At 40.6% G+C, this 144,179-nt stretch overlaps 4 protein-coding genes and 1 long non-coding RNA gene across 37 annotated transcripts in view; 3 read left to right on the top strand and 2 right to left on the bottom strand.

The window, feature by feature from the left end:
* Positions 1-14,605: 14,605 nt before the first annotated feature.
* On the bottom strand, positions 14,606-20,750 carry LOC119482050. The gene is made up of 3 exons (XR_005205357.1): positions 20,640-20,750; positions 17,630-17,631; positions 14,606-14,616 (listed from the first exon to the last, which is right to left on the bottom strand). It is a non-coding gene; the product is annotated as an uncharacterized LOC119482050 (long non-coding RNA).
* On the top strand, positions 18,754-24,479 carry LOC119482048 (5,6-dihydroxyindole-2-carboxylic acid oxidase-like). The gene is made up of 7 exons (XM_037759414.1): positions 18,754-19,270; positions 20,150-20,472; positions 21,797-22,001; positions 22,106-22,273; positions 22,362-22,541; positions 22,650-22,796; positions 23,268-24,479. The coding sequence occupies exons 1-7, from the start codon at positions 18,913-18,915 to the stop codon at positions 23,450-23,452; spliced, it is 1,566 nt and encodes a 521-aa protein (XP_037615342.1). The 5' UTR covers positions 18,754-18,912; the 3' UTR covers positions 23,453-24,479.
* Positions 24,480-24,945: 466 nt separating this feature from the next.
* On the top strand, positions 24,946-29,720 carry LOC119482049 (leucine rich adaptor protein 1-like). Its single transcript, XM_037759415.1, has 2 exons — positions 24,946-25,404; positions 28,282-29,720. Exons 1-2 carry the CDS (start codon positions 25,171-25,173, stop codon positions 28,666-28,668), a joined length of 621 nt encoding a protein of 206 aa, XP_037615343.1. The 5' UTR covers positions 24,946-25,170; the 3' UTR covers positions 28,669-29,720.
* Positions 29,721-51,207: 21,487 nt separating this feature from the next.
* Positions 51,208-104,318, bottom strand: LOC119481506 (multiple PDZ domain protein). 14 transcript variants are annotated; one of them, XM_037758532.1, is made up of 51 exons: positions 104,027-104,318; positions 100,639-100,724; positions 98,824-98,990; positions 94,026-94,187; positions 93,569-93,708; positions 92,832-93,045; positions 92,286-92,408; positions 91,811-92,008; positions 91,058-91,163; positions 90,296-90,384; positions 89,363-89,606; positions 87,550-87,636; positions 87,159-87,241; positions 86,778-86,924; positions 85,566-85,736; positions 84,670-84,861; positions 84,125-84,334; positions 82,308-82,466; positions 81,873-82,025; positions 78,806-79,144; positions 78,324-78,435; positions 76,828-77,026; positions 75,762-75,803; positions 74,396-74,497; positions 73,828-73,908; positions 73,453-73,630; positions 73,168-73,278; positions 70,899-70,985; positions 69,657-69,749; positions 67,508-67,570; positions 67,190-67,261; positions 66,247-66,427; positions 65,060-65,256; positions 64,795-64,886; positions 63,235-63,313; positions 62,805-62,873; positions 61,695-61,790; positions 61,535-61,609; positions 61,183-61,378; positions 60,955-61,100; positions 59,709-59,792; positions 58,276-58,469; positions 57,897-57,911; positions 55,824-55,971; positions 55,357-55,443; positions 55,169-55,265; positions 54,903-55,066; positions 53,533-53,637; positions 53,141-53,235; positions 52,810-52,936; positions 51,208-52,718 (listed from the first exon to the last, which is right to left on the bottom strand). In XM_037758532.1, the coding sequence occupies exons 2-51, from the start codon at positions 100,652-100,654 to the stop codon at positions 52,572-52,574; spliced, it is 6,534 nt and encodes a 2,177-aa protein (XP_037614460.1). In that variant the 5' UTR covers positions 100,655-100,724; positions 104,027-104,318; the 3' UTR covers positions 51,208-52,571. The 14 variants fall into 14 exon arrangements, with proteins under 14 accessions (XP_037614460.1, XP_037614461.1, XP_037614466.1 ...); XM_037758533.1 differs by having other exon boundaries at positions 52,810-52,933; XM_037758538.1 differs by having other exon boundaries at positions 61,183-61,291.
* Positions 104,319-121,462: 17,144 nt separating this feature from the next.
* LOC119481177 (adhesion G protein-coupled receptor L3-like) overlaps positions 121,463-144,179 on the top strand; it is a 234,267-nt gene continuing 211,550 nt past the window's right edge. For 14 of the 20 annotated variants that reach the window (XM_037757869.1, XM_037757866.1, XM_037757855.1 and 11 more), the window contains exon 1: positions 121,464-122,006. The gene's annotated coding sequence lies outside the window, so the exon portion shown is untranslated. Of the gene's footprint in view, positions 122,007-144,179 lie in introns of all 20 variants that reach the window. The other 6 variants (XM_037757857.1, XM_037757872.1, XM_037757871.1 and 3 more) reach the window with 1 other exon arrangement.

Here is a 144,179-nt window from a genome sequence, read left to right as displayed (position 1 = left end):
TATGAGTGCTGGAAGAAAAAAAAAAAAAAAAAGCAGCAGCCTGTCACATTTTCAGTAGTCCCTATGACAGGATGAAACCTCTTCTGCTTTAGTTTTAATCGGAGAGATCCAGCCTGTACTGTTGAGCCACATAGCGATGAAGGGGAAATGCGTGCTCTGCTTTGGAAACTCTTTGTTTCGCTGCCACTGAACTCACGTCAGAGAGAGCGTCGATACCTCAGGGACGAGGCACAAAACATATAAATGCCCAATTATAGTTGCTTCAAAGAAAGATTCATTTAAAAATTAATAATCGGGGGGGGAGTATTACATAATTCACGATGGCTGGTTATGTAAGCGGCCCAAATATGAAGAACAGACAGGGTATTGTTTCTTATTCAAATGGCAGTGGGCGTGCATTGTGACCACTTGCGTATGTCGCCACGTGCCTTACACCATTTATGTATATATTTATATATTTTGTAAGTGCCGAAACATTTCTCTGAAAGGAACATGTAGAATGAGGACAAGACTTTGTTGAAGGCAGTGAAGAAGTCTCTTTTAAAAACTCCGGCGTCAGAGTGCGTTCAGTCTGCCACCCTCCCAGAAGATGTCGACCTGCTGTGTTCTGTCTCCTTGTTGCTTCAGTTCAGCATCAGTGATGCTCTGCCTGATGTCTGAGTGTCTGAGGCATGCTACAGTATTACCCTCAGAACCATAACATATAAATAGAGGTTCCCAAGGCTCGAAGAATTACCTACCATACATGCCAGTTGTGTGTCTCACCACCAGCCTCTATTGAGTTATCTTCATCCTTCCTCTTCAAGTCTGTTATTATCAATAGCAGTCAAAATATAATATAAAAATATAGGTTTCTGTTCAATATCCCAATCAAAAACAGATAATTTATTCACATCCGTCTGTATGGTTTTTGTACACAAGGGAAATAGAGCAATTGTTTGCTTTTCAGAAGGATATTGTAAAACTGCAGACTGCAGTTACTGTGAGACAAGAATGGTCTGCTATTGAGATAAATTGTCTCAGTGCAGAACAAAAAAACTCTCAAATTGCGGTGTATCCTTGGGCAGTGTTCTCCAACTAGACCTTGAGTGCATTGTAGGTCAGGTCTCCGGTTCAGTTTGATACTTGCGCACATAATTGAATTAATCAAGAGCAAGAACTCTTCAGAATTTCTCAAACAACACTCAAATCTTGAACAATTTCTAATAGGACGAGGACAGATGGGGTCAGTTGGGCTTTCAGGGTTTTGGAGGACTATTCAGAAGCTCCCATACTAATGCCCATCATCTTCTTATTCATACCCAGGGTTCCGAGCAGCTTGTTCTTAAAGCTGCAGTTTAACAAAAAATCATCCTCTGTCTCGTCCTGTGATCCTAATGGCCTTTGGATGGTAAATGGACTTGCATTTATATAACGCCTTTCTAGTCTTCCAACCACTCAAAGAACTTAACACTATATGTCAGCATTCACCCATTCACACACATTCATACACTGATGGCAGAAGCTGCCATGCAAAATGCCAACCTGCCCATCAGGATCTAATCTAAATACTCATTCACAGCAGTTTGGGGTTCGGTATCTTGCCCAAGGACGTTTCGACATGTGGACTGGAGGAGCCGGGTATCGAAGCACCGACCCTCCGATTGGTGGATGACCCACTCTACCTCTGAGCCACAGCCGCCCCAAGATTACAGGATTTGCAAGATTTCAACATGCCCGAAGGAAAACAACCAATCAGAGCCGAGGAGTCTCTACAGCAGCTGTCAATCACTGCTCGCTAAACTTGTGAACTCCGATTAAACGGTCAAACTAGGCAGCGCTGATCAAATATGATTTAAGATTCTGCTATTGTAATGCATATTTCTCACCTCAGATGTTTACAGAAACATCTTGTAGTGTACTGTTTAGCTCATGAATCCGAAAGTTTGCTCTGGCTGGTTGTCAGTGCTTGGTTTTGTCTCGACCGTTCTCAACATGGCAGCCAGGTCACAATTTGATCGGAGTTTGCGAGTTTTGCGAGCAGTGATTGACAGCTGCTCTAAGCCGAGTTCACACTACATGACTTTCAAAGTCGTCAGATCGCTTTGCTTTTCACACTACAGAGTTTGCTGTCTTGTAATCAGGAGTCTTTAATCATCTTTAGTCATTATGGTTTTCGAACAACATGACTGACCAGCGACAGGAGGTCACACACTACAAGATCTTTCAACGGATAGAATCCCTGATGAGGTTTCCAAACTACTTTTTGACACGAAAGCACACGCAAGAAAGAATTTTTTACTATTTATTTCTCTAGGTGCAACAACAACTTTGCTCCGTGTTGCTACAGCAACACATACAGTAATTTTGTATTCTTACAGGCGACCCTTCTTGCGCTCTCATTGGCTGTAGCTCGTACCCGGAGTCCCCGACAGGTCCAGATATTTAGCATGCTGGATATCTGAAATGTGTCTGCGAAGCATCAGCAAGCGTTGGCGAGTGTCGGTGAGCCTCTCAGCTTGCGTCTTTGAGCAGCTCACACATAACGCTTGAGTGCCGATGCAAGAGCCGCGAGCCAACGCTGATTTTCCTCTGATCTGGGGCTTTTGTCAGGCTCCAAAAACTGTCAGGGGGCGGAAAATCAGGTCTAAAGTCATTTAGTGTGAACTAGGCATTAGAGGCCGCTTGGCTCTGATTGGTTGTTTTCCTTAGGGTGCGGTGAAAGCTTACAAATGCCATTTTGAGCACAGGAGGACACAGAGGAACATGATTTTTTTCTCACATATTATCTGCCTCATGCACTACTGTCAGCATATAGTGACAGTCTGACATACATTTTTTATTTGCTCAAAATGACTGACTGCAGCTTTAAGCAAAGCAATGAGTACTAGCAATAAGCGAAAGCATTTCGGACCCAAGGGTGCACACTACGCTTCATGGTAGCAGCATACTTCCATAGCCTATTGCTGCAAATATTAAAAAGTCTGAATCTGTAACATTCCCATGTAAAAAAAAGACATATTTAATGAGGTTTTGTTAGCGCTATCTTGAGGGTTAAGAAGAACCATACGAAGGAAACAATTTATGCGCTATAGGTCCTTAATTAGTGGTAGGAATCACAGTTTCTACATGATTTCATTTACTATGAGGACTGAAATTCTTTCCTTTTGCACTAATCACGCTGAGCTCTGAATGTAATTCATCTGGGGTGTTTTTTGCGACAGTCTGCACACTGTTTGTATTCCGATCTTCTGTTAGCTCCCTCTTGTTTCATTATTATTTGGCTCAGTTTCCTCTGAGGTGTGTCTCTGTGTGTCTCTCTGTGTGTACATCTGCTCCTTGAGTCATTTTGAAAGAGCCCCTAATTCCCACAGAAACCTGCATTTAACTTATGAACACTTTTGCTTTGACCAAGTAAAAAGAGAAAAAGAAATTACCAGACTTTACAGACAGCTCAGGTCTTGCCCAAATCCATTCAGTGACAGTACTTAAGCTCCTGTCTACCTAGAAAGGTAAGAAAGCAGCTTGATCTTTTGACTAAGGATTACAGAATGAATGAAAAAAGACGGATGGATCGTGCTCTCCTTATTTCTCTGCTTCAATGTTCTCTGTGGTGTGATACAACTGCTAATCAATGAGCACAAAAAAAGCTGATGCTTTTGAGGATCATTCTGGTTTATCGCAACTTGAATATTATTTTCAGAGGATTGGCCATGATTCCTATCTGTAATAATAACGTTGTACTCACCATGTTAATCTCTTAGATCTCAGAACGTTGCTTAAAAGGAGTCAGATTTGGAAGAGAAGATGAAAGCAAACGGGGAAATTAACCAACCTGTCCAAGGGTGCCTCATCTGACCTAATTTTAGCGATGCTCCCAGATCTCAGCAATTACGTTGGTGACGACGACGACGCTGAAAGAAATGATGGCCAAACCTATAGAAATGGGATCTAGATTGTAATAGAAAGGAATTATCTTTTAAGTTAGAACTGAACTGAAATATACTGTAGCTGCGTCGATGCCATCAGGTTGTCACTTCCAAAATATATACACATTTACAGATGTCATACATTTTAATAGACATGCTACAGAGGTTATTCTCCATATGCTTTATATTTTAAACCTTTCACTTGGACCATATCTGAGTTCCCACTTAAATAGGCTTAAAGCTGCTCTGTGCATACTAGCATCACCACAACATGCCACAAAAAAGCAGCAAATTTTCATATTTGAGAAGCTGGAACCAGCAAATGTTTTGGCGGTGTTGCTTGCCAGCAATTCAGTAATACACTTCCATAATGTTAAGGGACTTGCGAGAGACATATGTAAAACAACATGGTCAAAATTGAAGCAGTACAGGCCAAGAAATTCTAACATTTAGCCCCTAGAGTGAAACAAGCTCCAAAAAAACACAGGATCCTACATTTCCCATGATGCAACTCAATAGCGGCTTTCATTACACCCTCTCTGCCTCCTAAATGCCAACTTCTATTAAACTCCACATCTGTAGTTCGTAACACACTCGTTCTTTTACATTTTTAAAGACCAGCGGTGCATCTTATGTTGAATATATCTGCAGTCGCCCTTTAATAGTTAAAACTTGATGAATCATTTATCACTTTTTGTGATGTCTTTGTCTCACTGGTAACAGAACAAGTAGCCCCCTGGTCTGTTTTAAAGCAGGGTTGTTTTTGGTCTGAATCCCCACTTACACACTTGGGTGTTATTGCTGTAATATAATAAAATTGTAGGTGGTACCAAGTTTGTTATGTTCCACTGATGAAGGCCTGTTTTCCGAAACACATAAAAACTGACAGAAAAATAACTGTGGTAAACTAAAGCCCCCCGCGGTGCAACATCTTTTTGTTTGTGCTGCTTTTTGAATTGATTCTCCGCTGTAACTGTAGAAGAGCACCCAGTCGAATGAAAGAAGCGCACCTGTCCCGAATCCCAAAGTGCTGTTACGGTTTGTTGCTGTTGTGTTTTGCTCATGCTGTGCCAGCATATTAAGCAATGCTGCATCTATTCATACCGCCTGTTAGTTATGCATGAGTCTCCACTCCAGCTAAACACTATGTTTTTGTAGTTGGTCTTTGTCTTGATGTATTGGTTGTATCCCCACTGCTGGAGTTTAAGCAGACTTGCCTTTCATTGTCCTTCATTCTGCCACAACTATACTGTAAGTCCTTTATGTCACCTGTTTGCAGAAATTAGATATTCTCTTTCTTTTATCATGTTCCAGCATTTCAAAATGTGTTTTTTTTTCCCAAGCACAATCAGACAATCCCCGATGCAAACCTCAGCAAATCCCCTGAAACACCCCAGAAACCCCTTCCTCCTCCAGAGACTTGACTCCGGTTCCAATTATGAAGAAATATGTACAGGAGACGGGCGACTGTAGCAGGTCCCATGGAAGTTTCATTTTAATTAATCTTGGGCAGAAATTGGCAGCTCAGGCTTCACGACACTCATCACAGCTCCCTGAAGTAGATCCAATTTTCTTTCTCAATAGGCATTAAATTAGCAAGAACATTTCCACCTTTGTCACCCCGGCACGCATAACAAATGAAATACATTTGGCTACACGGCATAATGGAGTGCTAATAAATGACTCGCCACCCGAGTGAGGCACAGGGAGACGGTGGCAGCAGGTAAATCGCGTTTGCCAGCACCTCATCACATCTGGGGGTGTTAAAGAGAGACGAAATGTGCAGGAAGGCAGATTTGGGATGTGCGACTGAGGGTGCAGACATTTTTGCTTTCCGTGTGAATTTTGTCAGATGATTCAGAGATCATTTCCCTGGGTAGTTTTGAGAATAGGGGAGAGAAAAAACTGAATGCTTCCTTTAAGATCAGAATAAACTACCATGACTCCTTCCACAAGTATTTACCATACGATGACAAGCTTGTACCAATTTTTTGCCCTCATCTTGCCTCGGCTCTATACATTTGTACATGTGTTTACCTTATGTTTCATTAAGAAGTACTCTTGGCTGACATCCCCTTTGAGAGTGTGTTCAGGAACGAGTCTTATGTATTCATAAAAAGTTGCCCATACCACCACGATGTCATTAACGCTGGGAAGCTTTGCATTTCTTTTGTGTTTGGAGGTTAGATTGTTATCAAACTTTCCACCAAACCGAAGACATGTTGCAGCAACAGATCAATGCAGGTCTATATTAAGACGTTCTGCTGAATTAATTTCCTTCAGGAAAGCTCCAGCACATACCTATGAGAGGAAGCGTACGCACGTATACTTGTGGGCACAAATTAACAATGTTTCCAATCTATTCTGGGTAAGTTTGTGAAAAGTTGGCATCAGTCACCAAACTTTTATCACCCAAAACGTGACATGGCACAAAGGGAATGTGACATTTTTATAGAGATGAACGGTCCTCAACTATGACTATAATCACCAGGAGTGAGGAGCTCATTTCTGATTTATTATATTGTTCATGCATGCCTCACCCTGACAGGCAACGTGCTTCCATCTCTGTAAGTCTCTTGCCACATCAGTGCCTGACTTTCATCCGCCCACAGAGTGAAGTGAATTGCTCTCTGAATAACTCCACATATATACAGCAACTACTGTACATTATAGGAAATGTTTCGCCAAACCTGGAAACTCTGAAATGTTCTTTCAAAGAACGGCACATAGATTGCCATCTGTCGAAAAGAGTCGCGGTAGAATCCAGATCTGGGACTTTACAAAGCCTTGTCCAAGGCCTTTGATCTTCTGTCTCTTTCTTTCAATCCCTTTGTTCGTGGTTACTGTGGGCGTTAGGTAGCTGTCTTAGGAAGCAACACATAAGGGGACACCTAATGAGGGTATCAGCAGGACCAGTATTTGAAGGACAGATGGAACAGGGTGATGGCAGTACATTGTGCAACTCAATACATGAGTTGAGAAAAGTATTTGGTGTTCGATAAAAGGAAGTAATCAGCGGCATATTATGGTTTGGCATGTTAGTAGTATAATACCATGGTCCAGTTTCTATCCCTTTAATATCTCTAGTTGTATTACACCATTACATAATTGAGAATGAATTTGCAGGACAGAATTTTTGCATCAATGTGATGATGTATCATCATTTGTCAGGTGTTTCATTCACTTGATTGGCCAAAAACAAACTTATTTTATCTGTAAAAATCATGTCCCTTAAAGGCGATTTCAACCCTGCATTATTTACACCAGTTGAATCGAACTCTGGTTAATTTTGTACCACTTGGTACAATTTGTTTGGGCAGATCCGAAGAATGCGACAACCTCCGGTTCTGAAAACTGAAGCCATTGCTAAGCCATAGCCATAAACTTGCATTCTTTCTAATAGCCAGCAGGGGGCGACTCCTCTGGTTCTAAGTCTATGAGAAAATGACCCTACTTCTCACTCACTTGTGTCACTTCTGGTGCCAAAAAAACTAAGACGGCAATAGCCAAAATGCCGAACTCAAGGCTTCAAAACCGTAGTCCACAAACCAATGAGTGACATCACTTGACTACGTCCACTTCTTAGTCTATGATCTGAAGACAGTACTTGTACTTGGGTGCTGACCAGAACAACCACACAGAGACCGTTTTGAGGAAGTGGTCAGTTCTAAAGCGGTTCATTTGTGGTGGGAACGTGATCCAATGTGACCCAACTAAAAGGTGTACTTTGAGCTAAATGGCTCACTTTAACATATGCACTTTGCACACTCGGATCATGATTAGCAAATTTGCTAGCTGCTAGCCAGAGATCGACTTGAGGTCTGACCTGGCCTTCTTAATATTTGGGCATATAGGACCTTCTTCCTGCGTTCATTTTCTCGCTTCTGCCCCAGACACATCTAACCAATGAGCCGAGTGACTTGCAGCCGTGGCTTTTGCATTTTGGTTAGCTTGAAATGTTTGTGTGAAAAGAAATCGCAACAAGTTTACCAACACACCCACCAATTCGGACCAGAGCAAACAAACTATAGGTTTGAAAACTCTACAAGTTTCTGCAACTCTACATGTTCTGATGATGGCTATCTAACATGCGGGTCCAAAATCCTCCATTGGTCTTTAAGTTTGTTGAGGTGTGGTAACTGTAAAGCCCATAGCTTATAATTCATTCAGTGACCCATTCGTGTCTGGTATGGAAGTATCTGCATTCGTTATGCCTTCTTTTCTCTTTATTTTTCTCATCTGTATATTGATATCACAATATAAAACTGCACATACGTGACCTGAATAAGTTCCAAGTTTCAGCAACGAAAAAATATTTTTCTGCAGGATATTTTGGGGGGAAGAAAAATAAAAACCACATTGCTGTTTATTCATCAAATTCGACTCCAGGCTGCCGTTGATAGTGCCTCATTTGACCGCAGATAATCACAAAATCCCGAATCCCCAGCATAGGTTCATTTAAAAGTGTTTGTGTTTCTCCAGTAATGATGAGCAGGCTCCATCTTAACCTCTCCCTGTCATCATCTACTTCTGTGCAGCATTTTAATTGGCCGAGGCTGGCACAACCTTCCAACCCAGCTGTTTCCCTGCTACATCCCGGAGCAAGACTAGTGTTCCTCACTAATTACCGCTGCTGTCAGCGATGATCTGTGACACAGCCGGCTCCCGCTGAATTACTCTCACCTCTCCCATTTACAGAACCTGTCAATATCCTCCCTCATTTTCATACATCAGTGAAAAAAAACCTGTGAAGTAGAGCGAAGGATTGACCGAAAAATGATGCCCTTTCAAGAGGCTCCCGCAAGACTAATGACTGTTAAAAAGCAATCAAGTGGTAGCAGCAGTCTGGGCGGTAGATCTCCGTATTTTATTGCCAGCGCCCGGTCACGGCACCTCTGCTGTTTAAATTATTGCTATGTAAATCACCTGGAGTGCTTTGGTATTGGAAAGCAGCAGATTTAGGATGCTGGTGCATGTGCTAAGTAGACAGTATCCCGATATTCGCGGAGGCCTTCATTTGAGGGACTAACTCCTGCTATTCATCAGCGTGTCAGTCTACCTCGAGCTGGCACTACATTCTGAGAAGTTCGCTGGCGGAACAAATGAAGTTCTCTCTGACTCACATATAAAATGCTTATTCTGTGCTTCTGCAAAACTGACGCGTGAACTACAGCGCCTAAAAGTTCAGAAGTAACTCATAGTGGAAGCACTTTTACTGTACCTCCTGCCTGTTCTTCCTTTCACATATTTATCTTCAACCAAAAAACAGTTTGCACACTTCTAGTGTTCCAATGTAAAGGTGTAGGCGCTTGCAATGTGAATATTGGAGCTTTAAAACTGTAACTGTAATGGTTTTAATTGCATCATATTGCCTGCGAACTTGGGATTGGGACATTTTTAAGATAGACGAGTCAAGAAAGGTCTTGAAAACCTCTTAAGTTTTCATCTAGGAGTTAAATTCTTCAACATAAATGTTATTTATTGGCTGAAGAAATTGTAATTTTGTATCTAAAATGTACAGTAATGTGTACAGTGGATGGATCCCCACCCAGAACTGCTGTAAACACAGTTTGGATGCTTGTCTTAGTACAAATCTTTACATAAGATGTCACTGTCCTCTGCTGGTTTTTAGACTGTATTACACCTACAGTGTAGAGATCCATTTAAAGCAAAGTGAAGGGCTTGTTTCTTAAAAAAAAAAGGTATTTTTCAGGTTTTACTCATTGTTTATTCACTACCTGTTGTGTAAATTGTAGTCCAACTAGTTGCATTCTGTCACATGTAACACTCCCTGCTCCTGAGGACAACTTATTTGTGTTGGAATTCAAGCTTGTGACTGTTAATGTGCTTATCGCTTTATGAGAATTAATTGTTTTATTGTTGAAAAGTCTCTGTTGTCCTTCCCGGCGCACAGGCTTAAACTTTTCGCAATAGAAATGTATTCCCTTATTCCCCGGCTTATTTTTATTCCTGCGGCAGATATGGTGTGAAACTTAATGGAGGTTTTTTTTTTTCATTCAAGGATCCAAATTGATTTCTTCTCAGCACAAATATATCGGTTGTGACCACCACGAATGTATGTGAGAGATGTTGTCACTGTGGGTTAACACAGCAGTGCTTTTATATTACATTGTTGGTCTTTGAATTAGTTTTGGTATTTAATTTGAGATACCAAGCAGGGAAAACAAAACACATATTCTTCATTGTTTCACAGTTTCATTTTGCAGTCACAGCTGCTGGTATATGCAAATTATGATATGCATGCAGTTTAAGAAATTAAACGCAAAATACCCCCACACTCCTCCACCGCTGCACCTCCCCCCCTCCCCCAGAGCTTTGGTCATGAGCCTGCTTCATGCCGTCAGCAGACAGTCCCGCAGGATAGACCTCCATTCACTCCCGGCTCAATTAGGAAGTGAACTTTCTGTAAGAGTCAGTGTGTGTATTTTCAGCATGATAAGGTTTTCATAAGCTCTTCTTAATGAAGTCATTACATTTAGATGATTTGGAACATGGTATCAAATAGCAGTCTCACCTGTCTCAAAATCTAATATAGATTCATTTTCACCCTGCCTTATCTTCTACATGCACTACATAGTAATTATAGATCAGAGGAGGAGTGTTCGTCCCGGAGATAAAATCATCTGTGCTAGAAATTAATTGAATGGATTTTTTTCTTTGGCTACATTCTCCTGCTATGTTTTTGCTCTGTGATTGGCAATATTCATTGGTTACTCTTCATTTCTTTAGTCCAGACTGAACAACAAATCCTCCAAATGAAATAAATTACATTAAATAACAGTCAATTGATAGACAATATGTTGAAATATCTCAACAATTGGAGCATTTCCATCCTCCTGTTTTTAAAGCACATTTTCAACTTGCGCGTCAAAAAAAAAAGAATAGAAACACAGAAAATTAGAAACAAATTTAAAGGTACAGTGTGTAGGATCTGGTGGCATCTAGCAGCGAGGTTGCAGATCGCAACCACTTGAAATTCTTCCCGTGTGCCAAGGGTATAGGAGAACTATGCAAAGACGTGAAAACGTGAATGGCCCTATCTAGAGACCAGTGTTTGGTTTGTCCGTTCTGGGCTACTTTAGGAACATGGCGGCCAGCTCCATGAAGATGACCCGCTCCATATGTAGATATAAACGGATCATAAGGTAACGAAAACACAAATATTCTTATTTTCAAATGATTATACACTACAGAAAACATAGTTATTAATATTCCATTTCTGCTTCCACTTTTGCCTTTAACGCATGAACGCAACTTGTGAGTTTTAGGTTGTAGCGGGCTCAGTTTTAAAGCTAGAGGAAAGATATTGGCATCATATGAAACTATAAAACCTAAGGAAACCATAGGTATCAACCATGTTATCTTAGGTTGTTGAGAAGGAGGCTAAATAATGCTCCAAACCCACGCTAAATTTTGGTGAGGAAAAATTGGCATGGGCATTTTTAAAGGGGTCCCTTGACCTCTGACCTCCAGATATGTGAATGAAAATGGGTTATATGGGTACCCACGAGTCTCCCCTTTACAGACATGACCACTTTATGATAATCACATGCAGTTTGGGGCAAGTCATAGTCAAGTCAGCACATTGATTTCAGCATATTTCTTATGCTAAATGCAGTACCTGTGATGGTTTCTGGACAATACTGGTCATTGTTTTGTGTTGTTAATTTATTTGATACATATATTTGCATAAAGCAAGCATATTTATCCACTCCCATGTTGATAAGAATATTAAATACTTGACAAATCTCCCTTTAAGGTACATTTTGAACAAATAAAAAAATGTGTGATTAATTTGCGATTAATCACGATTAACTATGGGAAATCATGTGATTAATTGTGATTAAATATTTTAATCGATTGACAGCCCTAATTGTATCATCTGATATATATTAGTTTAGGTACAAACACTTGGTTAGAGTGCAGAAAAGAGTATGTGTTTGGGTTGAAATAAGTTGTTGGTGCAGGTTAGAATGTCTACGGTTATAGGGAACGGCCGCCGTCGTGGTTAAAAAAACCAGCCTCATAGAGATGTTAGTATAGCTGGTGACTCCTGCTGTTGTTATAGCATAGATGCCTCAAGCTGTAACCATGTGTTCACATGGGACACATTCTTTCAGATGAAGTGAAATACATTTTTATTTTTCCTTCATTTACAGAGAAGCAAAATGAACATGGGGTAAAGCAGGGGCTGAGGTGAAATGAATGGCATGAAGACGGCATGTGGTGAGAAAGTGAAGGAGAATGCCAAGCAGTTGCAGGCATTGTCTTAGAGGAGAGGAGAGAGGGGAGACGGGAGACGGGAGGCAGACAGTCATATGAACCGCTCGTATAGCTCCCTCCTAATGACTCCCACTGTGCCATTTTTACCAAAGGCAAGGATTACCATTAAGCCCGAGTCACATCTTCTCACATGATCCTCTATCCTGCCCAAGGTTTATTCACACACATGCACCAAGTACGGTAGCAGGGGGTGAGTGGGGATGAAAGGGAGGTCGGCGGACGGGTGGTCACGGGACGAACAGAGGGGATGTGTACACGTGTAGCGCCCACGGCAGAAATAATGCAGTAGAAGTAACAATGTTTTATCTTTGTTGCAGTTTGGGGTGTTCATTTCCATTTCAGTCATTAGAGTATCGCAATGACATGACCCCTGACCTTTTAATTGTGTTCACAGTAAACTAATCTAACATGCATACATTTAAAGATAATTACAAAATTAGCTTTTACAGCCTAAATTAATTGCTAAATTCTCATATGGCAAAGAAAATGAGTTTGGATTACAGCTTTGTCGCCTCCGTTTTTGTGAGTGTAATCACAACAGGTTTGTATTAGCTCTACATCATATTCATACACTCATTTGACACATTTATAGCTAAAAGTGTGAAGTGTGCAGAAGTTTGGCAGAGAGATGGTAAACTTCTTACGGACTCAGTCAGTAAATAGATGGCTCCCCTTCTACTTAAACGTGACAGTAAAATCACTGCAGTGCATATTCAGGTCAATAGCACTTTGAATTATTAAATACCCCACAAGTCTATGATGATGATGATAAATCATAGAAAATTCATTTAGGGCCAGCATGAGACTCTAAGGTCAAAATAATTGATTGTTAGAACTATTACAGTATTCGTTTTGACATTTTTTAAAGGAATTGAAGAAAACTTGACAGCGTTTCCAGACAAATTATGTTTAAATGGTCATAACATCCTTGACACGTTAATGGGTCTCCTGCTACTTCTGAAGGGGAACATGGGAACCGCACATACATAAGGAATGTGGCTGCATTTTTCAAATGCACTTCATGAGAATGAGCTTAGCGCTAGCTTTGTGTAATCCTCGGCGTCAAGCCCCAATTATGAAACGATAGATGCAGGCTGGAATAATGATAACCAACGTGAAACACATGTGACTGGGTTAAGAATCTTTGCCTTGCAGTGTGGAAGATCACATTGGAGAAAAAAAACTTCTCTTAGAAAACTGCTCTATTGTTGTGTGTTTTATATGCCTGAGGGTGGCATTTAAATATGAATGTTTTGGTTTTCAAGTTTGCTTGCAAATTATTAATACTGACGGCATCGGGTTCATCACGTCTCTCCAAGACAAAAAGTTGTTGTGAATATTATTTTTATCAGTAGGGGAAAGAGTACTACTTAACTAAAAGTACCAATACAACAATGTAAAAATACTCCTGCATTCAAAATCCTACTGAAGCAAAAGTACAAATGTGTTTTTAAGCAAAATGTATCAAAAGTAAAAGTACTAAATTCACAGAAAAATGGCCCCTCTGACTGATATTGTTATGTATTGTATTATTCGATTGTTGATACTGATGCATCAATATGTATGACGCATTTTACTGGAGCTAGTTTTACTTTATATACACTTTGGAGCAAAGGGTCACAAAATGAATCTGAGGGGTTGTGAGGTGAAACAAAGTTCTGCTTTATAAATTTGTATTCTTTTCTCTAATATTTTTTTGTTGCTGAAATATATGATACTTTTACCTCTTTGGGCTTCGAACAGTTATTTAAATCAAACCATTTCAGAAGGAAAATCTCTCTTTAGTGAAACTTCTAACAACTCCTAGACAGACTCATGACCCAGTTTAAAGGGCAAAAGAGACACACACAGTCTGGTTGGGTGGATGGGTCCAACAACACAGGGCTTTCATCCAGGAGACTGCTGTTTGTGTCCCGTGCGTTACGTTTCACTTTCACATTACAATCAGCTGTTCGCTCTTGTCCCGTGTTCACAATGCCAAGTCACATTTTCACTTCACAAACAGCAGTTTTAAGCCCAAACATGTAGTTTTTTACCAAACCTAAGTGGTTTTATTGCCTAAACCTAAAGTGTTTTTTGTTTAATTCACAATGTTAAGCATGTGTTTATTGCAACCGTAAAGTGACGCAGCGGGATCTGACAAAGCGTCAGTGTGAGGAGTTGAGAACATGTTTAAATTCCTGCGCTTTGATGTGAAAGTATTGACGTTATTGTTGTTGTTGTTTTTCTCCTCTCCATCACCATCACCATCATTTGATGAGTGAATTTGTGAAGCACTGTTTTTTGCTAATTAGTGGGTGTTGACCCCCCTTGAGGATAACTGATAAACATGTTATAACAATTACTGCAACCAAACAACCATTGTTCACACTATCAAGTGTCCTCTCCGTGACCCAGCGTAAAGCTTGCAGTGAATTATGGGAAGCGTTTAAGACTTTTTTTTTTTTTTTTTTTAAAGAACCTTCCTCGCTGATCTTGCCCTAGATTCCAACTCCTCTGGGTTCCTGCTGTAGGTTTTGTCAACAACAGCAGCAGCCAATCATTTTCCCTTTCTCAAACAAATGTCCTGAGGTTATAGTAGCAGAAGACCAAATTAATCAAGATTTTGCCACTGGTATCATCAGCTAATTTAAACTAATCAAAGGTTGTTTTTTTTTGTTTTCAGCCCCGAATCCTTCACCTGCAGAAGCAAATCAACAAACGGTGCACACGCTGGAGGGGCCATCGGGGGGAGAATTCAAATGAATGGAGCACAGGCAGAAAAGGTAAGCAAGGAAAAAAGCTACATGCTAGAAGGAGAGGAGAGGTAAGACACGTAACACAGTTTTATACTTGCTTTCTCCTGAAATAATCACAGTATAGCTTTATGTCATCCTGCTGATGATACCTCTATGTAGAAAGATATAGACATTTACCATGGATGAAGGGTCTAATGCTGCATTCATGTCATATTGGAGTTATCATAATTGCCAGTTTCCATCTCCCTCATACCGACTGAGGTCCCCGCAGACCCCAGAGGTATAGTTTGTGTCATATCTCACAGGTGCTTTATTCTATCATTGCAATTTTTCTTGACTTTGTCAATCAATCTGTTCCTAATGACTTCATACCATTGTTTTCTGTTTCTGTTTCTTTTAATTAGTGCTTTTTGGAAAATACCGATGTATCGGGGTCCTACAGTAGGGGACCCCAGGCAAAAGTACCCAATTGCAGCCTATGCAGTTTCAATGGGTTTGCCATGGGTCCTAATTTAAAGTATCAGACACTATCAGGGGGCTAGAGGCACTCTGTCAGTCAGGAGGAGACTTACACAGATGCGGCAGACACACTTTTCCTCATGTGTCTATTTTCGTTTTACACAACAGATGACATTAATCACATAACTAATAATGTTTTGTGAAGAAATAAGTTAACATTTTGCCATGATGGTTGTTTCTTACTGTAGTTTATGCTTGGGTCCCCAGGGACACCAGTCGGTAGTCCTTGTATGTTAAATAGGTTGGTAGGATGAGGGATAAGAGTGTGTTCACATTAGCACCCAAGTAATTATGACTGAGAAACTCTGACATGACCTACTTGGAGTCTGAAAGTGCCTGAAAACCAAACAAACATGGGTGCCTACGTCAGCCAGCATAAACCCAAATTGAAAATGTCAAAATGAACCCTCTGAGGCTCACAGTCGTGGAACATCTATTTGAAACTATCTTGTAGTACCTATTCCTGACTGAATGTAGACAAACATTACATATGCCAACACCCTAGACTCTAGACTATATCATAGCAATGTTTTGGGCGGGAAAATAGTAATACCGTAAGAAATACAACAACATGGCTGTCTCCCACTGACCCCACCAGCTCTCTCTTTTGGACTCATTTTGACAATTTTCCAAGTAAGTATTGGACCTATTTTTCCTTTATTCTAATGATGTTTAGTGATAGAGAACTTTGATCATTTAAAAAAAAGTATAATACATGATTTGGAGGGATTTTTTCAGTGTTGCAAGAACACAACACTGGGCGTCACTTGTTCACACAAAAGGCCCCATCGCGGAGTCATGAGTAAACTAATCTCTCATCTTCATACGGCAATACACAGTGTATATATACAGTGTATGTTATAAAGTTATGGTTAAGGGTTAACCTGTATGTAGGGTTAGGCTTAGCAGACTCACCATCCACTTTATTAGGTACAACTCTTCTTCAACTGTTCATTAAGCACATATCTAATGAACCAATCACGTGGAAGCAACTCAATGCATTTAGGCGTCTAGACATGGTCAAGACGATCTGCTGAAGTTCAGAAGAAGCATCATAAAGGGGAAGAAAGGTGATTGAAGTGATGTTGAACGTGGCATTGTTGTTGGTGCCAGACGGGCTGGTTTGAGTGTTTCAGAAACTGGAGACCTACTGGGATTGTACTAGTCCAGTTCATTTTCATTTTATTGTGCTGTGCAAACAGTTTCATGTCAATAACATTCATTTTAGGATACATATTTTGGTATTATTGAATCATCAATGCCTAATAATCTATGGACTTTGTTCAAATTAAAGTGGTGATATTTTTAAAAAATGACATCAATCAAATCAGTTCCTTGGTTTTCAGGGGGTTTTAAGTTGTAAACATACAAATCTTTCCCATCTCTACCATCCATCCCATTATGTGAACACATAAGGTAAGATGCTATTGAGTTGCATCATGGCAAGTGTAGAATCCATTGTTTGAGTTTGTCCCATATTAAATACTAAAAGTCAGGAGATGTTGGCCTCTCCTGCTTCAATCGTGACCATTCGTTTTTTTTCTCTTACAAGTCTTCTAGCTTAATGGAAGTGGAATACTAAATATCTTGAGTATCCTTTTAAAGGTTGAAAATGTTTCTTGATGCCTTTGAAAAATGTCCCTGCTTTTTACAAATATTACAAATAGTTCTACTACAAATCATCTTGTGATCCTATATGTTTTTTAAATATAATGAAGTGGATTTATGAAACATCTTTTCATTGTAAATTGCATCTGGTTCACTTTGATTTGAAAACATAGAAATCACAGAGAGAGTCCTGCATTCCTAGAAGGCGTCTTCATGCTTCCAGGACTCACATGCTCATGAAACCACGAGCAGTCTTTAGGTCGTTGAGACCAGAGACGGAGAGAGAGAGATCAAATGACCCGAAATATAATTACTCTAACAAACATGTGAACTTTTGGCGCTTCTCAAGATTAGATCCTGGCATTGCTACAGTGGGAGGATTCCTTTAAAACATAGCCCATTTTGGATTATTTTGTGCTTTTCTATCTGATAGACATATAAATAAGACCCATATTGTAATTCTGAGCTTGCTTGCAGCACCAAGTTGATTTATTTTAATTCCACAAGCATCTATTTATGTATACCAGTGGCTTCATTTGTAAAAGGCTATACCACTTCATAACAAATTAATTTCCATACAGTGCTCATAAAGGCGTGCTGAAAACCTCACAGTCCATGCACACTTAGAAAAGTTCACAAAGGGCCTGCTCATTCATCCTAATTTGTTTTAATCTGAAACTATTTTTGTAATTAATTCCTCACATTTAATGATGTGAACATTTTTGGGCAACTGCAGCAGGAGTCCAGTGAGTTTCTAGAAGAAGGATATTGTGCATGAGGGCTCACACTACACTGTTAAGAATTTCCCAGTAAAATAACAGTAAAGAACTGGCAGCAGGGTTGCCTTGATGTTACTGTAAAATTAACATTATTATACTGTCGCTGAAATTTACAGCTTTGTACTATTAATGAAAGATACTGTTTGAACTGTTTTTCTATTAATTTCACAGTATTTTACAGTTAATTTACTGTTTAAAGATACATTATATAGCTGTTTTTCACGTGTATTTTACATTATCTTACTGATTTGTTTTAATGCACTATAGGTTGTATTTTTTACAACATTATTTTTTGCCTAGATGAATAGACCTAGCAGGTTACAGACATAGGAATAGTCACACTAAATACAATTAAAGGCATTTGTTAGGAAAAAGGCTATGATAGACTTGTTGACATGTTTCCCAAAATGTGTGTCTGTAGCTGGCTACAAGCACAGAATGCAAACCAGAACAACATGTGAGTGAAGAACAATAAAGCCAATTCACTGATTTTACAATCATGTACAATGTACAAGCCTCACATGTGCAGATCAGGTCCCAGAATTAAAGAAATACTGCATGAAACTGTTAAAGATACTTTAGACAGTTGATCAGCAGTAAAGTGCTGTTTTTTAAGAATGCATTATAGTTCAGTTAAAAAACAGCCTATGAGCATAATTAAACAGGTTTTCTTTTGTATTAACAGTAACACTGTTTTTAGCAATAACAGGTTAATACTGTTGAAATCCTGCTGTAAATTAACAGCAATTGTTAACAGTGCACCTTCTCTGCCTCCTCCACCGCCAGAAGGAATATGAAGTTATGTGATGGTGGCATCACGCGGGGGAAAATCCGGTCATGCGCTAATCTGGTATTTAAGGTCGACGGTTCACTGGTTTGATGGGAAGTAGAAGGAAGGGGACTTTTTAAACACACTTTAGTTGACAGAGAAAGTCCTGCTGTGTTGAAGTGATGCACATTGGATAAAGGCTTAGTTGACGTGCATATAGGCTATTTGCTGTGTAAACTGACTCCAAATCATCCGTGCGTAAAAGTTTGGCAACCGTTTTTTGGATAATGTGGCAGTGCTGCTGTTTGGTGCTCGTGGGCTTGGTGGTGGTGGTGAGCGCGCAGTTCCCCAGAGAGTGCGTGACACCTGATGGACTGAGGAGCGGTCAGTGTTGCCCGTCGCCCTCCGGACTCAACGACGACCCGTGCGGCTCCAGCGCTGGCCGCGGACAGTGCGTGTCCATCACGGCGGACGCGCGGCCGCATGGTCCGCAGTACCCGCACGACGGACGGGACGACCGGGAACGGTGGCCGGTGCGGTACTTCAACCGCACCTGTCAGTGTAACGGGAACTTCAGCGGGTACAACTGCGGCCGCTGCAGACACGGATGGACCGGGCCCAGCTGCGACCAGAGAGTCTCTGTTGGTAAGTGGGAATTATATTAATATAATAAATAATAATGTTGTAGTATGTTGAATGTAACTCATGTTAGGAGTTAGGAGAGATCAGAGCTAGGGGATTCTGTGCTGTTGCTCAGTGGCACTTCTGCACTCCTTTAGGACACCACACTGAGCAATGAGTCATTCTATAATTAGGGGTACATTTCATGTCAACCAAAAAGTGAAGAAATCACTTTTCTTTTTTGATAAATAATTTAGTTGTTACTATAATATACCCCCTAAGATGTGCTAAATTAATAATTTGCCAAGCTTAAGCTCTGATGACTTTTTAAATATTTTAATTAAAATAAGCATTTGATTCATTATTTTGTTTACTGTGTTACAGACAAATGTTGTGTCATATAAAACATGAACAAGGTACTACACATTTGATAACACATTTGTTTTGAAAGTTTTTGAGTCTATTCAACAGAATTATATTAATATAATAATACTATTATTCAAATAATAATGTTGTAGTATGTTGAATCTAACTCATTAGGGAGTTAGGAGAGATCATAGCTAGGGAATATGTGCTGTTGCTCAGTGGCACTCCTTTAGGGCACCACACTGAGCAATATTAACGCATTTTGGCCCATTTAATTAACCATTTCTATATGGCAAAGACATATTATTTTACCAAAATTAATTCGAATGAGTGTCCTATGTAACAAACTCAAATTAATGTGAAATAGTTACAGCCCTTGAACCTAGAAAAAGGGTATTTGATTACAACATTAATTGATTAAAAACTGCCCGTTACGCACATTTTCTTTTCTCACTCATTAACAAAAACTGATCCCCAATTATAACGCATGACTGATTGAGCTAATCCACTTTCCCTTCTTCTATAATCCCCCACCAGTAAGAAGAAACGTGATGCAGCTCAGCGCGGACGAGAAGCGTGCGTTCGTGAGCGCGCTGGATCAGGCCAAGCGCACGGTGCACCCGGACCTGGTGATTGCAACGCGGCGCCACGTAGAGATCCTCGGGCCCGACGGGAACACCGCGCAGTTTGAGAACATCACCGTCTACAACTACTTCGTGTGGACGCACTACTTCTCCGTCAGCAAGACGTTCCTGGGCGCGGGCCAGGCCAGCTTCGGGGGCGTGGACTTCTCGCACGAGGGGCCCGGGTTCGTCACGTGGCACCGGTTCCACCTGTTGCAGCTGGAGCGAGACATGCAGGTAAAATACTGTATAAAGGGATTAGAGTAATGGGGATGTGATTACATACACTATACAGTGTGATGGGTCATTTTAAAATACAAAATCTGGATGTTTTTACACATTTTTAAATTACCAATATATCACTGTCTAATAGCCTAGTTTCCCCCCAACTGTACCCAGCCAACATTTGTATGTGGGGCCCATGTGGGTAGTAAATGGGCTGAAAAATGGGCCCTATATGGGATTGTCCGCAAGTTCCATAATGACCCAATGTCAATTGCCCACATGGATTACATTCAGGATTACAATGGGTGTTATATGCGCCCCAACTTGGTAACATACCCAAGACCCATCTTGGTCTCAGCTTTAAGTTCTATGTGGGTACTACATGGGGACTCCATGGGCTGAAATATGGGTTGTAAGTGGGTTTGTCCACAGTTTCTATGTTGGGCCCCATGCACTAATTTCCAAGTAGTGACCCAACTAGGACCCACACAGGTAGCTCACATGGGGAGCCCATTTGGGACCAACTTAGTTGACCCCAGTGGGACCCATTTGTGTTGCCCATTCTGAGCCCATGCACTAATTTCCCATTAGTGACCCAACTAGGACCCACATGGGACCAACTTAGTTGATCCAAGTGGGCCCCAGATAAGATGCCCATTTTGGGCCCATACCCACTTGGTACCCAGGTAACCCCCCACCATAACCCATGTGGGGCCCACATAACCATGATGGCTGGGTATTGGTGAGAAAACCATAACTGATGCAATTTCAAGTTGGGATCAGGATGCACTACATCAACTAATATGACTAAAAAATACCCCCAATACTCCAATTAAATCATATCTATTATAACTTTACTTATATGTGTTGTATTTATCTCAAATCATGAGTTTTTGCACTAGACGACCCAAAAAAATTGTCAAAAACAAGGATGAGCATCACACAGCAAAAAACGTATTTTCTTTCCAGAAAGTTTCTAAATCCATCAAGACTTTATACTAATCTGAATTCTTGTTTTTTTTCGTTACTATATATGTCATATTAAGTGATTAAAGACCCTAAAATTGTTTCCACAAAGGCTTTTAAAGAACCAATTTTCAGAATTGTTCATGCATGGTAAACATATATTGTCATCTTTAAAGCAAAACTCTGTGTGGAAATGATAACCGATTTATACTGTGCATTTGCTCTATTACCAAATGAGACTTAAAAGAAAACCTGCTGAGATGGGAATACATTGTCAGCAGCATAACAAAATAAAGCCTCCAGCAAACTCCTAGCCTGTCTAGACTTGATCTTCACATTCACAAATCATTTATTCATTTCAATAAACCAGGACATGCTGCAAGACCCGTCCTTCGCCCTTCCCTACTGGAACTTTGCCATCGGTGGAAGCACGTGTGACATCTGCACGGACGACCTGATGGGAGCCAGGAGCAGCTTCGACATGAACTCCCTCAGCACCAACTCTATCTTCTCCCAGTGGAGGGTCATATGTGAGAGCGTAGAGGATTACGACACACTGGGAACCATCTGCAACAGTAAGACTATTGTTTATTCACCACTCTCTAGTGATGTTACACTGATCCTCTTTTATTCTTTTTAGTGCTATAGTCTATCTTATGTGGTTCCTGTCTCCTTCCAGACACTGAGAGTTCTCCCATCAGAAGGAACCCAGGAGGAAACGTCAACAGGCCGATGGTCCAGCGTCTCCCAGAGCCCCAGGATATAGCAGACTGTCTGCAGGTGAACGCTTTTGACACACCGCCCTACTACTCCACCTCCTCCGAAAGCTTCAGAAACACAATTGAAGGTGAGAGACTACGAAGATATTTCTGTCATACAGTGTTTTCTACATTTACATACAATGTTTCTTACATGTTTCATGTTGTTTTTGGCAGGCTACAGCGCCCCCAAGGGGAACTATGACCCCGTGGTGAGGAGCCTCCATAACCTGGCCCATCTGTTCCTGAATGGGACAGGAGGACAGACTCACCTCTCGCCCAACGACCCCATCTTCGTCCTGCTCCACACCTACACTGACGCTATATTTGACGAATGGCTGAGGAGACACAGTCCAGGTTTTAAAAAAAACCAAAACATTTGTTTCCAGTTGTTTACTTTATAATACCTGCATGTTTTACTGCTTTAGGTGAGCTTTTATGCTAACTTCAAGTATTTCTTGACAGATTCGTCTCTGTATCCTGAAGAAAATGCCCCCATTGGTCACAACAGGGGCTTCAACATGGTGCCTTTCTGGCCTCCAGTGACTAACGCTGAGATGTTTTTGACCGCCCCTGAAAATCTTGGTTACTCTTATGAAGCTGAATGGCCAGGTATTCATTTTCATATTTACATTTTTTGTGGGTCTGCTTTCAATCTTATCTTTAAAGGTACTATTGATAACACTAATAACATTCAGCCACTAGATGTCGCATTCTCCCTCTCCCGTTCCATTGCATTCACTTCACAACAAGTCGTTGCCAGGCACTTTCCATCGATCTCTGACATTTATCCGTTTTTTTTCCATAGTAACTGACGACCCAGAGATGATGTTAGAAGTGTGAATCAAACGTCAGATATCTTCCACAGAGATAAACAAAACGTTCATTTTGGGCCCGCCAACATTTTTTAAATGATTAATTCACAATCACATAAGTGTTTTCAGGAAAAGCCGTACTTTTATTCAGCACCTTTCTAAAGGCTCTGTAGATGTTTTTTTTAATATTCGTCTTCATAAAAAATGTGACCTTTAAAAAATAAATCCAGGCAACGAAGGTAATAATCATCCTCTTCTACCTTTCTAGGTCAAGCTTTCACTCTGACTGAAATCATCACCATGGCAATAGTAGCCGCCCTTGTGCTCGTCGCAGTCATTTTCGCCGCCTCATGTGCATTGCGTGCCAGGTCTTACAAGATGGAGGGCCACCAGCCTCTGCTCGGAGATCAGTACCAGCGCTACGACGACAACAAAAGCCAATCTGTAGTCTAGGTTCGGTGTTGGAACATGAGCCTCTCTCTCTTCTCTTTACTTTTACAGTGACACAGCAGTGCAGTTCGTTAACGCCTGGATCTGTTCTCACTGGTGTAGACTCTCGAATGCTACAACGTGATAGGAAGTAAACCTTTGGCGGCATTCATGTCCCTTTAACAAAGCTGGTGTAGTTAATGTTTCTTTACAAATAGTACAGATGTGGAGCAATAATTGAAGATGTGTTTTTTAGAATGGAAAGAGTTTTGCAAAGATTGCAATGGTCCAGTCTTTGAAATGTTCAGATTTTGGCCACATTTGAAAATGTGTTCAAATGAAGAGAACATGGACAACTGAAGTGTTGGTGTAATAATGATGCCACCAGGTGGTGCTGGACTGTGATTCTGGTCAGGGCTTTTAAATGGCATGGCAGTATCCGCAATGAGGCCTCCTGTATTTTAGTGTTTGACATTGCTCTTATAAGGTGATCAGGTGGAAAGAATGTAGATTAAAAAAGGATATTCAAAATGTTCTGTAACTTTATGAACACAGTTAAAATAATTAAAACATACACATCTACAACTTCTATCCTGTTTATAGGCTTTAGATCATCATAGAAGTGAAATAATTCTTCTAACATACAGTGCCCTTGTAGTGGAGCCATAATGCCCACAAGGGGGTGCAATAGTTCAATTTCTGAAACTCTGCATGTTCTTGGTAAGAGATGCTTTGAGGGGTTTGTTTTGTTTTTTTAGTGATGTATGAACTGAAGATAAATTTATCAAAATGACTTGAAATGTAATTAATGATTGAAGAAAGAGATAAAAAGAAAAAAGAAACAGATGTGGTGATTGATAAGAAATGGAGCGAGATGCAGTGTACTGAGTGAACTGTGTACTCCACCATATACAGCTTCTTTTTTTTTTTTAACTAAATCTATGTGAAATATTCATTATTGCTTCTCTGTTTGTACATTTTGTACTTTTGCCAGAATGTTGTTGGATCTGGGTGCATGCCAAATTATTTATATGATTAAATTGTAATGCCCACACAGTGGTTTGTTCGACTTTACACTAACACTGGGTGACATTAATGTGACTAAAACATTAATAAACACACCAAATACATATGCATGTGCATATGCAACACATTTTATATAATCTATTTTTTATTTATGGAGCACACATGTTTAGGGGATACTGTATGTCAGTGTCTTTATTTATGATTTTGTTTGTTTACCTGCATTCATCTTCCATTTGTAGGCTATACACTCTGTATACAGACAAACATGAAGGAACAGATAACAGTGCTCACCCCATGTTATGGTGACTAGTAGTTGTAGCCATATGCCATAATGTAACCCCTGAAAACATGCATTCCACATGCGTACAAGAATAATGTCCAGGTGTCACCTCACCTGTGTGGTGTCTGGTTACAGAGGAAGATCCCTTGTGGGAGGATCTACTGAGAGCACGTTGTCTTTAAACTGTCTCGCTACTGGTCAGCCGCTTAGATGGGAGGTCTGTCGGTGTAACAGCGGTGTGGTGGATTCAGTGTGAAGTGTTTTTTTTACTTCAACTGTCTTTAGTTCAACACTTTACTCTGTGTGAGCTGAATAAAGTTGTGAGGAGAAGCGCGCAACTTTTGGATCAAACTCCTCTTTTTGGATAGAAAGCTTTATTACGCGCGTCTCCAAAAACAACTCGCAGCTCTTTAACTTTACTTTCCTGCCTGCTACGATGGCAGAGGACAACAACGTGTTGCCTGATTTGAAGGATATAGAGACAAAGTTGGGTCTTAAAGTCCCGGAGAGTCTCATTCGGTCTCTGGCTGGAGGAAAGCATCAAGACAAGCAGGACAAGTCCACAGCAGCAGCAGCAGGAACAGCGCATTTAGGGAACTGCAAACGGTATGCCAAGAATGCGGACTTGACAAGACTGGAGAGCAAGATGCTATTCCTAAAACAAGAAATGGTAAGCATTCTTTTTTTCTGAGTTGTACAGGTATTGTAACAGTTTAAGGAAAATGTGCCAGTTGTTAAATAAGAATAAATGCTCCAAAAGGTAGTATATGCGCACACACAGCCAGGGAATAAACAGTGTACTTTTTGTTTGTTTAAAGTTCACAGACTTGTAATTACAAGTTAGGTCACTAATAATTAACTCTACAGTTGTCAAAGTAAACTGTATACTCTGTATACACAAGCCAGCTTATAACCTATTTTGCATAGTTTTCTGTCAGGTAAGTTTTTAAAAGTTGCTCTCTCTCTACTGTCTCACATGTATTGGCAACCAAGCCTGCCTGAGCTCACAGGAAAATGCTTTGCTGGCCTAGATGCAAAACAGGTCTATCTATCAACATGTGGTTGTTAAATGCAAAAGTTCAACTGATGGGTGTTGTTGGTGCCTCATTATGTTATAAAGCACTGTGGAAACCAGTCAGTAGCTTACAGGAGAGCCATTCACACCTGCACTTAAAGTCAGTCAGCAGAGACCTTTTGTTGATGAACCCTCCTCACCTCAGGGAAGAACTCCCACCTCCTGTCATTCAAACCACTCTGCTGATAGATACATAGTTAGATAGATAGATAGATAGATAGATAGATAGATAGTAACTTTATTGATCCTGAGGGAAATGCAAGAAAAATGTGAAATTCTCTGTGCCTGTGTATTTACCTTTTTTAGGATTTCATAGCTGTATCTGACAACACTCACCATTACATTATTCCCATGCTTATTAGAGTGAAGCTTTGTAGATCCAGCAGAGTCACTGCAAACCCTCATTATAAGTGAGGTCATGAAAGGTATTAGGATTCCTGAGCAGATGGCCTGGTTGGCCGAGTTTTGCCGCCTGTAGTAGAGCTGCATCATGTCCAGCAGACTGACCAAGAGTTCATGTTGATAGGCTTATTTATATGACGGGGACATTGAGACCTATAACAGGCACATTTTGTACTTTTAACAACCCCTACCTTTGGTTTAATTCACTTCCTGACAGCCATGCCACCATTTAATTGTGCTGATATGAGAACAAACTAATTGACTTTTGAAAGATGATTTAGTGTAATGATGCCATTAGTGGCCTCTTATTGTGGGACAGCTCATTTTGACTTTGGGTCATCTTGGGCTTCCCTGTTTTTGTGGCTCCCTTCGCAGCTTAATCCCTAATCCAATCAGACTGCTCTGTTTTGGTGTGCACGTGTCTGGCAGACACACACACACACACTTTAAGCAGCAGCGTCATCGTGCTGAGCTTTTACAGTATTCAAGGGGCCTATCAAAGGAGCAAATGTGCAGTTCCGAAAAAAGGTTAGGGACCCGCTTATTAGTTTCATATGACAAATTAAACATGCTCAGTGTTACTGCCCAGGCACAGGCACAATTATGCAGCGCTAATTGTGTTTCCTAAACTCATTCTGTGATGCCGCCCCACTGGTGCCATCTTATTAACACGAGATAGCTGCTCGGACTTAAATTGCAATACGACTCCATCTGCTCAGCCTCCATGTGCGTGCAAAGCGGGTGGTTGTTGCTCGCAAAACAAACACACCGGCAGCAATGTGAGCTAAATGAAGAGCTGGTTGCAAATCCACTCCAAAGAAAGCCAGCTGTCTGGAGCACTGTACCAGCCCTGTTTGCCTTCATCTGCCTCAGTGCATTTTGAATGGAGCTAGCAGGCTGTTACAGCTGTTGTGTTAGTCACCCAGTGACACAGGAACCCCTTTGATTGACCCCATAGGCTGTCCACTTCCACCCCCAAGTCAATGGCATGGCTTGTCATGGCAGGGGAGTTAAATCAATGGCCATACTGTGTAAAGTAGGCATATCATTCAGAAATCCTGGATGCAAACTGTTTCCTGGCTGCGCTGTTACATGAGGAGTACGAGTCCTTATTCCGGTGCCACATAGTTCATTCTCTTTGTTCACAACAAAGCCTGATAGTCTAAACTAAATAGCACATAGTGTTCTGGGAGAGGACGTAAGAATGCTAACAATCGTTGAGAGAGAAGAAAAATCTCACCACAAGGTTCATTTAGTAGCTGAGCCGGAGCTTTCCTTCATATCGCATGATCTTCATCAGCAGTTGTTATAGAATTCTAGATATCAATTTTTTTTTTTTCTGAGCACTTTCAGCTCTCGCATCAATGTTGGCTTAAAAGCTGAGGTTCAATCTGCTCATGAAAACCACGTTATATGATCGAAAGCTCCAGAATAGCTACTAAATGGACCGTGTGGCAATATTGTCTTCTCAAGTGCTGTTTCAAAGGTCTAGGATGAACTGTGAACCTCAGTGCCAACAATAGTTAGCAATGATTATGCTACTGGTTTTGTATGATATTGACTTTCATTGCAATACTGTTGTATTGACATGTAGGAGCTGTGCTAAAGGAGTAGTTCTACATTTTGGGAAATACACTTATTAACTTTCTTGCTGAGCAGATTGATGCCATTCTCATATGTATTTGTTTATTATAAGGCTACAGCCAGCAGCGGGGTAGTTTAGTTTAGTGGACAATTTAGTGGAAGGGCACGGTGACTTCCTGGAGTCTCCTGGCAATCTCACAGTAACGTCAAAACTCCAGGAAGTTACTGCTCCTGGCCAAGTGCTAGTTTCTGAGTTTTAGATCTGCTGGTTGGTACATTTCGTTCCCTTTGGACAGGCTGGCTGTTGCTTATCTTTATCGTTTGCTGTAGTCTCATATTTTATGGGTGAGAGTGATATCAATCTTGTCCTCTCTGAAAAAAAAGCGAGTAAGCAAATTTCTCAAAAATGTCAAACTACTTCTTTAAAATGCTGAATCATCCTTAAGTTTCATGACCTGACCTGGATTTTTTTTCTCCGACTTGTAGGCACATCTACGAGCCATCGACGTGAAGCTGATGCAGCAGCTCATGTCAATCAACGAGGGCATCGAGTCCATCCGCTGGATGATGGAAGACAAAGGAGGCGTGGCCAGCCAAGAGGGCAGCCTGACGGGCAGCTTGTACAGCCTGTCGGACAGCCAGGACGGTACCTCGCTGCGAGGCAGCTTCAACAGCTTGAATGACGCCAACAGCGACGGGCTGGACGGTCTGTCGGTGGGTAGCTACTTGGACACTCTGGAGGACCTCCCGGACCACCCCTCGCCTACGGATCTTGACTGTTTTGTGGATAAAACGGTTATCGATGGCGAAGCTTTCAGCAAATCGCCACTGAAACTCAGGGTGGAATCAGATGAATACTACTGCTTTGGATAATGATAAGCTTAAAACAGTGGTTACAGAGACTACTGAGATGTTCTGCGAAGAAAGATTTAAAAATGTGTTCTCTTCACTTGTCAGAATATTTTCCCCACATGCTTCACATTTTTCTTATTATAGCAACAGCCAAAGTGTTGGTAAGACTTGTTACTTTTCACCTTGAAACCAGCTTCCTCCACCTCATCAAACCATTGCCACTTAATGTCACAAATGCAAGTGAAAACATCATAACAGTTCTTTATGTCTTAATATTTTATCATGCAGGTCAATTATATTAAAAGGGTGCTCTTATATGATTTAAAGATTTTATTTATTGTGGAGTTATCCAATACCTCAGCAGTTTTATTAGCATTTTAAAATTACTGAAGATGGGGTGAATAAAAGTAGCAACATGAGCTGAACTGCAAATTTCCTTCTTTATATGTGGAAAATTCCACGTTGTGTTGGGTCAACCACAATCAGCTGATCTAAGTGAAGGAGTAGATTAGGATTTAGCAGCCATTTGGAAAATTGGACATTTCATGCTGAGTGATTCAAGTGGGTAAACTATTTAAAGTGCTAAGTTTAAGTGTTACAGCAAGTGCAATTTGCTTCCATGCCAAATTCTGAGCACCACTTACTATTAAGCTTTTTAATTATTTTTTGCTTAAATGTTTTGACTGGTGGAAGTTCCTCAGATATAAGAGTAGAATTTACATGTACACTCAAGAGATTAGTAGCACGTTCAAAGCACAGATGCTTGACTGAAAACCAAAAGCAATTTGATTGTCTTTATAGATAATTTAGGCCTGAGGTGAAACCCTGTTAGCACCAGATGGAAGACGTTGTTGATGGTGGACATATGGGAAACACATGTTTGCTTTGTGGGCACATTTTAATTCTCTGTGGTCAAAACAAAAGGTTTGTCGTTTTAGCTTTAAACTCGTTATGTTGATTTGTTTGACGTTTGTATTTTACGCTGTCTGCATTTGAAAGAAAAACATGTTTTTATTGATTGCTGTTAATTTTGTTGTGGAAATGAAATAATATATTGTGATTTTTCTCCTGCTCACATTGTGTAAGTCTTTAATGTGAAAACAAAACTCGGGCTGTCATTCCTTTTGAAAATGGTGCACGACAATGGTGCACATCTTCACTCCAGCTCTAAAACTAAGCCCGAGACAACCTCCGAAATATAGATTGCATTAATGCGTTAACTTTGACAGCCCTGAAAAAAATATTGTTATTGTTGTGTAATTCTCCGTTTTTTTTAGAAACAAAAAAACAGTTCACTGACCCCGTTATGGAATCTTAATGAGATGGGAAGTGACCACTATGGTGATTTCCTTTTTTGGTGAACTTAAGTTAAGAATAATCTCTTAATAATGAAGTCGGACTTTGCTGTGCCTTGTGTAATGTGGCATGGAAATTACCCTCATTAATTCACTTTGTCACTCCATGTCATTTTCCTTTGATAAAACACAAAAGCAGGGAGAAAATTATTCTAAATTTGGCAAATTGTTTCTTATTTTTGCCCTTTAAAATTCCCAAGCTATTAACAGAGGAATGCCACTTAGGATAATATCCAGGATGGCATTCCAAGTATTGTCATAGATGAGGAATCATGTTACCAAAAGGCTAGAGTCATTTGAAAATAACACACATCAAAAGTGAGACAAGAATTGGTCTGCGATGCAGGGATCATTTTTATGCATCTCAATAGCTTCTTATCTTTCATGTGATAATTGAAGTTCCAGACAGACTATACTGGGAAAGTCATTATAGGAAAGATGAGAAGCTTGGTCTCTTTGGCTTGCGATTGAATGAGTGGCCATGGGGCACAGTACTGCAGTAGTTCTCAGACTGGGATCTGACATCAGGACGTGGCTTTGGCAATGCTGCCATGTTGGATTAGTCTTCAATTATTCACGTTGTCCATAGAGCTGTCTCCTGTTAGGATCTCATCTTATTTGAAACTCATGAATGGAGAATTGTTGTGGATGTTTCCTGAATGCGTGACAGTTGTCTTGCATAAATATGAAAGGCACAAAATAACAAGATTGGACACAAAGGACACTTTTAGTGTTACATTAGTTCCAGACAGATATAATCACTTTATCCGGGCACATTAAGCGTACTTGTAACTTTGTCTCACTCCAAGTGCAAAGCAGCTTTATTTGGTTTTATGCTGCCTTTCCTTATCGCTGCCTCCCAGAGGCTTTGGCAAGCTTAAGCTCCCTGTCAAGCTGAACCGCGTTGAGGCCACTAAACCAAAGAGCCTTGTGAATGGCAGCGTGACCTCCTTGTCAGCAATTCAATTAAAAACACATAAAGTTCTCTAAACTTGCCCAAATTTTGTGTTTTAACAAATGCAACCATGTCATGACTGACTGATAATATCCCTTAGGGGGGAGGGTGGGAGAATGTTGAGACTCGAGTTGGTGGCCTTGAAATAATTGGACGCACAGAACAGGTTCTGCAGGTTTCTGTCGTAATAGGTCTGAGTCAAAATTCCTCCGGGCTACATGGTACACTACACATAAACAGAGGTTGCCTTTTGGGCCTTCCTCTGTCCTTAGAAGTGTATGTTTCCTACATGAAAGGGAGAACCAATTGACACAGCCTTTGTGGTGAACACAAGTGCTGTCTTTCACCAAATCATCAAATCACATTTGAGAAAATTACTCTTTTTTGCTCAACCAAGTATTGCGGTATTATGTTTTGTGATACTGTATTGATTCTCAAAAACACTGTATCGATTTTTAATTAATGGTTTATATGCAAAGATTCATGGCAGATTTTGTGTTGTGTTTAAACTAGGGATGCACAGATCCGACTTTTTCAGTCCTGATACCGATAGAGATGCATGGGCTTTGGGTATCGGCCGATAACGAGTACTGATCCGATACCGATGTGTAATTAATAAGCTTAATGCCTCAAAGTGTGGAAGTGAAAATACATAAAAATACATCTACTGAATTCCTATTTATTATTAAAACAATTCAAATGTAAACCTTTTTTAATGCATCAACAAATTAGTCAAAACAAGAATTATAATGCCAGTATATAATGTAACATGTGTAAGGCAACATCAGGCTTTAAATATTGCTTTCCTAACTTTGTAAAACAAAATGTAACAAATAAATACACAGATATAAATTTAGTGAATTGTTTATTATTAAGATTCAGGTGTAAACCTTTTTTAATGCAGCAACAAATTGGTCAAAACTTAAACAGGAGATAAAAATTCAAGTATATAATGTATATAGTCAACACAGAATTGAATTGATCGGTCCCATTGTCACCGATATCCAATCCGGCTATTTGAGTCAGCATTGGCCCGATATCCGATCTGGTGTCCATATCAGTGCTTCCCTAATAGACTCAATATCGGCCCGATATCTGATCCGGTATCTGTGCATCCCTAGTTTAAGCCCCCGACGGCTAGATGGCTGTGTCGAATCTATCTTCAGCCATTTGACTCCTCCACTCCAACGTGGCAATGTATACTTAGACGGGAAGTAGCGTAAAGGCGTACTGGTAATGTTTTTTTATTACTCACGTCTTTCCTATAATTTGATTTTAAAAAATTGCAAAATATCACCTTGCTTACAGTATCACAATATATCGTAATATATTGAATCGTAACTTCTGAATCATGGTTCGTATCATATCACCAGATTCTTGCCAGTACACAGCCATATTAAACTTACATTATTCCTCATTCCAAGGAAAAAACTAAGCACATATTACCATATAATTGTCGCCTTTTAGAAAGTGTGAGAGAAAACCCACCCATCAGTTTTCATTACAGTCAAGTGAAGTTACTCAAAGTTTGTCAAATTCTTCTGTCAGCAATTATAGCCAGCCTGTTCTGTGGGTGAATGACACCCAGGCTTTGTGGAAAGCAAACAAACGTAAAATCAGCTGCAGTCCCCCTGAGTTTGGGAGCAGAGTGCAAAACAATGATTAATTCATTCTCTTAGTTAGTCCTCAGTTGCTTCACTTGAGCGCAAATAATTACACTCGCCAATAAGTCGAGACAGCAGCTTCCAGCAGGGATCCATTAGCAAATTAGATGCTGGGGTTGGTTCTGTGCCACAAGATGAAGGGAAACCAATACCGTCTGGTATCTGTCACCATGCTAGCAAATGAGGATACCGGATATGGGTTACTGGAGTAGGTTTTAGAGGGGGATCAAAAGAACCAGAGACACGGTGGACCCCTCAGACAGGAAGCCACAGATACCAAGCAAATATACACAATTGTCAAGTTACTTTATTCTGGTTTAATTAGGTCTTCTCTCTTTGGGAGTCTGGTTTGTTTCACAGTTCTGTTAGTGTTCCAATAACTTTAATAAATAGACTGGAGAGCTCTATAAACATCAGTGTTGTATTAAAGTGTGCCTAACACGGTGCACTTGAGAACGAATGTTTGCGATGGCGCTCCATGCAATGCAGTCGTGCTAATGCTTGTGATGGATGTAGCACATTAGCTCCACTATGTCAGCCTTATTACATTCCCAGACACGAGAGGAGCTCCATGTTGGGAGATTTATGAAGCCGCGGACAACTTAATAAGGCCTGTCCCATAGCATGAATATCTTGTTTCGCCTAGGAAAAATACTTAATGAATGTCAAGGCTAGCCACAACCCTAATGTTGTGCTTCACATGAGATTTTCCGCACCACCGATGTGATGATAGCGTTCACCTTCAGACCAAGCAAATACCTCATTCCGATTTAGATTATTACATAAGTTGAAGTCATATATTTATATATACCTTATATGTTAGGAAAACAAGCGTTTTAGGGGAAATTAAAGTCTTAAAGGAGCTCTCAGCTGGCCTTGTGTCAAGCTGTGGTTCTTGGGAGCCTTGTTAAACTTCTGTGCTCTCAAACACAGCAGAAGAGACGTGACACTGTTTGCGTCAGCGCAAATATTAAACATTGACAATGGCCGCCACTGCTCTCATAAATTAGCTCGGCTGAGGTTTAGAAAGAGCACCCTTTGGAAGCTTCTGTAAACATTACACAGAAACCATCTGAGAAACCCAAATACAGAAAGTGGCCCGGCCTGAGAACATATTGCTCCTCCAGGCTGGTCAGGCTGCATTCCATTCATAGCTCACGGGGTTATTTTTAATCACCATATACACAATGAGTTCTTGATTATTTATCAGATGTAGTTTCAGCTATAAAGATAACAAATCACCCAGTGAAACCTATTTTCTGGGCCATTTTTTCCTCTGGTATTTAGGAACCTCAGGGGATGTAACAAATTGCATCTGAATTGCTAGTCTTAATTGTTGTCCTGGCTCAGTGAACCCTGGCTTTGTTTATATTTCAAACTTAAGTTGTAATGTAAGTGTTTACTAAGTGGAATTTTATGCTTCAGTGAATTAAAACAGCGTGCACCACACAAACTAGCTCTTACATAGATATTAATTGTCTCTAAATATTTCCACCCAGTGACTTCCAAGTGCAGACTAACTGTTGTATAGCTAACTGAATTAAAAGACATAATGCATGTTAGTATATCGCCTGTTTAGATTGAAGAGTATAATAGGTAATATGGTGGAGACATCTGACCCAACACTTGCTGTTTAATAATGATATGAGCTGTGGAGATTGTAAACCACATTTCACAAAAATAACACAATAGAGCTGAAATTACAAAACAACGTGGTAATAACGTTAGGCTAAATGAGTAAATGGCAATGGTTAGGTTAGCAAAGTCTGATATTTCCCCCAACCAATGAGGCCTCCCACAAGTGTCTACAGTAAGTGGTTCATGGGCTATGGAAGGAATGGGGTTAAAGTGTAGGGGGTGGGGCAAACTGTATCTAATAAAAAAGCTGAGTTGCAATGATGCACATGTGATGGATATGTCAGAGATGGCGTGTCAACATACGCTTGTTAAATGCACAGTGTCCTTTCAAAATAATCTTTCGTTTTCACAGGAAGTTAGGCAACACAACCACTTAGTTAGGTTTAGGAAACGGTCGTGGTTGACGTTAACGTCACTGACTAACGACTCGCGTGATTAGCCACAACTGGCGTGACAAAATAAGTGAACACGGGCCACGAACAGCGGTCTCCTGGTTGAAAGTCCTTTGTTTGTTTGACCCATCCACCATAAAACGGACTCTCACAAGCTTAATACTTTGTCACTTGCTTTGACCTTCCGATAACGCTGCGGGTGGGTTTACATTGGAGTTGAAAGCCCAGTGCGTCACGTACAGTCACTAAAGGCTGCCTCCGTGCGTCGGTATCCGATGCTGTGGGGCAATGCCCAATCGGCGGTATTTATCGAGTTGGGAGTGAGAACATGTTGTTATAGGCCACTCTCACTGCCACACCCCCTTTTTTGCCAATTAAAACACAAACGCACACTGTCACACCCACACACTTGACCTCCATACCAAATTCCAGCTTTCTAGGGCGAAAACTGTAGCTGAAGTTAGGACACACAAAAAGCAATCAATTTACAAATAATCTACAGCAACCCAATCCTGATGTAAGTTAGAGGGGCAAAACCATAAACTCTTCTTGGCCTTGAAGAATGAAAAAGGTATTTCAGTATTTAAGAGCTCCACCAAACAGAACTATTCATTTAATTAGGCTGTGATGCACACACAATCAGTGGCTGGTTGTGAAATCATTTTCTATTGAGAGCGCAAACCAGTGGAACCAGTTATGCACTGTGACCACCGCTAATGTCAACACACTGTATTTCCCAACTAGTATGATGCATTCCCATTGATACTACTAGGTACTAAGGATTGGCCAATTACTCATCATTAGTCACTAAAGGAGTGTAACCTTTAGGCTGAAGATCAGTGAATTTAACCTTCTCTCTACTTAAAGTCAGCAAAGTTTAAGACGTCACATTTAATTCATGAGCAGTTCAGTATGTTAAATCATAAAAGTTGGTTTAATTTGACATATAAACCATCCTGAGTCACAAAATAGACGTGTTTCTGACTCAATTCAGTACCTCCAGTATTCTGTCAACCCATCTACCATTCATTGTTCTTTTTACCCTTGTTTCTGTTGAGTCACCCTCTGACACCCTGGCTGTGTTTGATGGCTCTCTGTATTGGGTGCCTTTTTTTCCTGACCACACTAGAGCGGGCCGAGCCGTTGAGCCAGCTGAGATTAAACAGCAGGCTACATCAGCCAGGAACCTTCAACAGATAGAGGGGAGAGAACAAAACAAACCTCTATCCCATTTGATCCCCCCTTTTTTCACTCCCTTTTTCTCTTTCTATCCGGGCCAGGAAGCCTTTCCGTGACTATATTAGGAATCAAAGGGACTACTACAGAAGGCACTGACCCGGCCACAGCTTTTGAACTTTTGCTTTGCTCTTTGACGGCCAAGTTGGGAGTCATGAGAGAGAAATACATGTTATCATGGTTGCTTTGAAGCTTACGGAAGTTCCAGTGTATGGGATTATTTCAGCTATATTTCACATTTTGTCTTTAGGGTTAGCCGTGTATTTGATTAGTTCTGAAACGAGACAGACATGCTATTAGAAATGGACGCAAACAGTCTATTAAGATAGCGTCAGATTGATTATTTCCTCACTGGTGTGTGGATGAGAAAGCCTCCCAGCAACAGGCAACATGAAGCCAAGAGGTCAAAAGTCTTCAAGTGTTTCCTGGCAACACAAGATGACCCCGTGTCGTTAAAGGAGCAGAGCTGGGGCGACTCCTTGGGTTGGCAAACATGGTTGAACAAAATGCTTCCCTGTGGATGACTGCTTTGTGATTCCCTGGACACTCATTCAGGTCAAATGAGGGCAGTTTGGGGTCAACAGGAAAGCATTACAATTGATTGACCCGTAGAGGTCAAGAAACATTGATCTGATGACTTAATGGTGAAGGAGTTTGGATGTTCTCTGCTGTTTTTGAGCTTCAGCCTGGAGTTTTTTTCAGGATGGTATTATCTTATTATCTTAACTGGTTCTTGTTTGTATTTGCGCACATGTGAACCAGCTTTGTTTCAATTAAAGTGACACATACGATTTAATGTTAAGACTACCGGTTGGAAAGCAAATAGCTGTCATAGATCATGTTTGTTGTGCTAATTTCAAGTAGTTTTCTTCCTGCTTTCAAGGCTCATAAAGAATTATTTTTTGAGGAATTTCATAATTCAGTTGCTGTTGCCTCTTCAAGTCCCTCCTTCAATCTGTTATTTTCTGCCCACCATGAGCTGTGGACCTTTCTTTGAATTTGCTCTTCTATCATCATTACTGTACACAAGAGTATCGCAGCTTTCTTGTCACTATGGGATTCCATTTTCCCAATCGTTCTGTCTGCACTCTCTCATAAACTGTCATCCTTCCTGGGAAAGAGATGTGATCCTCTTGGGAAAGAACAAATAGTGCACTCCCCCATAAATGTCCTGCAAGGCAAAAGACACTCCCATGGTCCTGTCTGTCATGGCACTCTATTAGGCAGCGCTGTTGTCTGATGTCCTGTTGTGAACTTAGTTTTGTAATCTCCATGGAAAAATAAATACTTTCAACTTTGTTTGTTAATCAAATACTACCATTTTTGTACAAATTATTAGAATCCACAGTTGTTTTATAACCCTTTTGTGACCCAAAATAAAATCCTAATTTTCTGCCTGGTACCACTGATGGATGAAAAAGAAAAGTTCCCAGGGCCATCCAAGATTAAACCTCACTAAAGCCCTCTTCTCCATCTCAAAACTGGTGTAACAGGACCTAGAAGATTTTGCTCAAGTGCTTTGGTGTAAGAGGTAAAGGACCTCTAATATCTGAGGGGATTAGGATGCAAAACTGGCATGGTTTCCTTGGCACCCTCTTAAAGCCCCCTCATTCAAACCCAGAGCTTCAATGAAAAGACAAGATCATTTCTTCTTGAGCGGGATTTGGACAGTCTCCACTGCGGATGTGTCATTTTGGAAGGGTTGAATTACTGTCAGGCCCCATCTACCTGAAAGTTAACATGCAAAAGAAAAGGAGATTTAGAGTCAGGGTGTAAATTTGGAGGAACAGTTGGATAGAGTTTCCTCATGTTGATTTACGAACCATATATTTTACTTATAATCTCTTTAACAAATCCATACTTGTCATCATCTTAATGGATGATGGATCAAAGACAATTAATCATCTATTTATTTTAGGGAGTGTACAAAAACTATTTGAGTGGAGAGGGGGCTGAACCTTAAGCCTGAATTTAAAAAAAAGCTAAGTTATTAATGTTTTCTTAGAAAAAAACTGCAACACCCTCCCGCCAACATATGAAAATCATACAACGTTGAATTGGTTCAACCCATTTTATCGAGAACGAAGAGACGTTATGATGTTATGATGTATGGCACCCCAAATTTAAACTATAATATTTTAATGGAACAATCATTTTCACATATCCACCAATCATATATCAACAATTTTGTTAGCAACTGTCAAATTTATAATAACAAATAACAATAACAACAATAAGAAAACGGAGAATATTCTAGTCACACTATTTGTTTTATATATATATAAAGCTGCAAACAATGATTAATGTGACATAATGAGTGGACCTGAAACAGTTTGTCATGCTGAACTTGAATTATACAGTATATGAACTAACTTTATATGACACATTTAACTTTTGTTCTCCTTTTTGGGTAGATGGAACGACAGTGGAGATAATGTTTAATCACTTATATTCATAAAGATCCAGTGTATTCTTTGAAATAAATGGACATAATGGCTCTACAAGCTATGACCCACAGCGCACACTAAAGCCACTATTGATATGTATTATCTGATTATTTTTTTTCTTGCATTAAATCTTGCAAGGGAAAACTGAAATAAAAATGAAAAAAAATACACAACCCTACCCCACAAATAATTTGTATACAGTCCCTAATTGGAAGGCCTTCAGAAAAATGCAATGCTTTTATTTTCATGTATTCAGGCTGCAGATATAGACATTTGAGATGGACAAAGAAACTTTTCTTATTTTCCTTCCTTTGGTGTGGTGTTCCTCGTCACCAAACATTTAACCCAGACATTCAACAGTTGGAAACCCACACCGCTGAAAAAACACCATGCTTTTGTCTTGACTTGTCTCTGATTACTCCTGCATTCAGCCTCCCAGCCCCCACATACATACCCTGTGGGGATAGCCACCTGTCTCGGCTGACTCCTGGGATGCCTCCCTGGCCTAACAGACAGCTCTTTGTGCTGGGGAGGGGGAGGGGGGAGTAAAGCCTCTTAGCAGGCTGTTACTGATAGGACTCAGGAGACTGCTGCTGTAGGGGCGGGGTTACAGCAGTGTAATACAGTGACGTTGTTCACCTGTCTTTTTTAAATCACCAGTGGTACAGACATTTATTATGTTACAGCTTTGGTGGGTTTTTGTACTAGTGAATGTTCTTAAATGCAGGGTCAATAGTACAGTACAGGCCAGCCCAGGTGACAGCAGCTTTAAAATACACTGTATAACTGCAGAGACTGATAACTGACCTAACAGTGTTCTGGCAGTTTGCGTTAATGATTGCCTCTGCACAGATCATCATTTGAATCAGTGGTGCAGGACTCACTGACAGCTTGTCTTGCTCATGTAGTCAGCTGGCTAGATGTTCTACCCCCACCTACTCTGAGTGCTGCGGCCACATAGGTGAGGATGTTGTACTTGCTAAGAGACTAATGAAGACAAATGATTGTACAGATTGCAGATCGGGTAAAAGTGCTGGAAGAGCAAGGTGCATTTCCTGGCCTTTAAAACTGTGAATGCGTTCAGTCGTGAATTACTCTGCTAATGGGCTTTCAGGAACATTTCCTCATCCATTTACACTTACACAGAAAAAAGTTCTAAACCTTTTACACTATTACAGTCTCACAGAGATCCAGCAAATATTTACTGATGACATCAAGGATGAATGATTGAGAATATGGACTACTATGACTTCCATTTACAAACTGCTTAAATTGAACTTACTATCTTTCTCTGGAGCTTTTGACAGCAGCCTTCTTAGGCAAATGGACCTTGCTCAGATGTTCATTACTACTTTGGTCACATGTTAACAAGTGGTCATATACAGGAGGTAGATTCTAACATTGTCTGTGTTCATAATGGTCTTTTTTGCCACTGAATATTGGATATGATCACCTTTTTCTTTTTTAAAATACCATTTTTTTAAATGCATTTTGTAGGTTTGTTTATGGCATTTATTCAACAGTGACCGGTGGAGATAAACTGGAAACACGGGGCAAAAAGGGGAATGACAACAAAGGTTCCTAGTTGGAATCAAATTAGCTGTGAGGTACAATTGAAATCCCTGCAAAAGCTACTAAGTGAACTTTCAGTCTGGAATATTTAACCACAGATATGTGTTCTCAAGATCAAGAATGAACCTGCACGCTCAAGCTCCAATTTTTTACCCAATCACATCGAAATTGAACATTTAGTCCAGACTGGTGCAGTTTATGTGTGTGGCGTGCCCGTTGGAAATGGGCAGATTTCTTGGCCCAGTTTTGTAGTGTTGTCTGGGGGGCGTGCCCATTTGGAGCAGTCTGATTGCTTGGCTCCCGGAAGTGCTGCTTGCAGCGTTGTCGCGAACCATCTATCGCTCGTCGACTCCGGGGAAGTAAAGAATGCTGTTGTAACATTAGTATATCCGACATCCAGCAGCAAAAGTGAACGGCAGTCAATGAGCTGCGGCCTGTGAAGCCCTAAAGCCCCACCCCCTCCTGTTTATTTAAAATGTATTAATACTGAATGTGGCGTGTGTCCAATTTGCACCAATTTTGACACTGCATGCCATTGGGTCCCCAGCATTACACCCACCAAGTGTGAAGTAGATCGGATGAACGGTTCTCGAGATATACGAAGGACTTAACCACATACAGACAGACAGAGATTCCTCGCTTTATAATTTTAGTTAGATTTAGTTTTATTCTTGGAGGAATATAGCGAAGACACTTCTACATTTCTATTTGCCGCGTTATTTCAATGCTAAATTTGCTTAGGAAAATCAATACGTAACATGTAAATTAACTGAATTGCAGCTATAGCTCTTCCTCTATGAAGCGTTAGAAAATGACATTCATGGAGAATCTGTGGATCTTGGCAGTCAATGCAACATAGCAGGGATTCCACTGCAGCCCACTTCTGAAAACAGTGGGAGAATGGCTGCATGACTGCAATGCTTTGCAAAAAGTGTGCTATTTTGTGGTAGGGATGCTGAAATTCCATTTTCAGATGATAACATTGTGTAGCACTACAGTATGTATGTTTGGAAAGGGTTATTTTCTACATAATGTGGAGGTTACCTCTGCATGTATACAAGTTGTGTAGATTGTAGACATTTTCTTATTGCATTGAAGTTTTTCTGTGTTAAATGAGTTTCATTTAGTCTGCCATCGAGAACCAAATATTTTTTACAACATGCATTTGTCAAGTTGTTGCAAAGTGTCTACCTCAACATCCAAAGGTGCTGAATAAAAGGCATGTTATGAATGCAGATTGAATTGGAGTTAAATGGTTTGAAATGCAAATTTACATGAAAATGTAAAGCTTTGAGCTTTACAGATTATTTTCGCCCAACACTAAAGACAACCCAGTATGTAAATTGAAATACAAGTCGTCAAGAGGAATGCTCATTCCTTGACATAAATTTGCAACAGGGCGGTTACTCGTCTGACGTGATCTGATTCATCTTGTTCCTTTTCATTATGCCTCCACGCCGGTGACAGCCATGGCCGGAGGCACTATGTTATAGGGTTGTCCGTCCATATATACGTACGTTCATCTGTTCGTACATCCAAGTTCTAGTTTTCTTTTTCTTTAAAACATGATGCCTTGGGGCGGCTGTCGCTCAGGTGATGGAGCGGGTCGTCTACTAATCAGAAGATCGGTACGTCGAACTCTAGCTCCTCCAGTCCCAAGTGTCCTTGGGCAAGATACTGAACCGCAAATTGCTCCCGAAGGCTGTGCCATCAGTGTATGAATGAGCATTTAGATTAGATCCTGATGGGCAGGTTGGCACCTTGTATGGCAGCCTCTTCCATCAGTGTATGAATGTGTGTGTGAATGAAAGAATGTTGTCATGTAGTGTAAAGCGCTTTGAGTGATCAAAAGACTAGAAAGGCGCTCTATAAATGCAAGTCCATTTACCATTTACCATGCATTCTGTAGAAATTGGTGCATTGATTTTCAAAGGATTGCACATAACAGGGTAAAATAACAATGCATTATTTCTGCAAATACAACAGGATGTAAACTTTCAACAAATGCTTGTCGATGATCTCGCCACGGGGAAATCAAACCTGTCAAGTCGTGGGAAAGTGTCCATTAATGATGTCACGTGTTAGTAAGGCCCTGCAGCCGTTTGCTGCTTCATTCTATCGACGAACAGAAATGTGCTGACTTTATTACATTCACAACAGCAACACTGACTGGGCCAATGTCTGCGGTTGTCCTAGAAGCCATTAAATAAATCCCCTGAGCGAGGCAGCAATTTAGCCGAAATTAATCCGATTTTATTGTCATAAACGATGATGGATGGTGACGCCTCTGCAGTTTGATTTGCCTGTAGGAAACTAGATGCACATAGCAACATATCAGGAGCGCATAAATCAGTTCGGCGCCTTGCAAATAACAGGTCTGTGCAAGTCTGATGGAAAGTTTTCCCTAGAATACCCTACAGGTTTGGCGTGATGGGTTCCTCGTAGGCTGCTGACATCTGTGTGCTCTCTTTTTGCTTTTGACATCTTCTCAGGCATACGCTGAGTGAATCTGCTCCTAATCAAACAGCGTAGAGTGCTTCATAAGTAGCTGGAGGGTATTTATTGTTGAGACAGGATTATCTTTTTTTTCTTGAGAGAAACTGTTCATATGCAACTATTTCATATTTGCATTTTAAGGTGTTTCGAAAATAGCTGCATTATGTATTTCCTTTTGAGATATGGTTCTGTATACACACGTTTTATAATGCGTTTGGCTTTGTGTAGGTGTGACAGGTGGTCATTTTAAAATTCCAATCATTGCCGTTCACGCCATGCATGAACAGATTCCTTTGGGTGCTCTTTAAAATCGTTTCTCCTGAGGTGCATTTGCAGAATAAGCAAGACTCAGTCATGTGTTTTTATCTTTAGAGGATGGGCAACATTGTCACCCAGTTGCATTTCTTTCATGATTACCAATGTGACAGTGAGGCGAGTCAGATAGCCATCAATGGAATCCAGTCTAAACGTCGCTCATGGGTCGTCTTTTCATTTGCATTGACTTAATGGCAGCAGAGTACTCTAGGTGAAAGCATGTGCAGGGGGAACAAGTTTCTGTTCCCTCTTTGCCTGATTTTACAATGACTAGAGGACATGATTACACCTGTTTTAAAGCTTGGAATCCACTCAGGAAGTAAAGTAAAAAGCCAACAAAACTATCTGGCATCTGTGATCTTGAGGAAAAGCAACAATGTGCAGCGGTAGGACAAACAGACGTGAACCGCAGGGATATAAGTTCACCTGGTCAGGGGCAATGTAAACATGTTTTAAAGCACTGCTGAGGTCTGCGTTCAGCATGTTGTGGTCTCGTTTGGAGGCAACTAGAAGGCCTCGTAAATCAAGCAGAGGAGCTGGATTTTAAGTGCAGCACCTTTAAGTACTGACACAGCGGTGTCGTGTTTTGCAATAGCCACAGAACGGCTTCATTTATAGCTGCTGTTAAAAATACAAGGTAAAATATATTGTTAAAAAGCACCTTTGGAATTTAGACCCTTTTCTGTGCTCCGTAACTTACAGTCTTTTAAAACTTGTAATGCTTAAACTTGCATGTTGTTTTCAACCAAACTGGCAAACATACCAGTGAAATAAAACAGAATTCTGGCGAAATGAAATGTCACAACATCTTCAAGCCATCACTGGATTGCTACTCAACAGATAAGATGATAATAATAGAGTTGCGCAAAATATACCTTTCAGGCTTTGAAGCAAAAAGTTACCAAATAACTCCACACAGGCTGAATTTTACGACTTTATCAAGCCTTTGTTAGAGTTTAACGACAATTATAGGTTAAGATGAGTTAATGGTTGTGTGATGCAAGTAATGACTTGGTAAGATGCCAGATTAAAGACTGAAGAAAGCCCTCTGGGACAATAGGCTTGGATATGAAATGTTTCAAAGGTTTACAACTCCAGATGAAGTATATCTCACCCCCCACCCCCGCCGCATTTTAAAAGTCACAACAATTGTAACCCAGTCCTAAATAGGGGTTAAAGCCTGGGTCGTAAATGTGGGATTGATAACGGGCTCTAAAAATGTCATCCTCGGAATAATAAAGGAAGCTCGGCGTGAATCAAAAGTTAGACATTCAAGTCAAAGCCTGAGCAAGTACCCCTTTTAGAAAAAGGTTATTTATGGAACGTCATTTAATTTGGCACTCGTTTCAGTTTAATGGCGCGGGGCAGGTTTGCTGAGCGAAGATGGAAAATGGGTTCAAATAGCAGCAAGGGCCAGAGGCGTAAATGGGCTTTCATCACAAGCTCATTTTTCCATCCTGCCTTAAAATCAATAGGATGCCTTTGTTTTACACCAGCAATGCAGAGATGTGGCAGTCAATAACACAGACCATTAACAAATGTGGAACAAGCGAATTGCAGTGTGATTGCTAGACCTTTGGTTATGTTACAGAATTGTGTTTTTTAGCCACACCAGTGGCATGGCTCTCAGCTTGTGGGTTTTACCACTACTTCTGGTTCCACTCTGATCTTGATAGATTGTCATAGCATTTTGTAAGTACATTCATTGTCTCCAGAGGATGAGGCCTACTGAATTTGGTGATCGTCTGTCTTTTCCTCCAGTGTGTCTGTGAGGTTTTTTGTTTTTTAGTGAAAACTATTGGATGGATCTGGTACAGATATGCATGGTATCTAGAAGGTGAATCCTAATTTAGTGATCCGCTGACTTTTCATTTAGCACGTCAAAATAAGTAAAAAATATTCATGTATCCAGTGAAATATCTCAACATCTGCTGGATGGATTGGCACCAAATTTTGGTACATATGTTCATGGTTCCCACACAATGTATCCCAATGACTTTGGTGACATTTTCTCACCATCTTGGCAAATATTGGATGGATTACCATGAAATTCCGTACATACATTTATGTTCCATACAGAAGGAATTACAATAACATTGGTGATCCCCTGACGTTCTCTCTAGTGTCATCAGCAGGTAAAAATTTGAATTTGTCCAATACTTTGGTTTGTGACCAAATGCTTGCAAAACTAATGACATTTCTGTCAGCCTCAGTTGTGTTTGTATTACTAGTGCAGTGTCCGTTCGGAGCGCGTGCCCATCCGGAACGCGAATTGTTTGGCCCTAGAAGTGCTGCTTCCAGCGTTGTTGAAATCCATGGTATAGCTGCTTGGACCCGCCAAGTGTGAAGATGATTGGACGAACGGTTCTCGAGATATGCGAAGGACAGTCATACATACACAGACAGAGATTCCTTCCTTTATACTAAGATGATGCTGCTACAGCGCCACCTATTGGCCAAATGGCATCAAATTTGTCGCGGTCACTCACACATCATGTCACACATCATGTCCAACAAATGTGGTCGCAATAGCACAAAGTGTTCATGACATTTTTTGAGATACAATCCCTGCTCACGGGACTTGAGCGCCAGCTATAGCAAAACCGTAAGGAACATCAAAAATCCCCAAAAAATACTTTTTCTGGCTTGGTCCAGAGGTGTTCTGTACCAAATTTAGTGACGATTGCACAAAATGTGTTGGGGGAGTAGCAAAAAAATCAGATATGCAGAAAATTAAAAAAGGTGGAAAATCAAAATAGTCGCAAAGGGACGTGGCTTACATGAATAGATTCATCTGGACCCATAAAATCCAGGAAAAAAATATTTTGTTTCTGAGAGTTACGGTTCATAAGTTACAGGCCAAAACGTAAAGTTAATTATTATAGCGCCACCATCAAATGGCACCACATTTGACACTGTACTCCCTATTGTGAGCAATACACCCGCCTAGTGTGAAGTTGATCGGATGAGCGGTTCTCGAGATATGTGAAAGGCGGACAGAGATTCCTCACTTTAAGATGAGGGAACAGTACTTGGCACGCATCATTTGATTTCATGCTGTCCTTGGTCTATATGTATTATTTTCTGTCCATGAATGCTGGTTCAACAGCCCTGCAGCCGCGTCCTTCCACAAGGTCGGACATGTGCACCTCTCACGGGCAATCACAGGTGATTCTTCCACCTTTCAGTTCTGCAAACATTTCCCAGCGTCTGAGTCACCGCATTACTTTACACACAACTCATAAAAGGATGATTACACACTCTGCCTTATCAGGCCTCAGCCGGGGTGATGTAATTTGAAGCTGTAACTGAAATGCAAACATACCAATAGAAACACGCAAGGTGTGTTTAAGAGGCAGCCTTATGTTGAAGCAGTGTCCTGTTATCAGAGATAGACTCGGTACGAGATGGGTCATTAAAAACCATCTTGTCTGCTGTGTTGTTAATAGTCTGAGCCGAGCAGGCTGTTTGTATTGCAAACGTGTAATAACTACAGTTAAGGGTTAAACACCAAACATTTAGTGTCAGTGTTTGGCGTTCCCTCATTGCACATGTGCTCTGTTGTCTGTGTAAACATGAGCCTCAGCCCTCACACTCAACTTTGTGCAAACACGCCGAAGGTGAGGAAGAAATCCGATCTCGCATGATGTCATCGCGGCTTTGGTTAACTCCCAGCTTCATTTCAACAAGAATGCAAGAGCGTGTGCTGAGCTGTAGCTATATCCTTGTGACGAGGACACTGTAAATCATGATAACATCCAGCTTCCTGCTCGCAGAGTACGACTCCGGCATAATTTTGGGTTATGGATAGGAAGGGAAGTATGTGCTTGTTTGTGTCTCGACTGTTCCACTCAGGAAAACACAGCATCTAAATAAAGAAGGATAGTTATATATCGTTGTGTTTATTCTGGTAACAAGACACCAGAGTGAGATATGTAAAACTAGGGTAAACAAATGAAAACGCCATATACATATAAGCAGGGCTGGATCAAATTTGTCATGCAAAAGTTTATTTTTTCTTATTCATTCTACTTGCAATACTTGCATTCTTAGTTTGAGTTGTAAGACTTGTTTATCAGTCTGAGGTAATATTTCCCCTTAAGGCTTGGACTCATTTCCCATTGTCTATGGTTATCATTAATCTTTAATGCAATAAAGTTTAATCACGCAATCTAATCTTATAAAAACAAGAAACTGGCATAATGAGTTGCTTCCTCACATTCCAATGTTTATTAGTCATTTAGTGATACTGATTCACAATGCATCGATTGAAGATAGAAACGTTCCTCTGACATGTTTGTCTCCAGTAGATAGATTCCGTTGTCACCAACAATCTCCACCCAATTTGTCAAACACCACTGTGCTGAGAGGAAGGACTGTTAAAGAGCAACTAGTGTATGCTGACTCAAACAATGCAGAGGACTGTGTGCGCCTGTGATGTGCTAATCTTTTTTGACAGCTAAGTAAAGACTTGAGGCAACAGAGTCACCGTGCAGAAAGGTGAAACAATCAGACGCCTCTGAAAACCTTTTTCTTTTTTTTTGAGTAGCTCTTTCCTTCAAAAGCTGCTGAAGGGAAAGTAGAGTGGTGTGTTCATCAAGCCGCAATTTTACACCACCAGCCACAGTGGATATTGAATTCTGTTTGCTGGTTTGTGTATGCAAGGGCGCGTCATTGTGAGGGCAGGCGTGTAAAGGTGACCTTTTAAGCCCCTCTGTTCTCCCGAGACAAAAAGTCACTCACCGTGTAATTAAGGAGATGTCTGATTATGCCTGACTCTTTTCCGTGACGTTGAAGAGTCCACGAGGCAGATCAGGTAGTCAGGAGATGAATGATGTTTAACCAAGCATGTGTGCTCAAAGTTGCATGTGCTCTCTGTGACAGTTTGATATGTCAGGGCAAGTCTGAGAATGGCAAAATGACTTTTTAACCCTTGTTAGAAGAACAAATAAATACTGGCCGTTGTATAAATACTCACTTTCCTCATACTGTCATGTGAGAACATGCCTCTGTGAGACTTGTAGCATGAGCTCCTAGATTTTAACAACACTGGACTCTTTCTACAGCCATACTGGCAGCTCTGTTCACAATTTTATTTTGCATCTTATTATTCTAACATTTGCTGATTAACACTAATCACAAAGTACAGCTGTGGCTGATGTGAATGCCATTGATTTTGCAGGTATTTGGTCATCAACCAAAGTAAATGGACAAATTAGAAATTTGACCTGATTATGGCGCTAGATGAAAAGTCACGGTATGAGCAAAGTCATTACAATTCCTCCTGAGGGGGACATGAATGTGTATAAATGGCAATCCGTCCGATTGCTGTTGAGTTTTCAGTAAAGAACAAAAAATGTGAACCTCATGGTGGCGCTAGAGAAAAGTCAGGGCATCACCAAAGTCATTGCCTCATCCTATGGGAACTATGAATCGGTCCAGTAGATGTCAAGATATTTCACAGGATAAGTGGAAAACTTGACCTGCTGGTGGCCCTACAGGAAAAGTCAGGGGATCACCAAAGTCATTAGGATTCTGGGCATCATGGACACCTCTATCAAATGTCATGGTAACCCATCCAATAGTTGTTAAGACATTTCACATAAAAACTAAAATATCAACCTGCTGGTGGCGCGAGACAAAAATGTCAGTGGATCATAAAAGTCATTGAGCCTTGTGCTCTGTTGACCATGAATGTCTGTACAAAATGACTTGGCGATCCATCCAATAGTGGTTGAGATATTTCAGTCTGGACCCAAAGTGGTTGACTGACCAACTGACAGACATTGCCATCCCTAGACCCATGCCGCTAGCATGGCTACACATTATATTTGACTTATTGTCAGTCATGAAGGGACAGGATTGAAACTACAATCACTTAGGGGATTTTTCTGTCATGTCCGTTCTTGTCAGTTTAAAACTCCAGTACTCTAACGTCAGAAAATACTTGCGTCAAGGAATTGACATTTACAGGGAATGAGGGAGTTCTCAAAGAATCCGAGCAGTGACGAGGATTCTGCTGAGAGATTTAACCCTCCTAATAAACATTCATGCACATTAAATCAAATCAACAAGACAAAATTTCACTTGACGAGGAGGTTGTGGTTGTGGAGGGAATATGAATGAGCCAATGATTGTGAAGCGTATTGAAAACATCTGATATCAATCAGCCAATACAAGCGTGACTCTGCTTCAGTTGTGTTGATGATACATTTTAACCTTTATCAAAGTATTAGTTACAGCATGTTTGCTGACATAATGACACGTACTGGTTAATGGAAACCCCATTTTAAGCATCTCTTTGATGCATTGCATTCATGACCACATTTGTCAGATGATAAATGATAAATTCAAGTTCAAAGAAATCCACCGCTTTCAAGCCTGAACAAAACCTGCTTTGACATTATCAGGATTCAAATCTTTTTCTACCACCATGTCCCAATTTGCCCTCCTATAATCAAAGCAAATGAACAAAACTCTTTTCAGTGATTTAACCAGCTAGTGTCCCATTTGGCATGTTTGCTGAGTCATCATTGATTAGCCCAATCATCAACTATAGGTTTCTGTTTGCTTAACCTCTTGATAGCCAGTGTGGAGTGAGCATGAGTCATGATGATACTGAGGTCTGAAATGTTTGAGCGGGCGGCGACTAACTTATCTCACAGGCTCCATCTAAAGCTGCGGGGTCAAACGCTTTAGTTCTGGAGTTTTTTTACATGGAACAGGACAGAAAATGTGTCTTTTGTTATAACTCTACTTTACGAGGTCAAGAAAGAAGTCTCGCTCATGGTAAAATCCCATGAAAATGTGGAAGGCCTGATTGACATCTTGATAACGCGGTCTATTAAAGCGATTTAGCTTCGGCGCCACCGCCGCGGCAACTTTACACCCATCTGCCCACGTTCAAGCCAAGCGTGACGCAGCGGCAACATCTGATCTCACATCTAAAAGGCTTGTGCAGACAAGTCTTGTGTAAACCAACCAGCGTCTCCTGAACCTGGAGGGAGGCTGGGTAACCTCTAAACCCACTGGGGACCATTAAAACAACAGGTGCTTGAGGAAAGCTCAGCTGTTGAGTGCATGGACGTAGCTAGATAGCTTGTGGTTGGGCGGTGTTGGATCTTGACCTCAGGGTGAAGGAGTCACCCAACAGTTGAGAGCATACGTACTTAAAAGTGTTCTTCTCTCACAGCCCACTGAATCCAAACAAACCCTCGACCTCATTAGACAAAGGGCTTCAAAGGTTTTTGCATGACTCGTGTGATTAATTGGCAGCCCCCGTGTTTGCTGTAAACCCGACTTAAGGAACGGACTCCACGCGTAGGACTCCACACAAACCATGTGACAGGCTGTGAAGCAGCTGTGCTTGTCAGTGCACAGACAGATGGGATGCCACATGTCAATGGAGAGCTCTGTCTCTCTCTATCTATCCAGGCTTTATTAAGTCTCAAGTGACAACAGAGAGTCTATTCAAGCAATTCCACATGTGCTGTCATGTTATACATAGCCATACATAGTATCTATACATCTTTATTCATGTGCATTTCATTTCAACGCGTCTGTAACTACTCATAATGTCATAACTGCATGATGTAATAAATTAAATGTAATAATCAGCACATAATTTAAGAAAACCATGAGCACATAACATAATAATAGTTTTGTGCATGATGTAATAAGTTATTACATTATGAGAACATTATTACATTATAAACTACGCAAAAAAAAAGTTGAATAATGTAATAAATTTAGTGCAAGTTTTAACAAAAAGAGTATTCTCCTTGTCTTCTTAAAGCATAGGAACCCTTCTAGTTTTACATGACACAAGTGGAGGTCTTAAAGAACAGTGTGTATCATCTATTGGCATAATATATGCATAATATGTTTTCTTTAGTGTATAATCACCTGAAAATAGGAATCGTTGTGCCTTAGAATGAGCCGTTTATATCTACATATGGAGCAGGTCCTCTTCAATAAAACTGTTACGTTATGCGCTCACACTTTTCTTACATTATGTGCTGATTATTACATTATGAGCTTGTATTACATTTAAATGATTACATTATGCACAGTTATTATGTTACACGTGTTTTAGCTTCTGACTTCAAACCCTTTGCCTTTCATTTAAATGTGACCTCCTTTGACAGTAAATTGCTTTTATCTCCCGGATAGAAAATGTATTCATGTGATGTATGGCAGATGTGATGTATACTGTACAATAGCCCGAGCATTCAGTAAGGAGCAGTGAAATTAAATAACAGCTGGTGCACTTGTAAATTTGCCCAGCATTTCACAATGCTCCAACTATTATTCATTTTAAGAACATTATATTTTTATACTTGGGTTTATAGTCACTCTGCTGAGGTTTAACAAGCTAGTTTTCTTGGTGTATTTAATTATGTGTTTTTCAATTAGAGGATGGTAAACTCAGAATGTCGTCTGCTTTAGGCAAACTAGGCACAATAAAATGCAAAAAGTGGAACACATTGATTGAATCCAAAGGTCACTTTTATTTAATTCAGTGTGAATAAATTCAATACTGTCACATTGACAGTGCTAGAAACATATAATAGATAAGACAGAGAACAGACAACTTTCTCATCAACTAGACCATACAACACATGCCTAATGCTACACACTAGATGACTTTGTTTTGGGTAAACAAAAAGGTCAAAATGAGATCAGGTCCATTATATAATCATTTGACAAGTTAAACACTTGAAGAACCACCCGTCCACTCAAACCTAGATAGCAGGTCATTTTGCTTTTCTGTGCACTTTCAATGAAGTGAACATTAATTAATACTTAAAAAAAAAAATCCAAATACTGACATAATACGTTATATGTGGGCTTTAGCAGCACTATATTTCAGTGGTCATACACACGCGCGCACACAATTCCTCCTCTAGTCAAATGTGCACTCAAACCACGCTTCTTAGTTTTAAGGATTTCACATCTTTCCGTGTATTTACAATATCTTCTAGCCATCAGCACTTCAAAATGCTCCCTTGGCTGCTAAAACAGCAGTGACTTCACGATAAGATGATTAACACCAGTTACAGCAGCAATCGGCCTTTTTTTAGGAAAATCAGCATGATGAATCGCCAACAGCAGTGCAATGCACAAGACAAATAATGCTGTTATCAGCTAATACAGCCACCGGCTAAAATCTGCTAATCTGTTAATTGCCTCAAGGGCAGTTTCATGCTGTTTCATGCTGTTAATTTAGTGGGAGGTCACCCCTAGAAGTAGACCCCAGACTGTTAAAAACCTTGAAAAATAGGCCTATCCTCGTAGGAATATTGTTGTAAAATACTTCTGAAAATAATGATCTTGATTTCAATACAGTGAACAGCAAAATACTTGAGCCACTATTTTCAGGGAATACTTCAATCCAGAGTCATGGAATGTAATTCTAATACTATTTACAACCTCTTTGAGATTTATGTGACAACTAATTAAAACTGTATGGCAAACTACTTATGTATCTACTTTACATACTATCTCGGACTACTATTTCAGTGATAAGAGCAATTTCATCATGACGCATACATACGGTATGTCTACTTGCTGTAGGCTTATGTGGATCACAGTGTTCAAAGCTACACTGAGCAATCAGCTCCTTCATTATTATCAGTAAATGGTTGTTCATATTTCAGTGTGCATATTTTCACAGATTCTTCTAGTCGTGAAATATTTGCCGGTTTGAGTTCTGCTGCTGCTAGACGTGACATCACACCTGAGAGGTGTGTTGCTATTTTTAAAGTTTCTTTCTTTATAGGTGTGGAGTAACTTTGAGTGTGATACGAAGTGTAGGAAAAGTAGTGTATGTGTTTGTGTGCATTTGCATATGTCTATGATAGCACAGTGAGCGTGACCGTTCCTTTGGTCCTTTTCAGGATGCCAACGGCTTCTTCATGAGTGACACCCTCCAAGGTCTGCCCGTTTACCGCCATTATCTGGTCTCCTCGCTTCAGGCGGCCGTCCTCCGCTGCTGCCCCCTGAGCGCACACACACATGCACGTAAAGTTAAATTAATAACAGGCAATTTGACAATTCTGCAAATATACAATGGAGAAATGTGCTACGTACCTTTCCAAAAACAGTTTTAACGTAGATCGGCAAGTCTCCGTGGGGGCTGCCGTGCCCCCCGACTATACTGAAACCAAGCCCGTCTGGTCCTCTTTCAAGATTCATGGTCTTATACTGAGGTGGGCTGCTGGAATGGCGAAGACAGTTAGAGACTATATGAATTAAATTCCATTCAACAAAAAGTAGAAAAAAAAAAACACATAACCCTTCATCTTTTGTAACCCCCACTAATATAATCATACAGTCCCTGAGACAGACTGACATATAATAGGGGTAAGATGGATGTTACGACAGAGCAAAATACTCTTTGTGTGTAATAACCAGCTCATACCCGAGGTCATCCTGGAAGATGCAGCTGGGTGCGAGACCTCCAGCTGCCTGCTCCTGAGAGGGACCCGTCACGGTGGTGTCACCACCCGCTACCACCTACAGGCGCACAAAAACACACGTACAACCACACACTTTTATGGCATGCTAGACTTGCATGATAAAGACAGATAGCATGGTGGTAGTGCTGGATGACGGAGACTAGTTTTATGGTACTTCAAAGTCTGCCGCTGGTAGCCTTCAACTGTTCTTTTCAGGTGAAAACTTTGTACACAGATAAAGTAAAAAATAGAGTACATTGTCATCTGCATATTATCTAACTGTGTCTGCGGGTTTATCTAATTAGAACAGAAAGGGTGAGAGAACAATTGTGTGTGTCTGTGTTTGCTTCGGGACCTGCAGCTGTATTGTGCCGGTGGCGTTCTTGAGCAGAGTGACAGCCTGCGAGTGGGTCATGCCTTCAGCAGAAGTTCCACAGATACTGACAATGCGGTCCCCAATCTGGAAAGTACAATTTAAAAAGGATACATGAGAGAAAAACAACTTGGCACATTCAGCAGTAAGCTGACATTTCCATATTTATGACACATCAGTGTTTGGGTTTGAAATAGGGCTGTCAGTCGATTAAAATATTGAATCGCGATTAATCGCATGATTTTCCATAGTTAATCGCAAATTAATCGCAAGTATTTAATACTCTTATCAACATGGGAGTGGGCAAATATGCTTGCTTTATGCAAATGTATCTGTATATTTATTATTGGAAATCAATTAACAACACAAAACAATACTTAATATTGTCCATCAACCCTCACAGGTGCTGCATTTAGCATAAAAAATATGCTTAACATGGCAAACTGCAGCCCAACAGGCAACAACAGCTGTCAGTATGTCAGTGTGCTGACTTGACTATGACTTGCCCAAAACTGCATGTGATTATCATAAAGTGGGCATGTCTGTAAAGGGGAGACTCGTGGGTACCCATAGAACCCATTTTCATTCACATATCTTGAGGTTGGAGGTCAACTACCTAAAATCACAAGTTGCGTTAACTTGTTAAAGAAATTAGTGGCATTAAAACCAAGACTTTAACAGCCCTAGTTGGAAACAATGGTAAAAACAATGAAAATGTAACAAAAGTAACCTATTTTCTATAATATATATTCCCTAAAACCAGTATGAATATGTACCACAGAAAAACCGCAGAAGTGCTGTTTTGTGATTTCTAAGACACTTCACAAAAGTCTGGATAACTCCGCATGATGAACAGGATGTGGCTAATACTATTTGAAAATTTAACGCCATTCAAAAGCAAAACCATGCTTGTGTTCGGCTGAGTAATTTCATTACGTCGCGTTCTCATCGCTCATTCCAGCTGAAAAGATAAAGCAGCATGAATATACTATTCAAGATTTACCCCCCCATTCATTTCAATGAGCCCTTCTGTAGGCTTAATGATCTGAATGCAGGAGTGGGAGATTTATTACGTGTTAGCAATGGCTATTGTCCTCCTCCGGTCTGGGTCACACAGAGCTACTTTTGTCAGTCTCACTGTCATTTAACTGCGAAGGTCACTGCTAACAGCTGTAGGCTCTTGACCTTTTGGGATTCCCAAACTGAGTAGAGTGAGTGGGAAAGAGTTTGCTGGACATAATTGAGATTCACATTAAATCCCACACAAGAATTACTGGCATGCAAATTCTTAAGTTTTGTATTCCCCTGAAAGCCGAATAAAGGTTACCGGGAGGGAGGTATAAATCTCGTACCTTGAGCTGCTGGGTCTGAGCAGCCAGGCCGACAGGGTTCATCATGGCGATGAAGATGGGGATATCGCCCAGAGGGCTGCCCACGCCGCCCGCTATACTGATACCCAGAGAATCAGTGGGACCTTTAGTGAACTCAACTGTTCTGGTGTCCTGATGCTCTGGAGCTTGAAGGAAGCAAACAATGTAAAATGTTACAATGCCTTGTCCACAATTTCCATTTTTTCCATTGGCTGCTTTGAATTAATATCACTTTTGAGGATACTTACAATCCGAACTCCTACTTAGTTTGTCAGGGTCACCGGGAAGGTTCCCAGAGTCTGAACATGACTGAGAGGCCACCTTGGTGCTGCCTGTTTCACTCATCTGAAACAAAGACATTCAGTACTGTTACTTCCTTTGTTATGTTGTTTTGACAGAGCAATTTCTATTCTTGAAAAATGTGAAATTACAGTACCTGACTACATTGAGACATCCTTCTTTCTGAGTGGAAGGGGCCTGCCTTAAACCTCCCTACTTCCATTGTTATAGGCCCCACACAGCACTACAACACAAGGCACATTATTTTTTATTTGAGTCATCCAACACAGTTTAAAGCAGATTTGACATTCACTAACTATACTTTTGGGCTGCCCCCTCTTTGTCGATCAGTCGACTAATTGGTCATTTTGGTCATTTTTGGTCTAAGTCAACTAAGATTTCTTTAGTCAATTAGTCTTTTTTAGTGCTTTTTCATGCTGAAAGACTTATTTCCAAGAAACTTATTAGCAAATCTGTGGTAACCACACGATTTAAAGTGGTGCTTTTGTGTGATTCATTGTGGAGAAACTCAGTTTTACAGATCTGTTGATTAAAGCAACAAATCGAATCACGAGTGTTATTTCTTTGGTCTAGGACAGCCCTACTATGCTTCGATAGATGTACCTTGAGTAGTGCAGCCACAGCCTCCTGAGTGGTCAACCTCACATCCTCACCGTTGACTGACAAGATCTGGTCGCCCTGCATGAGTCGGCCGTCAGTCTCCACCAAACCTCCTTTCACAATATCGGACACAAATACTCCTGTGTCATTCCTGGTGGGAAAAGGTTGCAAAGACGTCACAGTGAGATAACATTTAGTATTGCAAGAGTCGTACTTTATTTTTCTTTACTAGTTGACCTTAACCGTATCATACTGCTGACTTCTGTTGTTTTAACATGTAATTGATGAATTACACTATTAATCCAGCAATTTCACATTTTTCCTATGGACCTCTGCACAAATGTGGCTTACGCTCCTTTTTGGAAGCAGCAGACTGCTGGTGAGATGGAATATTTAATAGCAAAGAGTGTGTTTACCCCCCAAATGTGACCTCAATAAATGTGTTTTCCATCTTGAATACTGCACAGACTTATTACTGTGTTGCAGTCAGACACAAAAAGGGAGAAGCTTTAAGTGTATTGGTGACAGTTCTAAGAATCAGCCTTCACCAACGAGATGTTGAGGAGATATTAAGCCTTTATGAGAAGCATGTCTTGAGGGTTGTTTGCTTGATTGACAAGTGTCTACACCTCCCAAAGTCGCCAAATTTGGGTTTCAAGCTCTATTATCTGCCCAGAAAGCAATGAGTGGTAAACCCCAATCCAGGCTTCAAAATATCCTTTCACAGACCAGTTGGTTGGTAAAGCCGAAGGTCAGCATAGTCACTAAATATGTGCTTGCTCTGAGCACTGACTTCTGGGAAATTATCTTAACTGCAGGGAAGATGCGTCTTTTTTTCCCAAAAGTACATTTCCACTGTTGACTTTGCATATCTGAGGTGCAAAATCTCCACGTGGATAAAACTAACATAAGGCAAGGCAACTTGATCGTACGATCCCCGGTGCCAGAGACACTTGGCTGTCACAACTCCTCGCCACTAACTGCTAGCTTTGCACTTTCCATTTTAGCCCCGGGTTTTAGGTTGTCGGTTACATTGTTGCCTTTTCCATCCCATTGAGCATTTCAGTTGTTTTTTCCACTTGTGTAGCAAAACCGCTGTGACAGAGGCAAAGATTTACAACTGCATTTAAAAGTTGATCTGCCTGCTGCTGCTGTCCAAGCTGTTAAAAACCCACGACCCCAACTTGGTGCCTTTCACCCTGCAGTTGTCTTATTATTACTGAATTTAGTATTTTTCTGATAAATTGATTTAAACATGGCACCAAAAAAAACATTTACACACTTGGACAAATTCAGAGTTATAACAACACTTATATACACACACATAATCAGCGGTGCCTATGCATGTGTGGCCTGTGTTGGCCATTCCTGAGGGTTATCCCAGAGGTGAGATCCATCACCACACTCCACACACAACTGACAATAAAAAACTGTCAGCATGTGGACCAGCGGGCCTTTTCCCACATGTGCTTTAACCCATAAACGCTACTGCGAGAATAGAAGCCTCAGTTGAGTTTACAATCTACAATTTGCCAGTCCTGGTACTACTTCTATAAATCTTCCTCCGCGGCTCTAAGGGGAACAAAAGTAGCAACATTCCCAGATACTGCCAACAGTTGTTTACAGCCTCGTCTCTGGCAGTACACGTGTGTGTCATGATCACTACTAGTGCCGCTGGAAATGATCCGATGGTTCTATAAGAAGCTTTGTGTGTCCTCATTAGAGGTATTTCTAAGTGTGAAGTGATGATTGTGATGTCTAACATGTCATAAATAGCTGTTCAACTATAAAATAAGATTTAAAAAACACCATTAAGTCAAGTCTGAAACACCAAATATTACACCTTACCATTTTAACTGAACCCAGTTATGCTGAGGGATCCATAAGCAAAAGGCCCCAAAGATGGTAAAACAAATACAAGGCAGCAACTCATGATTACATTATGGTTTATTATGTATTGGTAGACCTAAAAAATCCTGCTGTGATTTGTGTGTGTGTGTGTGTATACGATCTCTATTTGTCTAACTCTCCATACACTACACACTAAATATACATTGTTATTTTAACAATGATTACCTCTGGTCCCGTGATCTGCATTAAAGAAGAGAATTCATACAGTTACTGTCAAACTATATTGACTCTCAGATTACTAGCTAATTATGTTCATTATATTACCATTCTATACCTACTTATTATTTATATATGTAGTCTGGCTGTTCTGACTTTGTTTTTATACTCAAGAGACAAGCCAAATACTATATAATTAATCCTAAAATTACCAGCATTCTAATTACTTTCAGGTTTTCTTTGCTCTTATATCTTAGTTATTTATTTCTACTCATATTATTAATTGCATATACCAAGATTCCCAATATGCTAACTCTTTTTGTGACCCCAAAAAGCAACTTAATAATAATAATTGCATACTAATACTACTAATGAATCTCCCTCTTACCTCCTCCCTACAATGCTCAGGCCCAGACCCTGGCCAGGCTTCTTGTGGAGTTCCACGGTGAACGAGTCCCACAGGTCCTCCTCCTTGAACTGGGCCTCGTCCCTGTAGACCGCCAGCCGGACTCTATGCGGGGTCTGCCGCAGCACGTTGATGGCTTCATCGTGACTGGCTTCGCGCAGGTCGATGCCGTTCACCTGCGACGAGAGAACGGGAGGTTAGTGTTTGTGTGCCACGGCAACATTGGGGGTTGTCCTATTGTAGCAACCATTGACCTCTTTTAAAAGAGCAACAGAAAGATATAATTATTGTATGTTAAAAGATAGAAACGGCCTATTTCAACACACTAATATCTTAAAATTCATCAATATTGTTAATATTTTAAAAAATGCACTGAACTGTACTCATAAAAACTATAAATATCTGCTACACTTTATCTATGGTTCATTTTAAATTCATAAAAACAAACGTGTTTGCACATTTGGGTTCTGCAAAGTAGTCCTAATATAAATAGCGAATGCAGCAGAGGGCTATAAAAAAGTGCTAACAGCCTAATTTAATGCTAAAACAGAATATTCCTTAAACCGCTGAGGTCCCCTTTCTTCTTTATAAACCCAAACTGCTGAGCTATCTGAACACTGGATCATAATATGACGATGTTACAACACTTAACATTAAACTAAAGGGAGGCGGCCTTCCCACAAACGTTTGCGAGGAGCTCGAGTGGTCAGTTTTAAGGATTGATGTCCAGCTTCTTTTACCACATTAAAGGGGGGAAATACCCCATTAGCCTTCGCCACGGACATGCAAAGGATTTTTTTTCCCACAGCAGCTAATAGCATTGCTGTGGACTGGGAAACCGCTCTTTTCACTTTTCCCTCTCTGACCCTATTTTCTAAACACAACAGCTTGGCTTGAGGACAGAAATGAATAATAGAGGGCAATTAAGTCATTAAGGGTGTGTGTGTGTGTGTGTGTGTGTGTGTGTGTGTGTGTGTGTGTGTGTGTGTGTGTGTGTGTGTGTGTGTGTGGGTGCGTGCATGCATGTGTGCCTTTCAATTCAGGTCTAGTGATTGAGCTACCATAACAGAACTCCACCCCTGCCCTCCCTCTGTGACAAAGCATGAGGTCAGATGGGGGGCAAATCCAAGTTGAGCTGGGATACTTAACTCGTCTTTCCACATAACACACACAGGATTCATACTAGTTGGTACTTTCCTCTGACTTTTTAACTCAGAAAGAATCATTGCATTCTATATATTTCAGATTAACGCAAATTGATCACATTATTTGATCCTTGACTAAACTAGGGAACCCACACTTCATTATTAAAGCTCCTCAGGCAGCCACGTCTCAGTGATTGAAAAGTGTTCAGCCTCTTTTTTTAATCTAGGTCATACAGTATGTGATGCTCATTATGCTGCACCGCACCGCACCTCTAGGATTTGGTCTCCTGCCCAAAGCCTGCCATCTTTCGAGGCTGCCCCTTCTTCATAAACTTCATGGATAATGATGGCCCCCTGGAAAAAAAAAACAGTAAATAAGCACAGAATCGGAGAAGAAGGTGAACGGGAACAGTCGAAATGAGAGGGATGCATTCGACGGCAGACGGACATTATTTTGGACACTCATTTCTGAGTGTGTATGTTCCTGACTTCCACTGTGTTTTCTCTGCGTTCCAGTGTGTGTGTCATTTGGGGTCCAGAGGTTACATTCCTGGGCTGGATATTGTCTGCTGCGGCCAGACAAAGAGCTGCTCCCCCAAGCCTGACTGAGCAGACAGAATAGATGGGCTGAGGAGAGGACAGCAGCAGGAGGAGGCGGAGGAAGGCTGTGACAACATCATTTCCTACATTCCTGAGCCGCCATGGCTATTTTGAACCTGGGTTATACCACCACCAGAGATCCTAAGTGGGTGGCATGCTGGGTGGTGACTCTAAAGTACAGTCACATAACTTTTTAAAGTTATCACAAATGTACAGTATGTTTAAAAAAGGATTGTAGATGGTAAAAAAGTGCAAATACCTATTTATTATTTGCGTTGTTTAATCAATTATAGAAGTCATACTTAACCCAAGGAATGTTTTTGGTGAAGTGATACAGGCTCACTAACATTAATAATTTGTATTTTTGGCTTGACCGCAGAGGGCCAAAACGCAAAAGTCTGTCACTGAGTGATGAAGTTTGACGATTGGTCGGCCGAGTGTTGGAGTTTTCTGATTGGCCGTTGCTCTTTCAAAATGAAAAGGCGGGGTAACAGTCCTTTATGCAAATGAGACTGTCTAGCGCGGCGCGGAACTTGGACCAAGCTGTCGAACGAGACGATTTAGTTCTCAAATGAAGTTAGATTCAGCAGTGGCATAGTCTGTTTCTCACTTCAAATGTTTTCAGAAGTAGAATTTGGTGGATTGTTCAGACGGAATAACAGAAAGTTTACGAGCAGGCTGCCATGTTGTTTCCTGTTTGAAACACCAAGCAGGAAACCATGGACCAATCAAATGCATCGTGTGGCCAGTTGAGTGGAGCAGCGCGTCCCCTCTGGTGGACATATACCGCTACATTTTAACATTATAGACATGACCACTGACTATTCGTGTAACAATTTAGCCACAGATTCACAGACTGACCATACACAGTCCAGCCATATATTCAGTTTTGACCGAGGTCTTGTTTGTTTCCTACCAGCAGGGTGTCACAGCCTCCCACGATGCTAAGGCCAAGGCCCGTGCGGCCCTTGGAGATGTCGATGGTGGTCTCGCAGCCGGGGATGATGGGACAGGTCGTCGGGTCGCAGGCCAGAGGGGAAGGGGTGGACGAGCGACTCTGACCTAAAATAGAGGAGGCATACAGTAAGCTGACTGATCCATTACTAATCTTCCCTGAATAAGAAGTTGAAAAAAGCAGACTCACTAGTGACGGCTTCCGCCTCTGGTTGACTCTGGGTAGTCACGGTGGCACTAGGCATGCTGGGTAGGCTGGCAAATGCGTCGTCCGAGCTCTCCCCGTCCTGGCTGGTTGACTGGAGAGAGGAGAAGAAGGAGGGGGTCTCGTTTGTAGAGAAGGATAGCTTCACTGGACCTTTGGCCCCTCTCAGTAGAGAATTGACCTAAAACAAAGTAGAATTACTGATCAGACTTTTTACATCATGACTGTTGTCATTTTCTAAGTAACTCTGTCATGTTTATTACATTAGGAAACTGAAGCAAATCCTTGCCTTTACAGGAAACACGACAGTTACACTTTATTTCCAATGACACTGTACCTTTTCCACAGTGTAGCCGAGCACCGATTCACCATTCACAGCTAAAAGCTTGTCCCCTGGTTTCATGCAGTCCTCCTGCATGGAGCAGATCACAACGACATGATTAGAAATCAACTGTATAATGTTCACAAACCATTAGCTGCATGTATGTAATACATACTTTGCCCGTGTGTCCTTTTACTTCACATATACTCTGAATCTCAACTCCACTCTCAGTGTTTCCCTCCACAAAGGTGATGCCAAGTCCTCCGTCCTCCTATTGGACGAACATCAGCGCATAAACAGGATTTAAATTGATATCATTTAATACAGTACATCTGAACATAACATGCAGACTGACTGACACCTGGCTTTAGCTCAATAATAAAGCTGCAGCAACAGCATTAATGATGACAATTATCTCCAGAAAGATAATTAGTCACAGCTTCACCCTTACATCCTTCACACTTCTGATCTGTTGTTCCCAGTGGGTATACTTTTTTGTGCTTGTGCGTTCGTATCAATGAGCTGCCCAGATGCTGCTGCATTTACATGTGGTCCCCTGCCGCCTTACACACCATATGGATAGTCCCAAACTGGGGCTCCCATCAAAGTCTCTTATTCACTCATTTCTTTTTAAAGGGTCAGTTTACTAGAATCACAAAAAAAAACACGTTTTCTAAGTTACCTCTTGTTGCATGTAGTCATGCATTTGTTGTCAGTTTAAAGGGTACGATTTTCAGATGTCCCAGGTGAGACTTCTGCTATATGATGGAGCTGAATGGATGGTGCTCAAAGTATCGAAGAATGACATTCAAAAAGCTCAAAATAATCCGTAGACTTTACTTTTAAGCAGTTTTCTGTGGGAACTTTCCAATTTTCTGGAAAGTCACATTGCTGTGAGTTTTTTTCAAAATGCTTGACATTGAAAGTATCTGCATGGCTAGAAAGTAGACACCACAGGAAGTAAAAATCGGTTCCTCTTTTTATTATTTGGGTGAACCGATCCTTTATGTCCCTTTGGAACTTCTCCCATCCACGTGTTTTGTTTATTCACCCTTTTATTTGACAGTTTTCTGTCTCCTTTCTCTTCTCCGGCAGCTTGTCAGACTTGACTGCTCCTGTGTGCTCAGCCTCTCTTTCTCTGTCATACCCCATTGACTTTTTTTGTGTACACCTCCCTCATTATAGCATTGCTTCCAGGACTTCCTCTCGATCATTGTCTTTATTTTTCAAAAGAACAGGGTTGTTCTATGTGTGATGTGTGTATGGGGGGTCCGCTGTATCTCACCTTCGGCTTTATGCTGTGTTGCACATATTCCGAAGTGTTGGCGTCGCCATTAGCAGCAGTTGTTTCTGGCTGTGAGGAAACAGGCGGTAGTTGATGCAGTATGAAGTAAACAACTGAGACTTGTGTTGGTGTGTGTTAGCTAGTGGGAGTACAGTGCGGAGTGTGTTTGTGGTTTTTGGTTGTCTTGGGAGTTACACACAGGCTTTGAAAGACCACACAAAGCGACTTTTGGGAACACTTCAGGAGCATGACACAGCGTAAAAAAACTAAATTACACAAGGGTAGAGTCAAAGTACTAATAATAGTTTGTGTGTGTGTGAGTTTCATAGCTTGTTATGCAGATGGAACTCCACTCCCTAACATCTGCATAGACTGTTGTAGCGTTTGTGCAGCGTGTGTGTTACGTGTGTGGCCGTGATCGCAGTTCTACCTCGGCGTGGGGCTCCGCTGTGTCTCCCTCGTGTTCCCTCACCGGTCCCACAGCCATCTGGTTCAGGGCCTCCTCGTTCCTGTTCCAAAGAGTCATAACTCAACGTGAATCATTGCTCCTCTGCTTTGTGACAACGGTGCCATGATTTACGTGGGCTGGTCACAGTGTCTACTTCCAGGGGGGGTCAGGAAAGGGATATGAGTTAAGTAGAAGGTTAAGTAGTGTGATTCCGGCGAGGACTGTTTGAGGAAGAGTCAAGGGTCAAACGTGTCTTTGTGCTGATATGTCAGCTGCTATGTCCCACTTCCACACTGCATACTGAACTGTATAGTTATACTACATCTTTATAGTGTAGTGCAGTTAGTGTATAAGAAATGAGCATACACTGTTTTATACTATCAGGAAATTATACAATACTTCAATCAACTGCAACCTTAAAATGCCAGCAGTACATTTAGTACACTAAAACAGTATATGAGATTTTTTAGTATGTCTGAAACCTTAAGTCTGAAACCAGTAGCGCACAGATTGCATGCTATTTCCGGTGAAATATTACAGTATGTAAATGCTGGACATAAATATCCCACAATGCAATGCAGTAGTGACGACAACATTCATAACAGACATTGGCAGACAGCTCTGTAACATCAATAACGCTTCAATTTAAGTGTACGTATAAGACTTCACTTTGCTATAGGCGTAATATAGTTTTCAAATTAGTTCAGACTTTATGATTCTAACAAATCATCATTTGGTACGGGTTACAATAGTTACGCGTCTCCAACGGCCAAGGAGGCTCTTAAGAAGTGACGACGTAAATTACTGCTTCGATACATACTACTGTTTATTTCACACAAAAGTATGTTGAACGATAGTACGCATATGTAGTTGGTAGTATGCGATTTCAGATGCAGCCAATGTTTTTCTAAAAATGTTATTTAGTATTTGTTTTTTTAGGTGTTCCTGGAGCTTTTTCACCACCGTCCACAATTCGTTTTAGTTCTCCATTTCCTTTGTGCATTGCATTGTGGTACACGTCAAAAGCACACTCAAAAATAAGTTTTTTGAGTGTGCATACTGACCCATTTCCACATTACATACGCAAAACCTGCTTAGAACTAGTATGTAGTGTTAGATTTGGGATCCAGCTATAGCCGTGGGTAAATCACTGTTTTCACAGTCAAATGTCGCCTTGATTTAATGTTTTAAAACATGCTAATATACATTTTGAAAAATGTATATCAAATGAATACATCACTGGAAAAGAAACATGGTTTCAGCTAATAAATATCCTTCTTTTTCTTTGGTATGTGCACGAGGAAGAATCTGTTAGTCACCCCTGAATATGGATTAGAACACTTCACCTTCACAAGTGCATCCTTCTGTTGAATTACAATAGCTCCCTCTATTGAATTTTGAATAACATTACAATAGACTTGATCTTTTTTTCCGGGGCAGTTTTCATTATAAGCAGTCTTACGATGAAATGTAGCTGCTGTTGCCATGGAAATTTATTCATAGAATCTCTAATAGGAAGAAAAGGTGTTTTATTTTTTATACCTGACAAAGATGATTTTGACTTTGGATGGAGAGCTCTTGATTGTGGATGATGCATTCTGGTGACTGTGGCCGTAAAGGACTTGTCCATTGATCTGACGGGATGCAAAAATATTAGAATTATACACACTTTTTTTCTCTAAGTGTAAATATGTAATACAAAACAATGATGTAATGTGTTTACATTCAAGATGATGTAACTTTAAGGAGTCGCATATCCTGCAAACTTTGTTAACAAACCCACTAGAGTTGAGAACCACGATCTTACCTCCAGCAGCTCGTCCCCCACTACCATACTTCCGTCCCTGCCGGCCGCCCCGTTGGGATCTATCCCCACCACGAACACACTCATGCGAGAGCGGTCCCTGTTCCCCGCCAGGCTGAGGCCCAGGCCCGTCTTGCCTTTCTCCAGCTCAATCATGTGTAGGACACCCGGGAGGCTGCCATACTGCTGGATTATGTTCTCTGAAAGAGGCAGGTGAAGATAGATGTAAGCTGACAGTACTGCTGGATAGTGCCAGATTTATCTTGAGCCTGAGCTTCCATATCAGTTTATGTCAATTTGCTCAAAAAAAAGGGGGCAGGGGTTTGGATTGGGTGCGATGCATAGGCACAAAAAGTAAAAAGTTTTGAATGTCAGACTGCTTAGTTTCTATCTCTTTGTTTCAATCTTGTCTCCGTTGTTATCCCTCCCCCTTCTCCCTCCACCTCTCCTGTCTCTGGTGTGTTAGATAGCCACTGTTCAGACCAATGGGCTCCTGTTGTTCTGGGCTCCCTGCCACTGTTGGATCATCAGTCCTGTACTAATCTCCACAACTCACCTCCCCGGGCCCAACCTCATCAATCTTATCCCCACAGGATGGGAACACTCTCTCACGTACACGTACACACACACACACACACACACACACACACACACACACACACACCACAGTCCCAGGTGTTTGGGAGGCTGGAAGTCTGTCCTTTATGCTGGTTTACCTGAGTTGAACGTGACTGACTGTGTGACCCGTTCTCCTTGAAAGCGGTGACTTCATCCTACAGTTGACTTTATAGAGCGTCTGCAGGATGCTAATGAGTCCTTCAGGTTTTTTGCTGAAGTACAGCCACCTCAAGCATGTGAATCAGTGCTCTTTTTATTGCTGATTCCAGAGGCGAGAAACAAAATGTACCTTGGAGGACCTCTAGTGGCAGTTTGGTGAAAAAGCATGCTATAGCAAGTCAATGACTATGCTGTCTTGTCTCCATTAATTGATTCTATTTAGGAGCATATAAAGCAAGTCTCTATATCCACACCTTTCTCACAAGTCACATTCACACCAAGATTTACTTATGATACACCAGTGTGAAATTAAATACACAGGTGAAAAAAATTTAACAAAATAGACATTTTTTTACCGTTGTTCCTAACAGAATATATAATTGCACTGTTAGAAAAAGAGAAACTGAACTCACTCCAGCTGTATCCAAACTCATCCTCCACCTCCTCCTCCTCCTCGTTCTCCTCCTCTGCCTCAGCAGGCCTGCCAGGAATCTCTGTCAGCGTGTCTGTATCAGTCTCTCCCACATGGGGCACCACTGGCAGGAGGAGGACAGCGCTGGTGGGAGATACCTTCGCCGCCTCACGCTTCACCGGCTGTCACGCCGCAGATGGGAGTCGGAAAATAGTTTATTAGTGGAAGGTAAAGAGAAAGAAGACAGTTTTGTCTTTGTACTTTTTAAGTTTTGAATCAACGTGATATGAGGTGTGCAAGAGATAGGAAGGCACACGAGCGCTGTTGATGTAATCAACGGAAGCCATATGCTTGCAGCTTCATCTGTTTTTAGCAGGGTGTTAGTTTGAGTCTGAGAAATATAATTATGTGATATGGCTCCATATAGATGCCAGAGGCTCAAATCAGAATTAGGTTAATTAGAAAAAAGCTTAATTTATAATAAAAATCATGAGTCAAAATGCTACATGTAATTACTTACTGATGTTACTTATCTTTAAATTAGTACTTAAAATCAAATATCCACCCATCATGTGTTCACTTACCTGAAAACCAAGAACAGTAAATCACACTTTGTGAATTGATAAATTGTTGTTTGAATACAAAATCTGTGTACAAACAGAATTTGCTTATGTCATCCATTGAAGTGAGTACCAATTCTGTATTTTTTATTTTTTTTTTTAAAGGAAGTAACAAAAAGCAAAAGGCAAACAAGGACAAAACATGTTCTGATTTCACAAAAATACACGAAGAAACTCAGAGGAGATGTTAGGACATGAACGAGCGTATGCGTATACAGTACGTGAGAATATAACCGTGAACTGTATCATGGTATATCAACATATCTGTACGAGCATACGCAGAAAGGTGGAAAGCGGGAAAGCACCACACAGAGACCCACAAACCTTAAACGGGGTAGGAGTGAAAGGGTTAGTTGGGGAGAGGCGGAGGAAAAGTCTACTGTGACTGTAACCCTCCTACAGAGAAAAGACAAAGGGCAACAACTTTAGAAGGCAACACATTTCTGACATCTATTGACAGACACATGCCAGACGGTGTTGTGTGTTTGACAGCGTATTGAGTTCTCTGTGAAAAGTTGAACACCTCTCGTATTTCAAACCTGGCTCCTATCGCGGTGAGCGGCACTTTCTGAAAGTTGACTGTGGAACAAATAGAAAAACACTGATGCAAGTTGTCAGTGGAGGCTAATTGAAAACACCAACCTTGTCCTTGTTGTCCCTTGTCATTGCCGCAGCTCTCTCCTCACTGGAGTCTGTTACCGATGACTGCGGCGTACAAGAAAAGACATGAAGGTAAATCACTCTGCTCTACATCACATATTTCAAATAAATTTGTCACGTATTAGAGAGCAAATTCATAATATTCACGTCAGTGTCACGACGGTGAGAGATACCGTATCATATTGTAATCTCATTCATATTAATAAGTTCATACAAAGTCACAAGTGTTCTGAATGACTAAGACCAGGACCATATGCCATATCATGAAAACCCATCTGTTTATAAATGATACATTTCTTAAATAGAGAAAAAAAGTTGCTTGGCAAAACCAGACTGTCACAAACACACTCAACCACGCCAAAACATTGATGTGTCGAGTGAAAAAAGCTTATCCAGCACCACATGTCTATCCAAAGCTTGACCGTTTCTCCGCAGTTACAGAGCTTAAAAGGTTTTGCTGGGAAGTCTGGCGTTTTGAAAACCGATATTGCAGTTTACAGTTCTTCACATAATACAGTCTTTTCAAGTCGTCTTCTTTACATTGGCAGTGAGACACTTGGAACAATGTTTTGAGGGATAATTGAGGAAAAAGTGGGCTTTCAACGCCGGGGACAGGAGGAAAATAAAATGCACTTCTAGTAAAAAGCCTCTGCTATGATTTAACTTTGTGTTTGGTGCAACAGAAGGACACAGCAAAGCACAGAAGAAGGGGGAGGTATAAATAAAGACATATGCTAACAGACGAGGGAAAAGTATTCAGATACAAAATAAGCATAGCACACATACATGCAGAAGTAGGACAAAAAGTTTAGGATAATAATTTCCATGTCTGACAGCAGAGGTTTATGCGGAAGCCCTGAGAGGCAAGTGAGAAAAAAACCCAAATGATGCTATCCATTTTCTAAGTCTCATCTAAATAGTTTTCTCTCCTGTGCTTATGACTTAAGAACAGGTGAAAAAAAAGGTTTTGCCAGGAACTTTCTTAGTGTGTTATTTTTTTCCCCATCTGTGACACAAAAAAAAAATGTTGCCAGGTGAAAAAAAAAGAAAGTTTTGTTTTCATCTGTGAAAACAGGTGAAGAAAACATGTTTTGGCAGGTGAAAAAAGGTTTGTCAAAATCAAGCGTTTGTTGTAATACTCATTTTGGCCGCAAGAGGCTGAAGTGCACCACTTCCCTATGCTCTAAATAGGACTGAAAACATTCAGGTTTTCTTCCAGGCAAGTTTAAATTTATATAACTCTGCTAACGCACAATATATGTACCTTGTGTTTGGAGTGCATGGAGAAATGGAAGAAAACATACATGCTTACTACTTTTAGTCCTATTTAGAACATGGGGTATTGGTGCACTTTAGCCACTTGTGGTAGAAATGAGTATTACAACAACAAACACACAACAAAATCACTTCCCAAAACTTGTTTTCATCTGTTTTCAAAGATAGAGAAACAATGTAAGGAACTTAGAACGATTATCCTTTATTCACCTGTTCTTAAGTCAAACACATGAAAGAAAACAATTCAGATCAGACTAGGGCTGTGCAATTAATCGGATATCAGTTACGATTATGAAAACAAGATAATCATTTGTGACATTTGATGCATTTAAGTTTAAAATATAGGCTAAAAATCTTATTTCTAAATGTATGATGTTTCCATAGTCGATGAGAAATCGTGTTAAATAATCATGATCTCAATATTGACTAAAAATAATCATGATTGTGATTTTTGCCATAATCGAGCAGCCCAAGATCAGATGTAGAAAATGGATCACCAGATTGTTTTTTTCTCACTTGCCACTCGGGGCTTCCGTAGTTTTACCACAGAGGGAAATAAATGTTTGGTATTTGGAACAATTAACACAAATTTGTTTCCAACTCATGGCTATCTTAACAATGATTGAAATGCCCTGATGTGGTAAACCTGCATGCAGACTGAAACCAAATCATTTTGAAGGTTTAACCCAAGACTCCACACACAAACACATGCAAGCTTTCTCTCATTGTCTTCTCCACTCATGTCATGCAGCTCATTGTTAACACAATTTTTTTTACAAGTCAAAGCAGCACAGGTCAAGTGAAAGACACACCCATACACAAGCAGGCAGACACAGACGTGGGGTAGCTTTCTAACCTGAGGGAGGGCAGGTGCTAAGTAGGTTTGATTAGTGCAGAGAAGGCTCGACCCGCGGTGGCTATTTAGCTGCAGAAAGGGCAGGGGCGGCCTCTAGAAGCAACACACAGGACCAAGAAGCTGACAACATGACGAATATTTAATATGACGGCTGAGCCTTTCTGACAAAATTGAATCGAAGGCCATCCGGGAGGAAAAAAAGGAGGGTATAAGGGGGTGTGGAGGACAGAGGCACCTCAGGTTTTATTTAAATGAGGAACCATTAAAGCAAGCGGCTTCCTTGAGGACAGCCATTCCTCTACATCAAAAAAAATCAGAGCAAAGCCCTTTTCTCTGAAATACTTTTAACAAAATGTTTCAAAGATTCCTCCAGGCTACCTTGAGATTATTCACCGCTTACAAGAGAAGGATTTGAAACTTAAAGGGAGACAGCATGGATATGCTATTATACTCTCTAGGTGGACCCCAGTGGCTGCATTTAAAAAAGGCATTACTGACCTGCCTACGGCACTTAAAGGTATCCTCCAATCAAAATCATATTTTTCAAACTGATCAGTCCATTGTTCTGGATTTCTTTGGAGCTGAATCTCAATATCAGTGACTTTATAGTAAATTGAAAAGATGTCTTCGTCCTGAATTTGTTGGGTAGCAGCAGTTTTGAGCATGTTTTGACAGCCACCTAGCCACACAGTACGAATGATTTCCTTATTTGCTTTTTCTATTGTTTACGTGATGAGTTCCTTTATAAGATATAGCGATGGAATTTCAATAACCCCCATCGTGAGATTGCATTAAGAACCCAGTCTGAATGTGTATTGAATGTCAACATTACCCACCTTCAGCACAGAGGTTTTTCTAAAATACTTGCCAGAGACAAAATTGATTCCACCATTTGCTCACCCTTTTGATTAAAAAACATCATTGTGGGTCATGTCATTGTTATAGTTAGATTGCTCCGTGCTAGAAAATAGAATGGGTGAATGTCTGGGTATTAAAATAAACCCGCGGATCTTTTTCTCTCCCAGATGGAACCTCCGATTCTAGTTTGTCTTTATTTCCGTCAATACGCACATTATGTGTATATCAAAGTCAAAGATGCAGTTAAAAAGAAAGACTCAGCTAACGGTGTGAGAGGCAGAAAAGAGAGGAGGAGGCGGAAGAGATAATGCAACAAAGATTAACTGTGATGGATAGCTGATGCAACAGAAATGAACGAGACAAAAAGAGAGAGAGACAGATTACCTGACGTGTGCGATGTGGCATGCATGTGAAAGAGCTGGTGTGTTTCTCTACGACAGGCGATGGAGCTGGGATACATATTGACTCAGGCTGAGAAAGCAGGGTGGAGGAAGGAACATAGAATAGATGCAGGTTTGAGGCAACTCCTAATGTAGTAACTGTAGTTAAAAACTAAGTATGAACATAACATAAGGTATTTTAACATCTTTAACCTTCCTGTTGCCCTCGGGTCAAATTTGACCCGTTTTCAAACTTCATCATATCACAAATATGGGTTTCTTTCATCTGATTGCCCCAAAATAACATGGATGAAATGAATTTATAATTTCTGGTGGGACATGGGTTCATATACTCGCAAAAAGGAGGTATAATTTCATGTAAATGAAGTTTATTGACCATAAATTACAGAAAAAAAGTAGTGTAAAACTTGTGGTAATGAGTTGGAATGAAGTTTGCTTAAAAAGGTGTCATTATGTGCTGCTTTTGAAAATGTTTTGTATATTATAATATTTATTATATTCTGACTAAACTTTGACATATACCCATCTGTGATAATCAATCAATATTATATTCGACTGATCGTCAAAATATGGATACGGACCGCCCTCAGGTGGATGCCCTCAGTTTCCCGCCGTTTGTGGTCCTGCCTCTGATACGTCACCGCTGATTATCCAATCACCGGCCGGCTGAGCCGCGTGTCAAGATTTAAAAGTTATGGCGGGCAGTGATTATCATTGATCTGTTCCCCGTGCCTCTCGACTGTTGTTGTAATTGTTAACTAGAATGTGTACAGGTCCAACTGGAGTCAGTGGACTTTAGATTGTCGTGTGAGCTGTTAACTAGTCTGAGGTACTCGTTTGTGTTTATATATTGTGTTGAATAGAGCAGTTGTTTAATTTGTCTGTTTGTTAGGGATTATTCAGGGCTAGGGTGTGTGCCTTTTGTTTTCTCCTTTTCGGTCACCCGAAACCCTTGTTTTTGGTTATTATAATTTAAACTATCGTGTGCTTTATTTTGCTTTAATTTCCATCACGGCAAATGAACAAGTGATTGCCTGATAACACCGGCTCTATGTTACTTCCTTTAACCTTACACCAACTCTGGGTTGTAACATAGGCCAATAGGCAAAGAGTGTAGAAGCAACAGCCGTTGCTGCCATTTTGGACTGAAAACGCTTATTAAATTTATAATATTTTATTGTTTTTTTTGTATTTTTATTGTAATATTTCATGCTCCAGACTAGCTGTTTACCCATCCCATTCTTTGTGCAAACCGTCTACAGGCTGTAAAGCATATTTCTCAAAATGTTTAACTATTGCTTCAAGGGTAATAAATGAGTCTATTCTCTTGTACTGTAGATATTTTACCCTATTGCAGTGGCTAAGGTTAATGTTCAACTGGTATAACATTATGTAAACTTGCATTAACTCATTTTTTTGGCCACGTGGGTCTGCGGAAACTAGTTATAAACAAAGCACTGACCTATTATCACCTTTTTTGGTTTCCTTTTAGCTGTTATTGGTCTTCACCAACTCCCGGGGGAAAAATCTGGCTGCTACTTTAAACCAATAGCTGCTAAATACTCCACTGTGGTTACCAGCTAGTTGCTACTGTAACTTGATCTGTCTGTTGGACATTTAGTATACAGTGGTATAGAAACATCCTCTGTTGTTAAAAAATAGTGATTATAGCTGCTTTAACATGTTTTTTTTAGAGTCACCACAGTTGAGTATGATTCTCCATCCATCATGTCCTTCCCCTGCATGTGCTACATCACATTATGAGTTGCTACAAGACTTAATGAGTAACCAGAATGTCGAGGAAAGCAAGTGGGAATATCGCACAGATGACAACGCAAAGTGATTGACTGCGAGAGATCTGACACTGGAGCCGAACCAGTTGCAGCCCCAGCAGGAATCTACTTAGTCATGCTTTAACAGCCTGAGGGCACTTTCAAACAACAAACGATGTTGTTGATGCGGTTCAATGAGTGTCGCAGTTAGAGGTTAAAACTTGCTAATATATTTAATATGCCACACAGGGTTTGTTGTTACTCTCAAAGGAGATTTTTAAAATGTCTTTCTTTCAACAATCAAAAGCAAACCTGATACTACAGGGGGTTGTATAGTGTACACTGTAGTTTTTTGAAAGTGCCCTAAATGGCCTGTGCAGATGAACTTTTACATGAGGTGAAAATGGAAAAGGAAAGTGTGACCTTTTAGATTATGAGGTAGTTAATAGCAATTAGTTTGACACTATTATATGGACTTACCCTAGGCCTGTGGATAATACTCTGGACCAAGAAGGAGACAGGGTTGCCTGCCCTGCGTATGGCCTCCACTGCCTCTTCGTGACTAGCATCTCTTAGATCTGCTCCATCCACCTGACAAAAAAAAAAAATATGAGGGAAAGACTCTGTCAGGTACCTACAATGTCCATTTTTTTTGAGGATTTCAAACTCTCCTCAGGGTTTTATGGTTATCTCAAATGAATGCACCTTAATAAAGTATGTAAGTCAAAACAACTTCCAAATCTGTGAGATGAAATGGTCCCTTACCTCTACGATTCTGTCCCCCGTCTTCAGGGTCCCGTTCTGTCCAGCAGGACTGTCCTCCAGGATGTGCTTGATAAAAATGCCTCTCATCACCTCTCCATTGCTCAGCCGGCTGCCCATCCCTCGGCCCCCGACGATACTGATACCCAGGGACTTTCCTGCCGCTCGGAAAAGCTCCACTCTGAGGAAAGGTATGTATAATAGATTTTTTTAAACATTTTTTTTCCCCTTCAAAAGCTGTGACTCTGGTACTGATTTGATGCAGTAACCTTTTATTGTACGCTGCTGGACAGAAAAGAATTTCTTTTCTCCGAGCCATATCTGTCATGGACATGTTCACAAAATGAGGTTAGATGCTTAGATACAGTGTGTACTCACTTCCTAGGTTGGTTCCAGTTGCTGTAAGAGGCACTCTCCTCTCCCTCTCCATCTTCCCGTTCAGGGAGGCTAGGGATGTCTCTATATAGACAAAAAGTGTAAAGAAAAGAGTTTGGTAAAATTCTCAAAAAACGTAGATTCACATGGTGGTCAGGTGTTCATTAAAGCTCTAGGGACAACAAAGAAATAATAGATTTTATTACATAACATGAGGAGTGGAGGTTTTGACCACTAGTAGTGCTATGTAGTAATGCTTTTACGAGTGGGTTTCCTATTTTGTTTGTTTCATGCTATACCACTGATCGGCAGTTGGTGGCGGTAAGACGCAAAGAAGCGTAGCAATGTGATAACAAAGGCAAGGAATAAGAAGACTGATGGCTAGCAAACATGCATGTAAACATTGCATGGCTTTGCAGTGTTTTTTGAGCAAGGACATACATCCAGCATGTTTGTTAGACCTCACGGATAGACACGTTGTTTGTTTATGAGCAATCTCACCTTTTAAGTGTACCTGTTTCTAACTGTAATCACATGACACAAGTTACCGGGGTAGAGAATGAGGACATACTTTGGAAGTGGAACTGGAGCTGTATCAGCGAGCACATCATCTTTAGCCTGCTCTTGGCTGGCCTTGTACTCCTCCAGATACTCCGCTGGAACATACGTAATGCTGAACACACACACACGCACACACACAAGTAAGCACAGACACACACACACACAAATGAGTCAAACATTTCTTAAAGCAAACAACTCGGCACATTCCCATTTTTAGACACTCCATTACCCTCCTTAGTGGCAATTACGCCCCTGTTCACTACGTACTCGCATGGTAATTTAAACAAAAATAGAAAAGAACTGGCATTCAAGTGCAAACAGGTATGAAAGCACTAAAGCTATCCCCTTTTTCACTGAACAAAAGAGCTTCTTTTAAAATCCGCTTATTTACATGCAGAAACTTGTTTTTCTCAACTCTGGCTAATTTACATGTAAGCACAAGAGTGCGTCAACACTGAACTGTCTATTCTCTCAAATGCATTCTCCCTATAGTCCCAGCCCTTGACACCTGACTGTTCAAAGCAGATGTTTACCTTCATAAACGTCTGAACAAATCAAGTCTCCTATCAGCTACCGTGTGATGAACATGTGCCAAATCGGAAGGGCGTATCCATCATTAATTCATGAGCAGGTTACTAATTCATGATAAGAAATGAACCAAAAGCCAGCTGACAAAATCTGACACCCACTTAAAGTCCCATTTCCAAACAACTCAGAGTGAAGTTGATTCTGAAGGGCACATTAGACACATTTAAGTGAAGCTGACAGATCTCCAACAGATGGGTTTGATTTGGTTTTGCATGCAGACAGAGAGGAAAACGGATCCCAGTGAAATAATGAAATGGATGAGTCAGATTCATTAAGAGCATCACAGCATGCACTGAGAGGACATGGCAGAGCTTAAATACAATGGTTAATAGAAAAACAGTGAGTTAAAGAAGTGAGTTATACATGGTACAAAAGAAAACATCCGGGTAATAACGGTTAGTCACAGAAAGAAAAGAAAAGAAGTTATGCAGCAAGTTAAGTGATGCAGTCAATCAAGATTTATCCAGATATTATTTTGGAGTATATGTGTTAAGATGTGTAAGACAAATTTAAAATAAATATCGGTTAATAGACAGTGCAGTGTCACAGCATAATTAAAATGCGAATCGACAAATCCAAATGATATTTAGAGCAACATCTTCATCAATTATACTTTGCTGCTGTCATCGTGTTTGACACTCCGCTAAATGGAAACCGACTGTCTGGATAAAGCTCTTTAACAGACTGCAATGAAGCCCGGCGGGCGGATGGGAGAGAACGAGAGGAAGGAAAGATGGCAGCTTCTCGCCGGAAAAACACCCCCAGCGTGTAAAGTTAGTCATACTCACACATAAAATGGGCACTGATCGTCCTCAGGTGCACAAGCAGATCTAGAATGTGAAGAGTTTATGCTTTTATGCACCGGAGCTAACAAAACTGCCAAAGTGTAGTTCAGCAAAGCAGAACTTGTGAAACACCACGCCCAATTTTTCTTGTGGAATGGTAACATATGACTTTTTGCAGGAATAACAAAGTTATGAAACAAAATTTTTTACTGAAAACCACTTTTGGCTGCATTCCCGGCATTGATTTGAGTTTGGAAAAAAGCTTTCAGGGTTTAGTTAGGTTGCAACTTAAACATAGCTCTTTTACATCACCCAGTTTTTTTAGAAACAATGATGTGCACAATCAAGTGCAAATATAAAATATTAAATACTTCAAAATCAATATTTCATACACACATTGTGTGTTTTGTAAGGCTTGCTTTTAAGCAATCCTGATGTAATTGAGGTTGGTACACCTGTGCCGTGTGTAGTGGAAATACAAGGCAGCTCCACTAGTTTCTAGAGTTCTACTAAATAAAATACTGAATATCTCACCAGCGTTCATGTTTCAATAACACAGATTTCCCAAGACCTTGCTATCAACACCCCCGTGTTTCTTCACTACCAAACAAGTGATGTTTACAGTACATCAAATTGAAAATTCAGGCATTAAAAGTTGGCACAGGATGCTTGGAAAGATTTTTCTCCAATTTGTAGTCGCTTTGCAAACTTGTAAAGTAATGAACAAAGACACTGTATCCTCGCGAGGGTGTTAAACAACTGCACCGTGAAGAGGAATGCATTATGTAATGTACCATGAATCAGAGAACCATAACGAAATCAGATCAGCAGAGTTGAGGGATCAGTAACAATCAAACTAATAAGGTTCAGACTCCATATTTCATTATTTAAATCATCAAAAAAAGGTTATTGTTAAAGAGTATTGTGGAAAATATCATTTTGGTATTGGTTCTAAAACATACTGTGTCATATTGACTACAGTCATCTACTTCCTTTTGCAGAGTTTCATTAATATGTGCAAACATGATTACAAATGTGTGGTGTCCGCTCTCTAATTGTAGTCTCTTACCCGAGGTCTGGTCCAATGAGAGAGTGTCGTCTGAGCATGGCACGCGCCTGAGCGTTGGTCAGGTTGGCTGTCGGCTCTCCGTTGATGGCTAAAATGAGATCGCCGACGCCCAGACGCCCATCCCGGCTAATGGACCCACCGTGGATTATACTGCGGATCAGCATTCCCAAACCATCTTTCATGGCGCTCACGGTCATTCCTTTGAGGTAGATTATAAGAAACTGTTACACACTTTTGGATTTTGATCAGAATTAATAACTAGTTTAAACATTTAAGAGCAATCACTGATTACTGAACTCCTTAAGTAAAGATCAAAACCTCAGTGCCATCGGGCTGAATCTGGTGATACCATAAGTATCATGATACAGGGGTTATAATTCAATATATTGCGCTACTTTAAGCAAGGCCATATATTGCGATTTTTAAAAAATATTAGTTTAGAGAACACACCACCATATGCATACAATCTGAGTAAAAAGTTTACTTTTTTATGCAATCAGAACAGTGGTATCTGCATTTGCATTTATCATAGACGCTGTAACATCCAACATCATAGCGCTACTTTGAGAGGGCGCATACACTAAGAGGGTGCATTTCTTTGCAAATGAATCAAAGTATTGACTGAGTTAATCTTTGCATGTAAACTATCAATTAAAAATATCAAAACAGTGTTTTTGAGAATCGATACAGTATCACAAAACATAATATTGCGATATTCAATATTTGCATTTACATCCCTACAATGCCGCCGAGAAACATTTTCAGGACTAACTCCATTATAAATGAAAAGGCACCCTTAATATAGTAGAACTGTATAGTTTCATTGATAATTTAGACTTAGAATAAATCTGATTTACGGCAGTGGAAGAAAAACTTCCACTACATATCCCAGCAAATTATCCCAAAATCTGTCACAGTATTCACACATTTGGTTTTCAATTCATTCTCAATGGAGTGACTTCAGAGCGTGGCATAATATATTTGGAGACCAAGTCTTTCTAAAACTTCCAAACTCTTCACTTATAGCACAGTGTGCAGGGATTATTTTGCAAAGATCATAAAAAGTAACACAACTATGTTCTATTTATTTTTGGTTTTGAATTCCACGTGGTAAAAAAGATTAGAAATACAAAACCCAAATGTATTGTGTAGAAATGTTGAATTGAGCATGAAATAGAACCCTTCAAAGAGTACTAAAAAGCAAAATGAGGTACTGTATAAACAGTGTCTCCATAACACCTATGTGTAGAAGCTCAAACTTAGTATTCTCTGAGCCAGTAGCAGCCCCATGGGTAGGTTTTGAAATGCAAATACCCTGTATAGCAATTTCAGACTGAAAAACAGCCCAAAAATCTTTTCTATCATTTTGCTTCAAATCTGTCATTCATAAAAAAATTAAAATGTCAGTCCTGCAAACTCATTAACACTTCTGTGAAGAATGAGGAGCAAAAGAAATGAAAGAACAAATAAAAGAATATGAAGAAATTAACGCATACCGAGGTTGGAGTTGCCCTTGACAACCGTGATAGTCCTTTCAAAGTTGCTCCCTGAGGTCGGCGCTTCCTTGTCGCCGCTCTCTGCTGATTCCTTCGCACCAGCCTCCTCGTCCTTGAGGGTGATAACTCAAAACAGTTATTCATGAAAGTAAATGAAAATATTAGGCCGGATTTCAAACAAAGCAGGGGTCTGTAGAGGAAAAGGTGGGGGCATCTGATTGGAAATTATTGGAAAGCTTCGAGCTTTGTGTGTCTAATGTTTGAAAGAAGTCTGACTGGGGAGTGGTCAGATGTTAACTTAAGAAATTCTACTTAAAAAAGAAGATCAAGGATGATTATGTTGTCGCGTTTATAGTGCACCGCAACATATCTGATGTTCACAACATGCCAATCCCTAATACTCATTCATCAGTCAAACAGAATACTCATCTTGTTTTTTTCTAACAAACTTAGTAAATCCTCTAAATCTATGATTATTTTACCTCCATCAAAATCTTCATATCTCCAATATCTTCAAAAGACATGAGTGGCTCCGTCTGATAGTGAAGAGGCTCCACAGGTTCATCTGGGACAGACGATCTGGTCCCTATTTCAGCAAACGGGCTGTATGAGTTTGAGCACTCCACTGGTTCTTCTTTGTGCTGTGCCAGGAACTGATCAGAACCACTCAGTGTGGCGCTAAAAGTCGGGACGTGACCTCTCAAACTGGGAGGAGTGAAAGAGGCGGACTGCTCCGGGGAGAACGCTTCAGTGTCGTCTGCGAGGCCAGACGGCGTCACGAAGCACGGATGCTCATCCAACAAGTCCAGGCGAGCTGTCAGCTGGGGTAAAACAAAGCACAGCGGCTGAATGAACGTTCCACTGCGATAGTTAGACAATTGGCCAACAGGGGGAATTCATCTTGCTCAGTCGCCATCCCGCCCTCCTCGTAATGAGCCATAGAAAAGCCATCAGTGGCCAACAGAGAGCAACAGGAATTACTGGTGATCTTGAGCTCGCCATGCACAAAATGTCGTTTTATTGTAACAGCATTTAAGACTTTATTAGAACCAGACTGAGTAGTGATGAATCTCAGCGAGCACCTCCCTTTGGGAGCCTAGAGCAGAAGTATAAATCTTTAGAAAAAAAACGTTAAAATATGCTAAATGCGTAATACAAGTGGGGCTTAATAAAACCGACATGAGGAGTAGAGTAGAACAAGAAATAGGAGGTTTCATTTTAATAAGGTAGTGCTATAAATCTGGGGTGAACTGGACTGTGACAACTACAGGTATTCAAGTATTCCTATACTGCAATCGTGAAAATAGAAAAGACATTAACAGGCAACAGTGAAAAATGTATAATTTCTAGTATATTTTTGTATGGTTTAACCTCTTCCACTCCTCAGAGGCTGCAGCAGGCTCAGTTTTAAAGTTGCTGAGAAGAATCACATGGGACTAGAAAGCTTTAGGTACCAACCATGTTGTGCTGGCATGTCAGGAAGAACGCTAAATAACGTTACAAACTTATGCTGAATTTTGCAATGGAAAAACTGGCATGGCAATTTTTTAAAGGGGTCCCTTGACCTCTGACTTCAAGATATGTGAATGAAAATGGGTTCTATGGGTACCCACGAGTCTCCCCTTTACAGACATGCCCACTTTATGATAATCACATGCAGTTTGGGGGAAAAACCATGCAGTATAAATGTGTTATTTTCGCCTGTTCTAAAATGGTGTATTTGAATATTTCTGCATACTGGGGTCCCTAGACAGTCTTGGAATTACATAAATTGAAATTGTAAACTGTATAAAATGACCTGTGGTGAACTCTAAGATAATCACAGCCTCATGAAACTTTACAAACACAAACTAAAGATGCACTGCATTCAGAGGATGGATGGCTTTCCCAGGTAGATTGACAATAAGGGGGTTTCTGAGCAGTTTACTGAACAGTAGTGCTCGCCATCCAATCGCCGAAAAATGCAATTTTTGCTGAAATCTCCAAATGTCAAAAGTCTTTTGAAACCAAATCCCAGCATGGCTTTTTCTGTGGTGTTCCTCAAGGTCTTGGTGTCTTAATGTGGCATTTTATCAATTTTCGAGTGGTAAAAAATGGTTAAATTTAGCACCAAATCTGTGTGTAACAAGTGTCATCAACCCAAAAATTGCTGCAACAACTAATGAGACATAAGTGAGCATGGGAATGGTTATCATATGCTTCTATTTCTGATTTATGACTGGAAAATTTGACACACAGTGCTGAGCTGCATCTCAAATTAATGATTCAGGTTCCCAGCTTTCAGATGATGCACACCACTTCTGTGACATCTACTGCTGACCAGCTATCTACAAAAAGACATTTTTGCAAATATCTAAGGCAGAAGCAGACAGTTTCCTAGAACACCCCATTAGCATCTCTAAAAATTAATTACATATGACATTATAGTCATTATCATAAAAACAATTCAAACATCACATTTTTGCTGTCACGCTCCAGGCGTACCCAGATAAAGCTCAAGATTCCATTAAATCCATGATTATTATTTTTTTGAAAATGAATCTATTTTATAGTAAGGAATGATATTATTGGTCTGGTTTGGTTTGTTAAATTAATCTAATGGGTTGCATTATTTTAAAAGGGCACAGTCTTCCTTCGCATAAGAAGAGATAAAACTTCAAAATCTATGTTTCTATGGTCTTGAACAGAACAAGCGATGCGTGTGCACATGAATGACTCTCCTCAAAAAGTAGCACGACTGTAATCTATCAATGCACTCAGGAGAAAAAGAGCTGTCACTGCTTTATTGACAGTGGCTCGGAGGCTGACTTTGTGGACTCGCTCATTTGATCTTTAACACCCAGTTGACCTTTTATAGGTGTGGGCAAAAAAAAACATTCATATTCCTCAAAACAACATCACTTTAGATACCGTCAGCAAGCCGGTCCACCATTTACTGTCACTGAAGTAGATGTGAGATTTATCAACAGACTCGTTGCCTCTCTCTAGAGCTTTAGGGGGGGAAACTGTTCATCATCACAAGAAGACTGAGCTGTCTGACCTCATACAAACATTTGAAATCTGTTTTGTGAAATCCCACAATGCTATAAAATGCCCCACTCAGTCCTGGCCCATGTCTGTCCCTCTAGGCTGCCCTATTATAGTATACATTTCTTAGGAAGGCCCTACAAATAAGGTCAGCTGTGACCTTTGGGGAAACAGTTTGTGTGCCCCCTTGCTCTTCTTTGTTTACTCTCCTTATAATTTAATATCCATTTGGGGGGGTTTGCTGCTCTAGGGCACCCGGAGCAACAAAAAGCAGCCACAGCTCCAGCGCTCATATAACAACAAAGTCAGTAATGTTGTTACTGCCTTAACAAAGAGAAACATTTCTCATGACATTTCAGCTCTCCAAAGCCAAAAAAACAAAGAATAATGACTACATGCTGTATAGCTCATTGCGACAAAGGGCAGTTATTGTTGCAGCAACAGTTAATGAAATAAGGGGAATAATTTCAAGCTGTGCTTTTGCTTTTTTCAGTTGTGGACTTCCTCTGGCGTCTTGCTTACCTTGGGCGTGGATGAGTGCAGGTAATCTAGGTCTGCGCTACAGCTGCTGCCGTGAAGAGCGATCATGGATGCCTGGAAAGTGTCGTCGTCTATCCCAGAGTAAGTATGATCTAACAGCTTCTCATCAGACAGGTCTGCTTCGCTGGTGTCAATCTGTGATAATGAATGGAAGTAGAGTAACCAAGTGGGACACACAACCAGCTTTTATTATTGATCAATTTAGTAAACTATCCAATAACGTATGCAAAATAATGCTGAGACAACATATCCCTTAATTAATGGCATCTATTTGTCAGAATAATGCTCATATAAGCTAACTGTATGCATGATTACAAACAAACAGACCTCTCTTGGTAACATTAAGCAGAAACAAATATCACACAATTTATGTTTCAGGATGTTCTGTTTCAGTTTTTCCCCAGAACGCTAACTAACCAATGCAGGCTCTGCTCGGTAAACGATGCCCTCAGCCAGTCCTTCTTCCTCTCCTTCTTCAACCAAAATATTGTTGAAGTCAAATGAATGGATGGTGGATGATGGAGTAATTTCCTGCTCACCATATGGGTGTGGAGAGTGGGAATATCCACATATTCCCTAGGAAAGTGGAGAAATTCTTTCAGTGTCTCCAACTTCATGTAATTTGATTTTTGATTATTTTTTTTGTGACCAAATCAAGTACAAATGAATTAGTATGGAATGACAAAGATGTTAGAAGTGATTGAGAGTTTTTTTTTATACACTAATTATAGAGTTAAAGGTATAATATGCAAGAATTTCTTAAAACACAATGTATAGGCTGATATAAAGATAATCCATCTCAATCATCACGTATGAACCACTAGAAATGTGTGGTGGTGTCTGTTTCTGCAGAGACCCTGCAGCCTGTATTTTCTTTTTTATTCATATTTTGCTTTACTCAGGACGCTTCTTTGCGTCTGCAAAGTGGCTTCGTGCCCTACGCGGGGGGTGTAACCCCCTGCCAATAGCAGTTGCAGGGTGTGCAGCCTATTCAGGTGGTCAAATATTAGCTTAATAGCGACCGTATTTCACGTAGTACTTTGGCGAGAGCAGACAGGAAGCCTGCATTCATTAAAAATCCGGCAACTCGGCACCTTCCCGCAGGAATATGCGGAGTTCTGCGGAGTTAATTGTGTGTTTTAGAGCGTAACCGCCATGAAACAATCAGAAAATAATGTTTTATTTCTCTGATTCGCTGCTTTGTTCTCACTAACGCCGCTCTCTCTCTTCAGTCACTCTATACTTTGCTCTACTATCGCTGCTCTCTCTCTCTTCCTCGCTCGCTAGTTGAGCCGAGGAGGTGGAGGGGGCAAATTTGAATGCGGTGTGTTTACAAATAGCAACCGACAACTGTTACATATCATACTTTTAAATATTGATCTTGGTGCACAAGCATTCAAGCAGAGAAATTGCTCAAAATGGCACGTTCATGACTCTCTTTGAATTAATTCTTAACAGTATTCTTTAGTAATAGCTCTTGATATTGATTTTGTGTAGCATGCAGCCTTGACAAGTATAAGAAAACCAAGAAAGCATAGTGGAGGATTACACTTGTCAGACTCAATTCCGAGAGGCAATACAACAAAATACCCCTCAGAAGTACATTCCACGTCCTGCAGTAGAGCTGGATAACTCCACAGAGGCTTCCTACAGCTCTGTAATCCAGCTAACCTTGGCAGCCCCAGAGGTCTCACGGTGTAATCCAACGGCAGATTCAATACAAGAGAAATGCAGCTCTAAAGCTGAAAGAATGCAAGCGGTTTTGCCGAGAGAAACATCCTGTACAAAAAGTACAGGTGCCGGGAGCGATGAACGTGTCGTCGAAAACAGGCCCAATATTTTGACAGGTGCCCCGATGTGTTTAAATGTACACGAGGGGTCTGCGCTCTTGGAAAATTCAATAACATAATATATGAAACAAAAGGGCACAGAGCATTTTAGGCTGGTCGCCTCCAATGAATGGAGAGTGGGTGGAATGCTAAACCGTGCAGCCAACCTCCACTCTTTTTCCTGCATGAAAAATTCAAGCCCTCGTAAGCTGAACCCCCATGACTGAATACTAAGTCACATGATATAAAGACAACCTGACTCACAACCTCCCATACTCGCAGTGAAGTCACTATACAAAATTAAATTATCACTAAAGCAATATGTAAAGTCATATTCTACCTTCAATTTTTTCAGGCAGGTTAAAAACAAAGAAAAAAAGAAAGAATAATAATTTGAATACTTACAGGCAGTGGTTTGGCAACTCCTATCTGGACTGTGCCGAGGTTGGCTCCTTTGAGGGCCTGGACAGCATCCTCCAGGCTGGCGTTCTCCAGGTCGGTGGTGTTAACGTACATGAGTCGGTCTCCCGGCAACAGCCTGCCATCCTGCTCGGCCACACCGGTGGGAACCAGAGAGCGAATCACGATCACCGTCTTGGCGGGGTCAAGCGGGTCCTGTGGCGGAGGCGGTCCAGTAAAGTTCAGTGAGAAGAGGTCAGATAACCTTCATCACAGCCTTAGACTTATATGGAAATCACAGGGAATTTACTGTGTTTGGTTAGCATTATAAATGATGTCTTTTTTTTCTGTGGAAATACTTGTATGACTGAAAAAAACTAAAATATATATAAAAATATCATCAAATTATGACTTTAAATGTGAAGTATTCCTTTCCTGGAGCTGTAACTTACTGCTCCATACTTTTATGATAAAAACTATACAATAACATCTATAAAAGTACAGATATGTTACGGTGTAAACAATAACAATACAATAACTAGATTTCCCACCTGGTAGTCCAGAATGCTGAATCCCAATCCCCCTTCTCCCTTTTCAAGCTCGATATTCTGGATCTCCAACTCCCACATAGCCAGAGGAGATCCTATCGCCTCCTCTGTCACATTATCCTGTGCCACTGCCGCTGCCGCTGCGTTCATCTCCGAGTCTTCAGCAACCAGCACGCCACTCAGGTCTATTTGTTTCTGCAGAGGGAAATCTCTATGTAACAGCATGCCTTCATCACTTTTACTCCCAACCCCATAGGCTGCTACCCTCTGGTTGTGTTTCTGGCTCAGGTTACTGGCAGTAGATAAAAGGGAAATATCTTTGGGATGCTAGGGCCTTAGTACATTATCACAGATAAAGCCGAAGAGATGAAAACCCCTTCCCCCAAAGGGAAGCAGCTTTTGATGTCTCATATCTCCAGCAAATGTTGTTGGCTGCTTTTGCTGCTGCTGCTGCTGCTGCTGCTGAGGTATTACCAGAATTGGTCTTAATAAACTTCCAGCCTCCCCTGCTTATTGCTTAGTCTTAATCCATAATGGTTGACAATGTGGAGAGCCAATGGAGCGATTGACAGCTCGGGCTACGCTAATAACGGCTGATGGGTTATGAAGGAGGAGGACTTTATGTTATATGCAGAGGCGGGGAAACATTTTTCATGATTCACATTACTGCATGTCGAAGTGATGCAGGGAGTTTCCCACTCTACTTATATGCATCATCTGCTGCAGTAGCCTGCATGCTTTTAGCCATGAGAAGGCAAAGATTCAGTCACTTTCTCAAGTTTTTTTACTCTTAAACATTACAATACTTGACAAATTCTATGTAATGAAGAGAAAAAAATGTACATTTCAAAATGAATACATGTGAGTAAATCCGCTATAGTATAGTGCATATGCAGTACCTTTAATTTAGATGTTGTGGACAGAGTCTCTGGCTCTGGTTCGACAGCATCCATGTCAGTCTGCAGGTGAGGGGCGGGCCTACAGCACGTCATGTACACGCAAAGTGGAAGCTCCTTCAAGATTCTGACTACTTCCTTGTGGGTTTCACCAATCAGGGAAATACCATTGACCTAAGAAGGGAGACATTAGTTCAAAACTAAGTACAGTAGCTAAAATTTAAAGCTAATTGATTTTTTTTTTTGATTTTTTTTTAGCCACTTGAGGGCAGCAGAACAAGTTTCAAGTTGTTGTGGCAAATGTGTTAGCAAAAAGCATATTTACTAGGGCTGTCAAAGTTAACGCGATAATAATGTGTTAACGCAATTTTTGCGGGCTCTTTTAAAGCTAGAGTGAAGATACTGGTATCATATGAAACTAGAAAAACCTAATGAATCTATTGGTACCAACTATGTCATACTAGCTCCTCGAAAAGGAGGCTAAATAACGCTCCAAACTTGCGCTAAATTTTGGTGATGAAAAACTGTCATGGCCATTTTCACAGGGGTCCCTTGACCTCTGACCTCAAGATATGTGAATGAAAATGGGTTCTATGGGTACCCACGAGTCTCCCCTTTACAGACATGCCCACTTTATGATAATCACATGCAGTTTGGGGCAAGTCATATTCAAGTCAGCACACTGACAGCTGTTGTTGCCTTTTGGGCTGCAGTTTGCCATGTTCTGATTTGAGCATATTTTTTTATGCTAAATGCAGTACCTGTGAGGGTTTCTGGACAATATCTGTCATTGTTGTGTGTTGTTAATTGATTTCCAGTAATGAATATACACATACATTTGCATAAGGCAATCATATTTGCTCACTCCCATGTTGATAGGAGTATTAAATACTTGACAAATCTCCCTTTAAGGTACATTTTGAACAGATAAAAAATGTGTGACTAATTTGCGTTTAATCGCGATTCTCTATGGACAACCATGTGATTAATCGCGATTAAATATTTGAATCGATTGACAGCCCTACTCTTTACACATCCAGCAGACACAGAGCAACATTAGCATCCATATGGAGTCACGTCACGTCTGTATGTAGTATATCAAACTAACTAATAAGTGTCAGTGGCAAATAATGGCAAATGCAGTATGAAAAGGTCTCCACTGTTAATGAATTGTTGAATAATTAAATGCTCCCTTTCATTTAAGGGACCACGCACCTCGAGCAGTTCATCTCCACTGAAAAGCTTGCCACAGCGACCAACTGGTCCTTCCGGTAGAACAGAGCGGATGTAATGATGCCCGCTGCTGGCCTCCAGACTGATGCCCAGGCCACTGCTCTCACTATACTTCTCCACCTGAGCCACCTGTTATGGAAACAACATCTCGGTCAGCGTGTGTAACGTTTCCTCTATTATAAGGGATTATTATTTCACTATAAATGTATTAATGACTCGATCCCTCTTTGTTTGACGACTAAGGTCATTCTTCCTTTTTTCAGATACCCATCCTGAGCTGTTTACCACTATGAAGCCCAGGAACCAAGTTCTGGTAAGTGTAATCTGATGCATGAGAGAAAGAAATTCACTTTGAAAACTTACTACAACTTCATTACTTGGACCCAGAATCTCTTGCCACTTCTTCATTAGTTCTTCTTCTTCTTCAAAGGGTGCTGGCTTCATCTCTTGGAAAAACAATACAAAAGTGTGAACACACAAAACATAAAAGGCAAATTTGTGATAAATCATTCACAGCCAGCGGAGCAACACGCATTTTCTAACTGTTTGCAAAGTACTTGAGATCAGACCCACTAAAACAAAAAACTTTTATCTGCGCTTATTAAAATTTTCTGTGAAACTACCAACGACTCAGTATCTCCTCACTGTGTGTTTTGCTAGTCAGCGTGCTCCTGACAACAATAACCCCTTATCTGTCAAGATGTGTGCCCAGTATCTCTGCTGGCGTGCTTAAAGCAGAATCCCAGCCTCCTACCATGTTCGTCTTCTGTTAGCTGATCCGGGGCTGGGCTGACATCAGATCCTTCACTCTTTGTCAGGAGCGCCTTTTCATCTGCGGTGACTGTAAACACACAATGATGAGTGAGACGGACGGAAGCGAGCGGCGGGACACAGACACATGACAGTATAGGCACACAGCCACTGGAAAAAGTCATCTACTTTACTCTAATAGCACACACAGACAAAACGACGAAGGACCCACCTATCTCATCTCCTTATTGGTCCGAAAAAGGTTGCCCTTTCTGATGTTATCCATAATGAAAGACTCTAAACATTCCAGGACTTCAAATATCTGTTTAATGACCCTGGTGCTTTTTTTTTTTTTTACAACTTAATGCCACTGTTTATGTCCTTGGAGTTCCACAGGGCACCGAAGTGGTCGCCCATGAAATTACTACCCGTGTGCCCGGGCAAGCCTTCGTCTACGCTGTACATCAGCACCTTTTAAGTGTTAACATAAAACTAATGCTAGTTAGTCTCGTAAAAGGAGCTCAAAAACCTTAACACTGAGTTGACAACAATTTAAGTGAGTAGTTAAATGTCTTTCGTTAACCCCCAACCATTAAATGACCCATTACAACTTTGTACATCAAACTTATGATCTCATGCCCAGTACATTAGCTTAAATATATTCTTACTCACCAACATATTCTGTGTTTTTAACAACAGAGCTCTAGGGATATAACCTCATATAATATGGGGATGCACTGATGTAGTTATTATCTGTAATACTCCAAAGTGCAAACTCCTTTTTCCTCTAACTGGTTTCACAGCAGCCAAGAAAATCCTGGCCTCCTCTTGCTGTCGACCGCTGGCTGCTAGTTTTTCTGCAGGTTGGTTTTTTGGACTTCCTGTTGCCAGATCGAATCACTTTCAAGCTCCATCTATCACTATTGGCAACTTATGTTGCTTTTTCCTGCTTCAGTACTAACATTGAGGTCCTGTCAGTACAGCTGGGGACGATAATCTTTCTGTATACGTTCCATCTATCTGGTTTGATGGATGTTAACCATATAAAAATGCAAAAAAAATATGTAGACCTCAGCTGTAACTCAATTGTCAGTGTCTTAGTTGTGTGGATGCCCTGTCAAATGTTGGGCATCATATGCTGATTTATTATTGGACGTAGATCAGCTTTGAATTAGTTCTTTTAGAAATGTTGCTGTTGGCTCAGTGCAGCCACTGCAATATAATAATGAATGAGAAGGGTAGGACTTGACAGAAATTGTTTTACAATGTGTCTGCGCAAATAGTTTTGTCCTTTTGGCCGTTGTCAGTGATTATTAATAATGAGTGCATTTCTCGCTCTTATGAGGGGAAGATAGCCAGTAATGTGGGCGCATTCATTGTATTGCTATTATTAGGAGGAACCAAAAGGAGGAGCCAGATTTTTTTTCATGTATTAAGAGCGGTGTAAAATGATTTCTCAAAATATAAACAAGTAAATCCTTCTGTAGCCGAATAAAGACACCTGCTATAATCTAGCAGAGGGTCACCTTTCTCATTCGATAATCAATCACAATGTTGACATCAATTTGGGCTCATTTGAGTGTAACTCAAGTCAGTGTTTTTATATGCGGCTGGAGAAAGTTTCTATATTTTAACTATATTGATAAAAGTGACGGGAATTTCCATTTGGAGTCGCTCGTTACCGCATCATGAAAACTCCTGTCTGAGCCGCATTTACACATCAAATGACACCTTTTCTTTTTGACAGGGCGATGAGCAACAAGGAATGTGTTTCTTGTCTATCCTCATTAAATTTCTCTCACTTCATCCTCCCCTACCTTGAGCAGCAGCGATCTCCTCAGCCTTCCTCTCCAGCTCCAGCTCCATCATGACGACGGCGGTGGTGGGGATGGGGATGGTGGCGGAAGGGGACAGGACGGAGGCACCGGGCGCCACGGCGGGGGGGATCTCTTCGGGCCTGAAGCCCCGCCGGATCAGCTTGAGGTTGACCGTCTGGCCCGTGTGTCTGAGCACCTCCACCGCCTGCTGATTGGTGTATCCCTGGATGTTTACACAGTCGACCTGCAGAGGGCGATCATTTGGGGCCAGAACAGATTGTGCTGACATTGTGAGTGTGCCGAACTGACATTTATAGTCTTGTTTGATAGAGGTGAAATTGAACCAACATTAATCAAAGTGATTATAAACACCAGTGGGCACAGAAACAGAGTGCCGCACATGAGTATTCTCATCTATTTTAGCCGTTAACTTTATTTATTTAGATCATTTACGACAGGTGAAAAACTGAATTCGAAGTCAATTAAGTGTTTTATTCCGTCGGGTTCCCAAAGCACATTATCATTTAAGAACAAAACTCAATCAAGCACACACACACACACACACACACACCAGAACAAAACAAGACTGTGAGAACTTCTATAAAACACGGGGCAACATTAACTCATGTTTCAAACGATGCAAGAAATGACACACAGTTTAACTTCATTGTTAATGTCCTGCAGTAATGAAATGAAAGTTAATTGCTCAGTGTGCTAATTCAAGACTGTTATATTCACAGCCACAAGACAAAAACACTTTATGAACTATCAATTAATTGTGAATTATTCATTACGCATCTCATAATTACCCTTCATTGACTAAATGTGATCACTATAATAGATTATATGAAACATTCGCTGCATATTTTACCTCATGCCACCAAAGACAGAGAAAATAGTAATAGCTACAAAGAGCATAATTGGAGTACTTACAGCTATTATCTGGTCTCCGACGTGAATACGGCCATCTTGATCTACGGCGCTGTCTTTTGTTATGCTCTTCACAAAAATACCAGAGGGCTCTGAGGAGTCAGGACAGAAAATTAAAGAGATGAGGAACGTAGCCTTGATTCATGACATTAAGACCCGAGGAGAAACGCAAACAGATGTTTCAGTTTGATGTTAAAAGTCAGGGTTAGTGAGCGTGTTTCAGTATTACAGTACACAAGTCATAAAAAAAAATGATGTAATGAACCCAGTGCACTTATGCTAACCTTGAAAAATAAAGACTTTTAAACCGAGGACATTCAATATTCAGTTTTATTCAATGAATACAGCAGCTTTTAATAAAAAGATCTGTGGTCCCATTATATTGTAGCTAATTGCTATATTTTATAAAAGTGAGAATATACTTAAAAGTTGATTATTTTGTACACTTTCGGGGCAGTGGAAAAAGCTAAAAACACTGACGTTGACATCACCTTATCAAGTTTAAGTCTAATATTCACCCAAAACAATAAGCTCTTAAAAGATGCCAAAACAGTCTGTAGAGTTTGATATTTAATGCCGGGTTCACCGCTACGAGTAACCCCTTTCATATTACACATTTGATCCATTGGTTTATAGGCTAGAAAAATATGAATCACTGCAGCTTAAATGTGTATTTAGTGAAGCAGTGAAGTAATTGAACATCAATATGACACTTTAATTTAAATGGTCATTGATTCTGAAAAAAGGCAAGCTGCCGTTTCTCACCTGAATTTTTATCTCCGACGTAGCCGGCAATAGTGATCCCCAAACCTTGGGTGTTCTTGGTGAGGCTCACATCGAATGCTTCATCCTCCTCTTCTTCCTCATAGCCCTGTGAGAAGATTAATGGGGAGTGACAGGTCAGCATGCACTGACGACAAAATAAAAGTAAAGGATGATTCATTTGACAACAGCAGAAAAGCAACTCGTGGCACCACATGGGCACCGAAATACATTTTTTCAATTTTGACAATGAGCGCTCTGAAGCTGGCAGCCATAAAAAACATAAGCTAATATGTGCAATCAAAAGGATATGATGTCATTCATATGGTGAGTCACTGAACCACATTCATGTTTAAATAGGGCTGAGTGTTGAGAATAGCCATGAAATTGCTGTTTCTTTTAAGGTTTCTGATAAAGTAAAGCAACATTTCAGCAGCTCTCCAAAGTGTGAGTCACAGATGATGTAACCTGTTATTTTCTTTAATTCCATTTATGCAGGGCTGTCAAGAGTGAGAAAGGATGAAACTGGAGATGAAAGACCTGAACTTTAGGGCCTGAAGTGTTTCTGATAGACAGTAAGTGTGTCACATATAGTAATCAATCATCATCTTGATCATTTCTTATAGAGAAACTGCTTCACTAGAGTGATACTCTGAATAATTAAATCAATTTCAATTGTGACACATTTCCATATTGTAAGAATTTGTATCAAATTGCTGCCATATTTTTGGTTCAGAGTGAAACAGTCCCTCTCACCTGTTCGTTGACAGTGGGGAGCACCACGGACATGACAGCAGAGACGGAGGGATTCTCGTCCGCGGGACCCCTGGTGACCACCAGCTTCACCGTGTTGCCACACTGCCTGAGGACCTGGGCCACCTGCTCGCTGCCCATGCCGTACAGGTCAGTGTCTCCAATCCTCAGGATGTGGTCCCCACTGCGCAGGCGGCCGTCCTGAGGTAGAACAAAACGTATCTTAGTCTGTGCAGCTTCAGTAGAAACCCATAATGACACTATCGGTACCAAACAAAAGACGAGAGTGACAGTTAATTATGTGCTTGCTTGCAATTCTCATTATACCTAACTGACAAGAGCCATCTCTCGAGAACATTGAAAGTGTCATAAAATACGAAAAAAGAGCCTTTTTTTATGGTAAACACTGTTTAAACAACTATTAACAAAGCTAAACCCTCCCAAAGCAAATTCCCACAGAAAGTAGAAATGTGTTCACCTGATCAGCTATGCCTCCAGGAAGGATGGTTTTGACAATAACCCCAGTGGTCTTTCCTCCCACAATACCGAAGCCAAGACCGGTGCCATCGTTGACCAGCTCTATCGTTTCCACATGCTGCCACTAGGTGTAGTAAAAGAGAAGAAACAATAAAGTGAATAAATGTACTTTGGAGAAAAAAAAAGACTTGTATTTATCCAGCCTTAAACATTGTTGGAATAGAGTGCTGCAGGAATGAGTCCTAAAACCCAGAAATGAGTGAGCATTTTAGCACTTCCGGTTCCCTCGTCTGGAAGTCAATGGGTTTTTAGGTAGATGCCTGAAATAAGGTCTGGGGTTTAGCTGCTTCCATGATCAATTGTCTCTGTGTATACATGTGATTGTGTCGCATGTGTGTGTAGTTTTTATTTATGAAAATCCGATCGTGTAGCTATTCCACGTTTCTTGCAGATATCTGTTTGCACAATTCTTGTTCTCAAAATCAGCAAGTGGGCATGCAAGTGCAAGTTTTTTATTTGTGACATTAGTGTGAGAATATATCCGTACCGCGCTGGAGTTGGCTGACAGTGTACTGGCAGCAGAGGGCGTGCGGGACACGGCGGGACTTGCTAGCTGAGGTATTGGTCCTCTCGCCACCGTGAGCTCCACCCTCTCCGAAGCGCTCTGCAGGATGCCTATAGCCTGCTGGTGGCTCACTGTCTGGTCCAGGAGCTGACCGTTGATGGATAAGATCTGGTCAGCTTCTTTGAGCTTCCCATCGCTGTAGGGGAAAGAAGGATGGAGTGTCATAGTGAGAGGGACATAGTATGGTAAATCTGCTTCCGATCAAGTAATTATTGTCATCTGTTTCACATATAGTATACAGAATATTCACTGTCTACGATTGACAGTGTAACTATGTCATTTGTTCTTACAATGTTTGCCAGATTTAGTCAAATTTCTCTCTGACAGAAATGTACAGGTAATAACTGTACACATTTTGTTATGTTTTTGTAAGTAAGCCTTGAGATGCTTTGTTGGCATGAAAAGTTTTAATTTGAAGAAAACATCTGAAAGCCACAGTCTAAGCAAAAAATAATTTGAAACAAGTTGTAAAAACTTCACTTTCATCTCTGGTAAAAAGGCCAATTTGTAAGATTCCAGAAAATGTGTAAGTCCCCGACTGTCTGAAATGGACTTCTCTAATTCGGCCAAATGTTAAAAAAAACTTTCTGGAATGTTTGCCTTTGTTATGATGAGATTGTAATCAGTCTTTGAAGGATGGCATGTTGATTCTTACATACCAGTCAGCCACACTTCCTGGTTGAATTTCCTGGATGAAGATGCCGAGCTCCCCGCGGTTCTCGCTCTTTAGGCCCACCACGCTGAAGCCGAGACCTCCCGACACTGGCTTCTGCAGGTCCACGTGTGTCACGTAGCGCCCCTGGGTTATACACACACATATATATATGTGCAATTTGGCCCCGTGCTGATTCAGTATAGCATCAAAGCTTCAGGCAGCCTTTAGAAGTCTATTTGAAGTGTCTCAAGAGAAAAGAGCGCAGTGTGCAGCCTCTAGTTCTCGTCTTTGAATGTTTGGTTTGAGTTAAGAAAGACCTAATCAGGGTAATCTACTGAGAACTCAACAACAGACTAGCAGCATTATGTCACATATTAGCTCATGTTATTACATTGACATTCAACTTGACAAGCAGTGTACAACCAGCACATTGATTGCTTTGGCTTTACAGTTGTCTGTACCTGCGCCATGGACTGAATAAGATGTTCAAATTCTTCAGATGGTGTCTTGCCGTTGATGAGTGTAGAAGCTGATAGGTCAGAGTAGGAAACATGGCCGCCATTGGGCTTGACTTCTGCTACGTGATCGCCAAGGTCACTCCCACGTGACGCTGGGACACTCCCCTGGAAAAATAATGAAACAAACATGTAGTGAGTGATGTTGGAAACCGCAGATGTTGACACTGACGGATTATTCTGATATGCATTTTCAGCTCAACATTAGGGGTGGGAATACCAATACGATACTTAAATCACAATATGATCTTATTGCCATTTTAAACATTTTGCAATATGCTGAGTATTGCGATGAGATATATTGCGATTAATTACCTTTTTTCAACTGCAAATTATGCAGTTTGTCAACATGTGTTTTATCTAATTAGATACAGTTTTCACTCTGTTCATCTCAGAGTTTTCATTCACATATCTTGAGGTCAAAGGTCAAGGGACCCCTTTGAAAAATGGCCATGCCCGTTTTTCAACGCCAAAGTTTAGTGTAACTTTGGAGCGTTATTTAGCGTTAGTTGGTGCCAATGGATTCCTTAGGTTTTCTAGTTTTATATGATACCAGTATCTTCAATCTAGCTTTAGGACTGAGCCCACTACAACCTCTGAAAGACAGAATAGCAGCCGTCAGAGTGTTAAGAGATTAATACTTTATAGAATAAAAGAACAATACTCGACGCCTGTGTATCGATAACAATATTGCCAAGCAAAATATCGCGATACTATGCTGTATCAATTTTTTTCCCCAACCCCTACTAAATACCTAAATATAAATGTGATGTTGTCTGTTAGGTTTTCAGTTTTGCGGCTACAAAAACAGTGTTGAATTTCTGCAAAATGCTCCTGCTGAGAGCAGCAGGTACTAGTGATAATCAAACCAAACACAATTAAAAGTTCAAACAAAAAACATCATGACTCATTCCTACTGTGGACGTAAACATTTAGTTTAATTTTAGACACTAAAACCCTAAAGACTGTCTGGGTGTCTGAAACCATTGGGTTGCCAGATAGTTTGTTATCCCACCCTGATTAGCTGGATCTATGGCAGCCTAATCCTTCAGGGTATAATGGCTCTTAGCTGATGTTCCAACAATGACTAGGCTCCAAATACAATATTTCTACCGTGGTGGGGGGGGAAGCATCACTGGCCATCTGGATGCCTTACTATGCTTGGGTTTTAATTACTGCAATGACTTTACTTGTGTGACAGACGAATTACACCAACGAGGCAACTGCATAAAACAGTGTTTTTCCCGATTTCATTACAGCCAAAGGGCATAATGTTTATCACCATCTGAATTGGATTTAAAAAGGACGGACATACCGCGCAGCAATAATTTCATAAACACTCCATTTGGCATATGGCATTGCTAAACTAAAGCTGTCCTTGTGAACTTGTGCATTTGCATTTTTGGGGAAGTTGACTGCACAACTTTCAGCTTTGGAAACACGCACCGTAAGGTATGCCTCCTTCTAAATACAGTCCCAGATTAGTCCTGAGAAGCACGACTCCATTGGACAGGAGACATTAGTGCTGCACACTACAAACAAAAACCCTATGGGCCGGGCTAACTTAGCGTAGTATGCTGCTAAGTTGCTGCCCTCATGCATGAGCTTTGTTAGCTGGGGCCTGGCTAAGAGGATTAAAGTTCCAGTTTGGTTCTTGCACATTTAAGAAATTGTTTCTGCCCCACTTCACACAGCGGCCTCGTTCTCATTGGAGAGTAGGGGCCTTGTCGCCATAGCGACGCGGGGCTGTGCAAGGCCTAACTAGCAGAGCCAGAAGACGGACAGTGTGTGTGTGTGTGTGTGTGTGTTTATGTGTCTGGCGCTTGTCTCACAACAAAACACAGAATGCACCCTCTCTCCAAATTGGCTCTGCTTAAAGGGGCCAAACAAGTGCAGTTAGCTCGGGAAGCTCTATAAAAACACAACGCCGACTTGTTGCGGTTTCTGAAATACGTCTCTTTACCGTTTTTTTACAACGTGGAATGGGCCCATTTCAAGATCTGAAGGGAATTCATGATGAATGGCTGCTTGATAAATGTTGCTTAGTAAAACAAACACACGCATCAGCACACACACACACACACATACAGTAGGAATGTACCTCTTTTGAAATAAGCTAAATCGCCAGCACACAAAAATGCCAGCAGGGCTTTTATAATCTAAATTCCACAAGGGGTAAAAAAGCTCTAGCATCCCTGCCTCCCACTGCATAGCTCACATATTTCCGTCTCTATTTCTCAAACGCTTACCCTGGCCCCTTTCCACTGTGACTTAAGAGCTCTTTCCTTCCACTCAAAATGTTCTATTCTCAACGGAGAGAATCAGCTTGAGAAAAGAGTTCCCTGACTTAGACCAACTATCTCTGCTCATGTACCCATATTATATCTGGTTCGTATGAACTCCTGACAGCAATTTGGCCACAGCAGCAGCAACACTATTGGGGATGGGGATTTAAAGGGGCGGGGGTGTGTGTGTGGGAGCCAAAAACAGAATCAGTGAGGTCACTCAGGAAACAGGGGAAGATAAAAGCAGTAGCAGAATGTGGAGGATGTGGAAAATATTCTATACAGGTAACGCAGGAGTTTCAATTTGACCTTCTTCTTCTTGACGATGTTATGGTTATCATGTAATCATTGACTTGAAGTCAGTCTTAAAACAATGCTTACATCCCAGGATGTACACCGAAAGCATTATTGCTCGCTACAGTTGTTTCTCTTGTCCACGCCAGCTGTTTCCCTTCCTAACGTGATTCCACACAGTTCTCTTTCTGTGCAAAAAATGCATTCTAAAGTTCAGCCAAAGCTAATATGAGGCTTCAGCCGTCGGTATCTTCCCAGGACTGCTGAAGCCTCATATTAGCTTCAGCTGAACTTTAGAATGCATTTGTTGTGCGCAGAACGACAGAGGATTTTTATCCCCCATCGCCTACATTGGAATCACTTAAGGATGGGAACTCTTTCAATGCACATGTGGGCATGCTAGTATTGTTTTAAGATGAAATCCTTTAATATTAGAATCCGTTGTAACCTTTGCAAATTAGGGCTGTCAAAGTTAACGCGATAATAACACGTTAACGCAAATTTGTTTTAATGCCACTAATTTCATTAACGCAACTCATCATATGGAACTAGAAAACCTACGGAATGCATTGGTACCAACCATGTCATCTAGCTTGTCAGAAAGGAGGCTAAATAACGCTCCAAATTTACGCCAAATCTTGGCGCGAGATAAAACTGGAATGGACATTTTCAAAGATTTCCCTTGACCTCTGACCTCAAGATATGTGAATGAAAATGGATTCTCTGGGTACCCACGAGTCTCCCCTTTACAGACATGCCCACTCTATGATAATCACATGCAGTTTTGGGGCAAGTCATCACACTGACACACTGACAGCTGTTGTTGCCTGTTGGGCTGCAGTTTGCCATGTTATGACTTGAGCATGTATTTCAATGCTAAATGCAGCACTTGTGAGGGTTTCCGGACAATATTTTGTCATTGTTTTGTGTTGTTGATTGATTCCAAATAATAAATATATACATACATTTGCATAAAGCAAGCATATTTGCCAGCTCCCATGTCGATAAGAGTATTAAATACTTGAAAAATCTCCCTTTAAGGTGCATTTTGAACAGATAAAAATGTGTGATTAATTTCCGATTAATCACAATTAACTATGAACAATCATGCGATTAATCGTGATTAAATATTTCAATCAATTGACAGCCCTAACGCAAATACATTGTGTTTGGAATATTGCTTTCGGTGTTGGCATCGGTGAATCCTAAAGACTATTTAATGCCTCAACATCAAAATGTCACCATAGCTAAGCCCATGGGTGTTCTCCGACACTAACAAGAACTATGACCTTCACTGTATATCACCCCTGCCTCAGCCCCACCTCATCCAACATCATGACAATAAAAATAGACAAATTAGCTCTTATTTCTCATCCAACATGACTACTTCTGTTTATATTACTTCTGTGCTAACTAAGTATAATGCTGCCATCTGGCATGTGTGTCAGTTTATAGTCATATACTAATAATGCAGAGCTCTAAATGACCATAACCTTGTAACCTCTTAATGACCTTCCATGGGGCCTTATAGAACCCTGGGAACTCCGCATCACTCATTTGTATTCAGCATTGTCATTTTAATTTAATATGTTTACAGCCTCGCAGGCCTGGTTAGGCTTACAATAATGAATACTGCATTGTTTACATGTTAATTAAAGGTCTTGTTTATTACATTTTTATGAAGACGAATATTTAAAAATAATAATAATACATCTACAGAGCCCTTTGAAAAAGGTGCTGAAGAAAAGTATGGCTTTTCCTGAAAGAAATTGTGAATTAATAATTAAAAAAATGTTGGCGGGTCCAAAATTAATGTTTTGTTTATCTCTGTGGAAGATATCTGATATTTGATTCCCACTTCTAACAAGGCCTGTGAGCCAATAGTACAACAATGTTGGTATCATGTGGTATCTCTGGGTCGTCACTTAGTGTGGGAAAAAACAGATAAATGGATTGACGTTAAGTGCCTGGCAACGACTTGTTGTGAGGTGAATGCCATGGAACAAAGGAGGGAGAATGTGGCATCTAGTGGCTGAATGTTATGAATGTTATCAATAGCACCTTTAAAACTTTTAAAATAATCCCATAGCTGTGTTTATTTTTGCGTTATTATGAATACCTGTGCCTACAAGGACAAAAAGCAGACACCGCAAAATCATTTTTACCTGGTCTCTGAGGTGATGGACGGACTTCTGCAAGGCCAGGATCTGGTGGAAGAGGGGGCTCTGGAGCACAGATTTGAGCAGACTGAGCTTCTCCTCAGTGGGCACCTCCCCCCGCTCTTTCAGCTTGGCCTGGAGACGCTCCACCGCCTGCAAGGCACGCTGGGTATCTGCAAGCCATCACATATTTCAGTGACAGCACCGGCCGTAGTAGAGGAGTGGACGCAGGGAGAGGCAGGCGTAGGGAGAGATAGAGGTGGAGACAGGTGATGAATGAGGACAGAGGCTTTATCAGTACATGGGCAGAGATAGTGAGACAGGGAAGAGTGTTTGGACATGGCTGCATTTATTCATTTAAATATTTAATTTTACTTTTAATGATAAGCTTTTAAAATATATATACAGTATACCATATTGACTTATTTCTTTATGTTTACATGGCATGTAAATAAGCATAGAGGAAGGCAAAAGCATTGGTTTGCACCAGAGGAAAGAAACTGTTTGTCTTCAGAATAGCAATGTTTCCTTTTTTGCCTTTAGGGTCAATGGTGGGTTGCACAGGAGCATTGAATGGGTATCAGGAGGAAAAGATAAAAGAAGCAGGCCCTCCTCTGTTTGCTTGCTGGACCTTGCATAAGCCCCACAATCGAGCAACTCCAGAGTGGCTTGTTAGTGAGGATGGGCCAGCGCAACGTCATCTGGACAAAAATAAAGCAATTTCCGAAGCCCGCCAACTGTGACTAACACCTAATAGGGCGTGCACAAGGTCCAAAGCACTTTTTGCACTTAGAAAGCTTTGTTGTTTGAACAAACGTTGTAAACAAGCCAATAACATTCGGGTCTCAGCAGGGGGGGTTTTCTGCTCGCCACTGGTCCTATGCAGGTAACTGTATCATTTTCATTGCCCCCGCCTCAGTGAGCATAATGAGGAGTCCCGCCAGAGTGTCGCATGTATGTGTGCGTCGCTCTGTTTGTGTGTGTACCAAAAGACAGGGTGGTCCTGGAGCACAGCATAATGATGATGCTATTAAAATTGTCAAAATTGCAGTCCTAGTTTGATTAATTGGAAAAAAAAATAATCACATGTGATACTGAATTCTGTACCTCCAAATACAGTTTCTTTACGTATGAGGTAAAACATAAATTGAAATGATGTCCCATTGCTCCAACCTGCACATTACTGTCGGTAGCACATAAGCACACGGTCAACATGCCAGTCTTGAGAGTGACCACAGATTGCGGCTTTAAAGAAGGAAGCTGGCAGCACCAATTTGGCTCCGTGCTCGACAGTTGGACACATAAATCTCTATGGGGACAAACAAACAATCAAGTATATGGCAACATTATCAGATATGGCAACATTGGCAGTCCCCCCGCGCCTTGAACTGAATCCAGTGCCTCTTACGCTGGTTGAGAGAAGCTCACAGAGGGAGCCAAATACGGATGCGGAAGCCAGCAGAAGACGGAAACACAACCGACAAGACCAAACCCCTCTGCATAAAACGCTCGTTTTAGATATGAGGATTAAAAATTTAAAAAAAGGCCCAGTGAGTGTGCGGAGGCAAAATTTCATGTTGTGTCTTTTTTTATTATGATAGTATTAATTAAACTGAGTATTTGGTATTGGAGACACTAAAACTCGGCCTGTTGATAGAGATTAGAGGAAGGAGAGAAAGGAACGTTTGATAGATACAATGGATACACAGCCATACACACCTTGTAAAAACCTTTTCCTTATCATGCCTTTTTAATCGTAATACATACACACTCAATTAGTTGTATCTGGCTGCCATAAAACAATGAAAGAAGATGACTTACCCATTGTTTCTATCATTTTTAGAACTCCAGGTGAATGTGATTTCTCCCCATTAACAGCAATTTCAAACTCTTCCCTTTTTCAAGGCCTGCAAAGAAACAACAAAATGTGTTATGTCTTTTTCTTAACAATCAGAGAACTGAATATCAGGGCACAACAAACTTGATCCAAACAGGAAGTAAGAGCTGGAAAGGCTCATTCTCCTCTGAACCCAACTTCTTAAAACCTCTCTATTCGAAAGGTCAACATGAAAGTGAAAATGGATTTATTCCCATTCCATCAGGGCTGTATTTATCTCTTAAGAATGCCTCACCATAACATCACAGAGTAGCCATTGTGCTGAAGAACTGTAGGCTATTTACTGAGTCCCCAGTGCAGTGGTGCAGTGTGCCGGTTTGAGCAAACACATCTACTGTAGGTTGTTAGTTCCATTATGTTTCACTAATGCTCTCATTGATGGATTAACACCTGGTAATTTATATTCTGTGACTTCATTCAGTGCCCTTTGCCAGTAGTTTTGTAATACGCACAACATGTCTGCAGCCACCATTAAATATGATTATCCATTCGATATCCAGGCAAACAGTCTGTGTAGGACCCCCACTGCTTGAAAAATAATAAAAATGAATAATCAATTATCAAAATAGATTCATTTTTGCAGCTCTACGTTATCATTTCAGTCGCCACTTGTAATTTTCTTTTTCTTCTTAAAATCAAAGTTTATATGGACTTGTATTTGTTGTGCTCCTTGGCTCAAAATGTGTATTAAAAGAACAATATGTAGTACTGTCAGCTCGCGTTTTAAAATGGGTACTGCTGTCCAAATTCAAAACATTGAAGCCGGGGCCCGTCTACTCCTCCGGTGTGACTGATAGCAGTGGGCCAGCAGTAGTCACCTTCACCGGCTGTGTGTCTCAAACACTCGCTGCCTTGATAACCCAGCTGCACACGGACCACAGAGAGATGTGCGTGGGTAGAATCTTATGTTATGTTATCTCTGTTGGTCCAGTTTGTTATGTTGCTTCCGTGGCCTCAGAGGGCTGTGTTCGCACGTCAGTTTGCTTCATATGTGGCAACGGGGTGTTGAAATGGGCAGTGGACGGGATCGCACAGGCCAAAACAAAAACAGATGTTCCGGACCGGATGGGTCATTTCAAAGGAGATCATACTGGCTCTAGCATTGCTGTCAGAGAAGCCAGTATTTCAATTCAGCATGTTTCCTTAATCTCTGATGACATAACATGGTCATTTTATGATTTATTACAGTAAATATATGACATATTGGTCCTTTAAGATATATTGAAGGTCCTCATTCTTCATGACCCAACGCAACTCTATATACATCTACAATGACAGTAAGTAGATCTTGACTACATACAACATGTTATGTTAAATTACATGCGGTACATGTATTTGTCACATGCTCGAATCAGAGAAAATTATAGGCCTGCTGTGTAAATAAAGCTTGTGAAAGCTTGGCACATCAATCCTTTTAAAACCTAATGATAACATCATGTGTATTTGACTCATATTGTTATCAATGATGTCATGGCTGTCAACTCCCATTTTTAGGATCATGACACTTGACTTTGACCTCAAGTAGTGGCTTTGTGACATGTTAGCATGACAGAGGAGACATTACACGATTACAGGAGACTGGTAAGACAATTAAAAGTCCCATATAGACTCTTAAAATAGCCACAGTACATTTGGAAACAGGATCACCACACAGCACTGGTTTGTTACTGTTCAATTCATTTTGCTTCATCCGATGTTTCAAATGAGCTTTCTAAATACAGCATGTGGCCTGTAACATTATTGGGTTTATTTTGTTTATCTTGATCTTTAGCCGTTTGTCTGTGTAGTGCGGCCCAGTATGGGTTTATAATGTTTTTTTTCTCATGCTATTACAATAATATGGCTATTATAGATGTTGCGTTCAGGGACTTCTATCAGTGTCCGTTCAAATGCATTAGAGGTACAGTATATGGTTCATATTCTTAAAGGTTCCATATTATGCTCATTTTCAGGTTCATACGTGTATTTTGTGTTTCTACTAGAACATGTTTGCATGCTGTAATGTTAAACAAATACATTATTTTCCTCATACTGTCTGTCTGAATATACCTGTATTTACCCTCTGTCTGAAACGTTCCGTTTTAGTGCATTTCAATGGAATTTCAATGGTATTGCGTTGCTAGGCAACAGTTTGGGCAACCAACATGTTTACTTCCTGTCAGCAGATGTTATTTACATACACAGCAAAACAGGAAATAAACTGGGACACATTTAGTATGTTTACGTTTAAAACCATGTGATGATCTAAAATATTGTATATTTGTGACATCACAAATGGACAGAAATCCTAACGGCTTGTTTTCAAATGCACAATTTCTGAATACGGGTTGTGTGTGTATTTCTCCGTATATATTGAGCGTTTTGATAGTTTTAACAGTATTTATAAAGCACTTAAACCTGCTTTATAATATAAAAGACATGAAAATCTCACTTTTTTACAATATGGGACCTTTAAGCAAGAGCAGAAGTGGTTCACTATCTAGTGGCTTGTAATGATTCACAGGCCTAAGGAGCTCATACTGTCACACAGTGGACTTCAACCCAAAACACGGGAGCCTTAAGGTGCCATTTGCCTCCAAGAATGAAATCATACGTGATCTTTAACCGTGACCACAAACAGCTCATAATAATAACGGGTTGTCATGTTATCGTGCGGCTTTTCTCCACAATAATAGGCAATGTCGGTCGAGCACGTCCACCATTTAACACTTGTTTATCTCAATAAAGCGTTTGCAACAATATAAGTGTGTGTATTTGCTGGTAAATCCAGCTAGGTTTGCTAGTATTTTGAATAAAGTCGCTAAAGGCACTTTGGGACAATCCGCTTTTCACAACTCCTCCTCCTCCTTCTTCTTCCACCATCTCATCCACGGACTATAGAAGGAGGCTGGGACGCGGGTCTTGGCGTTTTGGGGTATTACGCATGCGCAGTGTAAGCCAGATTCTACTGCGCATGTGCATCACCCCCTCAAATACGACGCATTGATGACGCGTGACACAGCCTCCTTTTTATAGGCCTTGATCTCATCCATGGAGCAACAGGCTTCATGGAGACGGTAAAAGAAGTTACATAGCAACGCTGGTTTCTCAAATAAAACCCTCGTGGTTGCTTATTTACAGTACACACAATACATTTTATACAAGAAAAGGGACAACCAATTGAAATCCCGTGTTTCTTTGCTGACATCACGACATACAGAATGTGTTTCATCTCATTAGCGACAATGAAGCTAACAAAGGCGACTCTAAGTTGTTATATTCCTTTCAGTAACATTTCCTCAAAGCGAAACTTCGTCACAAATAGTCACTTACATGAGTGTGGAGCGTTTAGTTTCCCTGTATCCCAGTATATCCTATCCTGTGTTGTCCTGCAGGCTAACGGCGCACTGCCACTGACTGACTGAGTGGGGCTTAAAGATGGGGCGTAGTGTAACTCGATCCTCTGTGGACATGTTCATAGAGGGTTGAGCTCTACTGGGGCTGAAGCGCCGCTTGCTGGCTGGGTTGACATCTCTAGGCCTGATATGTTAGGCCTGGCTGGCTCCCTGGTCCAGGGTGAGAGTTGTGGTGAAGTAATAAAACACTTAAAGGTCCCATATTATTAAAAAAAGTGAGATTTTCATGTTTTTTTTTATTGTAAAGCAGGCTTAAATCCTATATAAATACTGTGGAAGTATTGAAATGCTCAATCCACAGGGAAATCCACACAGCCCCGTATTCAGAAACTCTGCATTTGAAACAAGCTGTCAGGATTTCTGTCCATTTGTGATGTCACAAATATACAATATTTAGACCCTTTACACAGATTTAAAAGTAAACATTCTTCAGGTACGTGTCCACAAGGGCGTTTTTTAATTGCGAAGGGGATGCGCCGCTTCCGAACATTGGATGCTTGGTGGGCTGTCACTAGACACAAAGCTGTCCCCAACTGATTGGACGGACGCTTTCCCTCTGTGGGCTGCTGCTCCCAGCTTTCAAACCGGAAACAGTGTGGAGGCTCGTTTGGAAACTTTCTTCTCTTATTTCACGAAAATACTCACCGAAATGTGTTTCTGAAAACATTTGAGTCGAGAATTAAGCCATGCAGTTGATGAATCTGTCTGTATTTTGGATTGACAACGTTTATTTTAAAAGATTCTCGGGAGTTTCGAGAGGTGGCGAGTCGCGTCGGACGCCCGTGATTTGCATAAAGTAGACTAGCCCTCAACTTTGTGCAAATTCGGAGCGGGCGTCGTGACGCTCCATTCTCGAATCGCGCCGCCACGCTACCAGAATGCATTGCGTGGCTGCTTACACAGACGATGAATGGGAAGCGTGGAAAGCACGGAGCCTGTGGACACGTGCCATAAATGTGTCCCAGTTTATTGCCTGGTTGCAGTGTATGTGAATGTCATCAGCTGACAGGAAGTACACTTGGACCCAGGCTGTTGCCTAGCTACGCAATTCTGTTGCAATTTCGTCACAATCCGTCGTAATGCGCTAAAACGGAGTGTTTCAGACGGAGGGTAAATACAGGCATATTTCAGGCTGACAGTATGAGGTAAATAAAGATTGTTTTGAACATTACAGCATGTAAACATGTTCTAGAAAGGAACACAAAATAGTATGAATCTGAAAATGAGCATAATATGGGACCTTTAAAAATCTGAGTTATTTCAGTCTCAATACCAGAGGTCCACTTGATAGGCTACATTCAGGGAGAAAAGAAATTGCTAAATAGATGAGGTTGTCTCCGAATGACCTACGCTACTCTTACAACAACTGGCTCTAGAGAGGGCCATTCACGTTTCCGCCTCGGCCACTGTAGTTCTCCTACACGCTTGGCACACGGGAGAGGCTTCAGTTTGTTGTAATCTGCAACCTCACTGCTAGTTACCACCAGATCCTGCACACTGCTCCTTTAAGGTGTATTTTGAGGCAACATATATACATACACAATGCACAGATAGCAGGGTCAACAGGGGCCTAGTATTGTATCAATCAGCCCTGCCTATCACGCAATATTTCAGCCTAAACAGAAGAAAACCACTCAGACAGTATTCAAAGGGCAAACAATGGTAAATTACATTGAATTTACCTTGAAGGGTAACATCTTAACATGCAGGTTTGTGAGACATGAATGTCAATAGTATGCTGTCGTGTCTAAGGCAGCTGAATTAAGTCCTTGAATTGATAACATCTGAGGACACCTAGCCTGAGTGACCCATAAGTGTCAGAGATGCAGTAGTGCACTGTTTATTCGCCCTTGAGGTAGAATACTGAGCTCCGTATCCAACAAATAATATAAAAGAAGAATAACACTGCTATCATTATACATAGATATATTGGAGTTATTGTAGGGTAAATAAATAAGAAAGCAGACTTGAATTCTTAATGTAGGACTATTACAACCATTGCTGCAGGGCATCCACTCTTGGCAGAACTGACACAACCTTGAGTTATGATTCAGATTTCATCAGTGTCTGATTATGACCATTTTTGGTGAATCAGACACATTGTTCATGTTCATACTGCCAAATTTACACATTCAGTTTTATCTGTCGACCACATGCAGACATACTGTAATACTGTACAAGTAAGATGTCATTAATATGCCCACATCTCATATACAGTTCATGCTGACACCCACATAAGTACATGTAAAAGCTAAATGCGTTGGACTAATCAGCATTCAAGTGTATAATAAGCAATATACAGTATGGTGTGGTTTTGATTACACGTGGAGAGTATTTTTAGGCCCAGGAAGCACCTTGGAAAAGGACACAGCATGACGATAAAACCAGAATTCTCTGTCTGTGTCCTGTTTACAGGATTATGCACTCCATTTCAGGCGGCAATGCGCCATGCTTATCAAATTTGATATGAGCTGTTACTCGAAATGAAATGTATCAAATGCCCACTGGGATAGACGCTGTTGCCTGTTAGCTCGTGACTCAGATCTAGCAGCACCAAAATAGCAATGTTCTGATTACATTTGCATTGTTTTTCCCCTTCACTGTAACGGAAAGAAAAGGACTGCATCATAGGTAGTGGCTGGTCAGGTAGCTGACCTTTGACCCCCAGCTCCAGAACTTTTAATTTTCATGGCTCAAGACCCCAGAGGAGAACAGGAAGGAGTGAGGTCACTGTTTGAGAAGTCATTTCAACAAGGGAGAAAGGGATTCAAGCTGCTTTGAGAGAGCTGATACTGACTAAATCCCTTCACCATTTATATCTTTACTTCTACCTCCCTCTTATCCACCCTATAACTCCCCTCTTACTTTGACAATAAGCCACTTTTATGTGGGAGGTCTGACTCAGCCAAACGCTGAAAAAGACACAAGATTGAAACAAGAAAGATAGGAAGAAAAAAAAAAAACAGCTCAGTGCAAGGCAGTTTCAGCACTTTGTATTTTTATACCTGCCTATCACAGCAATGTTTGAGACCGCTTAGTAACACCATATCTGCGGTAACCAGATTCAAATCCTCAGTGTTTTTTTCAGTAGTTTTTTGCTTGTTCTTAGGGCTAGGGTTTCATTCCATTTGTTAATTTAATGAACCTTTTTAAATGGACCAATTCAGCGTAGTTGAAGTGGAAACTGAGTAGGTTAATCAGTGTGTTTTGGGCCAAAAAATACACGAATTAACCTGTTATGTGTGGCCAGTTTGAGATGTCGACTACAAGTGTAACTAATAATATTAACAAAGGCAGCATAGCACATCTAAATAGCATCTATTAGAAACACCTGTATCTGACAGGTCAAAATGAATGGTCTATAGATAGCTGATATGCAGTTCTTTGTGCCAGTAGCATTCACATTAGCTGACGCTGATTGATAGTAATTATATTAGGATATTAATAACGCAATGATTATTCAAGGTCACGATGATGATTTAGCAATAACATGAAAACCGTCTCTGCCATGAAAATGACATCACTGCTCGAAAACCACACATTTTCTTTAAAGGAACTCACTTTTCAGGTATTTAACTTTATTGGATCAAAGCTACGTATATGAAGTCATCTGGTGTAATAAAGAAATGCCCTGAAGGAATCACAAATTCAATGATAGGGGCCATGTTGGCAGAGTGAAAGCTGGCATTGTCTGCCCGTCTTGATTTATTGCCAATAAATCCATCAACATTCAAATAGCCTTTGGAACTATAACATTTGAAAAGATGTAAAAGGGTTCGCAGAAAGAATCAGATATTATGATTAGTAGTTTTCATGCAGCCAGAGAATAATACAGTAAAAAGCTGGGGGTTGCATGTTGGGTCAATGGTACTAAATGGCACGCATGGCATGGCGATTTAGGAGTTTGAAAACTAGAAGTGTATCCTGATGCTGGCCTATAGGGAAGCTTTGTGTCTGGTCTCCGGGGTCACAGGATTGAAAATTGAAAGTTTGGCTTCATAGTGTTGTACGGCAAAGGTCACATGGGTCATAGCTAATCAATAGGTCTGGTCCCTCTTGGGAATTTTTGAACGTACAGATGGAGTTTTAATGCCAATCTACAGTAGCGTCTACTTTCAGAGATTTTTTTAGACTTTGGGGAGGCTATGTTGGCCGCAAAAAGTTTGATCTGGAGGGTTGTGTCAGAAGAGAGGTCATCTAAATCAATCGGCTTCTGCCTCTAAGGAGCATGAATGTGCACACCAAATGTCATGCCAATCCAGACATGAAAATAAAAATCAATTGTACACATTCTTCGATAACTACTGAAGTGTAACCTTCAGTTTCCTCTGGTATTTTTCTATTATGGTTAAAGGTGTAGTGTAGGATCTGGTGAAATCTGGCAGTTAGGTTGCCAAGCATGTAGGAGAACTAAGGTGGTCGACATGAAAACGTGAAAACGCGAATGGCCTTATCTAGAGCCTGTGTTTTGTTTGTCCCTTCTGGGCTACTGTAGAAACATAACGGTGCAACATGATCTGTATGTAGATATAAATGGCTCATTCTAAGCTAACGAAAACACAATAATTCTTATTTTCAGGTGATTATACACCAAAGAAAAGATCCCCCTACATGTTACACACTCTTTCTTTAATGCATCTAATAATTAAAGAGCCCTATATATAATGACATATTCATCTTCTCCTCAAGACGAAGACTGGTTCCTTCCTCTGAGTCATGCATTAATAAAAGAAACATTGATCAGTGAAAGCAAGTGAGTAAAGGAACAAATTTGTGTCATAGATGCATATTTGCATTTCAGACTTTCTCTGTGGGATAAATAGGAGGTATGGTGTGAGTAAATGTGATTGGGGTCAATTGCCGTCAATGTGTGAGAGTTGGCAGCTGTGCGATTGCTCGCTATAGGCCACTGATTGCTAACCTGGCATGGTAGCTTATTACGAACAATTTATTGCCTCCATCTTCTTTTCAAGTTTCTGTAACATCACACTCAGAGGAAATTACAACCTGCAACGCTCGAAAGAGCTTTTAGAGCAGTTGTCTGACCTCAGTATATCTGACAGCTGAAATTAGGGCCCTAAAGCTTCGATTGTCCCACGAAGCCAAGAGCTTTTGAATGCACCCTGAGTCAAAACAGGTGAGCTGAGCAGCAGTGAGGATAAAGAATAACAGCGTTTGCAAAGCTTGGAAAAATGTTCAAAAATTCATTCTTTAAATGCAAGCTTCGGTCACTACTGAGAAAGAAAATGTCACATTTGGTTAATTTACATAATACAGCAGTTTGTGCCTCTCATCTAATCATCGCCTATACATCTGAGATTGCATTGATGATTACATTCGAGTCACAGAGTTATAACATCTGTCTTTTTGTCAAAGATAAATTGCACGCCAGACTTTGAAAAACACTGCAGGTCATTTAACTACACTTACTGCTGTTTTGAAGACACATTCTAGTTCCTCAAAGACTTTTCTATCCGGCGGTAACAAAAACATATTCAGTGAATGCAAATTAATTAAAACAAAAGAGATGTGTAACCTGTTTCACAAATTGCTTTTTCTCAGCCGAACAAAGAAGGCAGCTGGAAGTGGCATCAGCCCCTGGAATTTGAAATCATTTATCTGTATTAATCTTATTTTACATTATTTTATCATTTCAGATTATGATGAATTATTTCAAAAATATGTTCATATTGTTCTTTCTTTGTACAAAACAAGTATGTTGATATAACTGCGTTACTCCATGTTAAGTTGATAAAGTTTTCATGTACAATAACTACCTTTATGTTTCACTTGGCTACAGTGTATATGCAGTGACATAAGCTATTCCTCTTGAGAGAAGATGACAAGTGGGAGCTCAGCTGATGATGTTTTGTTTGAATGCTCTTTATAATGTTAGGTTAGCCCTTAATAGAGTTTGCCTTCGGAATCCAGCTAGTAATTACACTTTTTTAGGATGTCTTTTTTAATTGTACTTTTACACAGTGAAATAAATGTTTAATTTTATATTTCTGTAAATCAATGGCAACACTTTGGAGTCACTTTGGAGCAAGTCATTTTACTGTTTTTTATTAATGCAGGATGACCATTGCTCCACCCAGAGGCTGCTGGAAGCTTCAATGAGTCAACTGATAAAAGAGATATATGCACACTTAGATCACTTCACTTTATTTTGAGCTTCTCTTGGGTATTGTAGTTTTTTAAGTACTGAACGGAGTACTGTGAGGCATATAAATGGAAGCCATACGGGTTATAAAATACAAGAAGGGGTGGAAAACAGTGAATAGAGAAAAAAAAAAAACATGATATCAGGAAGCACCTTATAGTAGTACCATACAAGTTCATCCATGGGCCATCATGAACCTTAGACCCCCAAATTCTACATTACAAATAAAGAAAAGATACATCTTGGATTACGGTATAACACTCGTATCAAAATCCTAGTTGAATGTATCTAAAGTGTCAATCCAAAAAAAGCTCCCTTTGGCATATCTTTCTTTCCATATCTCCCCCTCTTGGCAATTCAATGCGTTCAATACCCTGGTATCGTAGAGAGGAGATAGGGTGTGAAAATCCGTTAAAGTGACGGGCAACAGGGTAGTTCACATCACTGCGTCTGATGGAGCTCCTGTGCTCAGTAATCCTTTGTTTCAGCCTTTGTTTTACCTGTATGGATCTTATCACATTGGCATTTTAATTAACAGATACGATTTTCTGTGCTATAGCCTATGTGGTAAAACCCTGAACAGGAAAGTGTTTTCCATGTGTCATGGCACTGGGCACAATTGCCACATGGATAATTCCCATCTTTTAGAGGAACTAGATCAGAACGGGATTTAGAAAATGGTACTTGTTTTCCAATGCCATCTATTTGTGTGCCTCAGGGTACTCCATTCAGTACTTAAAAACTACAATTCCCAAGAGGTGGAACTTCTACCACCAGAGTGTGCACAGGTGTGTCGCATACTATCAATGATTAGAATGGGATTGTTTTTTTTTACCTGCCTGTCCATTGTTGAATTATGATGGTCTTCTAGACTGAAAGCTCAAAATAAAGTGAAACACAGGTTATTATTAAGAAAGCCATTTTACACTTGTTTAGCCAACGTTACAGTGATGTAATGGGATTTGTGTGGTCTGTATCTGTTTCATTTAAACTTTTTTTGTGGACATTTTCTCTCCAAACTTTAAAGAGAGAGCGTCACAGAGAGTTGCAGATGCCTGTCATGGTGATAAATAATGTAGTGTTGTTTGTGGAGATGCTTTTAATTGCTGAGGAAGTAGCTGTCATGCTGTATGTGTGACAGAGTGGAAAAACAGTGTATCTTGTCAAGAATCTCTGCTAAAACGATGTGCTTGTTGACTGATCTTCCATGTAGCGATACACATGACCACCTGCATACTGTTAGGCGACCAGCATTTCTAGGCAGCCAGTTGAATTTAGGGTTGATGAGGACACAATAAATGAATGCGACGATGTACCACAGCACATGAGTGTGACAGAGAGTTGTGAAAGAGAAAGATTAATATTTCACTAGTTAAAGTATACAATTTAATCAGTTAACCATCACTGTTTTTTTTGTGCATATTTCTCACCTCAAATGTTCTCAGAAACATCTTGTAGTGTACTGTTTAGCTGTAAAATGAGAAAGTTTGCTCCGGCTGGTGGGCGGTGCTTGGTATTTCCTCAACTGATCTCAACATGGCTGCCAGGTCACAACATTTGAAGTGAGAAAAAGGCATTACAGTAACAGAATATTGATTCATATTTGACCAGTACTGTCTAGTTTGACCGTTTGAACGGAGTTTGCAAGTGATTGACAGCTGCTCATACACGGCAGCCTCCAGCTCGGCTCTGATTGGTTGTTTTCCTCCGGTCTGTGAAATCTTGCAGATGCCATTAGGAGCATCGGAGGACACAGAGGCACATGCTTTTTTTTCCCAGATTACCTGTCTCATGCACTACTGTCAGGATATAATGACCGTTTTATAAAAATATAAAAAAAATTCTTAGTCTTATTTGCTCAAATTCTACATACTGCTGCTTTAACAATCAGGCCTTTTACATGGAAGACATTTTGACTTAATTGTCCCAGTAGGAAAAGCACAGGTGTAAATAATGACATTAATGGCCGAATTCCATTTAGCTGCTGTGAATTCCCGTTCCTGGTATCTGCATGTTGGTTCACTGTCACTCTCGCTGGAACACCTGAATAGAACAGAGCCATCGTTAGTGTTATTAGTAACACCTGTGCTTTTCCTACTATGACAAGTCATCTGCTGTGATGAAGGCCTATTCTTAAAGTAGTAATATGTTTTCAGCCACTTGGGGGCAGCAGGACATACATTGATATACTATTTTTAGCTTGTAAAGTGTTTGGCAAATGTGTTACCTTACCTTACAGTTACCTAATTACACTACTAGCAGAAGTGGAGCAACATTAGCATTTGTTTGGAGTCATGTTTCTGGTCACCTAAATGTAAGTTCAATAGCACTCTCCTTCCAGGGCTGTTCTCCTGAGGAAGATATCTTGCTGTTTAACTGCTAAATGCTCCAGTATGCTAATGATAGTTGCTAACGTTGTCTGATGTTTGGTTCTGGGCAGGTGGCTTACAGTCAATTTTCTTCTATGGCTGGAAAGTTGCCTATAAATTCAAGTTGCTAATGGAGAATACTGCTTATAGTTTATAGGAGATGCTTCGCTTTGTACAGTAACTAATGTTAGCTAGCTAACAAAACTAACTAAAGCTAGTGTTAAGTTATTCAGTGTGTTCCAATCCGCGTACTTCTGTACTTACACTTACTATTTTGAGTGCATAAGTGCGTTCACACTGGGAAGTACGGCAAAATGCAGTGCACTCAAAGTACCCGGATGTTGTACTCAAAACGGTCAGATCGTTGTCCCCATCTTGGCTACGTAGCGGAAGGGGCGGAGCCACGGCCACTATTCAAACATACGTAGATAACAGAATAAAACAATACAATATGTAAACATACCGGTGCATTTTCAGTCAACAGGAGGACACATCGTAGGCGTAGGCGACGACGTTGGAAACGTAATTTCCACTCTGCTTTCATTTTTTTCAGAAGATATTTTGTCGGGTAGTGAGCCGCGGTCAAATGTTGCAATCGTCATTTCCGGTCAGTGCGCCGCAGACTTACGCACTACTCAACTGAGTATAGAGTGCACAAAATGCACTACATTGAAGTGTACTTCTGGAAGTACGTGGATTGGAACTTTAAAAGTAGGGGGAAGCAGCTAGCCTGGCTTCCCCTAGGTACAAAAATATGCAAATTAATGTATCTAATTTCTTTAATTAATACACAAACAGTAACGTAAAAAATTACACTTTTCTGATTTTAGGAGCAATTACTTGCTGTAACATTCAATACTGTATATTTCTAGATGAAACATGTTTTTCCATCCGCCCAACAACGTCTGTGCAGTGTCTCTGCTGGTTCCCTGTTAAGACAAGGCTCCAAATTGACGTTTTAACATTTTTTGTTTGTACACAGATAAAGCAAATGAGATACACTGTGTTAATTAGCGAGCTTTTTAGAGGAGCTGGTAGGCATATATTTTTTTTTTGAACTTTGCAGAGAACCAAGCTAGCGGTTTCCCCTGCCTCCAGTCTTTATGCTGAACTAAGCTAATTGCCTCCCAATGTTAAAGCACAGACCTGAGAGTAATATTGATCTTTTCATTTAACTCTCAGCAAGAAAGCGAATAAGACTATTACCCTAAATGTTGATGAATTCCTTTCATAATTACAGTAAAAGCAATTAGCCAATTACAAGTCGTGTTCACTCTGAACTGACTTCAATTTATTAAGGGAATTATTGTTTTTTCTGTTTAGACTGTTCCTGATTGCATCCCCACCTTTGATACTTTCTCCACACATCAGGCTCATCTAAAGGTAAGGAATGTGTCTTAACTCCGTATAGTTTACTGATAATTGAAAATGTATAATGTGTACTAGTCTTTGTGTTGGCAAAAAGCAACCTGGATAACATGTCAGAATCTCAGAAACAGTATAGCACCATTTCTTCTGCTTTCTGGTGATCTCATTTTTAAAGCGAAATGTGTGGAAATCCATCCGACCGACGAGAACTCTGAAACAGGAGAAGTCAAAAAGACTCTTCTTCGAGTCTATTTGAATGTCTGTAGATTTGATCTCTTCTCTCCCAAACTTACTTACTTACACCTTTTAAATAACATAAATGGCAGTAGTAGTACCGTAAAGATGAACTTAACTTTTTAACAAGTGTGCACAATTTGCATGTTGTGCAAAAAAAACTGAGTGCAACTAGCAAACTGTTCTGAAACAATGTGGGTCGAGGAAGTCTCTTTTTTAGCACAAAGCTCCAGTCTTTGCCTTTATGGTGTCTCTGCATATGTGCTGCTTTGTTTTTTTGCTGCAGTGATTTTTCAGTCATGTGGGGGTTTAAACACCGCAAAGGTCAAACCCAAACCTCAAGGAACACACAGACACAGTCGGTGTATATGTGATTATAAATAGAACTTATAATTTTTGTTATTTAGATATATTTGACACATTTACACACAAGCAAAAACACAAACTTTTTTTTAAGAACGTGATGGAGTATTATTAACAGCAACTAAGGCAATTTGTGTGCCACTAAACATAGCACAGAAACTCTGCTAACCCAAAGTCTTTAAAAAAGTTAAATAATAAATACATCAGAAACTTTAAAACACACCCAGCAATAGTGCAGAGCTCTTATAATATCTTTTCTTTCCTGTTTTCCACACACACAACCTCTGCCTACATGACAGTAGGTGTGTTTATCTAGCCTTGCTCCCACACTCTCTCACAGACGCGCTCCCGCTCAAGGAGAGAGTCATCGATCCAGCTTTTAATTTCACCACATTGAATTATACACTCATTTTTTTTTAGTTTGTGTCGAAATCATTATTCATTAGGACACAAATTAATCCAAAGTGGATAGCAGCCGATATTCTGATAGGGAAATTATTGTTGTCGATTAAATTATTAAAAAAAATCTATTAGGGCTGCGGCCAATATGTCTTAGTCATCATGTGAATGTGATTTAAAAGAGAAACTTTGTCCTTGATCCAAAAAGAGGCTAATACGTACATGGTCACCCACACACCCGCACACACAAATACAGTCAATCACGAACAGCCTGTTGGACTGAACTGACTCATGACAGTATGGGCAGCTTGACCAGCTTCAACTATTCTTGTTTTGAGCCATTTTAGTTAGTTGTACGTCAACTGATTCTAAAATCTACAGTATTAGTTAATAACATGTTTTTTTGCTGTATTTCTTTCCTAAATGTGGGGGATTGAATTGATCTTGTTGCTAAAGCTTTTTTTAAACTGTTAGCTAAAAATTGGAATATTCCCTTGTGGAAGAATTAAGGCCACAGTGGGTGAAAGAAACGTAGGTGTTGCCTGGTGAAGTTTATCGCAGCTGATGTAATGTTGCATGTAGGCAGGCACGCCGTGCCCACTGACTGTGGGTTGTTATATGCATGCATGCACTGAAGTTAAATACAACCAACTATTCAATAAGAAACATCTACACAATTGGTTTAATAACGCAAGATATGTTGTATAGATAGATGCCTAATTGTGCTCAACTTTACTTTGTCAATCAAATTGTTTTCAAATCATTATTTGTTTTAACCATAACAAAGTATATATTTAAAGAACAGGTTCAGATTTTCAAGTGTAGTACAGTTCTCACATGTATGCTGAGAGATGGGTTGCTGTAATCATTCTTAGTCTTCATACTGGCCATGAAGCAATTCCTTTAGTTTGACCAACTACACTGAAAGAAATGGGTACAAGGCACAGTGATCGTTCTGTGCAAAAATGTGTTCTTATGTTTAGCAAAAGCTAATATTAGGCTTCAGTTTGGCGGTCTGAATCAGCCAAATCAATATCAAATCTGTATCTTTGTCCTGGAAGTCCCGTATGCAGATTTATTGCTACCGATTTCTCCTGGCAATGCAGCTAACTAGATGCACCTCTTTTAGAGCTGCCCCCTCTTAGTCGATTAGTCGACTAGTTGGTCGTTTTGGTCTTTGTCGACAAAGATTTCTTTTGTCGATTAGTCATCTTTTATACTTTTTTCATGTTGACTTACTTATTTCCAAGACACTTTTGAGAACATATCTGGTAAAAACAAGATTTAATGTGGTGCTTTGGTGTGATTATTTGAAGAATGTTACAGATCTGTTGATTAAATCAACTAACCATTACAGACAAATCGTATGAGTGTTGGTAGATAGCCCTAATCCTTTTGCCGTGGATCAGCAAGGAAACTGCATCCCAGGAAACACAAAGTGTCTTACACTATAAAGATTGCAACTTTTAAAGACACCCACTAAGTTTGGCTAGCTAAGACTGCTGAAGCCTCATATTAGCTTTGGCTGAATGCACTTTTATATGAAATGATGACTGTGGATTTTGTCCCCCTTTTCTTACTGTGTAGTCGCTGCATTAGGGGATATCAACACAGCCAGGATGCGGAGGAGTAATCGTTAAAGGGACCAATAACTCTCAACACACACATTGTGAGTATTGTATTAAGATAGTCTTTAAAAAATCTGAATCTATATCCTTCAACGTTGTACTCGGCTTTGATGGGAAAGCCTTGACTCACCTGTGTTGATATCTCGACTGTCGCAACTGCATTTATTCAAAAAAACAAAGGCATGATATTTCAGGCTCAGGACCTTCATCGGACCTGTATTGTTATTTCATGAAGATGGCAAGACCAACATGACCTGCTGGCTGTTAGAAAGAATACAAGTTTAAGACATTTACGCATTTGCTTCACCTCTCAGACCCGGAGGTAGCCCACTGATTATGACTCATGGCTGTCAGGAACAAAGGCAGAGGTATTGTGATGTTAGTGTTGGGTTATAAAACCTCTCAGACAGAGGATCAAAGTGGATAGATGGGTAAAGAACGGCTGTGACATGAGCAGGGGGATCGATGCTTGTGGCAGATGACATTGATTTAATCTTACCATGACCTGGATATGTCTTTTCCCAACCTTAGCCAAGTAGTTCTACTTTTAAACACACCCAAGGTTGTTTTATATGATAAACTCATATCTAGCATTTTGCCTATTCTTATTTTTGCACTTTCAATCCTAATATCACAAACACTTTTTTTCTGTAGCCCACTTTCCTAAGCCCAAGTGTATTCACACAGCTCCCCACAAACAGCTGAAGAAGAGTGTCTAGTTGTCTAAGCACTTTAAGCACTGCTGCATATGTAAGTGTCAGCACTGTGGAGATGATAATTCCTAGGCTTGCTAGCATGGATAAACAGGGAAAATGGCTCCTACATTATTGGATTCACTTTGCACAACAACTGTCCCCATAAGCCTTAATTTTCCTGAACAGCTTTATATTTGGCAGGAGTTTCTTACAACAGCATGGTGAGTAGCTGTACAGAGGTTTTATGGTGCCGTGCATCACTTTATGGTGTTCAATTATGACTGTGTCTCAGGTGCTTAACTCTCTGTATTTAGTAAATCCGTTGTTGGCAGCTGGAAATTTAGCATTAGCATGTCAAGCACACAATTATACATATTGCCATGAACTGAAATGTTGGTGTTTACAAGGAAATAGACATTGAAATGAGTTTGCCGTTATACAAATGACTTGGCTCAGAAACTATGTTTGTTACATTCTACCCCCTTTTCCTTCTGCACTTTTTCTATTCATTAACATTTTATAGTGTTTAGCTTGTGGCATACTTCAATAGAATTAGAAAAATAAACAAAATAGAACAGACTCTTTTCAGTATGAAGATTTTTCAATTCTTTTTTTTTTTTGTATTTGCTCGAAGGAAACAATAACTGTGTGCTCCAATACCCATTCTACCACACAGTATGCGGGAAAGAGATTTAATATATCTTAATACATAGTATGTAAAATTCAGTAGTCCAAAAATACCAGGATGTCCTACTACATCCAGTCGCATTATGCAGTATGCAAGCCAGCATGCTTGTCTGGCTATTCTGACCCACAATCCTCATGCACAGCAGATATATGAGCAAGAGGGTCAAAGTTCAAGGCGCAATGTTATAATTGAGTAGTATGTCCCTATTGTATGCATACTGCATACAACAGTGCATACTTTGTATGGGCAGCTGCAGTATGCACTAAAAGTATGCGATTTGGAACATTGCCCAAGTTTGTGAAACCAAGTATTGACCAGTATTGAATGTCCCAGTATGCATCTTTTGGGGTTGACTGATGCATATCGTGTCTTCCACAGCACCCGGTAAGACACACGCAATCACCAATTCCCCCATTCTGTTATTAGTGCATCTTTGATTCTGAATATGTGCCTGAGAATCAGAACTGCTCTAACAACTGATGCAACATGCTGCTATATAGACTGCTTTTACTGAGATGCAAACGCTCCACTAGTTCACCAGCTAGTTGTTAACTTTGTCCTTCAGCCCATTGGTGATGGGCAGGTAGAGTACAGTACATTTTCACTCAAAACAGCTGCCTGCTGCCGCCGAAAAACATGCTGATGAGAGCTACGAGAGTGAATCAAAACAGTAAAGTCGTGGAACCAAAAAACAAAAAAAAAACAATGAACTGAAAGCCGCTTTAAGCTTGGTAGAGCTGAGGGTTACAGCAAAGTCGGGTGAAAATGATCTGTGGGTTCATCCCTATGAGCAACCCCTTTCACATGATCAACTCTTAATATAAAAATATTGATTATAGCAGCTTTAAAATGTAAATCAGCCCAGGGTCCAACATGTTATTGCTCTGTTCCTTGAATAAGGGTTATAGTAATGGAATAGGTTTCAAACCCTGTGCTTTTCTGTTCATAATATGAATTTTAATCATTGTTTGTATCATGATGAATGTGTTGTGTGGGTGTTGAATTTGATTTAGTTAAAACACTTCACCTCCAAAATTGAACCCATTCTAATTTTCCAGTTTAGACGAGGCATATAAAAATTAATGTAATTTTTTAAATTCCTGGAAGGATACTTTATTTGAATTGAAAGCTATTTTTCATCTGACAGCAGTAATGTTATCTCTGTCTTGAGGACAGTTATATTAGAATTAGCATGAAGAAAATCTCTTCCAGCATGAAGTAAAGAACAAATCCTTGTGCGGATCCACTTACTGTAAATGGTAGACTGGCAATAATAGAATAAAAGGTATTTTTTTAATGCTGCTAATAAGGATATTTATAAGCATTAAATCTGCCATCCTTGATTTATCACAGTAAGCTTTTCATTGCCATTAAACTGTTGTCGGATCAGAGCTTTTTCTTCTTTTTTAAAACGTTGAATAAGAGTTCCAAATACTGACAAGCATTGAATAGAAATACCATTTATTCTTCATTCATGATTTTTGATTTAGGAGTTTTAGCTCACATTCCAAAAAAGGAAACTGCTACATCCATGCAGTTCGGGGATGTTTCCTATCACTTTCATGATTTTTCAGTCCCTTTTTCTGCAGTAAAACCTCATTTCCATGTTTTTGAAATGCTTTTCCATTTTAATGGAGGACGTGCAAAGCTTTTTGTAGTGTTATCACGAGGAGTGTGCTATTCAGGAGATAAAAAGGAACTGATCTGAAACTGACTAGTACCCTATTGGTCTGAAATCTGCATCTCAAATATTGGTGTAGTATTTGTGTTACTGCTAATGTGGAGACTTTTATTTTGTAGTTCTTGTATAGTTTATGTAGTGAAGATGGCAGCAGTATATTAAGGTGTTGCTTTGAAGCTACCTGGTTTATGCAAGTGTAATGGCAGGCAGCTTTGGTCAGCGCTCTACCTGGAGAAATCCATTTGCATCGGAGGGGGGGTGCACGAAAAGCAGTGCCAGGGAGAGATAACGCTGCATCTTTTCAAACGCAGGCAGACAGTTATTTTTCATCGGGGCGTTCAGCAGTTCAAGGTGTTTCTCAGACAGGAAACAAGTGCAAAAAAAAATGTGCTTCACCAGGTCTGTGCTAGCACGGGCTCATTAGTGGAGCACTGGGTGAGTGATTGGATGATTACTTGTTATTGTTTGATTGTAATTAGGATTGTTAAGGTGATTAATTGGCTATAGGATGATTGAGAGGTTGACTGCTGGCTGCCTCCAGCTGGAGATGTGCAGCTGGTGTGGCATTCAGAGAGGTCATCAGAAACATTTCTTTTAGCCTATTTTTAACTTGTGTTGTACATATATACAATGAAAGGAACAGCTGGAATTATAGAAGAGGATGGAGCTCCCAACAGCCTCCAGGAAAATTGATCGGTATGAATAACAGGCTTCCAGCAAGAAAAGGGGACCATGAACTCTTCTTTGAGGACACACTGTTGAAAACAATAGGCAAGGCAAGGGAGCTTTATTTGTGTAGCGCATTTCAGCAACAGGGCAATTCAAAGTGCTTTACATAAACATTCAAGAACATTGCGACAAAGTGCAAAAAGAACAATAAGACATAATTCAAACAGACATAAAAACATTAAAGATTAGAAAATAAAAACAAGCTAAAAATAAAAGCTATAGGATAGAAGCTAAAATAGAATATAACACACGAGTAAAAGCTCTAGTGCAGTATATAAGATCATTATCTGGCAGCAGCAGCAAACAGGAAAGTTTTGAGCTTTGTTTTAAAAGAACTCAGAGTTGGGGCTGGTCCTGCAGGTTTCTGGGAGCTTGTTCCAGATATTTGATGCATAAAAACCGATTCTGCATGTTTAGTTGTGACTCTGAGGACACTAAGCAGACCTGATCCAGATGACCTGAGAGGTCTGGATGGTTCATAACATAGCAGAAGATCAGAAATGTATTTTGGCCCTAAACCATTTAGTGCTTTGTAAACCAGCAGGAGTATTTAGAAATCAATTCAATTCAACAATACTTGCACTTATAATGCAAGCAACTTTTTTTTTACACCTGCAAACATTTCTGATTAAGCATGTATGGCATTGTAGCCTATAACTGCCACACCTGTTTGGCATGTCAGCCAGTCTACATTTCCTTTTATTGAACTGCTGCAGCTTTTATACTAGTTGCATTTTCAAGAAGCCTTGAATCTTATGTGTGAGAGAGAGAGGCAGTGGAATTTCGCATAAATATTGCAGCCACAGGGCGCACAGACAGAATGTAATATAACATAGGTCTCCTTGCACCAGCCTCAGGCAAAGAGATATATACTGTAGGTAAAAAGATGCTTTCTGGTGTGTATAGCATGTTATCTCGTGTTTGCTGCTAGGTGGAGCCCGAGTATACGGCGAGAGCGCAATCCGAGTTTCTCCTCTCACCTTTTCACTGGCTCTCTCCAAAAACCTCCTCTCTCGGTCTCCATACAGAATTACTCCCAGCACAGTGCGCACAATTGGTTTGTCATAGTCGCAGAGAGCTCAGGGTTTTTTTTTGGAACCCAAACAACTTAGATTATTTTTCCCCCTGTGGAGCTTTTTCTCTCAAAAAGACCACCCTCCACAAATTCTTTTGGATACTCTTTGTGTGTGTGTGTGTGTTGAGAGCTGCTGGCGTTTTCAGCTTTTATTATGGGGACGTGATGTAGCCCCCGCACAGAAAGGACGCCTTGTGCCATAAAGGGATGTAAGGAGACAGTATACCGTGGATACAAAACCTGCCGGTTCTCCACCACGACATCTCTGGATTCTTTACGCACAGCAGATTGAATCGAGATCGGATATTGAAACGGGAGCGACTGGAGGACAACTATTTGGATCCGTTTATTCTGCCTCTCTCTCTCTCTCTCCTCGACCCCCTTTCCATCAAGTCCATTCCTCACACGCAGCGTCCAGAAACACCAGCTGAGAGAGAGAAATGATCTCTGAATGGATGGACGATGAGCTATCCCTCCGTTTCACCACTCGTTTCTAAAATCCGCGGTAAGTGTGACTTAAATGCATCTCTTGTTTGTGCGCACATCCAACAATTCATGTGCAGATTGCAGCTCAGGGCGATAATAATAATAATGCATCCATGAATGAATGAATCCCTGCAGCAGTGTTGATGTATGTTGCTCTGTTAATGTCAGTCTTGGCACTCCACTCTTTAATTACTTTAACTGGGCTATCGATGCGTTCAGGTGCAATCAGAGCCGATCAACGCGCAACATATTGATAGCCAATATGAACATTTTGAATTTCCTGTTCTGACTAATTAATCCGTTCTGTTAGACTTAGAGAGGGGTTGGATTATTATCTAATGTATCCGGGGATTTGTTGAGTAGTGAACAGTCTTTTCTTTTTTTTTTTTTTTTTAACCATGCTTTATCAATGTGCTTGGGTCTAAAATTGGCTTTGCAAAAGAAGTTCCATATTGGATGCATACCTATGGATGAAGTTCTTGCATTATAAAGTCATGCAGTTTTAATTGTGGACAGCATATCATATTTTTTTTTAATTTAAATTGATTGTGTATGTCTATGGGCTGAGGCTAAGGCAGTATGACTGTAAAAGCATCAATTGCGTGTCTTTCAAAAAAAAAGATCCAGCCAGTGCAGGCCTGTGTTTTCTGTTGCAGTTTGTTGTTGGAAAATGTACTGGAGTGTGAGGACAGATGCAGCAGTGTGAGCATCTGCATTTTTCATGATAGGTTGACTATATTGTTAAGAATAAAATCTGCTAAATTATTGGTATAGGCTATGTAGAATTTTTCACTTCCTCAAAACTGTGACTATTGGCTTTTTTTTTAATACCACACAACAAATCTGATTTAATGCCCACTGTGAAAAAGAGGGAATAGTGAATGGATGAACCCTGCTGAGGAAGACGTGCTGCCCTGTGTCTGAGAGAAGTGCAGAGGTTGTAGGGGCCACTGCACCCGCATGCTTTGATGTGAGGACAGCACACTGTCTTTCAACATCAAAATCAAAGCGGAAAAAGGTAACCAAGCACATCACTTTGAATCAGATCGGAAGTTTTCTCATCGCTGCAAAATGATGCCCTTCATTTCCAAATCAGTGTTTGGGATATGGTTCAATCTTTGTCCAATTTCATCCTGAATAGTACAACAGCTGTGAATTTGGAAGGGAATCTGTCATGAGTAGTTTTTGGAGCAGGGCTGGGCTTCTTGTGATTCAGATGTGTGACTAACTTCCATAATGTATCCCCCCCCCACTATTTCAGAATATCATTAACATTATTGCTGGTTTTATCCGTATTTGACAATTACATTCATTATGTCCCGGACTGCAGCACCATCTGTCATATAATCTGCATTGGTAGAAGTGCCCTCAAGCAGATGACACGCACACACACACACACACACACACACACACACACACACACACAACCACACAGTTTCCTCTACCGACAGTAAAAACCTTGACTTCCTCCACCAGGGGAAAACTCAGGGGGACATTTGATGCTTTCTGACTAAACGGTTATGTCAACCTGCACTTTGTTTTCAGTGTGTCTCATCCATTTTGATTCAGCTAAATGCTGCTCCTCGTGGAATATAATCTAGGTTATATGTAATATAACAGCACTTGAACTTAGCATCTGGTGTGATACCTGATGGGACGGCACTGTATGAAAATAGAATAATTGTTCCCTTTCCTTACTTGAAGCTATTGTTACGTTGCCGTTCACTGTAAGGAGATAGTGTGCTGAATATGAGACACTGTGCTACGTATTGATTGAATTGGTCATCTCAGGTAAAGAAGCACATTGAGATAGTGATAGGTGCTAGACATAAAAATAGTAACACACTGATCCACTGTATTTGAGTGTTTTCACGGTGCCTTCTTATGCCAGTCAATGCTGTTAAATGTGTCTCTCGGCACTTGAAACTGCAAATATATATTTTTTTCATTCACAGAAAGGGTTAGAACCCTTGACCGGAAAAAACCCTTCACTGGATGAATCATTAGAGGCTTTGTAAGAGAGTTATTCAACCCTTCTTTTGTCTATATAGTGACTCATTCTGTCGTTTTTACAGTCTAAATCCAACACCTTTGTGCTGGCACATATTTCCTCCTTTTGTATTGTATCACACCGATATGGGTTCATTTGTTGCCCTCATTTGGATGCATGCTTTTCCTTCATTTGGTTCATTTGGTCATTTGTATTGTTCCTCTGAAGTGGTCCCACTCTCTGTGATCAGCCCGTTGATGTAGTGTAGTTTTTTTTTCAGCCCAGTGAATTTCTTTCCATCGGCAGTTCCATTTATTTGATTTGATTTTTGCCTTTTTGGACACGATTGCAAGCCAGGAAGAATCCAATTTGCCATTGCGGTATGACTGGAGACATGGGCTCTTCAATTTCTTCATTAGGTTAGCTTGATGTGGGGTACAGATTCATGGCTCATATTATGTACAGTGAGGGCTTTTACTGGTGTATCAATTTGGATAACCATTCTTCAAAGAGTAGCATTTGAAAAGTCAGTTACACACACACATATTCCCTATTTATTGTCAACATCTTTTGTGCTACTAATTTAAGGTAGATGGGATGAATTTGATTTTTCATTTATTTATTGTCGCTTTAAATTCATCCCCTAAACTGTAAAGACAGTGAGAATTTCCTTTTAGTGAGACCTTCGCTGTCCGAACACTAATCGACCCTGGTCTGAAAAGCAGTGTAGCAGAATCACTGGGTGAATGAATACCTTTTTATGTCTTTATCTAACTGCTTGGTCTGTAGTGATCTGGCATACTTTACATCGAATAAAATGCTCAAGGTCATACTGCGCATATGTTCTCAGATATTCATATTTTCTCGCACCGAATGTACTATAGAATCTCTCTCGGGATTGAAGGCAGTGGATTGATTGTGATTTACTTTTCCCATATTCCCATGGACGTTAGCACTAATGAGGGAAATTATTTATGGGTGTTTTTTATTTATCAAAGTCAGAAAAGAGTCAGTAGAGGTAGCCTACGAATTACAAAAGCATTAAACTCAAACCCTTTTTTTGGCAGTTAGGAATTACAATTAGGTTGTAGCAAATTGATCACAATTCCAGCAAAGTTGATGGTCTTTGTTGGTGGTAGAATCGCTCTGCTCTGACCTTTCTGACCATTCAAAGCCCAACCAATGACATAACCGCAGTGAATCGCATTCCTTGAACACTTTTTGATGACATATTATACCTGTGCTGTGCTTTGCCTATGCAAGGCTCTGCAGCCTGCCTCACGGTGACCGAAGTGCAAATTTCTTATCATTATGTCGGGTCATTCCTACAATGTGCCATCACCTTATTTAGTAAAATATTACACTACCAGTCTACACACTGCAGTATCACTCTCATACACTGTTCACAATATACTCTAAGGTACTATACTGTATGTATCAATTTACTCGGGCTGGACCTGAATATTCGTTGATTCGCTCGTTGGGTGGGCGTTCAGTTTTCAATTTTGAGATTTGGATATTTGTTTTCAGGAGGAAAACCTACCCACAGTGTCATGTTATTTTACACTAGTTGGCTACTTATCTCTAATTTCTTATATTCAACGAACAATTAAGCAGTAAAACAATGGTTTACAAGATTTCTTATAAACAATCACTGCAGGGAATGAACCATGTGTGTGTGCGTAATGTGTCTGGAGCAACCGTCATCACCGGACACGATGGACAGCGAAGAGACTAGAAGCCTGTCAGTCCAATGAAGGGTGAGCGGAGTGCAGCAGTCCGTCATGCCGTCACACGCCACTGTAGTCCCGCCATGGGTCCAGTCCGGACAGCTGAGAGGAGCCAACCAGGTCATTGTAACCTAAACTAAGATTAGCCAGCTACCTGTAACTTAGCTATGCGGCATGGATCTGGCGTCGGTTGCTTCATAACGTTAGCTGATAAAGTAACTAGCAAAAGGCAAGGTAGTAAGTATCATGGAGCCAATGGTCCACATAAAATATAGGAACATTACAGATAGTAACATTATTCTAAATATTATATACAGTAACAGCTGTTTTGGCCGATGCTCGCGAGTGTGAGCGACAGGATGCTGTCTGCAGTTCCCTTGACGACCACCGGTATAATTAATAACAAGGATTTTCTGTAAGTCACATATAATACCTTTTAATAGTTATTTATTACCCACATTGGAACTTGTTTTGGGGCAGAGTGTGGAGCATTTTAGTTAACCCAAGTTAAAGCCTGGTTTCCAGCATTCATAGATCCTTTACATGTAAATAAAATGGAAAAAAGAAGTTTGGAAACTTGTGTTTGGTCGATTATTTCTCCAGCGCATTTTGGTAAATTTTTCTTGGGCGCTACCCACATAATCAGCTGTGCTGCTCATCCCACAAATGCATGATCCTTACAAGTTGGACATCATTGTGAAGGTAAATAAACAGGCTTTCCAACAATGTAAAATACAATACCAATTAGCATTGTAACAACAGAGAAATAATCCACCAAACACAAGTTTCCGAACTTTTTTCCCCAGTTTATTTGTTAAACCTCCCTGCATGTGACACGACCATTCTCGAAAGATTCAATTTGTTTTTCTTTATCTTAGGCAGCACTGTATGAGATCCTTGCCGAGTTAGAAAATAAGGACTACATAAGAAGCGAATTCTGAATTCTCACACGGGCGGTCTAAATGAAGGATTTTAAAACTTATTTTGCAGTTGAATGATTGTTTATCCCCGAGGCTGGATGCTGACATGTTAAGCATCACAGAAACATCTTCAGAGAAGGGAGATGATGCCTCATATTTTTCTGGCAGATTTTTTCCCCTGTGATTTTTAAATAATGGGTGGCTCCATCTCCAGTGTAACCCCATAAACAGGGTAGCCTTAGCGATTAAAATCATACCAGTTTATGCTCTTTACAGAATTAAATTTATATATAAATTGTAATGTCTTTTTAAACATAATACTTAATCCTGTGGCAAAAAAAAATATAAGGCTCACAACCTACTGTACTGTATTAACATTCCTGTGAGACAAATCTCACCCACTGCTACAGTGAGGCCCTTGGCTTTTCTAAGGTCCCAAAGAGCAGAGTTATCCTGCTGTTAGGAGGGAGACAGGTTGGTTCTGATGGGGCCCTTTCTCTGGCAGGAATGTCACTAAAGAAGAAAAGCAAAAGCTGAAAATAAAAAAGAAAGCGCATGGCCGAGGAAAGGTCTTCGAGGTCTACGCCTCCAACACTTTAGCTGTCCTGTCTCATAAAGAGCTCGGACACAAAGGTTTTGACACAAGCTTTCACAACCCCCTGTAGGAAATGGAGGTTACAGTTTAGATGGAGACTTCAGCTGGTGCTTGATGGAAGAACAGACAATTAGTTTCTTGATTCTGTATAGCTCTGTGAAGAGTGACCCCAATGTTTGGGAGCATTTTAAGCGTAAAAAGTCAAAGAAAAGTGCTATAGATACAGCACATACGCTAACATACTATTGAATACATTGCAAGGCCAACAGGTTTGAGCACAGCGTTTTAGTGGAATGGTTTGAGTGTTTGGCATCAATGTTTTTTGTCTGTTTATCACTCCATTGAAAATAGCACTGGAAAATAAGAGGGTCTTTGAAGATCTATGAAATAGAAAGTACAAATGCAGGCTGATATTTGTGATAAAGAGTAATCTACTGATGACAGATAAAAAGTTTGAATAACATGGCGTGAGGCAGCCACATCTTTGTCAAGGAATAGAGAAAAATCGACACCGTCTGTTCGTCTCCCTTATTTGTTTCCACCAGTACACCTATTCACTGACTTGATGATGGGAATTATCAAATTAATTCCAGGCCCTTTCTCTGTGGCTGCTTCATAAAAAAGTGTTTAGGATGAGAGAGAGAGAGGATGTGTGTGATGTATTGATGAGCCTTTTTAAATCACAGATTTGCAGGGGATTTTATACCACTCCAGTGAGACTGTGGTGTGTTGTGGATAGGGCTAGGTCATGGAAATGTTTCTTTGATTTGGAATCCTGATGATGAATAGGAAAACAAGTGTAGATATAGGCAAGGATGTTACATTGGACCTCATGCAGCAGCATTCTCTTAAATGTGCTCTCATCCAGGTGTGCTGAATGATGAATCCCACTTGATCATAAATTGGAGGCGTGCGGCCGATTGTAGGGCTGCACAGTTAATCAAATATTAATCGCGATGACAATTTTGGCTTCCCACAATTAAATGAACATGATCGCCGCGATATTGACGTTTAAAATGTGCGTTCTGCTCATAGAAAACTCTGCTGCATATCAAATTAGGCGCTTCCTAAACTAACAGCTAGCCACCAGGTGATCAAAATGTTTTGGGCTTCAGTTTTGGGTATAGATATTATCTATACAACCAATGTGTTTATCATTAAATCAAGAGCATAAAATTGTTTATCTAGCTCTTAACATTGCTAATTTTGCTCTCGAAGTGCACCAGTTTGAAGCATTTCACTTTAAAATGTAGTTAGCAAAGGGGTAGGGTGAATATTCTTGTATTTTTTTTCTCATATTGCAATATATATATATATATATTGCAATGTCAGTTTTTTCCAACATCGTGCAACCCTAATTTGTACATTAACAGAGATGTAGCACAGCATGGAAGTGAAAACAGTGCTCTGTTTATTTTAATGTGATAGTGCAATAAAATATGTCGCCGCTAAAATCAGTGAATAATCATGATAACTAATCGTGACATCGATACTGATCAAAATAATCATGATTGTCATTTTGGCCATAATCATGCATACGGACCTTAAACACTATATAAGGGCAGGTGTTGTGCAAATACTCTGGCACATGCCCAAGAATTGGAGAGATGCCACCAAAAAAGGCTATAAGAAGAAGACGAACTTCAGCAGTAGTGAAATTGAGATACTGTTAAATAAACTTTTCCAGAACGTCGGTACTGGCATTACAGGAAAATCAAAAAGCATCGAAAAGCAGTAAGTAAGTCATTCAGAAGCTGAACTCTTAATTGGGATCAATGGATCAATAGTATTTCTTCAGCCTTGTAATTACTTTAAAACATATAATAATCTAAATTTGATTATAAGATATTAATGCATTTTGTATGCTCCTCAAATTTAAAATGTTTTCTTGCATTGGACAAACAATTTGTAGACTGTGAAAAACAAGATGTTTTGTTTCCTATTTGTTCTCATATTGTTTCTTACATGAGGCCCACTGTGTAAAAGTAGTAGACAAGATCTTTTAAACCATGAAATTAATTGGGGCTACAATGCCATTTTGTACTGTTACATTCACAGACCACACTCAGCCTCCACTGTGTTTTGAATTCCCCTCGCACGTCATTTTAATCTATGCATTCAATTTTAATAAAGGCCTGCAAGGCTGGTACATTGTCAAGCTCAAGTGTCGACGCTACCATGACCAGTGACAGCGTGCTTTGAAAAAACTGTTATGCTTTAGACTGCGGTTTTTATTATCTGCAAGCCACCCCTCCAACCTTAATTTGACACGTAGTTAAGTTGTCCCCAGGGGGGTCAAAACACTTAGCAGGCGCATTTTAACACTCGACAACTTCTGCAGGCAGAGATACAAAGACTGCATGCCAAGGAGATGTGAGCGTAAAGCATTAACTAGCTCGTGCAGATGCAGCTATGCATTCATTCTATGAATGGAGATACCATCTCTGTACTGCAGCAATGATTCTTATAAGAATGTTGCTTGCAGATAAGAGCCACTGCAGTATGTCTGACCAAGTGATAAGTACAGTGATCAAATCAGTTGCCCCTACTTAGCAAGTATATCTGTGCGACATTGTTAACCATAGCCCCACTAAGGCTGAACTGGCCCAAGGAAAATGAATGTCTACGAGTGAAAGGGATACTTTCTTGGCTGGAGTGCAGATATGGACCCAAAAATGTCAAGTTAGCATTTAAAGCAATCCAGGCCACTCTTACGACCCTGTTGGTGGTGTTAAAAGGTACCCAAAAGCCATCAAACTGACAAAGCCTGACGGAGCCGCAGTACATCAACCTCTTTACTACGCTGTAAAATCTGATACATTTGTCTATGTGCATTTTACAGTATGGCGCCAAGTTTTTTTTTGCCACAATATTGATTGCTTTCCTTTTGTTCTGAGTGTTTTTTTTCTCCCTTCATGAACTTTGGACCAGTGACGAGGATTCAAACAAAGATGCAATGCTTCTCTGAGACCGAAGCTCTAAAAGAAGTTAATTTATGGCCTGTTTGGGAGGCAGGTTTGGGCTTGAATACATAATAAGGTAGTGCACCTGCAGCCGCATACAAATGAATGGAAATGACGGTTAGTATTTACGCCTTCCTAAACCATTGGGACCTCCTGATCTGACCACTAATTGGCCGGCGAAGAGAAAATGAAGATAGCTTCCTTGTTCGCAGGGTGCTGTATCTGCAAATATCAGGTGCATTTGCACGTAGCAGCTTTGCACCCACAATCGTACACCAGTTATCAGAAAGTGCACCTTCCACTTATAGCAAAGCAGTACAAAAGAGAAATATTCTACCAGGGTAATGCCAAACGGTCACTTAAATTCATATTTTGTGCTGTTAAAGTAATCAAATTAGACCAGGTATTGATACAGAATATACCTTTCTGGATGCCTTTTTAAAAGAGTTCTGTCAAAAGGATTTGTTGTATAACTTGGATGATATAAAGAACTGTAGCTACTCAGCATGGACGGATTATAAGACAATGGGCCCCTGGGCATAGACATGTATAGGCCCCCCACCCCTCCCGCATGGAACTAAGACCCCCAGACTGAAAGAGACAAAACGATTACAAACAACTAATCATGTAGTGTTTTTGTGGCCTATGTGTGTCTTTGTCGGTGTTTTTTGACTCTTTGTTGTCGTTCTGCGTATCTTTGTTGTTGTTTCGCATCTATTTGTACTTCTTTTGTGTGTCTGTTGTCATTTTGCGTCTATTTGTAGTTGTTTTTCATCTTTGTTGTAGTCCTGAGTCTAATTGTAGTTGTTTTGCGTGTCTGTTGTCGTTTTACATCTATTTGTAGTTGTTTTGCGTGTCTTTGTTGTCGTTCGGAGTGCCTTTATAGTTGTTTTGCGTGTCTTTGTTGTCGTTTTGCATCTATTTGTAGTTGTTTTGCGGGTCTATGTTGTCGTTCTGCATATCTTTGTAGTTGTTTTGCGTGACTTTGTTTTCATTTTGCCTCTGTTTGTAGTTGTTTTGCGTGTCTTTGTTATAGTTTTGTGTCTATTTGTAGTTTTTTGTGTCTTTGTTGTCGTTTTGCATCTATTTGTAGTTGGTTTGCGTGTCTTTGTTGTCGTTCTACATATCTTTGTAGTTGTTTTGCGTGTCTTTGTTATATTTTTGTGTCTATTTGTAGTTATATTGTGTCTTTGTTAACGTTTTGTGTATATTTGTAGTTTTTTATGTCTTTGTTGTTGTTTTGCGTATATTTTGTAGTTGTTTTGCGTGTCTCAGTTGTCGTTTTGCACCTTGCAGTCATTTTGTGTCCCCACCCCCCAGTATCCATCCATGCTCCTCAGTAGTTTGACATCTTTGAAACATGCAGGCACACTGAAGAATACCAAGTTAATAGTGCTACTATTATGTTTTGATAAAAATTCCATTACAGTATTTTTTTCATTCTGCCATTCTTTCAGCCTTCCACTTCACAAGGGCTTGTAATGGAACACAAAGCATGAATGCCTCGCAGAAATGTTGATTATCCTGCTGAACCTTTTATATTAAAATACCATTTCCCCATTCATACTTGATCAAATTTACAGAGGGTAGAAGCATTTTTGCAGGCGGATAATTAAAGTATTTTCATACAGGTGGGTGGCTCCACAATGAAGGATTTATGCTTCTATCGTGTGAGGTCATATACTCTTTCTCTTAATTAAGAGAAGGCATATTCGCCATGCACTAAACCAGATCAGAGTCTAATTCCACTCGTGACTTCAAAATGTATTGCGGCATTTCAGCATCTCCCTCTGTGCTTGTGACTTAGACCAAATTGATTTTCCTAATCGATAGCATAGGATTGGATTTAGGAGTGTGGGAGTAGGGGGGTGGGATCTGGCAGGGCCCGCTGCCTCAGCCAGCAGGCTCCTCAAGAGCGGTCCCTTGTTTGTTCCCATCTTTATGAGCTTCTGCTCACGGGTAACAGTGCATTTTAAATCCGGGCGCTTTGTACACCTGCTATCCTGCCTCATCTCAGGTTTGTATAATGACAGAAGAAATGTGTATCCATTGGCAAATATAAACTTCCCTGCCAGCCCTTTGTCACCTCTGGAATGGAGATGACTGAATTGATGCGCCGCCCCAGTGGAGCAAAACCGTTTAAATGACAACACATTTTTGTCTCACCTTGAACTTAATTGACTGCCTGAAAGCTGGCGTTTGAAAAGTGCTGACAGAATGACTTCTCTTGCTGTTTGGAAACGGTAGCTATTGACAGAGCCTGTTCTGTGTTGTTTTCATACCGCTGTCACACCTGCATGCATCTGTCTACCGCGTTCATAAGTAAAGGCTGAAATGGTGTCTTCATAAAGCTGTGCATTATGGATGGTTCATGTGACAGGTATTACCCCTAATGGGCTTAATGTCTGTATGCATTACTATGTATCGCATTTCTGCAGGGAGCAGTGGCAAATGTGCTCCTTACTATTCAAGGGCGAATTAAAATACACGGGTTGTTATTTAGTCACATTTCTTGCAATTTGGCTTTGGAAATGGAAATAACTAATGTTCCCATTTCAGCCTTTTAGTTAGAAAATAGCAGTCGTTAACAAGGCACCTGATGACAAGTGGGTTGATGACCCAGGTGTCCACCAGCGTTCCTGTCACTCATGACAGCTGGAGGACTAGGTAGCAGTTACGCTGTCACTGGAAAAGACCATCTACCCCCACTCCTCGCCATCCTCCCGCACATTGGTCTTGCCTGTGATGCTGAGCCGCCGCGGCGCAACGGTGGCGACTGTGGGATTTCTTAGAGGGGAGCCACAAGACTGTAATCAGTCATTATGTCAGAAGCGAGCCCCGTGAGCCCCGCTCCAGCTCATTCAGCCAAATAATAAGCAGCAGATAACGGCGCTGGCGTGCAGGCAGGAACAGAGCCCCCCCCGGGCGAGGAGCTCGAAAGCGGGGGGCCTTTTTCCTCTCGTCTGCCTACGCAGGAACGTCACCTTGGTTCAAGGGCTGGAGCGAGCTTTTCATACGGCCGGCTGAAAAAATTTCGTCTGTTGTTGGGAGACCTCCCTCCGGTTAATGGCAAACACACCTTGAGGTGCTGACAGGGAGTGTGTATTTTTTTGTCTAAGGATTGCAGGCAGAAATATGCTTCAGAGTTAAAAGCCGTGTCAAAATATAAACTCAGATCAGGTGGCACTGCAATGGCAAAGGCTAAACTAGCTGCTCGATGTTAGTTCTCTGATAGAATGTAGACATCTTAATGTGTTTTTCATGTTTTACTCAAATTATTTTTTGGATGCCTATAATACTTTACATATAGAGTGCTACAGGAATGAGTCCTAAAACCCGGAAATGAGTTAGTATTTTAGCACTTCCGGTTCCCTCGCCTGGAGGTCAATGTTTTTTTTTAGTTAGATGCCTGAAATAAGGTCCGTGGTTAACACAAGCTTAAGACAATTTAACATTTTGTTCTACGAAATAAAATGCATCAGTAAGTACTCGAAACGTCATCACGCCAACTTCTCCTCCTTTACAGCCTCGTTGTGTATACTCGCGCTCATGCGACCGCGGTGTAGTTCGTTTATAGACTAACGTCAGCTTTTTACTTCTGCCGTTTGCATTTACTCTTCAGAAATCATAAAAAGTGCTGTTCATTTGGGAAGATTATCTCGTTGAACAAACGTGTAAGTATCATAAACTGTTTGTCACAGAGCTTATTTTCTGCAATAATCCAAAACCCAATGAAAAAATATCATTGGCTTTTTGTGGAGGGAACCTATGCGATTGTAACTTCCGGGTTGGCCTACATATACAAATACATCATCCCTGTAGCAATCTATTGTGTTCATCCTGAAATTGAAACATTGTAAGCTTGTCCCTGTCTTGATAGAATTTAAAGGACAAGGGACAACGATGGAAACAAATCCAGTACTTTATAGTTCAATTTCTGACAGTCTGATTTATATGTTTGAGTATTTTATAAATATATTAGAATGTTGTAAATAAACCAAAAGTTCTAGTCACAGATGGATCTGTATTAGCTTGTTTTCAGCAGTATATATTCTTGCCGTGTTTAATCATGCAAATACCGCCACAGGACTGCTGACTATGTGATATTGAATAAAAAAAATGCCCCCTCCCCCTTTTAAGCCCCATCCCTTTCCCCTCCACCCTCGTGGAGTTTTGTCATTCCATAACAAGGGGTCACACTCTCCCATTGTCTCGCTATAGCATTCCTCGGCACGGTAGTATTGACTGGTTCTGCTGGGTGAGCGGTGCCATATAACATCCATACATCATGGTGAAGACAGAATGACAGACAGTGGGAGTTGAGATGTCAGATTGTCCTCTCCAGGCAACTGACATCCACTCCCCTCCCGTTCTCCACAGTGATTCTGCATTGATAGCTCCCCGCTTCCGCACCTTTGCTAGTCCACCTGACATGCTCATGATATAAATTATCTTATGGTGGATGGTGCAGGAATAATTCTGCTTCCAAATAATGTCTTTTTAAAGGTTCTCAAGCAGCTCGGATCACACCTTCACAGAGATATGGATGTTATTTGTTCATCGACTGCCACATTATAATTGGTTCACTACTGTATGCATGCAAAGATTGATAGCTAGATTAATCTCATCAAAATGTTAAGCTTTTATAATCTTCTCATGGACCCCTTTTACTCTCTCATACATAATAAATGTAGCTAAAAGTCAGGCTGACATAGAGAAATAGCTTAACACAGTAGCATGCTAGTTCAACAGGGAAGATATGAACATGCAGCACGCCACCAGACAATGAGCTCACTGAGGTCAGCGCAGGTCCACCCTTTATGGAATTTCTGCCCATAATGATTAATAAGGTAGGTGTAGTTATTGCCGTGGAAGTCATCAGTGGAATGCTGCAGTTAAGCAGTCATCTGTAATCCAGTTTCATTACACCTGCGCCTACGGTTTCTCTTTCTTAATGCATTGACCTGTCCTTTTCTTTTAATTCTGTGTGCTATACAGTCTCCACTAATGAACAGCCCGTTATTGATCGGTATAGACAACAAAGATTGCTTTGTTTCCACTATTTCTTATCAGTTCAGTCTCGCCCAAAGAGGTGTCGAAAGCAGTAGAAAGACACCCCGCTACTTTCGGCGGCTCCGGACCAAAAGTCTATTTAGCAGGGGTTCTGTTGTCGCTCGTGAGCGCTGTGAAAGGTTAGGCTCCCGTAATCTTGTTTATGTTTTTGGTCAGTAGTAAGCCTCCCTAAGCCAGCTTTGTGTCAAACACAGCTGGAGAGGCCTTTACAATTGCAGCAGAGCAGAAATAATTGGTCCAGCGGCTTGGATGCAGCCATGACACACAGGTAATTTACTAATTTCTGTCTCTCAGCTGGTGTTATCAAGGCAGGAAGCTGCTTGTTTTTTGGAAGGAGTGTGTAAAAATGATTTATACTCTTCGTGTTGCTTTGGTGTAAATGGAAATTAAATGTGACGAACTACTCGTATAAAAGTGGTTTGGTTTTTGTGCCAATTGCTGCAGTCACACTTCCCCAGTGTTTGATTGTATATTTAATTGTGATTAAAAGAACATTAAACATGACCCCCTGAAATATCCACTTAAGTGTCTTCATCACATGTCCCTTTGGTGGATTGGTTGTGTCCTGCTGTACAGCATCTATCACTGCAAACAAAGTGCACATGCTCCTCCAGTGAATTGCCACCGAGTAGTTGTCAATAACCTGACCTTCCATACAATCAAAATGAGTCCTGCATTATACGTGATGTCATAACAGTCCCAAGAGAAACATTTTCCCCTCGATTTAGCTCTCATGACTTTGAGCAGGCCACCCCCAGCTGACGGGGAAATTTGGATTGGAAAGTCAGTCGAAGCCACTTTTAATTATACCGGCAGTAAAGGATGAAACTGAGCAGGAATGAAGTGCTTTTTGTGCATCGATTTTCCTCTGCATCTGTAGACGCACAGAAGAGAGGTAGAGACAATTGTAACCTTCTCTATTGCTGCACTGCAGGCAAACAAGGGGGGGCTCTATGCATGGCTCTTTTTTTTTTTCTGCTTTCTTTTTAATACAATGAGAGCATGTACATCAAACCATCCATCTCATCTAATTAGGAAATTCCATTGAATTGAAAAGGAACTAAGGCAGGTCTGGAAAGAGGCCACGCAAGCACTTTACCTTGATACACTTTTGATGGTTTCTCTGATCTGTTTTGACATCTGACAAACTTTGGCCAACCTTTTGGTGTGGATTTTTGTAACTTGGATGACAAGGTGTTGCAAGGCTTGTGGATGTATCCTATGAGCTCTTCTACACCTCTCCCCTAAGGATTTATGCCCATTTCAGGTGCCATTTCCAGAGATCTTAAGCCTTTATTTTGGCAGAATGTCACCTCACCTGGGTATCCGGAGAGTGACTGCCACCTTGATTGCCCTCAGGTCCCCGCAGGATTCCTGCCCGACTCAGCTACGGCAGATGACTATAAAAAGATCAGTTACATTGGAAGCGGGCGACAGCCTGGCTTTTGTTTGCTTGTTTTCAGATGACGCTTCCTCCTGTTTTCTTGAGAACTTCCCCTGACCGCGTGCTTTGCACAGTCACACCAGCAGATGCGACAATTCGTCATGCATAAGAAACCCCACTCCGGCTGCCATCTGTCTCCTTGTGTCTGTTACCATGCACCGGCAGTTTGTTTTGGTACCCATTACCCATATACAATCTTAATGGCATGCAAAATATGCTGAACCAATCTCGCGACCTCCGAACCTCATTCTAAAATCTCATTCCCGACCTATACGTGACCCAAGTAACAGAAACCAGAAAATATACTGACTGTCACCATATATAGTTTCTGAGACCTGTGGAAAGGTTTGCCATTTAGTGCCCCGATATACTGTTACCTCCACTGGATGGCTGGAATGAATGCATTATTATGCCCAGTTAGAAAAATGAAATATGATTCCCCCCGACCTGATTCCTAGATGACCTAACAAAAACAACATGTCAAACCATAACTGGTAAAAAGCAAGTAGGTCAGAGGGAACTGCTCTGAGGACTAATACCAAATTCAGGAGCCATTTCACCAAGTCAACTGACAATATGAAAACCAGTGCATACTGATGAGAATACTTAAACACAATGGAACAAGGAGTGAAACCAACCCAAGAACATCAATATTGGACTATTCTGCAAAACCCTAGAATATATTCAGGAACTATTTTTCATTTTAAATTCCTGCTTTCTACAACTACAATATGGTTAAGATTATAGTAAGATTGTGGTTAGGCTATAGCAAATAAATCATTGTTAACATATAGTTAGGCAGGCAGCTTCAGGGTTAAGGTCTTTGCACACACAGTCTGTATTTTTCGTATGCGCTTTTTTTAATCCGTCATCCGATAAAAAATGTTACGCACAGAAACCTTGCACACTGAGTCCGCTGTGTTTCTTTAGTCTATTCGTTGAAAAAATTTGCAATACAAGACACAACTGAATTAATTACGTGGGTGCAATAGATAGCGCTAGTCCAAAACAAGTCCAATGAATGAATGACATTAGCAAGAAGCTATCTTTAGCTGCCTAGAGCACAATCACTACTGTCTAATCTTCCACACAGCCTTTGTTTTGCAACCATCCCTGATTCCAAGCTGTTCTGAAATCACTTGCCACAATCTATCTTTAAATTCTGCATCCTTGTGTGTCTTTATCGGAAAGTGCTTTGTGCTGGGAGACAAAGTGAATGTTTATCATGCCATTTCGGATGATGACGTATGCACGGACGGTGGTTCCGGGTGGTCACACAACCCTCTTTTGCACTCTTGACGGATTCTAAAAACCCAGTTCAAACCTGTTCTGAAAACGTGATTGACACGACGTGAGGTTGTATTTATTTTTAAATGTGCAGCAATTTTGGACGGACGTGGTGTGCAAAGGCCTTAAGGCAGCTAAAACACTTTGTTAAGGTTAGGGCATGGTTACGGTGAGGCAATTAGAAAATGGCTAAAAAGACGATCGTAAAGTGCATGTCTGTGACTGGCGTTGAACTGCCGCATAAAGGTTACACTCCGGTAGTTACACTGAGCGTTAGCATTTGACGTAAATCAGGAGGTGTGGAATCATCCAGGATACCAGGATGAATTAGACAATTGACTCTGCTCTTGTTGTACTAACTGCTTCAAAGATCCAGGTTTCCATTAGTGTTCAGCTTCCCTTTCAGTTGGACATTGAGCACTGGTAGCACACTGCTGCTCACCATTACCATTGTTTCTGGTTTCTTCTTCCACCCTCACCCCACCTTTTCCCCCTTGCATTTGCATAGCAGTTCCCTGTACAGATGACTAAATTTGACATTTCTGGTGACAGTCTGATGTTGGAGGTGGGATTTGGGAGGCTTTCGGGGCGCTTTCAGAGTGTAGCGTAAAGGTTATCCACACCTTGTTCATTACTGCCAGGAAATGCACATACGATTGAACATCAAACTTTGCATTTCTCTCTTTTTCTTTGCAGCCCTCTCTTGTTATTCTAAGCATAAACAACATGTTTTCCTCATATTGTGTGGCCATGCATTAGCAAGGGTATGTACTGTTTCTCTTTCCATCCATTCAGCTACAGTAACATTACTCATTGCACGTGACCTGATGAGAACACGGCCTTTATCTCTCGCTGCGCCCAAGAAGAATTGAAAACGTTCTCTCGACCCATATTGTAACATTAAAGCAGTCGATTGCCACATGCTATCACATCGGCCGCTAGCATGGAATAACGCAGTGCAGGGCTTTCAGTGATAGAAAGATGCCTATCATTCTTTGCAGGGCTTTTACTCTCCTCAGGGCTACGTGTTTAATATGACTCTACAAATGTGATTTAGTGGGCAGATAGCCTTGGGACTCAGAGGTCGCTGCTGCAGAGACCTGTGGTGTGTAGTATAAGGCAGCAACGTATGTAGGTTATCTTGCAGATGCTGTGGAAGTGGATTTAGCGGAGGAATTCTCAGAGAAAAGTCATATGAGGTTGGGGTTAGTGAACAACAACCAAGGCGTCTTGCTTCACTATCAAGGGCAACAACACAGACCACAAAAACTTTCAGAATTTTCCAGATTATTTCACAATTTCCAGCAGTTTCTTTTTGTGATAATTTGTTGCTTATTCCTCGTCCTCCCATCGCTGCATATTCCCTGAAAGCATTCACTCGCAGAGCATCAAATTCATGTGACATGTTTTCCTTCAACTCTCATCCCAGCCCTTTCTATATTCATCCTCGATTCAATTACTTTTTGGTTTCAGCAGAGACTCGTTCTATACTATATTGCTCTCCGATGCGTGTTGCTACCCCGCAGATTTATGTCTGAGCTGAAGGATGGCTGTCCAATTTTCTGCATGGATAGCTGTGCCGGTGGCATTGTGTGTGTTTTAAAAGCTCTTGTCAGATGTGCGTTAAGGACGTATGGACCACACAGCCATGTAATTCTTCCAGACAGTGGCCATTTCTGTCACATCCTGCCATTAGCTTGTGTATCGCGGTGATTTGCCATGGGAGTTCTTATGGTCTAGCTGAAGTGTGTGTGTGTGTGTGTGTGTGTGTGTGTGTATTGGTATGCATTGGGCTGGATTTGAAACCATAATTCAGTAACTGTGAGCATGCATGTCTTCGCAGTTAAATTACTAAGATTGCCCATTTGTTTTCCTCACCAGTTATTTTCAGAGATAATAAAAAATGTTATCACCTGAAGGGTCACTTCGTTCATCCTTGTAAATGATGAATGAATACCAAATTGGAAATTAATTAAAACAGTTCTATGTGTTGTTGCACTTTTTAATTTTTGCAGAATAACTGATGGTGGACATGGTTTTTGGGGATTTTTAGAAAAGGGCAAATGTATTTTTTTCTCCTTTATAAACAACTGTGCTATATCGAAGGATGTAGTATATAATTCCATAATCATTTCTTCTGACAAGTCGTCCAAGTGTTTTCACTTTTTTTCCTATATAACGTCACTGCTATTTACCCATTAAGACCTATAGTTCTACATTAAACTCAGTTTTTAGCCTCAAAGTTATCTCTACAGAATCTGTCTCGAGTAGACAACCTAAATCTGTCACATACCAGTAGACAGCTCGCCAGCATGGGGTCACACAGCCCATTACTGTGCTGATGCAGTTATAGTTATGTCTCTCTTTGTAGTCCCAGTGAAAGGTTGACATGCCTCCCGCTGACCGCTCCCCCCCCCTCCTCACAGGGGTCCTGCGATATCTCGGTTGTCTCCTTCCAGGCCTGAATGGACACATTGTGCTACTGCCTGCCGCTGCTCTGCAGACCACTAGGTCCTCCACACACACCTGTCAAGCCATGTCCTTGGCGCCTTGGGTGCTGAGACACTCCAGAGCCCCCCTGCTGCACACATGGTTATTGAACCCTTGCACACCCATACAAACACACATACACACACACCTAAAAGCAGTCATTTAAGAACAAATAAACACATGTGGTTACACAGACCTACGTTAAGACGCAGACACGTATACACAGAGACATGCACAATTGAATTCCACATAAACACAGAGCACACATACATGTTCTTTCACACACACACACTCAAAGACTTGACTTTATTAGAAACACACCTCTCTCCCCCTCGCCTATGCCAAGGTTATATTCAACGTGCAGGTCGGCTTCAGAATTCAGAAAGGGTCAAGTTCCATATTTGTCAGGGTGGGGAGGGCAAGGGCGCAGAAGGTTGGTTGGGGTGCACACGCTTGCACATGGAAACAGGATTGAGAAGTAAACTACCTGTAACTCGATCCGCTGCTTCAATCAGTTGCAGGTTTTTCTGTCTTTGAGTTGAGGGGAACCGTTGTGGGACATAGGGTCCTTTGCTTCCATTAAAGCAAGTATGTGTGGTTTACACGCTGAAATGATTGAAATGATCTGCCGCAATTTTTATAATTGATAAATCATTATAGAGTTTAAACAATTAGTTTATTAATTGATTTGTGGAAAATGATTAGCAACAATTTTGATCATTGATTTAATTGTTGTTAATTTTTGTAAAGGAAAAATGCTCTTGTTAAAGCCTCTCAAATGTGAATATTTGCTGGTTTTCTTAAGCTTCTATGACTTTTAAATTAATATCTTTGGGTTTTGAACCATTGACCGGACAAAACAAGACATTTGAAGAAATGATTATGGACATTTTATATAATTTTATTACATTTCATGGACCAAACGATCAACCCTATATTTGAAAAAAATATTAGGCACATTAAAAGCCCTAAATCATTTTGACAACTAGTCTAATGTTTTCAAAGAAAAAAATATGAAAAAAAAAATAACTTCTCCAATGTGAGAATGTGAATGTCTTACAGTATATCGTTATAAACCAGAGTTTTTAACTGTTTTTCATCCAAAGTAAGCAGGTGGAAGATGCCACTTTGGGGTCTGAGAACTTGCATTTGGCATTTGTCCCTATTTTCTGATATTTTATAGGCTAAACAACTGCTCTATTTGTCAGAAAAAACATTGGATGAATTACTGAAAATGAATTAGTTGAAGCCCTTGTTTTATATCAAATCAGTTTCCAATAGACCCAATGTTTTGTGGCATGGTGCATTTTGAGAGCACTCTATAACTCATGATCCATTGAAGGCAATCCTCTTTTTTTTTATGTCTTGCAGCACTCATCTCAAGTACACCCTCTACATCTCTCTGAGCGTTGTTTCCATGGCGTTGGCCGGTAACCCTCCACAGAACAAATGTGCCTCTCCGCGTGGTGTTACCATCACAGAAAAATGCTAAATGGCTCATTGCAAATGCACACAACGTGCACCCTCGTTGAAGGACCTATGGTGTCAAGTCCCACTAGTGTCACCCATACAATTTTCCCCTCTATTGACTTTTATGTTCTGCTGCAAGGTTGGTCATCGTGGTGGGAATATGTATGTATTCCAAATAAAGACAAGCGTGATTATCATAATGATATTCCCCTGCTAAGGTAAACAGCTCTCCTGGCCTCAGCAGAGGGGGGAATTTCCATGTGAATGTATGGCTTTTTGATAGCTCGTTTTTGACAATACATTTCATGCATGTCATATAGGGAGCCGTAGACATAAAGCCTTTTAAGAATCGTCTCTGAGCTGGGATTTTCAGGTGAGATCGTGTGATATCAGAAATCTCGTTTTGGCTTAAGAAGCAATCTTGGGCCTGAAGACTACAAAAACACGATATTTACATAAATATTCAAACACATGAGCTCGCATACACCGACGAATACAAATTTACAACCGAGGTGCTATGTGCCACTTTAGCTGAATGCATTATTCTGGATCTGTGTGCGCTCATCACCTCTATCTTTTGTACGTATCCACAAATGGACACAACCAAGAATACACATGCGTACAACACATAGCGACCTACATCCCTTTCCAATTAAGGCCAATTAGGGCCCGTGTATAAGGAAGTCTTCGGGGTGAGGGCCGTCGTGTTTGGCGTTGTATGTCCCTCATCACCTCTTCTCATTGGTATTCCAGCACACAGTGTGCGAGAGAGAAATGGGGACTAGGGAAAAACATAGAGATAATGATAGAGGAGAAGACATATGAGGAAAAAGTAGCGAGAGAAAGAATCCACAATACGAGACAAGTGGGTACTGAGAAAATGAAGAGGCAGAGAATTAGAGTGGGGCTAAAGAATGAGGAAGCAGACATGTAAGTATACATTATCTTCCTGCAGTTGCCAGCAACCTCACTCAATTGTTATCTGCTTCCCTGAATTTAATGTGACCCTTGGGGGTAGGGATGCTGCCCATGCATTGTAAATGCTGCCCATTGACTTCGCTTGGTAAGCCGAATGAGCTGGCCTCAACTGGCTATGATTACTTAACTGATAATAGCAGTGCAATGTAATTTGTTAAAATTCCATGAACAGAGGGCTTGTTTGTATTTCACACTTTGATGCAGTGATGAATCGTTCTCCTTTACCTCTTCATAGTGGATTTAGACACTTAAAAATACATGCAGACTCCTGTAATAGTTGCATTCGGTGAAAGTCATGGTCTGTTATACGAGTACATGTGCAGTTTACCTGAGGGTGCAAACAAAATCTTTATGAAGCCCCGGTTATTTCTGTCTGAGAGCAGCTCATTCGAAAGCCCGTATAATCTATGAAATAGCTGTAGCACTAACAGTGCGTATTGCGTACTTCACACAGGAGTATGTAGGTTACTCAAGGCTGACTCTACTTGTAAAAAGATGCCACCGCTTCAATACATTTTTCTGTTCATTAGCCATATCTCCTTTGCCTTTGGCCTCAGCATGCACAGAGGCCGGCTTGTCAGTTACAGTGTCACAACCACAGGGTCATTTAATTTAGAGCCCTGCTCCGCCGATTAGAGCTTTTGTTGCGAGCAGCCATGACTACTGTAACGCGGGTGTTTGGGTCAGCGACGGGCACAATAGCTTAGTTACTCTCGCTGACTTCCTCACTATTGCCTCTCCCTCTCTTTCTCAGCACATTTTCCACTTGGCTGATAAAATAAGCCACTCTTTGATGAGCTTTCAGCAGGCCACGGCGCTGCGCCTCAGTAAATGCTTTTATAGAGACACACCACAGGCTGTCGACTTGGATCAGTCATACAGCGGCCGCATGCATCAACTGCTTTCTCATATGTTCTTTTGTCTCTTCATGGCAGGTTTTTTTTTTTTTGACACACAATGATAAGCTGGTACTAGAGGCACTAATGTATTCCGAGGATGCCCTACAACGAGCAACTTTTCGCCTTGAGGCAGGAAGAGTATTGTTAGTCTTCACAAATTCATGCCCCTGTACTTTTCATCATGATTACCTTGAAACAGCATGAAGCCAGAGGGTGACTTAGCCAACAGCTGCAAAGAATGATGATTCTACACATCATATTTAGCCATGCAGTTCTGTTTGGTACAATCTCTTTACTTTTTAGTTACTGTTTTGCTTCCTTTTAATGTGAAAATGAAATGAAACTAAATCAGC

The sequence above is a fragment of the Sebastes umbrosus genome, chromosome 22 (assembly GCF_015220745.1).
Source record: "Sebastes umbrosus isolate fSebUmb1 chromosome 22, fSebUmb1.pri, whole genome shotgun sequence".
NCBI lineage: Eukaryota > Metazoa > Chordata > Actinopteri > Perciformes > Sebastidae > Sebastes > Sebastes umbrosus.
Note: the sequence above shows the minus strand (reverse complement) of the source record. Positions and strands in the feature narration are given on the sequence as shown.

What these genes read in the sequence shown, in the direction of transcription:
- LOC119482048 (XM_037759414.1), top strand. Translation starts at nt 18,913, where the DNA reads ATGTGGCAGTGCTGCTGTTTGGTGCTCGTGGGCTTGGTGGTGGTGGTG. An exon ending in ACTGGGAACCATCTGCAACA is followed by an intron (nt 22,002 to 22,105) that starts GTAAGACTATTG and finishes GTCTCCTTCCAG; the next exon opens with ACACTGAGAGTTCTCCCATC. An exon ending in TTATGAAGCTGAATGGCCAG is followed by an intron (nt 22,797 to 23,267) that starts GTATTCATTTTC and finishes CTACCTTTCTAG; the next exon opens with GTCAAGCTTTCACTCTGACT.
- LOC119482049 (XM_037759415.1), top strand. Translation starts at nt 25,171, where the DNA reads ATGGCAGAGGACAACAACGTGTTGCCTGATTTGAAGGATATAGAGACA. An exon ending in TATTCCTAAAACAAGAAATG is followed by an intron (nt 25,405 to 28,281) that starts GTAAGCATTCTT and finishes TCCGACTTGTAG; the next exon opens with GCACATCTACGAGCCATCGA.
- LOC119481506 (XM_037758532.1), bottom strand. An exon ending in TCAGCATTCTGGACTACCAG is followed by an intron (nt 84,335 to 84,669) that starts GTGGGAAATCTA and finishes CCTCCGCCACAG; the next exon opens with GACCCGCTTGACCCCGCCAA. An exon ending in AGAGGCGGAAGCCGTCACTA is followed by an intron (nt 61,101 to 61,182) that starts GTGAGTCTGCTT and finishes CCTCTATTTTAG; the next exon opens with GTCAGAGTCGCTCGTCCACC.